At 41.8% G+C, this 102,363-nt stretch overlaps 4 protein-coding genes across 5 annotated transcripts; 2 read left to right on the top strand and 2 right to left on the bottom strand.

Annotated features, from left to right (window-relative positions):
* The first annotated feature begins 999 nt into the window (after positions 1–999).
* PCP4L1 (Purkinje cell protein 4 like 1) lies at positions 1,000–25,563 on the top strand. Of its 2 annotated transcripts, XM_060286252.1 has the most exons (4): positions 1,000–1,225; positions 14,951–15,130; positions 21,326–21,380; positions 21,998–25,563. In XM_060286252.1, exons 2-4 carry the CDS (start codon positions 15,101–15,103, stop codon positions 22,138–22,140), a joined length of 228 nt encoding a protein of 75 aa, XP_060142235.1. In that variant the 5' UTR covers positions 1,000–1,225; positions 14,951–15,100; the 3' UTR covers positions 22,141–25,563. The 2 variants fall into 2 exon arrangements, with proteins under 2 accessions (XP_060142235.1, XP_030697836.1); XM_030841976.2 differs by lacking the exon at positions 14,951–15,130.
* Positions 25,564–32,715: 7,152 nt separating this feature from the next.
* MPZ (myelin protein zero) lies at positions 32,716–37,728 on the bottom strand. The gene is given in 6 exon segments (XM_030842252.3): positions 32,716–33,950; positions 34,052–34,112; positions 34,270–34,405; positions 34,648–34,861; positions 35,070–35,236; positions 37,567–37,728. Coding segments are annotated over 6 exon segments (939 nt in total). The 5' UTR covers positions 37,634–37,728; the 3' UTR covers positions 32,716–33,656.
* A 3,128-nt stretch (positions 37,729–40,856) lies between these two features.
* Positions 40,857–68,851, top strand: SDHC (succinate dehydrogenase complex subunit C). Its single transcript, XM_030842253.2, has 6 exons — positions 40,857–40,932; positions 46,176–46,232; positions 48,459–48,560; positions 58,541–58,602; positions 64,927–65,090; positions 67,986–68,851. The coding sequence occupies exons 1-6, from the start codon at positions 40,913–40,915 to the stop codon at positions 68,088–68,090; spliced, it is 510 nt and encodes a 169-aa protein (XP_030698113.1). The 5' UTR covers positions 40,857–40,912; the 3' UTR covers positions 68,091–68,851.
* Positions 68,852–70,499: 1,648 nt separating this feature from the next.
* On the bottom strand, positions 70,500–98,539 carry CFAP126 (cilia and flagella associated protein 126). The gene is made up of 7 exons (XM_030842016.3): positions 98,494–98,539; positions 98,115–98,277; positions 97,764–97,885; positions 72,174–72,241; positions 71,888–71,968; positions 71,203–71,379; positions 70,500–70,813 (listed from the first exon to the last, which is right to left on the bottom strand). The coding sequence occupies exons 1-7, from the start codon at positions 98,537–98,539 to the stop codon at positions 70,538–70,540; spliced, it is 933 nt and encodes a 310-aa protein (XP_030697876.1). The 3' UTR covers positions 70,500–70,537.
* Between the last annotated feature and the right edge of the window lie 3,824 nt (positions 98,540–102,363).

Raw genomic sequence — 102,363 nt, 5'->3', positions numbered from 1 at the left:
AATCCACTTGCTAGTTTTGGTACTCAAACATATACCACCAAATGGGTTCCTACCCGAATTGCAGGAAGAAAAAACCTAGACTCTAAGAGATAGGACTTGCATATTGAAATCTATTTTAATGGCAACAATAGGTGCAAGGTCATAATGTGTGTGTGTGTGTGTGTGTGTGTGTGTGTGTGTGTCTCTCTCTCTCTCTCTCATTTTTTTAATAGCTTCACTACCACAGTGGAGCACAGTGGAGGGCACATTGTCAGACTGAGATTGGATGAGTAAACAGTCGTAAATTAACTTTTGGGGGGAGCTCATTACCTATTCAGGTAGACGCTAGGGGACCATCATTTTGTTGGAGAAGGGTTTTTCGCATTATGTGGGAGGTAGAATTGATGAATCCTAAAATGTCTTTCAACTCCTTAGATCTATGATCTTCCAAATCAAACAGGCACTTCAAAATTCCCCTGTTCTTTGCCACAGAATACCGTCCCCTTGCATCTCTCTGTCTCTTTTGCTCTCTCTGTCCCTCTCTGTCTCTATCTCTCCCTCTCCTTCCCTTCCTCCTTTCTGCCCTTCGCTTATTCAGACTGCCATCCTATTACTAAATCTTAACCTGTAACATCTCTTGGCTTTTACCCTTTCATTCAGTTTCCTGCTTCACATGTACCCTCTTGATATCCTTCCAGCTCTTCTTTCTTCACTTTCTTAAACTCACACACTCCTTCCCTGCCTCTCTCTCTCTTTCCTTCGTGTACTACTCCTTCCTCTCCTTCCTCCTTTGCTCCCCCTGCTTCATTTTCCATCTTCTCATCCCCCGACGGTCTCCCCCTCCTTCCCGCTCTCTGTCTTACCCTAGTTTGGAAATGCAGCAGACCTCTGAGCCTGCCACCATTGGGTGCCAGGGGCTGTCACTCTGCGGCAGGAAGAGCTCCTATTGGTCGGGCTGGAGGCTGGTAGGGAGCTGACTATAAAAGGTGGGGCCGGCGGAGGCTCGCGGAGCGGCTCTGACAGGACAGGGTCGGAAGGGGACTCCTGGCGGGCAGCTGAGCGCCTGGAGCTGGGGTGCGGGCACTGGAGCAGCGGCTCTCCGCACTAACTCTCCTCGCCTCGTCAGCGGGGCCCCTGCCTCAGAGCCCGGCAACTTGCGGCCGTCGCCCGTGCAGCCTGAGTGCCCCTTGTCTCCCCTGCACGTGTCGCGCCCCGCGCGCCCCGTCTGGCCGCCGCGATGAGCGAGGTGAGAGGCGCTGCCCGGCCCCGCCGCTGCGGACTAGGGCTGCGGCGCGGGGAGGCCGCGGCTCGGGGTCCCAGGGCTGCGAGGGAGGGTGCTGCAGCCCAGAGCCGCTGAGAATCCTCCCGGGACGGCCCCTGCCTCTCTGGGAAAGCTCCCACCTTGGAGTGCTGGGGAGCGATTGGAAGAGGGAGGCTTTAAGTTCCCTGACTGTCGGTGGAGATTTGGGGGGACTGGAATCGATTGTAGAATGGGAGGGCTGAGGTCTCAGGTCGTAAGTTTTATCCTCAGGATACTGCCCTCTGCATAGGTCTTACTGCTCCAAGGTTACTCGGGCTTCCCTTCACTCCCCAGACTTCTGAGAAAAACATTAGCTTCTGTCTTCCCTCTCCTAGGGCTGTATTGCTTTTACAATCCTTATGTAGCATTCAACGGAGAACTCCAGCCCTCGCCCCCTGGGGTGGCCACTTCGCCCCTATTAGGAAGGTGGCATCCTACCCTCCACTCATTCAATCAAGAACTAACTGTTGGAGGGACCATTCTGATATTCAGAAGGCTTGTAGTGGGGGCCTGTCTGGCTGTTGGGGAGATGTCCCCTTCAAGAGTAGACCTCCTTCTGCAGTGCTTGTTACACCCTGAGTCTCCACAGGGTCCGTGGTCATCCGAACCAGACCCAGTCCATTAACTGTGATTTCCTCTATTCAAAGAACACTGTCCATCCGTGGGGGTCAAAGCAGAGACTGGGAAAGACCTCTTCCATTGTTTGACTGCATTTTTAGGCATCCAGAGACAAGGATCTTCCTTTCTAAGTGAAGTCAGTATGGGCAGTGACATCACAAGCTTGCTCTCTGCACCCCCTTTCCTAGTACCCAGGATCTTGTGTTAAAACCAACATCTCAGCTATATGCCAGATCCCAGCTCTACTGCTTACTAGCTATGTGGCCTTAGGCAAGTTTACTAAGCCTTTCTCTGCTTCAGTGTTTTATCTGCAAAATGGGGGTAATACTGGTCGTTCTAATGATTAAATGAGACAATATATGCCAAGTACTGAGAACAGTACCTGGCAGAGAGTAGGCACTCATTGTATGTTAGATATTGTTATTATCTCCATCTCACTTCTAAAATTAAAAAAAATTATTTTAGAGTATTTCAGAAAACTAGCATGAGAAGTGTCAAGGATACGAGGTTAGTGAAGGGGTAGGACCCTGTAGGTCTCAGTTTAGATCTTCATCTTTAGTAGGAGCTCTGCTGGCTCCTACCAAAAGCTCTCACCCAGGGAGCCAATTAGTGCCAACTACTATGTTTTGGTTGCCATGTCCACTAAGTTTATCCTGGAAAATTCAGCTACTCTGGGGGCTGCAGATGAACTAAAGTGGTTTCCTGTCCCTCAGATAGTTGTGACTGTGATCACAGCAGCCTTTCAGAAAGAAAGAAAAGGAAAAAAAGATTCAATCTTCTTTCCTTTTGCTTCTTTCAGCCCTAATGTGAGAAGAGAGGTTTTCTTTGCCCTCTCCCGTTGCAGAGCACAGGCTCCGGACGCGCAGGCTCAGCGGCCATGGCTCACGGGCCCAGCCGCTCTGCGGCATGTGAGATCTTCCTGGACCGGGGCACAAACCCGTGTCCCCTGCATCGGCAGGCGGACTCTCAACACTGCGCCACCAGGGAAGCCCTCTTTGCCCTCTTTTCACTGAGGTCTAGAGTTCAACGCCCCCCTAGTGTTTCTAAATCTGAAAGTTGCAATTCAAGCCATCCCCTGGAGGTTTGTGATGTGAAGTCTATGCCAACATGAAGATGTGTGGTTAGCCTGTGCTTTTTAGGGGAAGTGCACAGCCTCTCTGTAGGCTACACTACAGGGGCTGGGATCTAGGGTGATAGTTGGTAGAGTGACAAAGCTGTCACAAAGCAGTGTCAAGAAAAATAATTTGGTGTTTGAGGGGAAAGTCAAGTCTTGACTTAGCAGCTGTACTTGACTAGCCTCGATCAGGAACTCAGTAGAATGAAGAGAGTGGAATCCTTGGATGGGAAGTAACGGACAGTGTCTGCAGGGCTGCCTGACCTCCCAGGCTGTCAGAGTGAACTGGTCCTAACTAGCAGTTTAGTCGTCGAAGCTGCCTCCTAATACAAAGCTGAGCCTGGCTTCAGGGATGAGTATTTATAAAATCCAGAAGCAGCCACCTGGGCTTACACAGAGATCAGCTGTCCCTGAACCAGATACCCAAAGGGCCTCTGCTTCCCTAGAGGCCAAGACCCAGCCTGTTTTCTTCCTCTTGTAAAAGCTATGAAGAAAAGTGGAAGTGTTGCCCAGAGCTCTGAAGCTCTAGGGAGACTCCAAACTTCTTTCTCTCAGCCCAGCCCCAGGGGTCTCCTCTTCCAGGCTGGAGCCCTAGCCCAGGAAAGCCCTGTGCACTCTGAATCTTATGTAAGCTTCACCTCCCCCACCTGCTTATTGTCTTGCTTCAGTGAAACTGCATGAAATGAGAGAATTTGGGATCTCTTTAAGAGATTTCCATTTCAAATGAAGAACAAAAATTGGGGAGGGGGTCTCCAGACCTAGAGGAAAAGTGTAGGATCCTGGTGACGCTGCTGGGGAGGGTCTCTGGTGATACTTTCCCTTCCTGGCTCTGCTGTCACTCAGTACTGCAGCAGAGCATTCCCCTGTGAGTGTGTGTGTTCGTGTGCAGAGGAGCTGCAGGGGCTCGTCTCCAGCTTGTCTGCATTCACAGCTGCAGGCAGGACTTGATTGCTGTGAATCACAGTCTATCTCTTATAGTTTAATAACTTTTTGCTAGTTTCGGTGGAGAATGGGGATGGGAGATGCATTCAGTCCATGAGGGCTCTTTCCTATAATCCCTTGTCATATGGTGTAGCTGGCGGCTTAAAGCACAGTTGCAAGTTCTTCTGTGATCCTGTTGCCCTTCTCAACTGTAAAAAGCCCAGCTGGAGGAATCCCTTGGTCCAGCCGTCATTCTGCTGAAATGGGGCTTATGTATGACTGGTAACTAGTTCCATGGTGTCTGCCCCATAGTGTCTGTCCTCAAGCTGGCAGGGGATGGAGCAAGGGACAGATCAACTAGAAACCTCACTAGACCCAGTACTCCCTCCTTTATTATTCTGCTTGCTGTCCTCCTAGGTAATAAGAATGGGATATCACACTTTGGGGATCACATTCTCCTTCCTGTGCATGTCTGCCTGAATCTACAACCTCCTCCACAATGGAAGTTTGGTCAGGGTGACATCATTCTGTTATGTCTTCTGCGAACCATTTGTTAGGGAACCTGGTAGGGACTTGGAGGAAATCCAAGTTTCTCTCTTTCTCTCTCATTGGTATTTTATTATGATGATGATTATGTGGGACGTATAAAACAGAAGAGCTGGATACTGGAAAGCCTTCCACCTCTAGAAATATCTGGCTTCTGAAGTAAGAGAAACCAGAATTTGGTTCCAGAGCTTGCTCATCCCTTTCTCAGTCACCAATCCAGGTTGTTGGCTTTAGCTGCTTGAGCAGGAGACTGGCTGATAAAAGTGGATGACTTTGTCATCCTGTGACCTGGGAATATAGTCTTCTCCCTCAGCTGCAGCTGTTATCAGTAACACCTTAGAATGTCAAGTCTCTATAGGGACAGGCACCGTAAGTATTGTGGCTGGAGTCCGAATATGCAAACCTGATGTGTCTTTCATGTCTGTCCATGGAGACTCTTAACTGATGACAGTGATGGAGATAGGGCTGCAAAGACAGAGGAGGAAGTAGGATCAGGTCGATCAAGACAAGTCACTAGCTTGTCTTTTCAAGGTAGTGGTTCTATGAATGCTTCCCCCTGTTTTCTTTCTGTTTTTCTGTAGTTCCAAATTGTCTTTCATGAGTCTATGTTATCATGGAAAAAATAAGCTTAGTTTTGCAAAAATCCTTCTATCTAGAAGAAATACAGATATTTTTTTTTTACCAAAAAAATCTCAAATAATATATCAAAACATTTTAGCGATATAATTTCAGATTTGTCAAGGAACCCTAAAGATCATCTGGTCCAGGGCTTCCCTGGTGGCGCAGTGGTTGAGAGTCCGCCTGCCGATGCAGGGCACACGGGTTCGTGCCCTGGTACGGGAAGATCCCACACGCCGCGGAGCGGCTGGGCCCGTGAGCCATGGCTACTGAGCCTGTGCGTCCGGAGCCTGTGCTCCGCAACGGGAGAGGCCACAACAGTGGGAGGCCCTCGTACCGCAAAAAAAAAAAAAAAAAAAAGATCATCTGGTCCAATCTCCTCGTTTTACAGATGAGGAAACTGCGGCCCAAACCTTATCTAAGTTTACACAGTATTAGAACCAACACTGGGGCATAGAACTGCTGCCTTCTTATCCCCAAAGAACTTTCCCTAAGACTCTTTTAACATGTGACTCCAGTGATAGAATGGTTTAATTTACATGCAACTTTGAAGGAATATATTACAAATACTTTCTATAGGAGATCTAAGCAGTGTGATTTAATAAATCCTGAGCAAGAGGATAGAGAGAGAGGAGAGACCAACGTAGGATGATATGTACCAACGGGGTAAATTTTGGTAGAATACTAGACAGGGTAAGCACTATTCTTCCTTATGCAAGATGCCTAGTCACCTTAAAAGTGAGTGCAATGAATATGCTGAAGTGGAGTAGGTAAGTTAATAGGAGTGTAGGAAGGCGGAAGTCTGGAGGTCCTCTTTTCATGCGTTCTTAGTTTCTGGTGTCCATCACTGATTATCATCACTGTAAAGAAACAAGGACCAGAAGGAGAGGTTTTCTTTCAGAAAAGAAAGGAATGAGCAATTCTCTTAACTCTAAAGTATTTGACTTGGAGGATCCAGTGCAGGAAACAGGTATCTAAGTAAAATTGCGGTACCTGATAATCAAACAGACGCTGAACATTTACTCCTCCTCCATTTGGCCACTTGACTTCCAAAGAGAGTACCAAGGCTTTGGGAGGAGAAATCTAGAAGAGGGAAAGAAGAACACGTTAGGCTGGCAAAGTAAGTGATGAATGCTAAGTGCGTGATTTTCTAAATCCGTAATCCAGACCTACTGCTCAAAGTGACTTGCTCCAGCATTATTTGACCTGCAAGAGTAAGCCAAGTCAGAAGCAGATCCCAAACCACTTTTTCTAAGAAATCTGCACCCTTGCGGGTGCCTGGATCTTATCACGTTCTCCTCCCTGAAGCCTGATTATTGTTTAAGTCCAGGCTGATGCCAGAAGGCGGGCCCACCTAGGTTTCCCAACCCCCCATCCAGGGAAAAGAGGTGCCATTTACCCTTCTGTTGTCCTTGGTGCTGCCTCCCTCCCCCACAAAGCCCTCCAGCTGAGCATTTGCCTTGTAGGCTGTGGTGGGATTAATACGTTTATTCTGGGACAATAACGTCATGGGTGGGATGCACACTGAAGATTCCAGTAATACATGATGCTTTGGCACTACTCTCTCTCCCCCACCCCCTACCCCCAGTATGGGGTGAAGGCACAGCTCCAAGCTGTGTGCAGAGCACCGCAAATAACTACTCATTAAATTGTGGCAGCCCATGCTGGGGGGAAACGGGCGGGGGCTGTTGACTCACCGCATACCATGAGCTGGCATAGCCAAAGAATTCTGCCTGACTCCAGTGAGGGGTACTGCTATTTCAGGAAACAGGGGTGGGATGGCTGAGCGGGGAAGGACAGACCAGGGGGCTTGGGAGCTCGGACTGCTTAGGTTGTATTCCTGTCTCTAAGGTGTTTGGGTTATATTCCATGCATTAGGAAACATTAGGAAAAGAATGTGTGTCTGTAGAACCTGGAGTAAGGATTCCTAGTTCTTTTTCTGTTATTATCTTGAGGGTGACCTTGAGCAAGTCTTTCTGAAGCTGTTTGAGGACTGCAGCTGGTTGCTGCCCTGAAAGAATTGAAACAGTTCCAGCAGTGCTCCAAAAACAGCAGTCCAGGGTCTTTCAGGGGCACCAGGGGATCCCAAAGGCCTCTCTAAGGGTCTTTAGCAGTGAACTTCATTTATCACTGGGGGAGAACATGTCAGCAGGGATAAAAGGGTCCCTGGGGGGCTGAAGCCTCTTTGTCACTACTTGAAAGCAGATGCACTAACTCCTGTCTCCCTTCACTTTCTGCATCTCTAAAGCAAGCAGGGAGCTTACAAGGCCTAGGATTTATTTCAATACTAAGGCAAGAAAGGGGTCTTTGGGGCTCATATTTAGGATTTTTAGGATTCAGGCCCTTTTTAGATTTCCCTGCCCTGGACTATAGGACAGGATTCTGAGTCCTTGTGCTTATTCATCTGAGCTAAGTGATCCTAACAGTACTATAATGTGTATATGATGTGTTTTCATTTGCCCAGCATCCAAGATATATCATGCAAAAGCAGAGTATATGTGATCCAGATGCAATGAGGTGCTCCTTTGTTCCTGTCTGTTGCTGCTGTTAACAACCTGTGATACCTCTTTAAAGACCCCAGTGGGATGAGGCGTAGGGGGAAATCTGGGTAGTTTACCTTTCCCATGGTTAGTTCTAAATTGCTGCTTGGAACAGAGGGGGTGACACTATCTTGCCTCTTCGCGTGACAATGGTTGCTGTGGCAACACCATTAAAGATGTAAGAGACAAAGAAAGGAAGAAATGCAGCCCAAGAAGGGGGCAGGGCGAGTAGGGCCTAGAGTTATAGGGTACCTATTCCCCAATAGTGACAGCTATAGGGAAAAAGCACCGAAGTCGCTACCACTTTGACTATTTTCAGGTGCTTTGCCAATACTAACAAACTATCCTTCTGAGGCAAGGAATGGCTTTACACAGTCATCTTTCTGATACAAAGGATTGATTGAGGAGATATGGTCTATTTGCTCCTGAGGATTAATCATCTTCTCCCTGTGGTCTACAAAAAAAAAAAAAAAAAAAATAGGGTGTTTCTGTCTAAGGGTTCTTTGCAATGAAGCATGAACATTAATGGAGGTGCTGTATTGGAGGTCCCCTCTGGTACACCTATGACCTGGGAGTAGCTCCAGGAGGCTCCAGGGCTCCAGACATGGGCAGCTGCTATACAGAATACAATTTCTGCCCAAGCAGACTATTGTTGGGCCCTTTACCAAAGGTTTAGAGCTATTGTCAGCATTTTTGGGGACAGACATTGGGAATACAGGGAGATTGTGATTTCCAGGGTTGATTTAGAATAAAAAGAGAACAGTTATGAAACTCCTTTGGTAGCAGAATAAGCCTCAAGGGCCCTTAGAGCCATCCCAGGTATTCCCTTCCTCCTTCAGTCCCACTTAGTTAAGCTATACTCTGTGGCAGCTCTACTTTTTGATTCCAGGTCTTGAGCCAGGCAACACCCCAGTAACTTGTCCTATTCTTATATTCAATCCCCAGTTACATTACTTCAAAATAATAACAATTTATTTTGATATATGCTAGGTATATTTTTTCTAGTTCTTTTCACCTTTTAGGATAGATATGTTTTCTCTTCTGCAGATGAGCTGTCTGAGCACAGCAAGGCTAACTGATTTATCCAATGTCACACAGCTAGGAATGGGAGAGCCGGGATAGTCAATGCAGATCCAGGATATGAACTCGGATCTGTCTACCTCTACCTAAGATGACATATTGCTTCCACCAGGAGTTTGAGGCTTGAGAAAATTTTAATTCACATAAACAAATATCTACTGAGTATCTACTATGTGCAAGACATAGGTTGCAGTTACTACAAGTGATACACAAATAAATGGATCGTGCTTTCAAGGAAATGGACTCTGGTGGGGTGGTGAAGTTGGGGAAGGGGAGGTAAGACAAATACACAATAACTATAATACAGGTAACATGAAATACACTCCTAGAGAAGTTCTTCCCCTTCATCCTCAGCTGTTTTTCAGGCACATCTACTGAAGTGAGGAAAAGCAATGACCTGGCTTCACAATCTCTGAGCCAGCTACAGAGTGAGGCCCTCAGCTATCTGAAAGCAAATTAAACTTCAGAAATCGTGGTGAGGTGGCAAATACAGCAGAGTAGGAGCTCCCTTCATTTGTTCAACATATACTGAGTGTGTATCATGCTAGACCCTGGAGTGAGTAAGATAGACACTGCCCCTGCCCTCATAGCGAGTTCCTCATAGGAACTTGCACAGAAATGGAGGAGACAGACATTAAATAACTAATTAATAAATTATTATTTAATTACATTAGTAACAAGTACTACTAAGGAGAAATACCAGGTGCTGTGAAAACTTATGACGGTCCTAGCCTAGTCTGGGGAGCTAAGAAGGGCTTCCTGGAAGAAGGAACCCTTAAGTAGAGCTCTGAAGGATAAATAGGAATTAACTAGGTAAAAGGGGAGCAGGGGTAAGGGAACCATGTGCCAAGGTCCTGAGGTGAGAAGCAACAGAGATGAGGTTACCGAGGTAATCAGAGGTTGCATAATGTAAGATCTTTTAGACTGTGTTAAAGATTTTCTTCTAAAAAAAAAAGCATTTTCTTCTTTATCCTAAGAGCATCAGTAACCACTTGGGCTATTACCGTGGTCCACATAAGAAACAACTGTGTTAGGATGGTGGAAGTGAATGGATTAAGAGATATTTGGGAGATAAAGTTAATAGGACTTAATATTGAATTGGATGTGCAATGTGAAGGAAAGAAAGGTGTCAAGAACAATTTCTAGGTTTGTGGCTTGTACAACTGGATGAAATGGGGAATACCTTGCAGAGCACTAGGTTGGGTAGGTAGGATTATGAATTTAGTTTGAGACACAAAGAGTTTGGAGTTCCCATAGAACACCCAAGTGGAGATGTTTTATTTATTTATTTATTTTAATTTTTATTTTATTTTATTTATTTTTTTGTGGTACGCAGGCCTCTCACTGTCGTGGCTTCTCCCGTTGCGGAGCACAGGCTCCGGACGCGCAGGCTCAGCGGCCATGGCTCACGGGCCCAGCCGCTCTGCGGCATGTGGGATCTTCCTGGACCGGGGCACGAACCCGTGTCCCCTGCATCGGCAGGCGGACTCTCAACCACTGCGCCACCAGGGAAGCCCAAGTGGAGATGTTTAAAAGCTCAGAGGAGATTTCTGGGATAGAGGTATGCAGTCTGCCCTCTGCATCCACGGGTTCCACCAACAGCGGATTGAATTTCTGAATCTGAGGATGCAGAACCCATGGGTACTGGAGGGCAGACTGTACTGTGCCATTTTATGTAAGGGACTTGAGCATCTGTGGATTTTGGTATCCCTGGGGATCCTAAAACCAATCCCTCTTGGATACCAAGGGAAAGCTGTACATTTGAGCCATCAATGGCATTCTGTGCGGTTCAATATGGTAGCCACTAACCACGTGTAGTTATTTAACTTATTAGTTATTAATAAATTATTAACTTATTAAATAAATTTATAAATTTTATTCCTCAGTTGCACTAGCCCCATTTCAAAATGCTCAATAGCCCCATGTGCCTAGGGGATGCCATATATTGGGCAGCACAGATATAAAACATTTCCATCATTGCAAAAAGTTCTTTTGCAGGGGTCTGCAAACTTTTTCTGTAATGGGCCGGGTAGCAGGTATTTTTGGCTTTGTGGGCCCTGTGGCCTCTGCTGCAATTACTCAACTCTGCTACTGTGGTGCAAAAGCAGCCACAGACAATATGCAAACAATGGGCATGGCTGTGTTCCAGTAAAATTTAATTTAGGAAAACAGGCCGTAGACCAGATTTGGCGGTGCGCAGTAGATAGCTGACCACTGTTCTATTGGATGGTGCTGTATAAATGATAACTGAAGTCATAGGTGCAGATAAGATCATCTAGGAAAAGAGAACAGAAGGGAGCCTAGCCCTAAACCTCGAGAGCCCCCAATACTTAAATGTTGACAGAAGTGTCCAGAAAGATAGGAGAAAAACCAGGAAAAACTGTGATGTCCCAGGAGCCAAGGAAAGAATGTGTGTCAAGAAAGGTGAAATGATTAAGAGTATTGAACGCTTCAAGAGGTCAAGCCAAGTGGAGCTGAAACTTTTGCATTTGATTTCTTATCATAGAGCACATTGGTTTTCTAAAGAGGCATTTCAGTGGAGTAGGAGTAGAAGCTAGGTTGAAGTGGGTGGGAGAGTGTGTGGGAGGTGAGGAAATGGAGATAGTAAGTGTTCTGAGAAGTCCAGCTATGAAAAGAAAAGAGATGTGACAGACCCTGGCCCCCACCCCTTCCCCAGTCACCTATCTACTCTACCTTTCTAACTGGTCCTTCTCAGTCTTTTCTAGCTCTCTTAACCTTCTTTCCCCGTAAAAAAATAACTTATTATTTAATAACTTATTACGTTACTTGTATAACTTAATAAGGTATAACTTACATGCAGTAAAATGTACTTTTATCCGGATATAGTTCTGTGAATTCTGACAGACATATACATCATGTAACTGCCACCACAATCAAGATATACAGCAGTTCCATCATCCCCAAATTCCCCCATTTTCCTTTATACTCACCCCTCCCATGACCTCAGCCCTTAGCAGCCACTGATCTGTCTGCTGTACCTATAGTTTTGCCTTTACAAGAAATGTCATATAATTGGAATCATACAGTATACGTGTATCCTTACGGGTCTGGCTTCTTTCACTTAGCATAATGCCTTTGAAGTTCATCCATGTTGTTGTATGTATCAGTAGTTCATTCCTTCTTTAATTGTTGAGTAGTATTACATTTTATGGATGTATTACAATGTGTTTACCCATTCCTCAGTTGAGGGACATTTGGTTGTTTCCAGTTTTTGGTGATTGCAGGTAAAGCCGTTATAAACATTCACCTGCAAGTTTACGTGTAGACGTACGTTTTAATTTCACTTGAGTAAATACCTAGGAGTAGGATTGCTGGGTTGTATGAAAAATGGACACTTAAGAAACTTCCACACTAGCTGTTCCATCTTACCTTCCCACCAGCAATGTCTGAGAGCTCCAGATACTCTGTATCTTTGCCAGCACATCGTATAGTCATTAAAAAAAAACCAACAAAACACGTGTGTGCATGCATGCGTGCATGCGTGCACATGCGCACACACACACACACACACACACACACACACCCCAAAACAACAACAACAAAACATTCTAATAGCTGTATAATGATATCTAATTGTGGTTTTAATTCAAATTTCCCAAATGACTAATGATATATATTTTTTCATGTGCTTATTTGCCATCCATGTATCTTCTTTGGTGAAGTGTCCAAATATCTTGCTCCTTTTTACAAACTGTATTCATACTATTGAGATTTGAAAGTTCTTTATATATACTGGATACAAGTCCTTTATCAGATTTGTGATTTGCAAATATTTTCTTCCAGTCTGTAGTTTGTCTCTTCATTCTCTTAGGAGTGTCTTTCAAAGAGCAGTTTTTAATTTTGATGAAGTCCAATTTATAATTTTTTTCTTTTATGGATTATGCTTTTGGTGTATCTAAGAAATCTTTGCCTACCCCAAGGTTGCAAAGATATTTTTTCCCTGGATTTTCTTCTAGAAGTTTTATAGTTTTAGGTTTTATATCCATTTCAAGTTAATTTCTGTATAGGGTGCAAGACATAGATTGAGGTTTCTTTGCACTTGACTATCCAATTGTTCCAGCACTATTTTGAAAGGACCACCCTAACATTTTATTTATTTATTTATTTTTATAAATCTTTATTGGAGTATAATTGCTTCACAATACTGTGTTAGTTTCTGTTGTACAACAAAGTGAATCAGCCATATGCATACATATATCCCCATATCCCCTCCCTCTTGAGCCTCCCTCCCACCCTCCCTATCCCACCCCTCTAGGTCATCGCAAAGCACCGAGCTGATCTCCCTGTGCTATGCTGCTGCCTCCCACTAGGTATCTATTTTTACATTTAGTAGTGTATATACGTCGATGCTACTCTCACTTCGCCCCAGCTTCCCCCTCCGTCTCCCCCCATGTCCTCAAGTCCATTCTCTATGTCTACGTCTTTATTCCTGCCCTGCCACTAGGTTCATCAGTACCATTTTTTTTTTTAGATTCCATAATATATGCGTTAACATACAGTATTTGTTTTTGTGTTTCTGACTTACTTCAGTCTGTATGACAGACTCTAGGTCCATCCACCTCACTACAAATAACTCAATTTCATTTCTCTTTATGGCTGAGTAATATTCCATTGTATATATGTGCCACATCTTTATCCATTCATCTGTCAGTGGACATTTAGGTTGCTTCCATGTCCTGGCTATTGTAAATAGTGCTGCAATGAACATTGTGGTACATGTCTCTTTTTGAATTATGGTTTTCTCAGGGTACATGCGCAGTAGTGAGATTGCTGTGTCGTATGGTAGTTCTATTTTAGGTTTTTAAGGAACCTCCATACTGTTCTCCATAGTGATTTTATCGATGTATATTCCCACCAATAGTGCAGGAGGGTCCCCTTTTCACCACACCCTTTCCAGCATTTACTGTTTGTAGATTTTTTTGATAATGGCCATTCTGATAGGTGTGATGTGATACCTCATTGTAGTTTTGATTTCCATTTCTCTAATAATTAGTGAGGTTGAGCATCTTTTCATGTGCCTCTTGGCCATCTGTATGTCTACTTTGGTGAAATGTCTATTTAGGTCTTCCACCCATTTTTTAATTGGATTGTTTGTTTTTTGATATTGAGCTCCATGAGCTGTTTGTATATTTTGGAGATTAATCCTTTGTCTGTTGTTTCATTTGCAAATATTTTCTCCCATTCTGAGGATTGTGTTTTTGTCTTATTTATGGTTTCCTTTGCTGTGCAAAAGATCTTAAGTTTAATTAGATCCTATTTGGTTTTTTCTGTTTTTATTTTCATTACTCTAGGAGGTGGGTCAAAAAAGATCTTGCTGTGATTTACGTCAAAGAGTGTTCTTCCTATGTTTTCCTCTAAGAGTTTTATAGTGTCTGATCTTACATTTAGGTCTTTAATCCATTTGGAGTTTATTTTTGTGTATGGTGTTAGGGAGTGTTCTAATATCATTTTACATGTAGCTGTCCAGTTTTCCCAGCACCACTTATTGAAGAGGCTGTCTTTTCTCCATTGTATGTTCTTGCCTCTTTTGTCATAAATTAGGTGACCATATGCACATGGGTCTATCTCTGGGCTTTCTATCCTGTACCATTTATCTGTATTTCTGTTTTTGTGCCAGTACCACACTGTCTTGATTACTATAGCTTTGCAGTATAGTTTGAAGTTGTGGAGCCTGATTCCTCCAGCTCCGTTTTTCTTTCTCAAGATTGCTTTGACTATTCTGGGTTTTTTGTGTTTCCAGACGAATTGTAAAATTTTTTGTTCTAATTCTGTGAAGAATGCCATTGGTAGTTTGATAGGGATTGCATTGAATCTGTAGATTGCTTTGGGTAGTATAGTTATTTTCACAATATTGATTCTTCCAGTCCAAGAACATAGTATATTTCTCCATCTGTTCACCCTAACCTTTTAATATTGGGGTTCCTCAAGGCTTGGTCCTAGACCCGCTTCTTTTCACTCTAGTGGTGGTTGAAGAAGGAATTCAGATTGAGGAAGGCTTTTTCTTGTTTTTTCGGTTTTAAAGAAAGGAAGAGGTTTTATTTATAAGCAAGTCAAGAGAATTGATTTTGAAGATCCCTGAGGAGGAGAAAAGGGGAATGGGATCTAAAGCTCAAATGGAAGGAAAAGACATCATCTGAATGCTGATAAATGCCCTGGAAGGAGGTATGGGGTCAGGAAAGGGAGGATATTGCTGTGTCATATCCCTCTCTGCAGTCTCTCAAAGTTTGAAGACAGAAGACCCCTAAGCCAGCAGACGTCTCCTTTTCCTCCGTCCACACTGGAAGGGAGAGTCCACAACTTTGAACTGCAGAGGAAACAAAAGTATACTCATGGGGAATTGACAGCTGCTGCCAAGATGATGGAATGGAACATTGGAGCACATCAGGCCCAGAGGTGAGGAGAAAAGGAATACAGGAATGTAGGCAGGGAAAGAAACTAGGGCCCTCTAGGGAAAGGCAAGAGTTGATGGGCCTCATAGTTGCTAATTACATGTTGAGAAGTAAGAAACATTTAGTCCTGTGTAGGCAGTGAGGCTGAACTGAACCAAGCTTCAACTCACTAGAAACTTCGAGTAACAGGCTTAAATGTAAGCAAGAGAGTCATTTGAAATGGAAACCAATAGGATGATCCTGCACATGGAATTCTCAGAATCTGAAAGGCTAGCATCTGGCCCTGGGAGTGAAAAACACACATACAGGCTATGGTTAACCCCCAGGGGTCAGCCCGGTATGTGTCAGGAGGCCCACTGGGCAAACATCAAGATGAAAGCCAGAATCAGCATGGCTAGCTCAACTAGCAGAGCAGGAATCTGAGTCAGTAGGCAAGGTCTGGGATCAGGTTCTCAAATTACAAGAAAGCTTTCCCCATATTGGGAGGACAGGACCCTCTAGAGTATATATCAAGCAAGTGTTGGGGACTATGGATTGAGAGACTGGTCCTTGAATACAGCTGCCTAACTGTGGGAATGGAAGGAAATCATGATCTCTAGGACTTTCCTTCTTACCTAGGGATTGCTCTGCTGTGTGGGAGCACTTGTCTATTTAAATCAGTTTCACACTGGACATCCTTCTCATGTGGTATGTATGTACCACATGCATACACGTGCTTACGCCTTTGGCTGGAGACGGATACAGCATAGCATAATGTTCAAGAGGGTGGACTCTGGAGTCAGACCACGTTGGTTCAAATCCTGGCTTTGCTACTTCTTAGCTATATGACCTTAGGCAAGTTAATTAACCTCTTCTGGCCCTTAGTTTTCTTATCTGTAAAGTGAGACTAGTAACAATACCTATCTTATAGGGCTGTTGTAAGAATTAAACATGTTAAAGTACTTAGAACAGTGACTGGCACAAAGTAAGTATTATATCAATATATATGATTATTAATAAGATGAGGTGGGGTGGCATTCTAAAGTCCTTGATTTCTTCCAGTTCCCCTAGATGGGTCCCATAAGGAAAAGGAAGGATTTGCTAAACCATTTCACTGTTGTTATTTCTGGTCAGAAGAGCTCAGTGTTGAAAGAAGTAGAAGAGCACCTGAGAGTTTCCAGTAATCCATACCTGGCTAGAATGAGAGGCTGAGAGAGAGCGGCTGAGAAACGCTCACCTGTCACAGCTCTGTGGGTGAGCACTGATCCTCTGGAGTTGCGAGTTTTTTAAGAGACACTCTTACAGCACATGTGGTTTCTGGTTCATCCAGAGAGGACCTCCGTGCCTCCTTGGTTTACCAGAAATATGGTTAATCTGATGGCTGTCAGATGGATGCACCAGAGGACCTTGATTCATCTAAAATTGCTGAGTTTCTGGAAGATACACAGGAGGCTTGGGGCAGAGACCAGGGACCAGGAAAGGGCTGAGTATGACGTAGAGGGTGGGAGCTAACAACCTGTGATCTAACTGCCCCCACCTCCCACCTCAGCAAATCACTAACCACTAAATCCAGAAATCCATAGTGTTCGGAGTAGCTATTTGAGAACTGGCTGGAGAGGGTACAGGGAGGAGGAGCAGGTTGAAGCCCCAGCATATTACTTTTTAGCAGAAGGTGTGAGAGAGATTTCAAGGGGCATTGTTAGTAATAGGGGTTTTCTTCTCCTTTACAGAACCCTTTTCTAGTCTCCGTAGTGACCTCTCATAAAGTTCGGCCAAATGGAGCTGAGAACCCCTGGGTGGCTAGACAGCAGCTGAGCCATGGCTCCATTCCAGGGTCAGTAATCTCAGGACAGACTCAGGAAGGTGACAGCTGGCAGGGCAGAGGGAAAGGGGTGGCGGGTGTGGTTCAGCCCTGGCAAATATTCCTGCTTCGAGGATTCTCAAGGTTAGCTGATATGAGAAGGAAGGCAGAGGAAGGGGCAGTTACTCGAGGGAAGATTTTTAGAACTGGGGTCCAGATTTTCCTCCAAAGGGGAGGGATGAAAGAAAAGAATTGGTGGATTAAGGGAACAGGCTTAGAGAGAGAGAGAGGGATAATGGTTAAAGCAAGGATCAGATTCAGGGATTTGCTGGCAATAAAAAAAGGAGGGTTTGAAGTCAGAGATCATAGGACTATAGAACTTGCCTCTTGACCCGTGACCCTCTTGTCAGGACTATTGACTATTATCCTATTACTAAACACCCCATGTATCTCATGCTTTTGCAGTGTGGACAGACCTCTTGTGATGACAGCGTGCCAGTGTGGAAAGCGTCACCTAGCTAACTACTGGGTCACTACATTGATCATGTGCCAAATATATATATATATATATAGACTACAGGAAGATCATGGGAAAAGAAAGAATAATGAGTGGCCAGTCTCCCAAGAGTCTCAGGAACAACCCTTCCTCTAATGGAAACTTTTTTTTTTTTTTGGTCAAAGGGGGACTAGCAGGAATTCCATAGGGTTTGGGGAACACCCTTGTGCAAGTTCTTTCAGATTTTTAAATAAAAATGTACATATACATACATAAGCAATCAATATATTTTACAAAAATTGGACCATATCAACTTTTATTTGTAAATTTAATTATTTTTGGCTGCACTGGGTCTTCGTTGCTGCGCGTGGGCTTTCTCTAGTTGTGGTGAGCGGGGGCTATATTCGTTGCGGTGCACAGGCTTCTCATTGCCGTGGCTTCTCTTGTTGTGGAGCACGGGCTCTAAGGTGTGCAGGCTTCAGTAGTTGTGGCTCGCAGACTCTAGAGCATAGGCTGAGTAGTTGTGGCGCACGGGCTTAGTTGCTCCATGGCATGTGGGATCTTCCTGGACCAGGGATCGAACCCGTGTCCCCTGTATTGGCAGGCGTATTCCCAACCACTGCACCACCAGGGAAGCCCCCAGCGTTTTTTATCTTAATAATTTTTATTTTACTTTAAATTATTATTTTCTTATTTCCCCCTAACTTTCTGTTAGAAAAATTTATCAGAGTTGAAAGAGTTGTTCAATGCACATCCATATCTTTTCCAGCTAGATTCAGTAATTGTGAATATATTAGCATATTTGTGTCAGCATGCGACGGTATTCGATCTTGTGGACATAGCACAGTGGCTAAGAGTGTGGAGTTGGTCTGCCTCGGTCCCAGAGCCAGTTCCACTGTTTTCTAGTAGTGTGGCTTGACCTTGGGCAAGATCTTTTTTTTTTGCGGTACGCGGGCCTCTCACCGCTGTGGCCTCTCCCGTTGCAGAGCACAGGCTCCGGACGCGCAGGCTCAGTGGCCATGGCTCACGGGCCCAGCCGCTCCGCGGCATGTGGGATCTTCCCAGACCCGGGCACGAACTCGCGTCCCCTGCATCGGCAGGCGGACTCTCAACCACTGCGCCACCAGGGAAGCCCTTGGGCAAGATCTTTAACATCTCTAAGCCTGTTTCCTCAACTATAAAATAGGATGACATCTCAGAGATTTCAGAGGATTAAATGGGATACGGTTTGGCCATAATAAATGCTCAGGAAGTATTATTTGGATACTTGTCTTATCTCCTCACTCAGCCTGGAAGATAGGGACAATATCTTGACTGGTTTTACTTTATTTTTTTTTTTAATTTTTGGCTGCGTTGGGTCTTCGTTGTTGCAGGCTGGCTTTCTCTAGTTGCGGTGAGTGGGGGCTACTCTTTGTTGTGGTGCTCGGGCTTCTCACTGCGGTGGCTTCTCTTGTTGCGGAGCATGGGCTCTGGGCGGGCGGGCTTCAGTAGTTGTGGCGCGCGGGCTCAGCGGTTGTGGTGCGCGGGCTTAGTTGCCCCATGGCATGTGAGATCTTAGTTCCCTGACCAGGGATCAAACGGGCATCCCCTGCATTGCAAGCCAGATTGTTAACCACTGGACCACCAGGGAAGTCCCTTACCTGCAGAATTTGACACAATTAATCACTCTTGTCTCCTTGAAATAGTTTCTTCATATGGCTTCTAAAGTACTATAGTCTCTTGACTTTTCTCCTGGCTTCTTCTCAACTTCTCTTATTGATTTCTCCGCATTTCTACAACCTCTAATCACCGGAATGCCCCAGGATTTGCCCCTTTTCTCCTCTTTATCTGAACTCACTCCCTTGGTGATCTCACCCAGTCTCATGGCTTAAATGCCAACCACATCTTAATAACTGTCTAATTTATATCTCTAGGCAAGAGTCTTCTCTTTAACTCATCTTGAATATCCAACAGCTTATAACAACATCTCCTCCTGGTAGACAGTGGACTTGAGGATGGTGGGGGGCCGGGGGCCAGGGGGTACGGGGTGGGGAGGCTGAGACAAAATGAGAGAGTAGCATTGACATATATACACTACCAAATGTAAAATAGCTAGTAGGAAGCAGCTGCATATCACAAGGAGATCAAGTGCTTTGTGACCTCCTAGAAGGGGTGGGATAGGGAGGGTGGGCAGGAGGCTCAAGAGGGAGGGGATATGGGGATATATGTATACGTAGAGCTGGTTCACTTTGTTATACAGCAGAAACTAACACAACATTGTAAAGCAATTATACTCCAATAAAGATGTAAAAAAAAAAAAAAAAAAAAACTCCTCCTGGATAACTAGGTAGGCAATCTCAAACTTGTCCAAAAACAAGCTTCTGATCCTTTCCCTAATACCTGCTGCTCCTGCTGTCTTCTTCATTTCAGGAAATGGCAATTCATTTTTTTTTCATTTCCTCAGCCCCAAAACTTTGGAGCTATCCTTGAGTTGTGTCACTATGCCATTTAACCAATAGTCGTAGCTTGAAAATACAGTTGGCCCTCTGTGTCTGAGGGTTCTGCATCCGTGGATTCAACGAACCAAAGATTGAAAGTATATAATTTTTTAAATTTCAGACAGTTTCAAAAAGCAAAACTTGAATTTGCTGCAAGCCAGCAACTATTTGCATAGCATTTACATTGTATTGACAACTATTTACACAGCCTTTACATCGTATTAGGCATTATAAGTAATCTAGAGATTTTAAGTATGTGGGAGTATGTGCATAGGTTATATGCAAATACTTGCCAATATACAAATAAATGCCATTTTATATAAGGTATTTGAGCGTCTGTGGATTTTGGTATCCTTGTGGGTCCTGGAACCAATCTCCTGCGGAATCTGAGGGACAATTGTATACCTAGAATCCGATCACTTCTCACCACCTCCACTGACACCTTTTTGATCCAAGCAACCATTATCTCCTGTCTAGTTTTCTGCAATAATTGCCTAACAGATTTTTCAGCTTCCTCCCTAATGCCCCTTATGTGCCAATTGAAGGTCTCTAATGGCTTCTCATCACCCTTACGATAAAAGTCAAGCTCCTTAAAAAGACTCCCAAGGCTTAAAAAGACTCCCAAGGTCCGACGGAGTCTGCCCCAACTCCCAGTTATCTCTGATCTCATCTCCAACTGTCGTTCACTCCAGCTACGTTGGACTCATGCTATTGCTCAAACACGCTAGTCACACTTCCACCCCAGGGCCCTTGAGAGCTCTTGCCCACCACCTACAGCCCTTACTCCCTTATCTCCTTCAGCTCTTGGCTCAGATACCACCTTTCAGAGAGGCTTTTCCTGACCACTCTGTATAAAACTGTATTTCTCCATTCCCACCTGGCAGTCACTACCTCCCTTCCCTGTCTTTTCTCTATAGGACTTATCACCACTTAACATAATAATAATTTTTTTATTCATTTGTCTATCTATATCCTAGAATATAAACTCCATGAGGGCAGGGTTTTTTCTGTTTTGTCCTCTACAATTTCCCTAGCACCAATCAATACTTGTTGAATAAATTTTGATGACTCTTCTCCCTCTCTCTGATCTCAAGACCCACTTCTTCAAAAGACTAAGGGATGGGGCTTCCCTGGTGGCGCAGTGGTTGAGAGTCCGCCTGCCGATGCAGGGGACGCGGGTTTGTGCCCCGGTCCGGGAAGATCCCACATGCCGCGGAGCAGCTGGGCCCGTGAGCCATGGCCACTGAGCCTGTGCGTCCGGAGCCTGTGCTCCGCAACAGGAGAGGCCACAGCAGTGAGAGGCCCGCATACCGAAAAAAAAAAAAAAAAAAAAGACTAAGGGATGGACCTGGTAGTAGGAGGGCTTGAAAATGATGATGGTGAGTCTACGGGGATGGCACCTTAATACTTCTGTGAATATCTAATATTCTGATTTTTCTTTTCCAGCTTAACACCAAAACATCCCCAGCAACCAACCAGGCAGCTGGCCCAGAGGAAAAGGGTGAGTGGGGGTGGGCTAAGCAGTTTGTAGGGCAGGTAAATATAGGGACATGAAGACAAGTAGGGCTGGAAGCCTGGAAGCTCCTAAAGTCAGATGTAACAGGAATAAGAATGTGATAAGTGAAACAAAGCACTAGGTTAGGACTACTATATCTATAAACTTCCTTCCACTTTTTCCTAAGAAGTAAACCTACTAGAATTTACGCTTTGATTTTAGAAACTGGCTCTGGAATGCTTGGAAACAGGTACAGTGATAGGAAGAAACTCATCAAATGATCCCAGCCCCTGTCTCAATCAGAACTTTAGGGAAAACAGGGGAAAGTGAGTGTGCCGTGGGACTCTGAACTGTAGGATTTAGGAATAAGTGGTGATAGAAGACATTTGTCATCTTGGTTCAAGAGTTGCAAAGCTTCTGAGTACCTACTATAACTAATTCTCAGCCTAGGTACCCTGACTCAAGCTTCTGGGAGAGTCATCAGGCATTCCGGGTCCTAGCAAAGATTGGGGGACCTCACAGAGTCCAGTAGAAAGTGGACTTTAACCACTGTATTTGGGGTCTGGGAAAGGGGCTGGGGCAATTCAGGTTTACTCATTAATGAATCTCTCAACTATCTGCAGGGAGAGCTGGCAATGCCAAGAAGGCTGAGGAGGAGGAGGAGATTGACATTGATCTGACGGCACCAGAAACAGAGAAGGCTGCCCTTGCTATTCAGGGCAAGTTCCGGCGATTCCAGAAAAAGAAAAAGGATTCCAGTTCCTGAATAACCAGCCTTACCCTTCACCTTGCTCCCTTCCCTCCCCTTCTCCACAGCTCTGACTCCCATGTATCTTTGTCTCCTTGTCCCTCAAGCTTCTCGTTGAGGCAAGTTCAACACTTATACATTATTTTCCCTGGCCTCTCAAGCCATCGCAGCCGCAGAGGCACAAGGAACACAGGGAAGATGAAGAATTCAACAGGCAGCCACTTGCTTAAGGGTGGAATGTTTTCTCCTTGGGATACAGCTTCTTGACCAGTACCTGTGCCTGCTCTATGAGGCTGAAGAGCAAGAGGATTTGAGGTTGAGAGAGGGACCCCTGACGATGTGGGAGGGAGGGAAAAGACTTCAGAGTAGGGTGCCCGAGGGTGGGGCATATGTTCCACTGGTTACAGCATTCACACTTCAGGTAGCATTTTTTACCTTCACATCCTTCTCATCAGAACCTCAACTTCCCTCCTATGAGCTAAGCCACAGTGGGGACTGGAGCCTCCCTTTCTCCTGGGCAGACCTAAATCAAACTGCTCCCATGTTAGTGCATGCTCAGTAGATTAGTTCCAAGGAAGGCCGACTGGGACTGGTAGAGACAAGGGCAAGTTTCCTTCATCGTCTAGTCTAGAACCGTAAGGGGCAGAAGTGGAAGAGGTTCAAGGGGCCGCAGGCAGGGAAATGGGAAGATTTGGGAAGGAAATCGCCAGTTGATTTGGGAAGAAAAGAAAAGTGAAGGAGGAGGAGATCTCTAAGGACACAAGTTACTGCTGGTAAAGGTGTACCATATGAAGGATTCCTGGGGCTTTGTTAACCTGCCTACCTCTAACCCCTCATGCCTAGCCACCCCCAGAGGCCACAAAAACCAAGTGACCCTTGTAGTTCCCACCTGCCCCATGGTGGAGTCAGAGCAGAAGTGGAACAGCCACTCTGTGTGATTTTAGCATGTTTAATAATTATGAAAACAATAAACAAAATCCTCAAGTGGGGCCTTTTGACCTCTCCTTCTGTTTTTTCTCGGGAGGAATATGAATATAAGCCTGAGCTGGCCTCAGGGAGGGTGGTAGAGCAACTGCACGGATTACATGATGGCCCAGGAAACTAACACAGACCGAAGCCCTCTCCTACCTTCCTTCCCTGACCTTGTCCTCACCTTGATTCACCACCCACATTGTCTCTACCTGCTGCTATTTCCACCCCCGATGCTCCCCTACAAGGGTGCTCATCTCCTTCCCTTTCCCCTTCCAGCGAGCACACGCTTGGTGGATCTGCCTCTGAAAACAAACCCCATCTTCCCTTCCTCCCTCTCCCCGAGTGACCTGTGTTAGCTGTCCCTCCTGCTTTGTCTTCCTCCCACGACCCTCCTCCCCTCCCACTGTTTTATCAAACAGGAGAAGAAGCAGATGACTCTGGGTCAGTAGAGAGCACCACTGTCACGCTGAAGATTTTAAACCATGAATAAAATGATGGCTTACGTTGCTGAGAAATGATTTCTATACATTGAAACCAGAAGCCAAATACTTGAAGGTCGAACAAGGAACGCTCTCTCTCCCCCATTCTCCTCACTTCTTAGTACTGATTTAAGAATACGGAAGCTGGAACCATGCAGCAGCTCTGAATAGGAAGCAAGGAACTATATCCCTGGAAGCAACCTATATTACAAAGTTCGTCCATGCCTAACAAGCCATGGCTATAGACTATCAGGAGGATTAAACAGTAATTCATGGGAAGGCCCTCTTCTCCTGTTGCCAGAGACGAGAAGGAAATTTTACATTTGAAATCTGTTCTGAGTGCAGTATAGTAATGATGGTGGCTTTTAGTCCTGGACTCAGGGGCAAATAAAAGGATATGCTCATTGCCACACTAGGTGTGTGTCCAGTATGTCCTGGTAGAACAGGAGGATTCCCTGTTCTCTGGTTCCGTGGACACAAGATGGGGATTAACTGTACTGCACCTTGGTCTGCCCCTATTAACACTAAAGTAAAACAGGTACTTCCTATTCCTGGTGATATGAGCTTCTGAGAGTTGGCTGGTGCTAGGGCAATAGTGGCATTCTCTGTCACCAGCCGTCTCCTATAGACTCTGCTGCTTGGAGGATACCTGCTGATTTGTTTTTTGCCACACTGGTCTGGAGCATGATTTTTTTCCCCTTCACTACTACTAGCTCCAGGCTATTATTCTTGTTCTCATGTGTATTTTAAAGAAAGTGCATGGTAGCAAAAACATAGTCTGTTGCTTTGGGAAAGATAGTTTGAACTGGAAAGAAAGGTTTAGGCATCTTTTGCTGGACCAGTAGTAGTTCTCAGTAAAAGTTCTGAAAGCTGGTTTCTCTCTGCCCAGGCTACTTACTTCTACCATAGGGCACTCAGATTGAGCCTTTCCTCTCTGGCCTATCTGTAACTCCTCCTTGGGGCCCTAGAATTCTGTCTCTCTGCCAGAGACACGATCCTTGAGTACTGATCACTGAGAAATTATTCCCGAGTGCTTTGTTCTGTGGAGCAAAAACCACAGGTCTTTGAGGGATCGGTGAATACTCTCATAATAAGTGGTTTAGCAGAAGACACACGCATTAGAAACAGTCGAGGAAGAAAGCAAATGCAGTTGTCACATCTATATCACTGATAACTCTTTTGGTACTTTTTTCTCTGTGTAGGAGAGGCAGAGCTGGGAGTAGAGTCTCGTCAAAAGTGAAACAGGTCTGGAGATCTGAGCGGGAGATACTTTGAAATATGTTCCCAAAGCCCAAACTTGGAGGTGAAAGTCTTGGGAGAAATTCAGGCGGCTAAAAGGACAAGGATCCTGCTTCCCTGGACAACCTACTTTCAGGGACTTGGTGTCATTGCTGGGTAGGGCTCTTGACCTCTCCTTGAACTTGCCCCAATATAGAGCCATCTTCTTCCACTTTGATCTCTTCCATCTTTTACTCTTACACTTAACCCCTGTCCTAATGTCCTTTTTGGGAGCTTCCCTTCCTGTCCACCTCTGCCTCTCTCTGTCTACCCTTGCTGTGTTTCCCTTATTTCTGGAGTTGTTTTCAGTGGGAGTGACTCCTGGCAGCTTCTTTGAGCAGGGGCCGTACTCATCCCTGAGAACAAGTTCTCACTGGAATCACTCTCCAGTGAGCTGCTGTCTTCCACTTTTAATCCTCTGCTGTCTGTGCCTCTGAAAACTGAGGCTTTGTGGGTCCGGTGGTTTGTTAAGACGGACATCACTGGTGCCTACTGTTCTGGTTGTTTGGCTGGTAGCCCTGAGTCCAGATCTGCAAAGGCAGAAACTCACAATCCACGGATGTTCAGAAAGTCAGCCTGTTCCCAAGGCTTCAGCAGAGGCTTCTTCATTCCCTCCCTGACTTCTTCCCTCCTCCAGCCATTGGGTTAGGGTGGCATTGACCGCTCTCCCTCCTGCTCTCAGGATTCTAGTCTCCCCTTGGTATAACACTACTGCTACTAATAATAGGCCTTTCTTATTCCCTAATCACCTAGATCTTCAAGAATAAAGCAAGAGGGTCATATCCCCTAGATCACTTGCGTATTACCTGTACATAATGTTCTGTTGACATAGATTTCATCATGTTCACCTCCCAAGTTGGGGTAACTCCCTAGGCCTATGCTACCTGCAGCGCATGAATGGTGATGACAATGGTAATATCTAGATTTGTAAAGTACTGTGTGCCAGGCCACGTTCCAAGCAGTTTTACATATGTAAACTCATTTAATTCTTACAACCCTACGACATATTATTTCCATTTTACATATGAAGAAACTGAGACACAGAGAGATTAAATAACCTTCCCAAAGCAAGTGAATAGGTGAGTTAGTATCAGAGCTCAGGTAGTCTGCCTCCAGCATCTGTGCTCTTTGTACCACCTTGATAAGGGACTGGATGACTGAAGAGTAGAGAGCTTTGTTGTCGAGGACGTCGTTCAGCCTAGTTTAGAGGGCAGAGAGGGCCAAGCTTCCCTTAGCTGAGCCCAGGCATATCTACTTGGTCCCTCATGGCCCACACAAGTAAGACCTAGACCCTCTGTGGTCCCCCATATTTCTAGGGGACCACCAGCTCTGGCTTTACCTGATTGTACCGCTAGACTCCTCCCAGAATTCTATCAGTGGCTTGACCGCATCCAGCTGCCTCCCCTGGCGCTCCAAGGAACCTAGGGGCAGGCCCTCTGGAATTAAAGGTGGTTTGAAGTGAAATGGCTAGAGAAATGGGGCACAGAACTTGGCGGGTAGGGCTGATACGCATGCCCAGAAAAGGAAGAAGGGTCAACAGACTCACATTAGGGTATAAAGGTGAAGAGATGCGGGCATCAGGAAATGAAACCAAACTCTTCTCTAACTCCTGGGAGGGCTCCAGGTCTCACTGATTCCCCAAGCCAGTTCTCAACAGGAGGATGTACTGCCCTCTAGGGGATGTTTTGGAAGTCCATGGGGTATTTTTTTGGTTGTCATGATATGTAGGGGGTGGGGTGGGGATGAGGGAGGGTTTCCTGGTATTGAGCATTCAGGGGTGAAAGATGCTAACCATACTGCAATGACCAGAATAGTGCTGCACAAAATAAAATTGTCCCACATCCCTCATGTCTTTTAAAAATACCATCGTGTATTAATGTGAAAAACCTGTTATAATCTGAGGGTACCTGGAACCCAACTTCATTTTACATACGAACACAAAGTACTTTTTGCACCATTTTAAACACTGGATTTTCAGAAATGCAACTAACATGTAGATTGAAGGAACTTATAATGTGTTTTGTTCAGAACTTTATCATGAGTTGCTTACCGTTTCAGAAATCCACGTCATCGATGACAATACTGCTTATGGTATTTGAGTCACTGATACGTATGCCCCTATCAGTTTGCATTTGTTGCTGTTGTATTTACAGTGATTCTACGTGTAGGTTCAAGTCTCTACTATGTTTTATGCTTCCAGTGTAGTTATGCCTGAACATTACATATTAAAATACAGACAATTTTATTATAAATTAATCTTTTATTTCACCTTTATAATATATGGTTAGAGTATTATATTTACTTTTTGAAATTATGTTTATAGTTTATATTACATATGAATATCATTCCTGGATAGTAAAACGGGCACTGTGTCTGAGGGCTTTGGGAACTGTTGCTCTAAGCTTTTGGAAAGCCATGCCCAGCACTAGCCTGAAGATGCAGGAATTCATCTTTCCCCTGCCTCCACCCCTTTTTTCTCTAAAAGAGGCCCCCAAACCTTACTGCCAAGCTGTAAGTCTTTACCATGAGCTGGACACTTAGAGAGGGACCACAGGATAAACAATGGGGACTCAGCTGGAAGCCACACTTAATGCCTACAAAGAAAAGCCTTTGCAAGACAAAAGGGTCATGTCTGTGTTGTGATGATGTCTGAATTGTGAAGCAGACAGTAGTAGATGGAGATCTGACCTGTGGGCAAGTTAGGCCCTCCTGCCTGAATATGTATTGGGGGAGACGTTCCCCACTTGCTTCAACTGAACAGAGGAAAAAAAGGGAGGAAGAGTATGACTAGGAACTAACGTGGATGGAGCTTCTACTCTATGCCAAGTACTTAGTGACATGGTTTACATATATTCTCAATTTCTTCTTTTAAGTGCACCATAGGATAGATATCAACTTAACAAAACTCAAGCTTCCACAGTCACATGATTTGTCCCAGGTCACAGAGAGCTTCAACAGGAATTAAAGCAGGACTGGTTTGATCCGTGTTTTAGGTTGCCAAAAACAGGGGTGAGTTCCTTCTTTAGACCACTCCTAATTTTTCGTTCTTTTGGAATAAGCAAAGAGGGACTTCCCTGGTGGCGCAGTGGTTAAGAATCCACCTGCCAGTGCAGGGGACACGGGTTTGAGCCCTGGTCCGGGAAGAGCCCACGTGCTGCGGAGCAACTAAGCCCGAGTGCCACAACTACTGAGCCCGCGCGCCTAGAGCCCGTGCTCCGCAACAAGAGAAGCCACCGCAATGAGAAACCCGCGCACCGCAAGGAAGAGTAGCCCCCGCTCGCCGCAACTAGAGAAAGCCTGCGCTCAGCAACGAAGACCCAATGCAGCCATAAATAAATAAATAAATAAAATTTTAAAATGCTTTAAACAAACAAACAAATCTTCTAGATGACTCCATAGCTGAGTGCCTAATATGTCAACAGCAGAGACCAACACTGAGTCCCTAATATGTACTACTCCCTGGGGGGACCAGCCAGACACTTGATGTCAAGTTAATTACATTGGATTTCTTTCATCATGGAGGGGGCATAGATTTGTCTTCACTGGAATAGACGTTTTGGACATGAATTTGCCTTCTTTGCTCATAATGCTCCTGCCAGCACCAACACTGGGGGAATTCACAGAATGCCTATTCATAGTTATGGCATTCCCCATAGTACTATGTCTAATCAAGGAGCTTATTTCATAGCAAAGGAAGTTTAGTAACGGGCTTGTGCTCATGGAATTAAGTGGTCTTACCATGTACCCCATCATCTGAAAGCAGAAGCTTATTTGAAACGTGGAATGGTTTACTGAAGATTCACAGCAGCAATTGGGAGACAAAACCCTGAAAGAATGAAGTTCTGGCTTACAGGATGCAATATATGCTTTGAATCAGAGACCATTACATGGTGTTTTCTCCTCTATGACCTGAATACAAGGGTTCCAGAGTCAAGGGGTAAAAGTGCGGGTGGCTTTTTCACTATGACACCTAATAACCAACTCACAGAATTTTTGTTTCTCCTGGCAACTTTGAGCTCTACTGGTTTGGAGGACTTAGTCTCCAAAAGGAGAATGCTTCTACCATTAGACACAATGGTTCCATTGAATTAGAAGAGGAGACTGCCACCTGGTCATTTTGGGCTCTATACATCACTGAACCAAGAGGCAAAAAAAAAATGATTACTTGGCTGGCTGGTGTGATATATCCTGATGACCTAGGGGAAGTTGGGATGCTGCTACACAATGGGAGCAAGGAGAGCTATTTCTGGAACCCAGGAGATTCTCTGGGGCATCACTTAGTACTTCCTTGCCTAAGAGTAAATGTTAACATAGCAACCAAAAAAAAAAAAAAAAAAGACAGGACAGACCTTGAGTCAGAAATGGAAGTTTGGATCACTCTACCAGGTAAAGAACCCTGACTATCTGAAGTTCTGGCTGAAGACATAGGAAATATGGAATGAGTAGTTGAAGCAGTTCATAGATATTAATTATGGCTTCTTGACCAATTACAGAAATGAGGACTGTGGTAACTTGGCATATTTTCTGTTTGCTTGTTTTAGATATGTATTTGTCTAAGTTAACCATTTTATTCATCTCTCCCTTTCTTCCCATTTTTATGTTATTATACTAGTTGTTGGAAGTGAACTTCACAATTTAATCTTTAGGTAACAAAAAATTCAGTGGAACTCTGGGTTTAAGGAGTAGCTAATATAGCCAGAGATGGACATGATGACTGGTGGCCTGTTTGAGGAAATGTGAAAAGCTCTGTGTTGTAGTCTGACTTCACCTCCCTTCTCCAACTTCACTCCCACACATAAATATTTGTCCAATTTCTTAGATGTTTTAAGGCAGAGCAGCAAATTCATGTTAAGGGTGGTTGGGCAGGTAAGGAAATGAGAGTAGTGAGAATTCAGGCCCTATCTAGAGGAAAAAAACTATATTCAGTTCAAGATGATTGTTGCCCTGTGACGCTCAAATGTAGCCTTAATTTAAATAAACAAACACGCTTCGTGTGGGACGAACAAAAGATGTCTTCCTGGTTATTTCAATCTCTACTTTAAAAAAGTCATGCAGAGCTTCCCTGGTGGCGCAGTGGTTGAGAGTCCGCCTGCCGATGCAGGGGACACGGGTTAGTGCCCCGGTCCGGGAAGGTCCCACATGCCGCGGAGCGGCTGGGCCCGTGAGCCGTGGCCGCTGAGCCTGCGCGTCCGGAGCCTGTGCTCCGCAAAGGGAGAGGCCACAACAGTGAGAGGCCCGCGTACCTCAAAAAAAAAAAAAAAAAAAGTCATGCAGTTTTCAAATACGTGGGAGAAAAACCATTAGCGTGTTTCAAGGAAGCCAAGAGATAAAGTGTTATCAGAAAGAGGAAGTGGCCATTAATGTTAAATGCTGCTGAAAGGGTGAGGAGGACTGAAAAATGACCATCGAATTTGGCGAAATGGACATCATTAATGCCCTTGGACAGGAGCAGTTTCAGTAGAGGGATGGGGACAGTGTGTTGAAGGGAGAATGGGAGGTAGGAGATAGTGCCCTAGACTTGTTCAAGAAGTTTTGCTATAGAGGGGAGCAGAGAACTGGGACAGTAGTTGAAGATGCGAATAAGGGAGATATTTAATTGTTATGTGTAGGAAGATATTTCATTTGTGTTGTATTTTTCTCCACAATTACCAAGTGTCTTTTGGTTTCATTTATAATATATTCTGCCATTAAAGAGGTTCAAGATTTTATGTACTTCCTTTAAGATTTCTGGACTTCCTGTCTTGTTTAAAGGCCTTTTCCATTTGAGGATTAAATGAATATGCTTATTTCCTTCAGATACTTGTATTTTATTTCTTAATATTTAGATTTTATTTTTATATATGGCATGAGATAAAGATCTTACCTTGTTTTCTTCTATACATATGTCAATTGCACCAATACCTTTTGTTAAATAATCCATTAATTTACCACTGAACTAGAATGTTATTTTTATAATAAAATATGTTCCCACACTTATTTGCATTTCTGGGCTCCGTATTCTGGTCTACTGATAAAGACTCTTTAGCTTAGATATTCCCAACTTCATTGAGTTGTGACTCAGCTTCCTCTCCCACCCTGAAAAAGCTATATAGACTCTATTAGCTTCTATTTTCCAATTTAAAAAAATGTGGTAAAATACAATTAACATAAAATTTACCTCTCAACCATTTTTAAATGTATAGTTCAGTGGTATTAAGTACATTCATAATGTTTTGCAACATCACCATTATCCATCTCCGTAACTCTTCATCTTGTAAAACTGAGACTCTATCCCAATTAAACAATAACTGCCCATTCTCCCATTTCCCCAGCGGCTGGCAACCACCATTCTACATTCTGTCTCTATGATTGTGACTACTCTAAGTACCTCATATAAGTGGAATCAAAGTATTTGTCTTTTTATGCCTGGCTTATTTCACTTAGCGTAATGTTCTCAGTTCATTCATGTTGTAGCATATGTTACAATTTTCTTTCTTTTTACAGCTGAATAATACACCATTGTATGTATAGATATACCACATTTTCTTATCCAGTCATCAATTGTCCAGGGACCTTTGGGTTGCTTCCACATATCAGCTATTGTGAATAATGCTGCTATGAACATGAGTGTACTAATATATTTTCAAGACCCTGATTTTAATTTTTTTGGGATATATTCCCAGAAATGGAACTGCTGTATCATATGGTAATTTTGTATTTAATTTTTTTGAGGAACCTCCATACTTTCCACAGGGGCTGTACCATTTTACCTTCCCACCAACAGTGCACAAGGGTTCCAACTTCTCCACACCCTTGTCAACACTTTGTTTTGTTTTTGATAGTAGCTATCCTAATGGGTATGATGAGGTGGTATCTCATTGTAGTTTTCATTTGTATTTACCTAATGGAATCTATTAGCTTTTCTATTAACATGAATTTGGGTTAATTTTTCTTTTCAGAGAAGTGGAAGACAGCCCTTGAAATAAATGGAAGCACTCTGGGTTTTGGCAAAGCTGCTGTTAAAAATCTTATCTTTAACCTCTTAACAAGGTGAAGAATTGACTTGTGAGAATCTTGGGTTTTTTGCTATCAGTAACCGCCAAGGGAAAAAGATATATATGTTTTTCCATAATTATTTAAGGATTCCAGGATATTAATGGTGTACCATTAGCATACCAACAAACCAGCTAATGAGCTATTAATATTATACCTAAAATGCACCAACAAAACAAAGTTGTGTGTGCATGAGTTTGTAGGGGTGAATGAGATTAGTGCTAGTTTGTAAAGTGTAATCCTTTAGGCAAGATTGAGAAACATCTTTAAAGGACTGATCCTCAATATCTTAGTTGTATATCAATTTATAGTTTACAAAGGTTTCCATACACAGGATGGAATCATGTGATTCTTACAAGAATCCTGGGAATTCAGTAGGGCAGGTATCATTATCTCAGTTGTTTACAAATGCAGAAACAGGCTTACCTAAGCCAAGTGACTAGCCCTGGGTCAGCTTGTGAGTGGCTGGGGTATCTTAAAAATATAGATCTTGGTGAAGAGGGAATCTGTTATAACCCATGTAAACGCAGAGCCTGACACACAGTTTAGCACATAGTACGAACTCTGTGTACTATAGTACAAACTCACTGAATATTTGTTGAATGTATGAATGTGTCTTATGAGCCTATTTCAGAGTTCTTTCCATAATACTATGTAATCCATGCCATGAAATCAAATTCTTAACAACTGAAACCGGTTGGGGAGAAGAAGGAGTTGGGGGAGGAGAGGGTTTGGGGAAGGTGGGAGGTTGGGGATGGGATAAGGGGCAGGGATTATTCCCAGAAGAATGAGGAAATTGGAGATGGAGGCAACAGCTTCTGGAAATGTCAGTGTTTATTAAACATTTAAGGAGATTTGGGGGTTTGAGAAGAAATATACAGAATGTAGAAAAATCCTAAGAATCCCCTGTGGCTAGGAGTGCAGCCTCTTCCCTTTCCCCCGTTTCCCATTTGTTTTTCCTGCTTTTTCTTTGGTTATTTAAAAGCTATTTCTTAAGGCTCATTTGTCCCCTCCTCAGCCCCCTCACCTATGAAGATCCTTTGTCTCTCCCTCTCCTTTCCTGTGACCTTGAGTCCCAGAACAGTGCTCCAAAGTGGTCAGGGGGCACCATTCCTGTAGCTGAGGTTTGAGGATCGGGGGCCCCTCTGCTTGGGCTGGCTCTCCATTAAGGATTTAATGGGGGGTGGGGAATTGCCAAAGCCACATGACGTCATTGGTACTCAGTCATGGGGGGAGGGTAGAGCATGGGCACAGATCAGATAAACAAACAAACAAGAATGGATTAAAAAATAAAAAATAACTAACAACCTAAATAAAACCTGAAGGAGAATCTGATCTGGGTGACCTGGGTGTTAGCTGGGAGGGCAGAGTCTGCAGCTGGGCCACCTGATGGAGGGGAGGGAGGGTCAGAGAGAAGAGGGTCAGAGGGACAGGCTAGGTGGTGCAGGGGATGGGAATATCAGGTGGCCTGGAGTTGAGGCAGGGGGTAGCAAGGTCCCTTTCTTTTCAGCGCCAGAGGAACGGGCACCAAACACACAGTCCCTGGGGCAGGTGGAGTGTAGGATGGAGCCCTGGGCTTCCAGAAAGCCAGGAGGTGAAGGTGGGGGAGAATATGAAGTGCTTGGGGAATGAATTTTGGAATGAAACTTACATCTCAAAGGGAAGTGAGGGCAGGGCAAGGGCTGGGGAGCTAAGGAGGAAAGCACCTAGACGGGGGATAGAGGAGCCTAGGTCCCCCTTTTCTGGCAGGGCCTTGGTGGGGGGAGGGGGTGATCACTTTTCTGAGTCCAGGCCCATCATGTTCTTGAGGGCGTTCTTGAGGCTGGTTCTGCTGGGGGACTTGACAGCAGGCCGGAGCTCCGAGCTCTGCTCATCCTTTCGTAGCTCCATCTCTATGACCACCATCTGAGAGCCTTTGGTAGCCTCCGCCCCTGACCCCTTACCCCCCGCCCGGCCCGCTAACCGCTATTTCTTATCCTTGCGAGACTCCCCCAACCCTTTAGTCTTCTTCTCACTGGCAGCTTTGGTGCTTCTGCTGTGGTCCAGCATGGCATACAGCACTGGCGTCTGTGGGGAGGAGTGCACGCATCAGTCACTGGTCAGGTGGGGCTTGACTGTTCCCATCCTGCCCCCGACTGCTGCCTGGAGGCACCCCAAGTCCCACTAACCTGCCGGCCGCGCTTCGATGAGTCCTTCACAGACTTGTGCAATTTCCCCTTCTCCATGGCACTGTAGGGAAAGGGGGTGCTATGGATTTGGCCCTGTTGGAGCCCCTCACGGAGGGGTCAAGGCTTCCTTTTCCCTTTGGCCCTCCCACCCATTGGGTTAGTCTCCGCCCACATGGGGAGTAGTGGGTTGGGGAAGGGGAGTCGGCTCCGCGCCTTACCTGAGTCTCCTCTGCAGGGCCGCCTGCCTGCGTAGCCAGCAGTACCGAATCAGGTAGAAAAGCAGCAGCAGCAATAGAACACCCCCCAAAACACCCCCGATCACGGCTCCCAGCACCACCCCGTACCTAGTAGGCACTAAAAGGGGAAGGAAAAGAAGTGGCGGAATGAGCAGGGACAAGTATCTTTGGTTCCTAGCCCCACACTTATTCCCTGCGGTTTGGGTTGTAAGACATCCCAACCAAGGCTGTCTTCTGCCCACTCTCCCAGAGCCTGAGGGGCATTAGCCCCGGCATTTTGCCCCTTCCCCCAGCCTCTCAGGGAGGCCCGATCCCCTCTCTGAACTCCCTCCCATGCCCACATCCCACCTCCTCTCACACCTTTTTCAAAGACATAGAGCGTGACCTGAGAGGTCTTGCCCACTATGTCTGGTGGGTTTTTGACGTCACAGGTGAAAGTGCCGTTGTCACTATAGTCCAGGTTGTGTATGACAATGGAGCCATCCTTCCAGAGAGGGTCCCCTACCCACTGAATGCGCTCTTTGAAGGTCCCCACCTCATCGATGTAGGGCTGTCCCTTGGCATAGTGGAAGATCTATGAGGAATGAGGGGAAGCATGTATTTCTAGCTTCAGGGTGAGGGATTCTGGGCTGGTGAGGGTAATGCTGGGGAGGGGGTTCAGCCCTAGTCAGTGTGACAAAGATTGCCACTTACTCCCCTTCCTTAGCCCAAGTTCTCTTTTCTGTGGTTCTTTGAAACACCCTTTCTGTTATGCAAACTCAGGATTCCCCCCAGGCACTCACCGAGATGGCATCACGGCCTCCTTCTGGCTGGTAGCGCCAGGTGAAGGAGATGTCATCTGAGACCCACTCACTGGACCAGAAGGAGCAGTGCAGGGTCACCCGGGAGCCCACAGCACCGTGGACCTCCTTGTCCGTGTAAACCACAATGGCCTGGGCTGGGGAGAGCACTGCAAACATAGAGGGGGAATCAGATGCACATGTGGGCCCAAAAAGGGATATAGAGGGAGTGAGATCAATAGGAAGTCAAGCCTGAGTCAGAGGCCAAAGCGAAGACTGGGACAGAAATGACAAATTCTGCGGTCCAGGTCTCTCTCGCCTAATTGAATAGATGAGTGGAAATGCTGTGCTGGTTCAAGCTCTTCGGCATGTTCATAAAGGAAATGAAATCAGCAGTACCAGAATTCCCCTGAGGACTTCCAGAAGTTGAATTCTGTCTCCAAGTCTAACTTTCCCTTTGGATCAGTATCTAATTCTTAAGCTATCCCTTAGATGCAGGCTTTACAATTTTTAAAACTTATTATAAATTATACAGGTAACACATAGTGCATTCTTCTTATAACTATTCAAGCAATAGAGATAAAGAGAGCTAAAGTCTCTCTTGACCAATTCCTTTCCTGTAGTCCCCTCCCAGATATTACCAACGTTATCAGTTTAATGTGTAACCATTTTCTATGCGTCAGACTCAACATAAACTCAAGATACACATATACTTATAAGAAATAGTTTCTTTCTGTGGAGCTTTCTTTTCTTTTTTAACATACATTGCATTATAGTCTTTTTTTTTGGCTTAAGAATATATGTATAAAAAGAATATATGTATCTGTTGGGAGTGTTCCACTTTGATGCGTACAGATCAATATTACTTTTAACAGCTACATAGTATTTCACAGTACAACAAACTCAAATGTCTTGCAGAAGAATTGAAGATAACTAGAGAATGTAAGTCTTCTTCCCTGACCCAGCTGTCTTCAGTGCTGAATCCCTGATTGCCATACAGCTGCTCTTGACTGGGGGGGTCACGGAGGGAAGGCCCTCATATCCCTCTCAGGGGAAGCTTGATTCAGAGCAGCACCCCCAAGCCCAAAGCTCAGATGACTCTGCATTTGAGCCCCTTGTGGTCCTGCTTTGACCCTCCTCACCCTCCTCTTGGCCCTTTTGGCCCAGGGTCACTCCCAAGACTCACCCACACAAGGCCATTCCAGGGAGATTATGTGTGTGGGCTGGCCCTGGCTGGGGGCAACTGTAGACCCTTTTGTTCTATGGGAGAGGGAGGAAGCAATCAAATAAATAGAGACCCATTGTCTGACCACTGACCAGTGTTGGGGGCTCATGCCTCCCCTCCCCTCACTGCCCCCCGCACCCCTGCCCGTGGTCCATAGTCCCAAATCTCCCACCTCAGCATGCAATACCAATGACTCACCTCCTGGGACTGAGCCTTCGAGCCTTCTTGGGTATCCCAAATGTAACAAGGAAGGTTATTCATTGGATCTAACTTCTATTCCTCCTGTTCAAATATCAACCACTGCCCTTCAGCTCTGTTCAATGGTGCTATGAGTGGGACAGAACTTTCTCTCCCTCTTATACTCCAAGATCCCCTCTCCCCATTTCCCTCACCACGCCCTTCTCCAACTCCCTATCCTTAACATTTTCTCAGGATACCTCTGAATAGTCCAGTACAGTCCAGAAGAGTGCAGCTGCTAGGTTTAGGACTCAAGGAGCTGACCGCAGAGAATCTCAGACATTCTAACCAGCCCTCCCTCCCCTCCCCTCATTTGCCCTACTTCTCACCCACTGCACTAGGCTTCAGGGCAGTTTGGAGAAGGGAACAATCCATTCAGATAACCCTGCTTTGAACTTCTCTTCCTCACCCAACATCTGCCGTGGGGCAAGGAAGGGGCTGGTCAACTTATGTGGAAGATAGCTTTAGATGAGACAAGACCCTAGAATCTCACAGAACCTCCCTTCTACTCTGTTCACCCACATAATGGACAACAGATCCACAAAGAGAAACTGAGGTACCAAGAGACAAAGGATCGGAGGAGTTGGGGCCACAAACCTTGGGCTCCTTCCTTAGATCACATTCCCTGACTTCTCTCTTCAGGGAAACTAAGGTTAAGGTACCTTCTGCACGACTAGGGAATGAGTAGGGACCAGAACCCAGATGTCTGAACATGTTCCTTACCAAGCTCTAACACTGCTTCCTAGTAGGCCTTCACCACTGCTTTGGGGGCATGTTACCGGTTTCCAACCCGGGTCCGGTCAGGTCCACCTCAGGGAAGCTCTCTACACTCTTTTCCCTTTTCCCTTCACAGAATACCTTTACCTTTACAGCCTCCCTCCAAACTATATACATATTTTTTCTCTGCATAGAATAGCATCTTCCTGCTGTTGCTGCCTCTTTCTTTGATTGCAGTGAGGAGCGCAGCGAAGGCAGGGGGAAGGTTGCTGAGAGACAACCTGAGCCCCGGGGCCCCCAGACTGGGGTGGCTCAACTTACCCAAAGAGGAGAAGAGTAGCGCAGCCAGGATAGGACTGGGGTTGGAAGAGGGAGCCCCAGGAGCCATAGCTGGGGCAGGGCTAGGGCCCGGAGCGTCTGCGGGGTTGGGAGAGTGGGGGACAAGGAACTGAGCGGGGGTTCCTGGAACCCGCTTAAAATCCCCCAGGGTCCCGGTATGAGGGGGCTGTCCTGAGCCAGTAGCCAATTGCAGCCTGGCATGTGCAGTTGAGAGGTGGTGAGGAGGGGGGCAGAGCACAGGGAGCAGAAGGGGCATTGTGTCCTCTGGGTAGAGGGGTGGGGGGGGGACACATACCACCCCATACACTGAGGGCTTTGTGTCTGCTGGCCTCCCCCTGCCCCAGGCTGGAATGTGGGGGGGGGGTGAGGGAGAGGGACAGAAAAAGGGACACAAACACATTTCTCTGAGGGACAGATGGGTGGAGGAACCTGAATCCTAAGGCTATGAAAAGGGATTCCTCCCTAGCCTCCATGCCTGAGAGTGGCTCCCCTAGGGCTCTAGGAGTTAGAGGTGGGTTTCCCCCAGAGAACTTTCAAAACAGGATATCCCTGCTATCTTCACTACTGTGGGCTACATTACAGGCTTCTTGAGATGACTAAGTCCTTTGGGTGTCTTTTTTTTTTTTTTTCCTATCTCTCTGCATCTTGGGTGATTCTTTCCAGATAAAAAACTTTTTTTCCGTGGGAAAATACCCAGGGAAGAATCCCTTGATCTTTCCCTTTTTTTCAGGAAGTCCTTCACTGCCTCACGCTGCAGTTTAAGTCCATTTCAGTTAAAAGCAAGGCAACAAAATTATATTGAGTGCCAGCCAGCTACATATATGAGTATGTGAATATGTGGGTATGTGAGTAATAGAAAGAGGAATAAAAATTAAGATCCTCCTTCAAGGAGTTCAAAATTTAGTTTGGGGAGGCAGAGGGGAGAATCAGAGGACAAACCCGTTAACAATGAAATATAATAAACCATGATGCAGCAGACTGATGAACAAAGTGCTGAGAGTATAAGTGAGGGCACATAGAGCTACATTAGGAAAATTAAGTTATGTAACAGAGATTAAACACAAAAATATCAATAACTTTCATTTAATAAATGAAGTTCAGAGGAAGAGGGAGTCATGTCTAGAAGGCAGTATTAGATGTGGACCAACCTTTAAGGATGCATGCCATTTTGAAAAGGAGAAATTGGCAGTGAGGGTATCTAGGCAGATAGAACAACAAAAGCAAAGACAAAGAGATAAGAAAGTGTGTATGTGTGTGTGTGTGGGGGGGGGTGGGTAGGTTTGTGAAGTTTTGGGAATATTCAGGGCAGATCTGGTGTCCTCCATTTTTACTCAATTTGGGGGATCTTGAACAGGCATCAGAGGAAAGGAGTCTGTACAGGAAAGTTGAAGCCAGTTTGTGGATGGCCTTAAATGACAGAGCAAAGGGGGTGGATTTAATCCGGTACATCATAAGAATTCTGCTGATGGTTTTGGGATGGTATCTGGGGTTAGGAATGGGAGTGTCTACATGGTCAGAGCTGAGTTTTAAGACAAACACGTTACATGAAACATTGGAAGAACTAAGTGAAAGAGGCATTCATTGGATTTGTTAATGTGAAGCTTCCGAGGGCCAAAGCAAGATCAATGACTGGAAGATCAATCGCAGAAAACTGTATTTTAATGTAACAACTTCCTAATGACTAAATTGTTTACTAAATGAAACTTGTTTTTTGAGGTACCCATTAGCGAATATGTTAGAACACACTCTTGAAAATCAGCTGTCAGCAGCGCTACAGAGGAGATTCCTACACTGGAGAGAAAATCGGGCTGGAGAGCCTGTAAGGTCCCTTCCAGTCCAGAAGTTTATTATAGTGCTTTCTTTGCCAGCATTATAGAAATGCAAAATAGTATATTCATTTGATGTAGAAATAAATGAATCTGTGCTATTTAAGTCCTGAAAGGAAAAGTACATAAGCACTAAATATAAATAAGATCTGAATATTAATGCAACGAATATGTTTTTATTGCTGAACAGGAGTTGCTTTGGCTGTCTGCTTCACTTCTCCTCACCCTTCCTCCTCAAAAGAGTCTCAAGAACTTTTGCGCTTTTCCGTTCCTTTCCACTTGCTTGTTTTCTCCCTTATAAGTGCTCTGGAAGTGATTGCTCAAAACTGTTTTTATGTATATAAATCAAAGCAAGTTCTCCCCCACCCGTACCCCAGGTTCTTCTGGCAGTGGGTGTCACCCACATAGCCCTGAAACAAGGAACAAGGGAGCGTTGTCTTTGGTTAGTGGGCATCTAGCTCATGCAGCGGCTCAAGCCCAGGAATTGTGAGACATAAAGCTAATCGAGGTGGTTAGAGGACGCTCCCCATCCTCGGATGGTGCTCTGAGAGGTTCTCTCCCCCACGGATCTCAACTTGTGCACTATCTCTGTACTGGTGAAGACGGTTCACATAAGAATGGGAAGGAGCCCAAAGTATCTTTACAAAAAAAATTTTTTTTAATTGAAGTATAGTTGATTTACGAAGTTGTGTTAATTTCTGGTGTACAGCAAAGTGATTCAGTCATATATATATTCTTTTTCATATTCTTTTCCATTATGGTTCATTACAGGAGACTGAATATAGTTCCCCGTGCCATACAGTAGGACCTTGTTGGTTACCTGTTTTAGACATAGTAGTTTGTATCTGCTAATCCCAAACTCCTAATTTATCCCTCCTCCTTTCCCCTTTGGTAACTATGTTTGTTTGTTTTCTATGTCTGTTTCTGTTCTGTAAATAAATTCAGTTGTACCATATTTTAGAGTCCACATATATGTGATATGTTATTTGTCTTTTTCTTTCTGACTTACTTTAGTATGATAATCTTTTGGTTCATCCATGTTGCTGCAAGCCGAAAGTATCTTTTTCCCTGCATGTCTCAGTCACCCTATAATACTTTTTAGTCCCACCTGGGAGGGGGAAGGCGTGAAACTAGACTGAGAAGTCCTCAGTGAAGAATCTGGGCAAGCCCTCTGCTTTGTGGTGCTAAACAAAATGAGTGTTTTTAGAGGTGCTACCTGTGAAGCACCTCTGAAAACAAAAAGGTAAAACGTAGACTGCAGAATTTGACCCAGCGGCAGTTCTGCGGAAAACTTACCACTTTTTAGAAGTCAGCTGAGAGAGTAGGGGTCAGAGACTAACTGCGCACAGAAGATATACGAAGAGTCGGAACTAGGGCTGATCCGGAGAACCTCCCAATCCTCAGAAAGAGCTGGTGTCGTCACGTGACAGAAGCCCCGCCCCTCCCATCGCCCAGAGGTGGTGGGGCCGTCGGCGTCACTTCCGTCCAGGCCGGAACCCAAGATGGCTGCGATCTGTTTGAGGTGACTTTAGTGTGGGGTGGGGGTCGGTACCGGCGGCTCTCGGGAGAACTGCACTGGCCCCTCACGTCTTGCTAACAGCTGTTTACCCCGTGCCTCGGCAGGGAAAGGACCTGTGGGTGGAGGCCACGCGCTTTGGAAACCTAGAGACCTTTCCCCTCCCCTAGCGTCTCCTGTGCACCATGTAGGGCTTCGGGGGTCCCTGGCCGATTATCTTTTCCTTACTCCTTGCGGATGGGTCGCGGGGCTCTCGCCGCTTCTGTTTTCCCACTTTTTTTTTTTGCGGTACGCGGGCCTCTCACTGCTGTGGCCTCTCCCGTTGCGGAGCGCAGGCTCAGCGGCCATGGCTCACGGGCCCAGCCGCTCCGCGGCATGTGGGATCTTCCCGGACCGGGGCACAAACCTGTGTCCCCTGCATCGGCAGGTGGACTCTCAACCACTGCGCCACCAGGGAAGCCCAGCTTTCCCACTTTTAAAATAGTTTTTCCCCACTTCTAAAATAGTTCTTCCCCAGATTGCTCTTGTGGCTGCAGCGAGAGCCGAGCTCCAAGAAAATAAGTAGGTCTAACTTCTCTTATTTAGGGCTTGGGCCTCGAGGAGAAGGATCTTGGTGTACTTTACCTTTGCGTTTTACTCCTGCACACACCAGCTGCTGGCAATGAGTGGGCACTGCCCCAGTTCCTAACGGGCCCCTCGTAGAGAGTGCAGGAGGCCTAGACCCCTATCGGGGTGACGATTAGCAATAGCGCCCATAGTGGTTGCTCTGCTGCCTCAGAGCAGCCAGGAACTTCAGTTTGTTTATTTTTTTACTTGGTGGGTGAGGGGAATAGATGCCCCAGTTTTTCTCTGTAGTGTCAATTCCTTGTCCTGAGAAATACCCTAGACTGTCTTCCATTATGAACTGTCCATTGTCGACAAGGCCTCGTTCTCTGCTCAGAGCCTTTCTAGCCATAGCGATTTTTGACGCTGTTGGTACAAATCCCAGCATAGTTTCGTGCCAGCACTATTTTTGGAAACTATTTGTTATGGAAAGTTAGTTTTAATGCAGTTGAGATTTAATTCCTGATTTCCTCAAATGTCTTCTCATTTCTCTTTCCACTTCAATCACCCAGTGTAAAAATAGACGGACTTTATTTAGTTTTTCTCTGTGACAAAATGATTCCTCTTGGAGCTGAGATCAGGAATGGTTTATCTTAATCCTTCGTTTTTCTCCCTGACTCTTATTTACAATTGTGTCTTTTTTTCTAAAGCGTGTCAGGGGTAGTCTTGCCAGATTGCCTCCTTTATTACAAGTAGTTTGACCATAATTGAATGCTTTTGAATTCTTTGATATATCATATTTTAGAAGATGTCACAGGCTTTTTGGTGGAATTAACGTTTAGCTTGTAATGATCATATTGGGTCTAAACAGTTCATTTTAGGAGTTTCATGATTAGCGCTTAGAAACCAAGGATCACTGTACACATTGAGTATGTCCAGTCTGTATCATTTTGAGCTGTGTAGGACTGTCATCACTAGGATTCATTAGTGGTAGTACAAAACTCTTATGGAAAGGGCACCTTAAATTCTAGGAGCTAGTTTCTAGTTCTAGTAGTGTCACTAATTCCATTTATTTGGGATAAGTCAAGGTCATTGATTGCATGATTGTGGTTTCTTCACTTGTGAATGAAAATAGTGATAACTTGAACTCACTTAAGAGAAATATTGGCTAAACATTTTTAATGCTTGGTTAACTAAAAATTATTAGTTATCACAGTATTGTATGTCATGGCTTTTGAATAGTGCTCTATATTTTGTAGACTCCCTAAAGTTCATGGGCTAGCTAGGGAGGAATAACCAGCAAAGTAGCACAGACCGCACTGGCAGTCAGTCAGGGAATGACTTGCCAAAGCCAAGACTGAGATAGAGAACTAAGCTAAGAACAGCTAGGCTTCTATCTAGTAATGTTCATGCAGTTTAAGCACAAAGCCACCAAGTCATTAACCCTCCGAATGTTGCTCATCATATTAAATGCTACATGTGAAGCACCTCCAAAAACAAGGTTTAATTTATTTAAAGTCTGAATTCTTAAGACTGCCTTTTAAAATAAGCATACTAATTCACAAATCATTTTTTTGAGCCTCTTCTGTCATATTGTTATAGGTGCTATAGATGCAAAGTATTCCAGTTCTATTCTTGAGGAGCTCAAAATTTAGCAAAGGAGATAAATGGATTAATTAATAAGCAACAGAATGTTGATTTAGAGATACGAACAAGTGATGTGGGAGCATGACAGGTGCAGCAGGTAGGGCTAAAGGAGTGGTGAAGTTGCCATTTGGGAGTTGTTGGATCTTGAAGGATGAGTTTATCAGGCTGCTAGGGAGGTCCACTCAGAGAATAGCCTGAGCAAAGGCATGTGGTCAAAAGAAACTATGCTCTGTCTGGGGGCAATGTAACATTCAGTGTGGTAGAAGTATAGAGGGCTGAAGGGAGCTTGTGGGAGAATAGCTCTGGAGAATTGGATCAGGTCATGTTGAGAAGGGCCTTGTTTGACTGCAGTGTGAACCTTATAAGTAGTGGGGAACTGTTAAAGACTTGCAGGCAGATGATTGATGAAGTCAGCTTTATTTTTCAGTAATTTAACGCTGCTAATATTGAATGATAGGGAAGAGATTGGTGCTAGGAGATCAATTCAGGAGCTCCTGTTACAGTCCTAGTGAGAAATGAAGAGAATACAGACTAAAACAATGGACTGAAGTTTTCTAGATAGTATTGGTAAGATTGGGTGATGCCTTGCATATATATGGGGGGATGTAAGAGAAAAGAAATCAAGAATGACTTAACATTGTATCTTTGGAGTTAGTTGGGTGCTCATACAATTAATCAGAAATTCTATATATAAATGATTGCTCTTCATTGTGTCCTTCAAGGTTATGTAAATACTTTAATGTTCCTGTTACCTCATTTATGAAACTAAATTTTGACATGCCATCAGATCAAGTTTAGAGGGCATACAAGAGAAATTCATTATATTATAGTCACATCTTGTTTTGGACCAAAAGTGGATCTTATTCAATTTGATCACATAGACTTGGCTTTGAATAACTTTTGTTTTTTTCCAAAAGTCAAATCCATTTTCAGCAGATGAATATTTTTACACTGCAGAGTTTTAAAAAGAATGTGATATGAATTCTAAAGACCTTTGGGAGACCAGTGAAATATTACTAAATTACATGTATGGGGTATATTGCAGTTTAGAGAGTGCTTTCCTATACATTTTCTCTTGCAGTCCTCCCAACAACCAATAATGTAGGTATTATCAATCCTATTTTATAAATGAAAAAGCTGAAGCTCAGTGACTCACTAAGTTACACAACTTATGCAGATCTAGACCTCCAGTCTGGCTGTTTTACTTTGTCCAGTGTTCTTGTTACATTACTGTTGTTGCCTCAGTACAGAGAAGAGTTTCAAAAACAATTTAAGCCATGATTACATTTTGGGGGAGACATGTATAATGCATTTAGAAAGGGACAGGCCCTAACTAGAAATCAGTTCTGGCTTGTTAATTAAAAATAAAATAAAGTACTGTTACTTTCTAGCTATAACATATAACATATAACTCTTCCTGGGTGGAAAAAGAAATCTTTTCAGGGTTCCTGGTTTCACATGAAAGGCAAGGATAGATTAGATATCTACTCTTGTCATATTTCAAATAAGGTTATGCAGTTGTGCAACTAGTTTCTGTTAGGGCCTTGTGGAAAGTTTACATTGGTATTTGTCTGGGAGACAATAGCACTAGACAGAGAGTGCTGTAGATTCCAACCCACATCTGCAAACTCTTGCTGGGTAGCTGAGTGACTGGACGTAGCCTGGTGTGAGGAATGCATGCCCTGCAACTTCAGAGTCACAATTGATTTAAAGAGATTTGTTCCCACTTCTTTCTTTCTGGGAGCCTTGGGTACACAATGTCTGTATTCATCTCTTGCCTCCAAAGCTGGAAAGAGGGAAGAGCTGAAGGAAGTGTTGGTTGGATTATTTTTCCTTCAAATAGTGGGCCCTTCTAGTGTTCTAGTGTAGAGTGTAAGGTTCTTGAAATATTTATGCATCTAATATCAATGGTATGAGGGACATCATGAGCTTTTTTAGAAGATCATTGGATCTTAATGTGATCTTGTATCCCCACAGTGTCTTGCACATAGTGTATATACAATAAACTTTTGTAGAATCTCAATGTATTTGGTCCCAGAGCTTCACTCTGATAACTTTCTCAAATACCTTTGGAAAGATTCGATATAACGTGAGTTAAAGGAGTGTAGTGATCATGTGTTTTTCATAATACCATGTAAATGCTGGATCAGTTAAATTCTCTTTTGATAGAATGCCTGGGTACATTTTAGTCTCAGACTTGAAAAGCAGTTCCGGTATTGATATATACGTTTCAAAAATAGCAACTTTTTAGTAGAAAACTTGTGTTACCTACTTCAAGTACCTTTTCATGTGGGTAGTAAAGAAATCTACATTCTCATATTTTTTGCACTATTATATGACAGCCTTTTTCACTTAAAGTTCATCCAGGTTGTCTGGAACTTGTTGGTAGTTCCTAGAATGACAGCTTAATACTGAGGACCCTGCCTCCTCAAACCCCTTGTTCTTTAAACCTTTTAAATTCATCCATTTGCATCAGGTGTCTGCTTTGGCTAAGTTGTATAGTACTTGATGTTGCCACTGGCTTATTCTGTACCCACCCCCCTTTTAAAATTTTATTTTATTTTATTTTTTATTTTATTTTTGGCCATGCCTCATGGCAGGCAGGATCTTAGTTCCCTGACCAGGGATTGAACGCTTGCCCCCTGCAGTGCAAGTGAGGAGTGCTAACCACTGGACCGCCAAGGAAGTCCCCCTCTCTTTTCTTTAAACCGCTGTCTTTTAAACATCATCTCCTTTAAGATCTAGCTTGAAAAAATTTGCTTTCTGTATTTCTTTGTTGAACATTACCAGCTCTGGTTATTCTTTTACCTTGTATTATTTGTGTTCAGCTAAAACCTTATTTTGCATTTGTGAGTAATATTTGTGATTATTCTCAAGTTATTTAAAGTTGCAGCTTTCCAACTAGAAAAAATCTCAAAGATCCTGATACTGTCATTGTTTTTATCTTATTCCTAATTTTCCCCTCCACCCAGAGTCTAATACAGTACAAAAATAGAGAAGTTGATATACTGAAGTACATCTCTAAATGTGTATTGACTGTTGGTTCTCTTATCTTTCAGACGTGCTGGCCATCACTGCCTCCGTGCCCACCTTAGTCCTCTGCTCTGTATCAGAAAGTAAGTTTCCAAATATGGAGATTATTATTATTTAACCTTTTTTTCATCAGGGAAAAGCAGTAGGTTGACTGATATTTTGGGGATATGTACGAAAGCAGGTAATTGTAGATGGTTGGCTGAAAATTTAGTGATTGTGGTCCTTATTTTTCTCAGCTGGTAGTAGAAGAAGGAAGAATAAGAATATATCTTTGTTTTTTTTCTCAATTTTCCTCACTTTAAGCTTTTCTGCTATATATAACTTTATTGATTTGCATTTTGGGCAGCTCCCAGGCCTTAGTCTTTATCTCTCTTTCTTTCTGCTATATTCATTTCTAGTCTACTGACTTCAACAATTGTCTCTTTGTGGTTCTTTTTTTTTTTTAACGTTTAATTTTAGAAATGTTTTGTACTTCCAGAGAGTTCCCTAGTGGTCCAATGGTTAGGATTCAGTGCTTTCACTGCCGCGGCCCGGGCTCAATCCCTGGTCGGGGAACTGAGGTCCCGCAAGCTGTGTGGTACTGCCGGGGGGAAAAAAAAAGAGAGATAGTAGAAATATTTTGATAATTTGTACTTTCAGAAAAGTTGGAAGAATAGTACAAGGAGGTTCTGTATACCTTTCACCTACATTCATCAGTTGTTAACATTTTGCTGTGTTTACCTATCACTCTATATATTTTAGGTTGTGCTATATGAAATTGCCATTTTTGTGGGTCAAAACTGGCCTAGTATTGACAATTTAGTGTGATTCAGCACAATTTAATTATTGTGATTATTTTCTCTGAATTCTTTGAGATTAAGTTGCAGACATCATGACCTTTTACTTCTAAAAACTTCTCCTAAGGGAATTCCCTGGCGATCCAGTGGTTGGGACTCCGAGCTTCTACTGCAGGGGCTACCAGTTCTATTCCTGGTTAGGGAACTAAGATCCTACATGCCGTGTGATGTGGCCAAAAAAAAACCACAACTTCTTCTAAGAACAAGAGCATTATGTTATAAAGCACAGTAAAATTATACAAATGCAATTATCAAATTTGGCAAATTTAACGTTGATGTAATCTTATCTGATATACAGTTGTTTTTCAGATTTTCCATTTGTCCCAAATAATGTACTTTATAGAAATACAGTCCACCTGTCCCCCATCCAGGATCTAATTAGGCTCACATATTATATTTAGTTGTCATATTTCTGTAGTATCCTTTAACCTGGAACTATTTCTTAGCCTTCCTGTGTCTTTTATGACATTGACATTTTTGAAGAATACAGGTCAGTTATTTTGTAGAGTGTCTCTTAAGTTAGGTTTGTCTGATTGTTTTCTAATGACTAGATTCAGGTTATCCATTTTTGGCAAGTGTAATACATAAATGATGTTGTATCCTCAGTACATCACATCGGGGCATGTGATGTCATTTGTCCCATTAGTGATTTTAACTTTGATCATTTGAATACAGAAATGTCTGCTAAGTTTTTTCCCAGTATGGAGTTACTGTTTTTAACTTTTGCAATTAATAAGTAATCTATGGGGAAATATTTTCTTGAGGGGGATAGATCATGTTTAATATAGGCACCTAGAAAGTTAAATTGTTGAACACAGCTGTTTAACAATTGGCTTCAGGGACTTCCCTGGCGGTCCAGTGGTTAAGACTCTGCACTTCCACTGCAGGGGGCACAGGTTTGATCCTGATGGGGGAACTAAGATCCCATATGCCCCACAGTGCGGCCAAAAAAAAAAAAAAAGTAAAAAGAAAAGAAAAAGAATAAAACAGTTGGCTTCAGCCTAGCCCAGTGACAAGGAAAACCAAGAAGCTATTCAGAGGTACTGAGCTGAATCCAGTTCTTGATTTTTGAGAACCTAAAAAGGATTCTTGAAGAGCCAGATGAGAGCAGGTGGTAATGTATGAGATATCACTCATGGCCTGGGAAAAGGGTAATCCATTTATGTAAATGGTTTTGAAATATTATATTTGCCCTGCCGCCCAACAAGAAAGAAGTTTAGCCTCCGTTACTGGACCTGTGTGTTGGGGGATTGGAAAGAAGAGTTATCCTCTGATATGACCTCACTGGGTGATTGAGGTTATTAATAACTGAGTCAACCTTGGCAGAAAGATAAGGTGAGTGGACAAACATGTTTTCCTAATACATAGGTTTATCTAGCCCAGCTTACCTTTTTATATGTTAGCTTTTTGTTATGTGAAAATTTAAACCAAGTTTACTTTTAATCATTTTAAAACCTTTTGGTTTTATTTTAGTGCTGTTCCTTTGGGAACCACAGCCAAAGAAGAGATGGAGAGGTTCTGGAATAAGAACACTGGTTCAAACCGTCCTTTGTCTCCCCATGTCACTATCTACAGGTAAGGGCTCTGGAACCAGGGAATTTAGTAGTAGTGGATAAAAGTTCTGGAGGTTGGCCCATAGCCTCCCTGATTATTTCCCTTAGGCCTTTTTTATAACAAGATGACTAAATTCTCTCTTCTGGCCTTAGAAGGGTAATCTAGCCTGCAAAACTACTATTTGGAAAATTCTGGTAAGTCAAAATGTAATTCCTATTAATTAAAAAAATTTATTTTGAAACAATTTCAAATTTACATAAATGTTGCAGAAGTAGTGCACTGTGTTCCTCTATACCTTTTGCAGATTCCCAATGTGTTATAACATGTCTGAATGATTTAAGAACAAGTGCAGTGATGATGATACCCCATTATTCCTGTATTAGTTTTCTATTGCTGCTGTCACAAGTTAACTACAAACTTGGTAGCTTAAAACAGCACATTTATTATCTTACAGTCCTGTAGGTCAAACTCTGGCTCATGTCTTACAGGGCTAAAATTAAGGTGTTAGCAGGGCTGCATTCGTTTCTGGAGACTCTAGGGGAGAATCTGTTTCCTTGCCTTTTCCAGCTTCTGAAGGCTGTTCCGAATTCTTTGGTTTGTGGTCTTCCTCCATCTTCAAAACCAGCAATGGTGGGTCAAGTTCTCCCATCCTGTCACTTTGAACCTGCCTCATTGTCACATTTCTCCTCTAACTGCCTCCTTCTACCAGACCCTTCCACTTTTAAGGACTTTAAAAGGATTATATTGGGCCCATCCAGCTAATCCAAGATAGTCTCCTTATCTTAAAGTGAGCTTATAGCAACCTTAATTTCACATGCAACCTTAATTCCCCTTCGCCATTTAAGGTAAATACTCACAGGTTTCAGGGATTAGAATGTGGACATCTTTCTGCCTACCACAATCGCTTAATACTTGAGTGTATATTTCCTAAATTCAAGGAAACTCTCCATACTACAACCATCACAGTCAAAATTAACATTGATCCAGTGTTACCAACTAATCCTCAGATCCCATTCAGATTTTGCCAGTTGTCCCAGTAATGTCCTTTATAGGTCCAAGAGCCAACTCAGGATCATGTATTACATTTAGTTGTCTCTTTAATCTCCTTCAGTATGGAACAGTTTTTTAGCCTTTCTGTATCTTTTATGATCTTGACATTTTTAGGATGTTTCCCAGTTTGGGGTATATCTGATGTTTTCTTGTGTTTATGCGGTTTTGGCAGGAATACCTCTGAAGTGATGCCATGTTCTTCTTAGTGCATCCTATCAGAGGGTGACACAGGATGATGATTTATCCCATTGGTGGTGATGTAACTTTTTTTTTAAAGATTTATTTATTATTTATTTATTTAATTTATTTATCTTTGGCTGCATCGGGTTTTAGTTGCAGCACGTGGGATCTTCGTTGTGGTGCACGGGCTGCTCTCTAGTTGTGGCGTGCGAGTTTTCTCTTTTCTAGTTGTGGCGCACAGACTCCAGGGTGCATGGGCTCTGCAGTTGTGATGCATGGCTTCCAAAGCACATGGGCTCTTTAGTTTGTGGCACACAGGCTCTAGTTGAGGCACTCGAGCTCAGTAGTTGTGGTGTGGGGGCTTAGTCGCCCCACAGCATGTGGGATCTTAGTTCTCTGACCAGGGATCGAACCCACGTCCCCTGCATTGTAAGGTGGATTCTTTACCACTTGACCACCAGGGAAGTCCCTGGTTGGTGGTGTAACTTTTTATCACTGGTTAAGGTGTGTCTGCTAGGTTTCTCCACTGTAAAGTTAATGAAAAATGATGTTGTATTTATTAATTCTTATTTTGTGGGGAGGTACTGGAGAGTATAATATTCTACTTCTCATCAGAAGTTTATCCATTAGCATCTTTCGATGGTAGTTGCCTGAATCAGTTATTACTGTGATGGTTGGCAAATTGTGATTTTTCTAATTCCATCATACCTTGTTTATTACTATAAGGTAAAGCTTGCTTTCTCTCTCTCTCTCTCTCTCTCTCCCTTTCTCTCTCTTTCTTTCTTTCTCCAGTATTTCTAACAGGAAAAACTCTTCTCCTCTACTCTTACGACACCAACTAAAGGAAAGACACTAATGTTTCCTCTCTACTCTCGATACTTCTGATACCAAATGTGTACGGGTTTTCCCACATCAACCAATTTTTCAACTCTCCAGCACCAACTGGGTGTCCAACAATTCAGTTATGACACTTACTACTTGGAGTTAGCACAGACCCCCCCAGGTTAGGGGCTCAGTCCCACAAGACTGCCTGCCACTTTGGATGCCAATCGCAAGTCCCAGGTTGTCACCTGTACTTCTGACTAATCAACTATAAATCAAGAGTTTTCATAACACCCTCTGTGGATTCAATAATTTGTTAGAATGGCTCAAAGAACTCAGAAACATTTTCTTAAATTTACTAGCTTATTATAAAGGATATTACAAATGATACAGATGGATAGCCAGGTGCCCTTTTAGTTAGTTCTATGTCTGGAAGGATCCTGAGCACAGGAGCTTCTGTCCCCATGGAGTTGGTGGTGCACTCCCTTCCCGTCATGGATGTATTTACCAGCCTGAAAACTTCCCAAACCCTGTACTTTGGGGATTTTTATGGAGGCTTCAACACGTAGGCATGATCAATTATTAACTTAATCTCTAGCCCTTCCCTTCCCGGAAGGAGGTGGGGGTGGGGCTGAAAGTTCCAAGCTTCTGGTCATGGTTTGGTCTTTCTGGGGACCAACCCCCATCCAGAGTCACCTCATTAGAACAAAGATCGCTCTTACCACCCAGGAAATTCCAAGGGATTTAGGAACTGTGTGTCAGGAACCAGAGTCAAAGACCAAATAAAAAGATACTCCTAGCACCCCTATCACTCAGGAGATTAATAAGGGTTTTAGGAGCACTGTGTCAGAAACTAGGAACAGATATTTTTATTTATATATATATATATATATATTTATATATTTATATTTACGTATATATGGGCTTCCCTGGTGGTGCCTGCCAATGCAGGGGATACAGGTTCGAGCCCTGGTCCGGCAAGATCCCACGTGCCGCGGAGCAACTAAGCCCATTAACCACGACTACTGAGCCTGCGCTCTAGAGCCCATGAGCCACAGCTACTGAAGCCCACGCTCCTAGAGCCCGTGCTCCGCAACAAGAGAAGCCACCACAATGAGAAGCCCGCGCACCACAATGAAGAGTAGCCCCCACTTGCCGCAACTGGAGAAAGCCCGTGAGCAGCACCGAGGACCCAACAAAACCAAAAATTAATTAATTAATTTAAAAAATATGTATATATATATATTTTTCCTATTATTGCACAATTCCTATTTTGCCCAAAGAGTTACACTGTTACTCTGATTTATTTTGTTGTTCAGATTGTCCCAGCCTTAGCTAGTGGGAGTTCTTTCAAGATGGCTCCTGTGAAATCAAGATCTGGGTGCTAGATGTGCTCACTGCTACCAGGATATCATTGCTTCTAGGCTGTTTCAGTAGATAGATCTATGAGACATATGTATGAATACACACATGTACATGTGTATATGTGAGTATATACATATGCATACGTACATCTATTTCTGTTAATTTGTTGTCTTCAGAAGTAGCATTGATGGCTGTTATGCTGGTGTCTTCCCCAAAAACCCCTATAGATCTGCTCCTTTCTAGCTAACTCAGCAAATCATCTTGAGCTGAGCTACCGTCTTTACTTGGGTTCCTGCCAGGGAGGCTGATCATATTTTAACCACCTCCACAAATACCACAACCCTTCAGATTTTTTCCAAGCCAGATTCCAGAAATAATTCTGATTGAACAGTAGAAATTGGACATTCTACTAAAACAGAAGATTAATAAGTGATCTCAATCCTTGCTACTTTATGGTAAAACTTATTTTTAAGAGCTGAAGGATGTGGGGGAGGATTATAATGATGAAGAACTTCTCAAATTATTTTGAGTCTATATTTAAAGCCCTGGCCTTTTTTCACAGCTCATATAACAAACAGTAATAAGCTGATGAGATGAGACTTAAACTACCTTGTTTGCTCTTTGGTTATGAAACTCTAGACAGGAAACATAGAGCTGTTTCCAAGGTGAAATGTCTGGGAAAGATTTCTGAGATATCTGGAATCATATATTTTCTGTTGCTAACTTTCATAGATTTTTGGAGGTAGCACGGAAGTATATGGTTAAGTTAGCCCTTTCTGAAATACTCTTTTTTAAAAATTTTTTAAAAAATAAATTATTTATTATCTATTTTTGGCTGCGTTGGGGCTTCGTTGCTGCACACAGGCTTTCTCTAGTTGTGGTGAGCAGGGGCTACTCTTCATTGTGGAGCACGGGCTCTAGGCATGCGGGCTTCAGTAGTTGTGGCTCATGGGCTCTAAAGCGCAGGCTCAGTAGTTGTGGCGCACGGGCTTAGTTGCGCTGCGGCATGTGGGATCTTCCGGGACCAGGGCTCGAACCCATGTCCCCTGCATTGGCAGGCGGATTCTTAACCACTGTGCCACCAGGGAAGTCCCTGAAGTACTCTTTATCTCTTAATAAATTAAGTCAGTTTATCAAAGCAAAAGTGTATATAGGGATTACATTATTGGGAAAACAAGTCATTCTAAAGGACGTTAGAATAGTTTAAAAACTTAGAGTTAGAAACGTTCTTAAATTTTAATTTATTCTTCAACCTCATTGGTTTTAAGACTGCTACTTGGGGCTTTGGATATTCCATTAAGCTTCTGTGGATAGTCGTGTGGGGCTGGCCAACATGCAGATTGCACTGTAGGCCCTTAGTCCTGGATAACCAAAGCAACGTGACTTTAAGGATTTTGCATTTGAAGAAAGAGTGCTGCTCAAAAAAATAATAATAATAAAAAAATAAAAATAAAAATGTTTAAAAACCACTGTTGTACCTAATGAGTGAATTTCCTCTGCAGTATTTTCATAAATGGATGTCTACCTATGCTTGCACACCTCCAGAGAAAAGGAACTATCACCCTTTTCCAATTTGGGAATTTCTCTTATTATCAGAAAGACCCTCATTTTATTGAACTTACTACAACTTATATCTTCTGTACAGTGGTTCTAGTTCTACCTTGAACCATATAAAATAGATCTAAGTCCATTTTTTTTTTTGACAGGCTTTATTGACGTTGAGTATCTTTTTAATGTGTTTATTGGCCATTTGTATATCTTCTTTGGAGAAATGTATATTCAAGTCCTATGCTCTTTTTTTTTTTTTTTTGCGGTACGCAGGCCTCTCACTGCTGTGGCCTCTCCCGCCATGGAGCACAGGCTCCGGACGCGCAGGCCCAGCGGCCATGGCTCAGCGGCCATGGCCCAGCCGCTCCGTGGCACGTGGGATCCTCCCAGACCGGGGTACAAACCCGTATCCCCTGCATCGGCAGGCGGACTCCCAACCACTGCGCCACCAGGGAGGCCCATATGCTCATTTTTAAGTTGGGTTGTCTTTTTACTTTTTTTAAATTGTGGTAAAATGTATATAACATAAAATTTGCCAGTTTAGCCATTTTTAAGTGTATAGTTCAGTGGCATTAAGTACATTCACATTGTTGTACAACCATCACCACTGTTCATCTCCAGAATCCTCTCATCTTCCCAAACTGAAACTATACAATAATTACCATTCCCCTCTGCCCCCGGCACCTGGCAGCCACCATTCAAGTTTCTGTCTCTATAAATTTGACTACTCTAGGTACCTCATAAGGTAGAATCATATAATGTTTGTCCTTTTGTATCTGGCTTATTTCATCTGGCATAACGTCTTCAAGGTTCATCCATGTTGAAGAATGTGTCAGAATTTAATTCCTTTTTTTTTTTGTTTTTTTGTTTTTTGCAGTACGCGAGCCTCTCACTGTTGTGGCCTCTCCCGTTGCGGAGCACAGGCTCCGGACGCGCAGGCTCAGTGGCCATGGCTCACGGGCCCAGGCGCTCCGCGGCATGTGGGATCTTCCCGGACCGGGGCACGAACCCGTGTCCCCTGCGTCGGCAGGCGGACTCTCAACCACTGCGCCACCAGAGAAGCCCTTAATTCCTTTTTAAAGCTGAATAATATCCCATTTTACATATGTACCACATTTTGCTTATCCATTAATTCATCCATGGATTTTTGTGTTGTTTCTATCTTTTGGCTCTTGTGAATAATGCTGCTATGAACGTGGGTGTACGAATATCTCTTTGAATATCTGATTTCAATTCTTTTGGGTATATCCTCGAAGTGGAATTGCCAGGTCATATGGTAATTCTATATTTAATTTTTTTAATATAAATTTATTTTATTTCTTTATTTTTGGCTGTGTTGGGTCTTCTTTGCTGTGCGCGGGCTTTCTCTAGTTGAGGCGAGCGGGGGCTACTCTTCGTTGCGGTGCATAGCTTCTCATTGTGGTGGCTTCTCTTGTTGCAGAGCATGGGCTCTAGGTGCATGGGCTCAGTAGTTGTGGCTTGTGGGCTCTAGAGCACAGGCTCAGTAGATGTGGCGCGTGGGCTTAGTTGCTCTGCAGCACGTGGGATCTTCCCAGACCCAGGCTCAAACCTGTGTCGCCTGCGTTGGCAGGCAGATTCTTAACCACTGCACCACCAGGGAAGTCCCTATATTTAATTTTTTGAGGAAGCAACGTACTGTTTTCCACAAGGGCTGCACTGTTTACATTTCCACCAGCAGTGCACAAGGGTTCCAGTTTCTCCACATCCTTGCCAACATTTGTGATTTGCTGTTTTTGTTGTTGTTGTTTTAATAGCCATCCTAATGGATGTGAAGAGGTATTTCATTACGGTTTTGATTTGCATTTCTCTAATGATTAGTGATGCTGAGCATCTTTTCATATACTTACTGGCCATTTATATATCTTCTTTGCTTTTTACTTTTTTGGTGGTATTGTTTGCAGCGTGATGTTAGGTCACTTGCTGAAAATCATATATCTTATGTCTCAGCTTTTCCTTGATTAACATTCTACTAACAGTCAAAAAGAAAAAAATTCAACACACTTTAAATCAGTAGATATTTGTTAATTGCTCACAGTGTGCTTGGTACTTTTTTAGGAGTTGGAAATACAAAGATGAATAACATATAATCTGTGTTCAAAAGGATCTCAGTATTTCCTGAAAAAAAATTTTCCAGAGGGAAATCATACTGGCTCCTAGTGATCATCTTTTCTGTAAGTGAATTTAAACAATCTTGATTTTCTGTGCTTGACTCTTATCTAATGTTTGAAAGGAAATAGTGGGGATGATCTGTCTCTGCTCCATGATATCTGAGGCCTCAACTAGAGAACACAAGGCTGGAACTGAAATAATTTGAAGATCCGTTTACTCACATGTTTTGGGTTGATTCTGGCTCTTAGAGGGGACTTCGTTTTTCTCTCTGCATGGGTCTTGTTACATGATCTCTCTGCTGAGGCTATTTTGGGCTTCCGTATTGCATAAGAGAGGGGTGGACGAAGGGATGGAGGGATAGAAGGAGGGCAAGTGATTTGGAACTCGTGCAGTGTCAGTTCTGCTGCATTCTATATCTTGAGGCAGTCAGTCATGAAGTCCTGCCCAGAGTCAAGGCGCTAAATATAAATAGTGCCTGATAAGGAGTGACAAGATTCTGGAAGATCATGTGAGACTGGAAATAATATCATGGTTGTTTGGAAAATAAAATCTCCCTTACCTACTCAGTACTAGGCTAACCAGGCTATGGTTTTAACCATTTTTTTTAATTAAAAAAATTTTTTTAAATTAATTAATTTATTTTTGGCTGCATTGGATCTTCATTGTTGCGTGCTGGCTTTCTCTAGTTGCAGCGAGTGGGGGCTACTCTTCTTTGTGGTGCGCAGGCTGCTCATTGTGGTGGCTTCTCTTGTTGCGGAGCACGGGCTCTAGGCGCACGGGCTTCAGTAGTTGTGGCACACGGGCTTAGTTGCTCCACGGCATGTGGGATCTTCCCGGACCAGGGCTCGAACCCGTGTCCCCTGCACTGGCAGACGGATTCCTAACCACTGCGCCACCAGGGAAGCCTAACCATTTTTTTTTAATTAGGGTAACATTTGACTTTATCACTCCCATTTTCCATTTCAATATGTCTAAAAGATTACTAGAACAGTGCATATATTCCATGTGTTAGCTCTTGGGATTTAATTGATCTTGCCAGGAGCCCTAAGTGCACTTGGAATGCTAAGCAATGTCTTATAATTTCCCGACTTTTTTTTTTTTCTTTCAAATCAATATTTGTTCTGTCTTTTTGAGTCTGATAATCATTCTCTTTGACAAATAAAATAGTTGAGCAATCTGCTTTGCACTCTGTCACCATTAACATAAAATTGTCAACCCCAGTTAGGAGGCTGTCTTTCCCTGAATACAATTTTAAAAGCCCCTTGTTGTCCTTGACATTTTTGCAAGCCTCAGCTCATTCTGGGTTTTAGTCTCCTGATTCTTCTAATCACATTATGCCATTGTTCTCCGCTTGTCCTTTGTTATGAGGCTCTTCTTCTGCCTTTTATATTTATCTTGTTAGTCTGAGTTAATGAGAGTGGTGTCTAGCCAGTTTTTTTGGTTTCTTTAGACATTACTCCTTTCTTACTGTGACCATTTTTAATACATAGAATTTCCTTTTGCGGTCCTTTCAACCTACTTGAGTTGCTTCCCTTTAGAGTATGGAGTACGTGGTCTGATTATGCTCAGCATTCTCTATCTAAGCTGACTTTCCAGGATGAATGTTAACTTTATCCAAAGATGCCTGTTCTTTCCATTTCACTAACCAGTTCCCTCTTGAGCATGAGCACTAGGTCCAGAATGTAGCAGTGTTGGTTGTCCTTCAATGGAAATGCTTTGGCAGACAGACAAATCAGAACATGATTTATTTATTTATATTAATTAATTAATTAATTTATTTTTGACTGTGTTGGGTCCTCTTTGCTGCACGCGGGCTTTCTGTAGCTGCGGCGAGTGGGGACTACTCTTCGTTGTGGTGCGCGGGCTTCTCATTGTGGTGGCTTCTCTTGTTGTGGAGCACGGGCTTTGGGTGCACAGGTTCAGTAGCTGTGGCTCGCAGGCTCTAGAGCGCAGGCTCAGTAGCTGTGGCCCATGGGCTTAGTTGCTCCGCGGTATGTGGGAATCTTCCTGGACCAGGGATTGAACCCGTGTCCCCTGCATTGCAGGAGGATTCTTAACCACTGTGCCACCAGGGAAGTCCCAGAACATGCTTTAAAAAGTGGTTTGATGACAAAGTATTTTAAAACTACTGTGGATTAAGAACATATACTAAATCCAGCAAAATGGGATTTTAAATTTGGGATAGGTAATTTATTAGGGAATGACTGATATGCTCAATTTGGATATTTTGGGGTATATAATAAGAAAGATCACGGATGACTGTGTTATATGAAACAGCGGATAAATAAAACTCAGGTTTTCTTCTACTTCTGTCTTATGACTGGAGAAATGGAAGGACGCAGGTGGTTGTAATCTAGTGTTTATTTTCTAACTGTATGCAACTTTTATTGATGTTTTTGACCCATGTTCCTTCTTCTTATGAAAGGAGGAGTTTGAGTTTTAATTGATTCCTCCTCTCAGCTCTGTTAGTGATGCAGTCTGGAAAAGGGAGTAATGCATCTCTTTAAATAAATCATTGTTCTTATTTTCAAATTAGAGAGTGGAAACACAGGAATGTGAAAGCTGTTTGTTTTTATTTTGTGATAAATGGTTGCCTATTTCCGAAGTGGTTTATATTCTCTTTGCCAAGACGGACTCTCTACTATGGTGTCATCTATTCCTCTTTTTTTTTTTTGCGGAACGCGGGCCTCTCACTGTTGTGGCCTCTCCTGTTGTGGAGCACAGGCTCTGGACGCGCAGGCTCAGCGGCCATGGCTCACGGGCGCAGCCGCTCCGCGGCATGTGGGACCTTCCCGGACCGGGGCACTAACCCGTGTCCCCTGCATCGGCAGGCGGACTCTCAACCACTGCGCCACCAGGGAAGTCCTATTCCTTCTTTTAAATTGCTTTTGTGTGTTTCTTTTCAGATGGTCTCTTCCCATGGTGATGTCCATTTGCCACCGTGGCACTGGTATTGCCTTGAGTGCAGGTATGTATGTATGTTTTTATGTGCACGTGAACACACAGACACACACACATACTGCTTTGAAAAACTTTGCTGTTTCTTTGGCTCTTGGCAATGCCTCCTCAGAAACTTGATTTAGAGAAAATGATAAGTCATTTAAGCTTATTGTTTGTTCATTTCTTTAACAATTAATTATGAGTTCACACAATGCTTAGGTTCTTTTCTTAGCCAATTTTTTTCTTTTTTTAATTCTTTTTCTTATCTTTTCTTAGCCAATTTTTAAATCATCCCTAGCATGTCCTGATAGTATGTTTATTGTCATTACGGAGAACAGATATAGAAATATAATGGAGATAGATTGGCTGACTGACCAAACACAGTCCAAGATTAACCATCAACCTTATTCTTTCAGAAACTCAGTTTTAGCACCCAGTTTTCATCACCTAGAATTGATCAGGTGCAAAAACATTAACTCATTCTCCAATCTCAAAAATTCTTGGTTACAAATCAGAATGTCTGTTTATTTATTTATGTGATATGAAATACAGCTGCAGAGTGAGTCATATGCTGGTCTTAGTGCATCCTTTTCAGGTAGTAAGGTTTATTACAGGTAGGATGTACAGATTATAGTCAGGTTTCTGGAGTCTGATGGATCTTTCCACAGTAGGGAGGTACTTTATAAGAGGATCAGCTGTATTTTAAAAGTTTTCTCTGGCTAGCGCTGGAGACGTGGACATATTTTTGTTTTTCATAATATCCTTTGGGGGCCCCTCCTAGGCTTCTGTAGAGTGTGTTTTCACTGAAGTGGTCATCAGCACAACTAGTGGCTCAAATATAGGGATCCTGTATTTAGGGAGCAGCTGCTGAGACATTGGAGAAATTATCCAAAACTAAGTCTCTGCTATTCACAATTAGATTAGTTTTGTTGGTAAGCAAGTAAAGATAGGAATTCCTATTTAAGATACGATGTTATCATTCCTATGTTACCATTCCTTAGGTTATTATATAACTTGTAATTATTTTCTTAGTTTTTATAAATCTGTCTCTTTTATTAGGCTGTAAACTCTTCATAGAGTAGGAACTGCATCTATCTTATTTACCTTTCATATCCTCTAGCACTCAGTAGGTGCTTAGTTAATCTTTATTTACTAAATGAGTACAACCATGTAAATCACTTTGCTCATAGTGGTCATTTCAGATATGTTCGTTCCTTCTAACTTCTAATTAATCTCCTGTTATGCATTAGAAATTGGTTAGTGATAATAATAGCCTCTACCCTCAAGGGTGAAAGAGTCTAAGGAGTAAGACAAATAAATATTTATAATGCACTGTGATAACTTTTTAATAGAGATATGAGATCCCAGAGGAGAGGACAACTCTTCCGGAATTGGAGAACTTGAAAGAAGGATGAGTAGAACTCATGAAAAGGAGGTAGAGGAGGACTTTCCAATGGACAGACTACCTTATACAAAGGCACAGGGTTTGGAAAGCATCCAGAGCCCTGGATAATGATAACTAGATCTGCTTGTTTAAGAGTTGTGTTATGGGAGAAGCAGCAAAAGATAAGGCTGGAAAGTGCGCCAGACTGTAAAGGACTTTGACTGCTGTGCTGAGAAGTTGGAACTTGATCCCATTGACCATGGGAAGTCATAAAGGTTCATGTTCTCATTTGTTTGGCCTAGACAAATCCATGATTAGGTATTTATTCAGACTGTAGAGATTTTATGGCCACTATATAAATTCTGAAAAGCATGTTGAACTAGAAAAGCATGATGACACTAGTTTGACTTTATATAGAATTTATTGAGGAAGACCTTTACAAGCAGTCCTTTAAAAGATGGAGAGAGAAGGCTAGTAACACTCTTTCATTGCTTAGATTCTGTAGGGATTAAAATACTCGTGATTTTTCATAGTGACAGACAGTATAAAAATCTAGGTGAAATTAGGTAAATTGCTTGAGAATGACAGGTACCTGAAGCTGCAATGTGAATGAGCCTGGGAAAGGGTAATCAAGATGCAACATACAACAATAAAAAGAATGAGATTCAAAAAAGAAAATATGAGTGCCAAACAACAGATATTTTAGAGGAATACAACTATAAATAAATTGTACAATTAACTTGAATGGGTAGAAGAATGGTCCTGAGTGTTTTGGATAGTCTTTAAAAACAGGTTAGATTGGAGAATCAGAACTTCAGTGAAAGGTCACTTGACTGTATAGGCAAACCTACTGCTCAGGCAGTCGTTTCTTTTCTAGAGAAGCCAAAGGACTTATAGATATATAAAGTAACTAATGGAACTCTGAAATGACTTTTTTTCATCTGGACTTTTCATGAGATGGGACTGGCGTTATTGATTCTCCAATGTGATGTGTTATACCCTCGTCATTCCTGACTGAGGCAGTTTAGAGAAAGAGAAAAGAGCATAAACTTTGGAGTTAGATCTGAGTTCAATTCCAGCTCTGTCACTAACTAGCTACTGTATCATCACTTCCTTTTCTGGTTATAATAATACCTAGTTAGGACCGTGAGAATTAAGTATATAAAATTCGAGCTGTAAATCAGGGTTCCCATGACCCCTTCCTCAGATTTGATAATTTGCTAGAAGAGCTCACCATAACTCAGGAAGACACTTTATTTAGACATACTGTTTTGTTTCTTTTTTTTTTTTTTTTTTTTGCCATGTGGCTTGTGGGACCTTAGTTCCGTGACCAGGGATTGAATCTGTGCCCGCTGCATTGGAAGTGTGGAGTCCTAACCACTGGACCGCCAGTGAAGTCCCAAGACATACTGGTTTTTAAAATAAAGCATCAACTTCTTTATTTTATTATTTTTTTTAAACTTGCTTCAGAACTTTTTTTTTTGGCTGCATTGGGTCTTCGTTGCTGCACTCAGGCTTTCTCTAGTTGTGGCGAGCGGGGGCTGATCTTCGTTGCAGTGCACGTGCTTCTCATCGCAGTGGCTTTTCTTGTTGCGGAGCTCGGGCTCTAGGAGCGCAGGCTCAGTAGTTGTGGTGCACGGGCTTAGTTGCTCCGTGGCATGTGGGATCTTCCTGGACCAGGGCTTGAACCCGTGTCCCCTGCATTGGCAGGGGGATTCTTAACCACTGCGCCACCAGGGAAGTCCTCAACTCCTTTATTTAAAAAACTAAACGGGGCTTCCCTGGTGGCGCAGTGGTTGAGAGTCCGCCTGCCGATGCAGGGGACACGGGTTCGGGCCCCAGTCTGGGAAGATCCCACATGCTGCGGAGTGGCTAGGCCTGTGAGCCATGGCCGCTGAGCCTGCGCGTCTGGAGCCTGTGCTCCGCAACGGGAGAGGCCACAACAGTGAGAGGCCCGCGTACCGCAAAAAAAACCAAACGGAGGAGTTACACAGGGCAAGGTATGGGGGAGCAGAGAGGGGAGTATGTATGGAGCTTCCATGCCCTCTCTGGGCACACCACTCTCCCAGTACATCTTTGTGTTCAGTGACCTGGAAGCTGTCCAAGTCCTGTAGTTTAGGGGGTTTTATGGTGGCTTCATTACCTAGGCAAGGTTGATTAAATCATTGGCCATTGGTGATTAGCTCAATCACCAGCCACTCCCAGGTGTGGTGGGGTTGGGGGAGGGAGGTATGGGACTAAAAGTCCCAATCCTCAAATCATGCCTTGGTCTTTCTGGCATCTTAGACCCCATCTTGAAGCTGTCTAGCCTCCTGCCCCCCCTCCCCCCCAGCTACTAATTATCTCATTAGCATACAGAAAACCTTTCCTTTCACTCCAGGGATTACAAGGGTTTTAGGAGCTGTGTGCCAGGAATTGGGGGAAAAAGACCAAATACATATTTCTTATTGTATCACATCTTCAAGCAAGGAATATCAGTATCAGTAAGTTAATCAGAAGCGATTTTGGCCAAAGCTTTCCTCTTTACAAATGAAAAGTATATGAGAAGAAATTAAATATGAAATTTCCTAAATCCTCCTCTGATGTCTAGTGTACTGGAAGGCAGGAAATAGCCTCTCCTCCTAGAACCTGAGTGCCTGAGGAGGGACTCCTCTAACAGCCAAACAATTTAAATTATGAAAACAAAGCCACTGAAGCTGTCCCATCTAATCACTAAGAAAAATTAAATGGTGCTTCCACTTGGCTGCCAAGACCAACTTCAGCCTGCTCCTCTGCAGTTAAGTGCTACATACAGAGCTGTGCGGATCGTCAGTAAGTCCTGTTGCCACTTCCAGAAGCCATCATAAGTTCTTTCAGACACTTCTTCCCAGCAAGCCTCTGCAGATGTCACTGCCAAAGAAAATGAAAACATCTAAAAGGGACTTGGTGGACCTGTCCAAATGATGATTAAAACTCAGGTTGGCAGTACCTGATTGCTGTCCTAACTAAAGTGTTGTCAAACTAATCTCATCATATATTCTGCCTGTCTGCTTCCCTGCAGCCTTGTGTGTGGGGGGGCACGAGGCGGGCAGGAGTATTCATGCATTGAGGGAAAACAAAGCATTTTTGAGAAGCATTTTCTCTTCTGGTGACAATCAGTTTTTCCAGGTCATCCCCTCTTGACAATTCAGGGACTAAGACATGGAGTAGGAAGGGCTGAGAATGAGATTTTTAGCTACAAATGATCAGACATTTTCTGAGAGGTAAAAGATTAAATATTCCAACTATTAATGTAAATAATAATCACTACCAGGCCTGTATTAGGAACTTTATATATATGTATTTAATTTAATTCTCACAGTCCTAACTAGGCATTATTATAAGCAGAGAAGGAAGTGATGATATAGTAGCTAGTTAGTGACAGAACTGAACTCAGATCTGTCTTAACCAAAGTTTGTGCACTTTTCACTCTCTCTACACTGCCTCTGTCTGGAATGACTGGGATTCCTAACATATGACATATCACATTTGAGAATCAATAATTCATGTCCCATCTCACAGAAAGCCCAAGAGAATAAAACAGTAATTTCAGAGTTCCGTTAATTACTTTATAAATCTGTAAGTCCTTTGGCTTTTCTAGAAACGAAGCTGACTGCCTGAGCACTAGGTTTGCCTGGTCTCTCACTGAAGGTCTGATTCTCTAATCCGACTTGTGTGAATGTCAGTGTGGAACAGGAAATGAGCATGGTAATGTCCAATTTAATTTCTGAGGTTTGAGATGTACAATATCCAACAACATATTAGCAAGTAACTCTGGTTATTTAAGAATAAAAGTTTTTTCTTTCCATTTACAAGGATAATTTTTTTCACATAGCTACTAAATTGTTAGGACATAAATATTTGAGTTGTTTGAATCTAACTACTTAATAAACAGAACTGTTAGGTTTTTCTTTTGGCTTGGGGGCATCATGAAAAAAATTCCTGAAAACACTGAGGTACCATGGAACTGAGATAGTTTGAGAAGGTTTGGGAGGAAGATATGACCCAAGAGCGTTCAAGGATCTTTGACAGCCTGGGTAGATAGGAAGCTAGACGATCACAGGAGCTCCCCACTATCCTCTGAATTTCAGTGCAAACCTGAAGTTCCGAAACCTCGACAGCCACACATATGCCTCAGATACCAGGCTCAGCTTTGATCTGTGCACCAAGTGTGACAGCAGTCTACTAACTGAGTCCTAGGAATAGCCACTCAGCAACACTAACCTCTAGGAGACCAGACTCTGACGTGGCTGCGTCATCCTAGGGTGTGAACAGCATGTCTTCCTTCAGCCTTTGCTTCTCCTATGAATGCTATAAAATTCTGACGCATCTGAGGTTTCGTCAAAGAGCTGCAAGCCATGGTAGTTATTCTCAGCACCAGCATTCTTCCAGACTGATGGAGAAATGGACAGCACCCAAAAGTTTTTAATTTTGATGAAGTCCAATTTATTATTTTGTTGCTTCTGGTTTGCTGTCATATCTAAGAAACCACTGCTAATCCAAGGTCATAAAGATTTACTCCTGTGTTTTCTTGGTTTTATGGTTTTAGTTCTTACATTTAGGTCTCTGATCCATATTGAGTTAAATTTTTGTATGGTAGAGATGTAAATTTTTTTCTCATTCTTTTCCTTGGACTGAATGTACTGTTCTTATTTTTTCTTACTGAGATGATGATATAGATGTAGCCAGAGGTGCCTTCTAAAATGATGGGTGAAGTTTTTATAGAGAGATGTTGAAAGAAGTAGCAATATGGCAAATTTAAGAGATTAGGGTCAGATTCCAAGTAACGTATCTTCCACTGAGAATGTGAACATTAGTTTAAATCTTCCCCATTTTAAAATGGTTTAGAATTGTGTGAAGTCCTAGGGGCTGTCATAGAACCCAGTTTTATGTGTTACATTGGTTGTAGCTGGTGTGTAGCTGTGACGGGCTTACTTTGTTTCTCCGCAGGGGTCTCTCTTTTTGGCTTGTCAGCCCTCTTGGTCCCTGGGAGCTTTGAGTCTCATTTGGAACTTGTAAAGTCCCTGTATTTGGGGCCAGCGCTGATCCACACAGCCAAATTTGCACTCGTCTTCCCTCTCACGTATCACACCTGGAATGGGATACGACACTTGGTAAGTTAATTGTAGACTTGTACGTTTTCTGGGTGAAAGGAATGGAGAGCCTGGAAGGATTTTCTCTTTCCTGGTCTGAGTTTAGTGCTGTTCTTAAAGTTAGTTGTGCTGGACCTTTGTTCAGGGGCCTCTTGGGGAAAGCTAAACTAGATGCCCTGTGCATTGCCAGGTAGCCCAGCTGGTGATGTAGCTGAGACTGGATGTAGGCCTGGCAGATACTTGCAGGGTCTCAGTGAACTCTTTTAGTTTCAAGAGGGATGTTACCAAAAGAGACCCATGAAGCCAGGCCATACATCTGGCATAGAAGGCATATTTATCAGACAAATACTAGTTACTGCTTTCAGTCTAAACTTCCTGTCAACACAGAGTGACAAATTTGGCTGGAGTCAAATATTCTGACGTTTATTATCTTGATGTTGGATTGTGTTAACTGCTTTTGTTTTTTGTTTGTTTTGAACTATTAGAGAGAATGGGGCCAACTTTAACAAGCAACTGGGTGCTAGGATCCCAATATTGAGTTTAGGAATCTTTTGATAGCCTGAAATCAGACCATGTTGCCTCCTACATGACCTTGGGGTCAGTTCAAACTGGTGTCTCCTTCTCTTTATTAAGGAATTAAAGCTTAATCAAACCTGCCCCAGGTCAGAGATGAATCTCTCCTACAGCATCTTAAGATTTATATTTTGTGGTCTCCCTACCCCTAATCTTGCTTCCTTTCCCAGGAAGATAATTACAGCTTTATTCTTTCTGGTTTTCCATAATTTCTCAACCTAAGCCTCTGTCAGTTGGATGCTCTTGCCTTAATTTGACCTTTCATAACTTCCACATCAGAGCCTAGAGATAAGCACTTTCTGAATTGTATTCTGGTCCAATAGACAGTTTAATGGAATCAGAAGAGTGAGAGACTAAATGATCTATTAAATTAAGTGTATCTATCAACTGGTCCCTGGGGCAGTGTTCAGTTTGATTCAAAATGACTTCACTTCCCTCAGGAGGAGGGGATGGAGAGGGACGGCATTTCCATTAATGACTTCTTATTCCACAGAACAAAGCTTTCCAATGGAATCAGCTGATCAGCTTCCTTTGTTGGCATCCTGGCTCAGGCAGGGACTTGCCATATATTTGCTTTTGTCTCAGTATGGGGGGAGGGAAGGGGAAGAGATTTTATAAAATGTCAGAACTAAGTCAAGGCTTTTCTTAATCCCTTAAATCTGCTTTTGTTTGTTCTTTTAGCAAGTCCTGGCTCTGAGTGTGGGACAGGATTTTTATCTGTTCTCTGTGACAGTCCATAGTTCTTGCACTCTCAGCTTGATAATTGCCTTGCCAGAAGATCTAGTGGGGGAGTGGAGGGTGGAATTGATATTAAGAGAGTAGGAAGTGACAAGGTCTCTGGTATGCTAGAGAATATTCCCCCATCACCACCACCCAGTAGGACTCGATTTTTTGGTAAAACACTGTGCCTTTATAAGCAAAACAGCTTTTTGTGGAATCTGTTTGACTCCTTATCTAGGTAGAAGCTCTTTGGCAGCTGAGGTGGGGCATCTTCTTATCTTGATTATTTTGGGGGCTCTCTAATTTTTCTCTGAAGCAATCCTAATTTATTCAGTTTTACATTCAGGGTATAGGTATATGTGTGTGTTGAGACAGTCATATGTGGAAAGTGTGAAACCTGAAGATTCTACTTTTGCCCTAGGGGATCTTTTAGAGTACAATATGTTAATGTCCCTAGGGCACAAGAGAGTCTAGATCAGTATTTTTTAAATTGTGTTTTTTTGACTCAATGGGTAGAAAATCAATACAGTGGGTTGCTACCAACAAAAAAAAGAAATTTAAATAGAATACAACATATAGAATATAACACACATGGTAATGATAAATATTGCTTATTGTTTCATGAACTTTTATATATTATATATTTTATACACACACACGCACACACACACTGGATACTAATTAAAAGGTATTTCTTAGTTGGGGGTGTGGGTCACAGTCAAAACAAAATTGAGAAATAGTGTTGTAGACCCCAAAGAGTATTTTTAAAAATTATTAGTCCTGGACTTCCCTGGTGGCACAGTGGTTAAGAATCCGCCTGCCAATGCAGGAGACACAGGTTCGAACCCTGGTCTGGGAAGATCCCACGTGCCGCAGAGCACCTAAGCCCAAGCGCCACAACTACTGAGCCTGCACTCTAGAGCCCATGAGCTACAACTACTGAGCCCTTGTGCCACAGCTACTGAAGCCTGCGTGCCTAGAGCCCATGCTTCACAACAAGAGAAACCCCCACTTGCTGCAACTAGAGAAAAGCCTGTGCGCAGCAATGAAGACCCAATGCAGCCAAAAATAAATAAATAAATTTATTTAAAAAAAAAAACTAGTCCTCTGATGGACAAATGTTCCTTCTCAAAGGGGATTCTGTGGTTGGCTATACCTAGGAAATCATGTATATTATATCCCTATTTTGGAGATTAACAGTGTGTATTAATAAATTGTTTGAGAAGTCTTGTAGTTAAACTTTTACCAAATTAATTTGACTACAGAACTTTTTTCCCCCATGTAATGCCTTTTAACATCCCGAGGAACTAGATTTTGGAGAAACACACTTTGGGAAACATTGATCAGTTTTTTTGTCACGAGAGAAAGTTTTTATTCATTCTGGAAGATCTTATGGGCTGAGGATGGATCCCTTTACTATCATTGGGATAAGTAGGTGGTCGTTACTGTATTGTGAGTTTTGAGGAAAGTGAAGGTCAGGAATAAGGGGAGAAGAGCTTTTCTCTAGAATCATGCTGAGAGAAATTGCCTGTTCCTAGGTGGAGTTCCTTTCTGAGAAAGGAGCTGTGAGAGTGACCAGGACCCTGATTGCTGAAAAAAAATTTTTTTTTCTTATTTCCACAGATGTGGGACCTAGGAAAAGGCCTGACGATTTCCCAGCTATACCAGTCTGGAGTGATTGTCTTGGTTCTTACCGTGTTGTCCTCTGTAGGGCTGGCAGCCATGTGAAGAGCCGACGTTCCCAGCATCATCTTCCTACCCGTTATTGCATTGACCCATCTTCCTGTTTGTTACTCTTATCTTAAGCCAGGGCAAAGTTATCTTGATTTGTTTAGACCCTTTTGTGCTTGCAGATCCCCTTGGAGCTCAGCAGTAAGAGTACCTTATAGAACTAGAGTAGTGGAAAAGGATCCAGTTTTCCCCTTATTTCTAAAGATGGAATGACTATAAAAACTCCCTTTTCCTGCCCCCAGCTTGCAGCCTACTCTGGGCCTGGGAGCCCTCATTCTCTCTCCATATTAGGCCTTGATTTGTGCTGAGGGTCAGCTTTTGGCTTCTTCCTAAGACAGTGGAAACAATGCCACTCTGTGGCCTCTGCCATGGGGACTGGGAGTGGGGCTTGGGTTGCCACTGCCTGTGGGTTGCTGGCTTAAAGGACAATTCTGTTAATTGGTCAGAGCCCAGGGTCTTTAACACCCACACAGTGTGACTGAAAGAAGAGGGGTGGGGGTGGAGGGGAATTAGCCTGTCCTGGCTAGAGGGAGATGAAGAGAGTAAGTTGGCTCTTGGAGCACATGCTTTGGGGAGAAGAAGATATATAGCTTTTGATGCAAGAGGAAGATCCAGAAAACTATCACTGAACCTATTAAGGATTATTTCTCTTCCTTGCATTTCCAGAAAAACCAAACCTCTTATTGTCATGTTTTCTAATCCAAATTCATGTGACAGCTTTTTCTGAAACAGAATTAAAATTATTATTTTGTCTTTGACTCTCCTTGATATCTTGAGAAACCAAGACAGTGGTGGTTGGGGAGGAGCCAATTCCTCCCCCTCCCTCTGGTCTCAGGCGATTACATCCCCCAATCTGACCTTTCTCAGGAGGGAAACAGTTTGTCCTACAAGTGACCACTGGAAAAATTTTCAGGGAATCAAATGCAAGTAGCCATGGATCTAACATCTTGCCGAAACCTCAGAGAAGGAAGGAGCAAAAGAGAGGAAGTTGAGCTTTTTGTTTATTACAGGCTCCAAAATCCCACTGAGAACTGATTATTATAAGCCTTAAGGTACAGTTCAGCAAATTATGATCCAGTGGAACAATGGAGGGGACAGCCAAGGGACTATGAATATGAACTAAGTATGTCCATTTGGGGAGAAAGGAGAGTAGAGGTAAGAAAGGAGAGATTGTTGGAAACCTGGCAAACATTTATAGTTTAGTGAGAAAACTTGCTACTTTTTATAATCCATGTAGGCCAGGCTTTTGGGTCCCTAACTGCCTTGACAGGAGTGCTGTTTTGATAGCCTTTGGAAACTCTGGGGTGACAGGTCTATCTTATCTGTCACTCTGAGTTTTTAGCCAACCAGTTAAAGCTGTGGGTTGGAGAGAAGTAACAGTGGCTGTAATTGGTGTCAGTTAGAGAGGAAGACCTTACTTAGTTGCCTCAACAGTCTTCATCCCAGCTCCCAAGTAGTCTTTGGCTTTAAGTGATGATCACTTCTCCCTTTTTGCTACACTGGCCCTGGGAAGTCTTTGTAGCCTTCCTCCAGCGTATACATATGTCCTCTGTACTTGTCCTTGGAGTTAGGCATACGTGTTCATGAGGGAACAATTGGGCAATGGAACTGGGAAAGGTTTGGCAAGGGCATTAAATTTAACAGCCAGTGCCAGGAAGATGCAGAATAGGGATAATGATAAACAGAAATTGGAGGCTGGGAAATAGATAAGGGACTTTTTTGGTGGCTTCTTATCATTCAGGTGATTGGGGTGAGGGGAGTGGCAGTGTGGTCATCATGTATGTTATTCTGTCCTAAATTTCTACTTGTTGTCTCCCTTTATTTCTCTTCTCTGTCTTCTAATCACTTCTTTATCTTCAGTTTTCAAATTGTATTTGTATTTTTGCTTGAGTTTTGCTTTTATAACTCTTTCTAATTTGTTTTCCCTGTGTGTTCTGTCATCAGATAATGAAGTGTTAGACAAGGATTGTGTCTTCTACTCTGGCTTCCTGTACCTTCTCTTCCCCACCTTCTCCAAATGCACATACACACACTCTACTCTAAATGATTGTACTTCTGACTTTGAAGTTGTAGTTCATGCTCAGGATGAAAAGTGAGCGAGTAGGGGTGACAGACTGGTTATTTGAGGTTTCTTTTGCTGTGATTCAGACCAACTTCTTCCTGGTCATTTCTGGAAATGACTCAATCCTTGTAAAAATGTGTTCTACCCCCAAGCCACTGTCATGTTCTTTTCCCTGCTCTATTTCCTCCAACCCTTCTCCTAGTTATGGGTTAAAAGAGGCAGACATAGCAGGAGGGAAAAATCCAAATCAGTTAAAGAGTCAACAAACAATGTTTATTTTCCAAATTTGCCTTTATTCCCATCCATAATTTCCCTGACTGGGAGGTCTTGCTTACATCACTCAATCTCTAGACAGGTTTTCTCAGTGTGGTCCCTTAGTCCCTTATGGAGTTCCAGGTTTGCATTTCTGGACCTCAGCTAAATTAGGACCTGCACAGTGTTCTAGCATACATGGGCTTCCAGGTGGACTCTTTGGAGAGTTGGGTGGGCTTTGGGGACCTGGAGTGTGACCTTCAGAGGGGTGTGACCTTTGGAGCTGATCTGGGGAATTGAGATTTGATGCTGGGGAGCTTGGGATTATGGTTGCACTTGGTGCTGCTTGCCGTACAGTCTTTGTGATAGACTCCCCAGGTTTCTTCTGACTGTCTGGATCATGGGGCTGTCAGGGGTGGAGTAGAAGAGACAGTTATGTTTCAGGTTAGGCCTAGATCATTCCCAATCCATCTCAGAATTCTAGATCCCTTTCTCCCCATTCCATGAACAAAAGGTCAGGTTTCAAATAAGAAGAGTTAAATTTGATACTGTTAACTTCCCCTTGAGATCAGCTCATGCTGTACTGTGTGGACGGGGTGTGAATGGGAGGGTGTGGATAAGATGCCCTTAGCTTATCCCTTCAGGCCTCAGAGGTTGTTTAAGGACTGGATAGGGTAAGACAGAATTGGTTAGAGGTTCCCCCTGCTGGGATTGTGGTAGTATAACATTAGGCATTTTTGAGGTTGAAAAGAAGTGAAGACAACAGGACTGAGGTTAGATGGGAGGAACAGATACCTTGCCTAAGATTTCAGGATGTAGCCCATTGGAGGCCTTGAGTAAATCAGGATATTTCTGTATCCATTTGGTAAGGGAGGCAGCACCAGCAGCTGTACGGGAGGTCAGGGTCACCCGAGCAGGGGGTATCTTCAGAGGCATTTGCCAGGTGCCCATGAAGGAACCCCAAGGACTTGCCTAAAAGGAAAAATGGGATTCCTCAACAGGGCTTCTCACTCCCAGTAACTGACCTATTGGTGGGCTGTTTGTCTTATTTCCATCCTTTACCTTTGGGAATGCATCGTCATGAAACAAGAATGAAAGCATAATTTCCCCACTCTTCCTTTTCCCCCTCTCTCATTTAGGCTACCCTAATTTTTTCATCCGCTTGTCTCTGCTGGCTTAAATTCCACATCCTTAGGTTAAGTTTGGCAGCGTACCCACTGCATAAATGTTATCACCTGAAGGTGTTCATTTTATACAGATGATTCATCCGCTTAAGGAATTCTGGGTGTTAAACACGACCCTGTTCTGTTGGATAAGCTGGCTGGAAGTTTGGGGGCACTCGTGTTACAATGTGAATTAGATTGCACCTTAATTTTCCAAATAGTAGCTGCAGGAGATTGCAAGTCTCCCTGCCCCCTTACTGCAGTTCTGTGCCTCAGTTCTTTACCTTTCAAGATGAGAATGGAGATGAGTATCTCACCTTGGAACGGGGCACTGAAGGCAACAGATGGCCACGATCATTGGCGATAATCTGAGTGTAGCCTTCATGGGAAGAAATCCTCTGGGGTAGAGGTGGGGACAGAAGTGCTTGTGAACATGGAGTGGAAAAGTGGAAGAAAGTATCTGAAGGGCTTTAATTAAGGATTGAGGGAGAGGAGGATATGGGAATTCCAAGAAGGCTGAAAGAAGTTAGGTACCAGTGAATTACATAGAGTGTGACATAAAGAACCAGAAACTGGCATTGTGGTGTGCTGAATGTGGAATACCTCTTTTGTTGGCTTGGCGAGAGACCAGTTCTGCAGATACTTGGGTGAGAAAGCTTTTTCATACTGTGGAGAAAAAGATGAGAAGCCCTATGAGACTCAAAGGCCCCAAGCCCAGGAAATGATAGCTAGGCACAGTTCTTCAGATTTGAAGACCAAAAGCGTGAACAACCATGCTAAGTAAGCTTTAACTTGCTTTAGAGAGGATGTGATTTGTTTCATCTGTGTGCTGTCCAACATGGAGCCACTAGCCACATGTGGCTGTTGAGCGTTGGAAATGTGACTAGTCCAAATTGAGGTGCTTTGTAAGTACAGTTGACCCTTGAACAACATGGGTTTGAACTGTGCACGTTAACTTACAATAAATAAATATGTACTTTTCAATAAATATGTTTTACAGTACTACATGATCAATAGTTGGTTGAATCTGTGGATGTGGAACCCTGGTTATGGAGGGCCGAATCTAAAGTTATATGTAGATTTTCAACTGTGTGGGAATCTGTACCCTAATCCCTGCCTTGTTCAAGGGTCAACTATATAAAATACAATGGATTTTGAAGACTTAGTACAAAAACGAATGAAACATCTGATTATAACTTAAAATATTGATTAAGTGTTGGAAATAATATTTGGGGCTAAATTATTAAAATTTACTTTATTTCTTTTTAATTTTTTTCACGTAGCTACTAGAAAATTTAAAGTTACATTTGTGACTCACATTATCTTTTTATTGTAGTGCTGGTCTAGACCAGCGGTCAGCAAACTCTGGCCTGGGCCAAATCCATCCTCCTGTCTGTTTTGGGATGGCCTGAGAAAGCTAAGAATTGTTTTTATAGATGAACATTTGCACTTGATTTGATAAAGGGGAACACTAACTTTGTACCCCAATTAACCGAAATATTTTCTCATCCTATAAGAATTTCATGCTTTTCATTAACATTACAAAAAATTGCACTCAGTTATTGTATTTTGAATTTTGTCAAAATTTTATGGAAAAGTGTTTTCTCTCATACCTATATAATATCTCTGATTTTGTCACTCGACTCACAAAGCCTAAAATATTTACTCTCTGGCCCTTTTCAGAAAAAGTTTGCTGACCTCTGGGTTAGGGCCTACAGACTTAACCCAGAGATACCTATTTCTTGTCCTTGGGCCCTCCCTCCCCTGAGGAGCTGAGGAGGTAAAAAAATATTGTCTCAACCCACTCTCAGCTATATATTCAGTCATCAGAATCCTACGGGAGGGGTCAGACCAAAGGTGGAATCTGGAAGGCAAAATTTAACGTTAAAGAAAGAAATGGAAAAGAGTACTTACTTGGTTGGCGCTGTAGTTAGTGGCCATGATCCTGCCACTTCCTCTGTTTACCTGTGTTGCCTGGCAACTGCAAGAAGGCAGACCTTCTCGACTACCTCCCAATTAGCAGGGGCTGCCTTTTCCTTCTTGTTAATCACTTTCTTGGCTGACAGTGCCCCCGATCTTTCCCCTTGAAACTTAGGTTCATTTTCATTTTAGAGATGTGAGGGACAGAGTAAATAAATGTGAGAAAATTGGTTGAATAGTGGCCCAGACTTTTTTCTAGCATAACTTCCCCTGCTTAAGAACTTCCAGGTTGTCTTTGACTGGGGTCTTTAACCACCATAACAAACCATGGAGCCCCAAGAGCTGTGTTCATTGGGCAGTGTGGTGTAATGTATCATAGACTTTAGAGCCAGACACTGGGGTTTGAGTCCTTACTAAACACAGGAACATAGCTGTATGGCATTAAATAACTGATGTCCCTTCACTGAATTTCTATAGTCATTTGTATTGTGGAAATAATAGAACAACTACAGGGTAAATGAGGTGAGGTGAATAAAGTATCTAGATAATGTCATACCATGGTAGGTACTCAGTACTGCCAAGACCCTGTTTACGGGGTCCACTACTTCATTTTCTCAGAATAACAAAGGAATGATGTTTTTATTTATTTATTTATTTATTTTAAAAATAAATTTATTTATTTATTTTTGGCTACGTTGGGTCTTTGTTGCTGTGTGCGGGCTTTCTCTAGTTGCGGCGAGCGGGGGCTTACTCTTCGTTGTGGTGTGCGGGCTTCTCACTGTGATGGCTTCTCTTGTTGCAGAGCATGGGCTCTAGGCGTGTGGGATTTAGTAGTTGTGGCTCACGGGCTCTCTTAGAGCACAGGCTCAGTAGTTGTGGCGCACGGGCTTACTTGCTCTGTGGCATGTGGGATCTTCCCAGAACCAGGGCTCGAACCCGTGCCCCCTGCATTGGCAGGCGGATTCTTAACCACTGCGCCACTAGGGAAATCCAGGAATGATGTTTTTAAAAGCAGCTGATTCAGATTTGTCCCCAGAAAGAAAAACATATCCTTAGTCCTTAAATGACTCCTGTCTCTTCCATCACTCTCTAGAATCACAGAGCCTAAGGTGCTTGATGTTGGCTGGGATGAGGTGGAATCAGGAGCTGGTGCCAGGAGATTGAGCAGGGATGATGAAAGAAAGCTGTAGTGTGGAAAACATCAGATTTAGAAAATTAAGTGGTGGTGCTATGACACAAACCTAATATTTGTTGGACTAGGAAACCTCTCTGAGACTAATCTAAAATGATATTATCAGAACCATCTACTGGGTTGTTAGGGAGAAAGTGGAATTGTGTTTTCTGAATTATAAAGTTTATACATAAGGCATTAAAATGAAAGGAAAAAACTAAGAAATAAGTTGTCCAAAGAAATAGATCATTGAGAACCAGGAGAGCATTTTAATGGATGATTGTCAATCCCTTCTCCCTTCCTTCTTCCAAAGTCCTCATCCCAGCCAACACACCAAGTACAAGAACACTCCTACACTTCTAGAGATAGAGGTAAAAACCAGCTCTTGTTTTACAGACTCTGGCAGTTAACAGATGTGCTTATGTGAGGTCTGGAAAGGGGACTCATGTGCTTAGTCCCTGTGGTTCTCATCAGTCTCTAGAGTGATAACATTTTGGTTCCTAAAGCCACAGTGATATTTAAGCAAGCATCATATCTCTTGGAACTTCTGTCTTTAGCTGGTACGCTTTTCTGATAGAGATGTAATGTTATATGATGGCTTCAATTTTATTTTTTTTAATTAGTTTTTGTTTAATTGAAAAAAGTGTACACGGGAAAAAAATTTCACGTTTACGGAAAGGTATTTACTGAAAAGCAAATCTCCATTTGACTTCAACTCCCAGTCTTGCTCCTCAGAGGCAACTACTCTTATTATTTTCTTGTGTCTCCTTCCAGAAATACTCTATACATTCTAAGATTAATGGGAGCAAGCCGTTCACACTGTTTTGTGATTTGCTTTTTTGACTGTCTTGGGGATTTTTTTTTTCATGATAGTATATTATTTCATTTTAGGGTGTACCATCATGTATTTATTTAGTCTCATTTGGATGACCATTGAGGTTATTTCCAGACTTTTGCTGTTACATACATTGCTGCAATGAAAATCTATATCTACATATATATCTTTATGAATATAAAGATATATAGAGAGAAATATGTGTATATATCTTTAGGAACATATGTGATTAGTAGGATAAATTTCTAAAAGTGAAGTGTAAAGTCAAAGGGTTTATGAATTTAGAACATTAGTAGACAATGTCAAATTGCCACTCAAAGACATTGTACCAGTTTATACATCTGCAAACGGTGTATGAGAGTGCTTAGTTCTCCACTCCCTTACCAATGTTTTTCCTGTTTTTGTCAATCTAATAATAAAAACTAATGTAGTTACTTTATGCCAGGCGCAGTCCTAATTGCTTTTTATTATATTTTCTCATTTGATTCTCACAAGAACCCCAGCCTAGGAAACTGGGGCATGCACAGTAAGGAGTAGAACCAGGATTTAATCCCAAGTATTCTGACTCTAGAGTGATCAGTTTTTTTTTTTTTTTTTTTTTGAGTGATCAGTTTTAACCATTACACTGTATTGCTTCTTAAGCTGTAGGTGAAACATGGTGTATCCTTGTTTTAAACTTTCTTTAATTACAAGGTTTTTTCTTTATGTTTTCTTTCTTTTTTTTCCCCCTGAAAATAGCCTTTCATGTTTTTTGCCATTTGTTATTGAGCTGTTGATCACTTTTATTAATCTATTTGAACTTTATGTATTAAGGAAATCAGCCCTTTTGTCAGTTATGTTGCAAACATTTTCCCCCAGTTTGTCATTTAAATTTATGTAGTCAAACTTATCACCCTTTTTTTCTGTACTTCTGGATCTTATACTTTGAAGGCTTTTTGTAAATTCCAATATTTAAAAAATAATTCACCCCTGGTTTCAGTTTTTATATATAAATTTTTATTCTGTTGGAATTTATTTTGGTGACTAAACTGAAGTCAATCTCCAGATACCTAACTAGTTGCCTTGGCATCATTTATTGAATAAGCCATCTTTTCCCTACTGATTTGAATTGCCACCTTTATTGTGTTCCCTAATATATTTGGGTCTGTTTCTGGATCCTCTAACCCATTGTTCTGCAGGGAGAGGTGACCATTTTAGGTTATTTGTGTCTTTAAAATCCATGGTTCAATCCTGGCTGGGTCCTGTGTGAATTCTCCAATTAGAATTTCACAGACACTAGGAAATTGTAATATAAATAGTAACAGGCAATTTCGAGCTTCTAACAAAATTGTATTGAATATTAGCCTTTCTTCAGATTGACTGGTTGACTTTAGGTACAGCTGTTGTTCTTTCATCGAACCAGATTTAACTCTTTCAAAGTTGGAAGGGCTCATAAAGGCCCCACTCAAAAAATATGCCTCACGATATTTTCATCATTTGATTCAGTTCTCTGATGCCTGAAATTAGACCATTAGGAAATCTTTTATTTGGGTTGAGATCATCTGCCATTGGACTACAAGTTTACTTTGTGTCTATAGGAAGTGTATAAACTACCTAATTGAGGGCAACTACCAACCTGAGCACTGGAGTCAGATTGCCTGGATTAAATTCTGGTTCTGCCTAAATGTGTGACCTTGGACAAGTTACTTGGTCTTTCTGGGTCTGAGAACCCTTATGGTGTGAAACGAGGATAATCTGAGTTTTGAGAGTTAAACATATGTAACATGCCTAGTAGGGTACGTGATGCATAGTGAGTGTTCAATAATTTTAGCATTAGTATTAGCTCGAGACTGCCCAGTAAAAAGAAGTACCTATTCAGGTTACCTGAAACAGAAAGGGGGGGAATTTATTATAAAGTTATGGGATATTTATAACAGATTCCAAAAGTAGGAAGTATAGTTTGGGCCTTAAAGGGTACTAGAATCTGGAAGATAGAACATGATCAAGAAGAGGGATTTTTTTTTTTCTCCATCTCATTGTTCTCTGCAATGCCTTGTTCTTATTTCTCTGCAAGTCAGCCAGTATGATTGCTTCCTCATTGACAGCCACCATCCTGAGATTACTTGGACTTGTACCTTTCTTGCAACCTAGTAAGAGTCTTACTAATACAATAGGAGGGAATGGGAAGAACAAAAAGAATGCTGGTCAGTTTAAGTGGAAAGAGACCATAGAAGGTAAAGCTTTTGCTTTGAACCAGTGGATCTTCTTTTAAAAAATAGGTAATAACTTTCCCACATTCAGTTATCAGTTTTTTCTATAGTTTTCCAAGGTTTTGTGCATATTCGAGAATAGATATAATAAATAGAAATATATATTTTATTCATCACCATTACATTTTACACAAATTGTAGCATAACATACTACTTTCATTTTAAGATTAAAAAATATATTTTGAATATCATTAAATATTAGTGCATAAAGAGCTTCCTTGCTTTTTTTATAGCTGCATAGTATACATTAATGATGTATTATAATCAGTTCCCTATTGAACATTTAGTTTGTTTTTAAACTTTTGCTATCACAGTGCAGCAATGGATAACCTTCTGCATATGTTGTTTTGCATTGTGTGAGTATATTTGTAAGACAAATTTATAGAAATGAAATTGTGAAGTCAAAGGATATGTGCAGTTTGATAGATACTGCCATATTGCCTTCTAGAGGTTATATCCCCTCCAGCCACATATCAAGAGTTCTCTGGCAGAACTTGAAGCCTTGATAGATTGATGAGATCTCCAAGTTTGCTTTTATCCCACATCTCTTCCCAGACATTAAAGAGATTCACAGCAACTTCTCCCTCAAAAATCTGCGTTGTTAGGTAAACTACCCCATTTAGTGATTTCTAATTTATAATAGCCAAAAGTTAGCAACCTGAACTTTCAATGTATTTTTCTTCCCATGGCAATTTTTTTTTTCTTTTTCACCATGCAGCTTACAGGATCTTAGTTCCCCAACCAGGGAATGAACCCAGGCCCTCGGCAGTGAAAGCGCAGAGTCCTAACCCCTTGACCGCCAGAGAATTCCCCCCCATGGCAATTTTAAAACCAGAAAAATCATTAGTAACCTCATTAGTAAAAACTTGAGCATCTCATCTATTACATAGTTTGACCAACAGCTCTCCACGTTTTCTTCCAGATAGTTCCAAAGTACCCTGCATGCTAGTTCACTGGGGCAGGTGGTAGTGGGTCTTGGATTGGAGACCTGGCTTTTGCCTGTTTTCCTGAGTTAACAGGATCTTATCCAACCAAGCTACTGGACCAACTTTGAACTATTTACACCCCCCTGTTTTCTATATTCCTTTATAGGAACTGAAGACAGTTCTGTACACAGTAAGCACTGAAGAAATGGATGGCTGCATATATAGACACTATTTCAAAATTTCTCTATATATTACAAATTTTTTATCCTATTTTCTTTCCTTGGAGGAACCTAAGGCTCCCTCTATTGGAGACTGCTATTATGTCTCCCCTCCCATACCCCATAAAAGAAGAATATTGTTGATAAGAACACTTCCTGAGGAATCTAGAGAACAAGCTGTAGACGACCACAGTGACTGAGGAGACATCAGTATCTCTCACTAGTGGAGAGAATTAAATTTATGTTTACTTGAATAACCAAGAATAAACGATGGTTCTAATGGAAAGAGTGTAGTTATGTGATAGCTATGTGCTTTGACGATATACACAGTGGCCATAAAGTCTGGGAAAAGATACTATTTTGTTCTGTATTGAAATATAATACCAACAAACCATTAATATGTATTCATTTATGTTTCCAGATTTCTTGGCAACCCTGTAAATATAGTACAGATAACAATGAGAGATTAGATATGTGAGGTAGATTAGGTAGTATGTGAGAAGTATCAATAGAATAAGACCTGATTATCATATACAGATATTAACTAAAAATAAAGGATTTGCCTCAAGTTAGGTGCTAGGGGAAAGCAATGGGGGCTGGCGGGGGGAGTGACTGATTAAGAGATTCCTAGATAGTTTCAGTGTTGCTCTATATTAGGAAAAACTCCAGTCCTCCTGTGTTTCTCCTTTACTCTCACACTACTATCTCATTAACAACACTTCTGACACCAGACAAGGGGTTTTTCCCCACATCAAGTAATTCCATGACACCAGCTGGGTGTTCTATAATTTAGCTCAATTCTAATGCTATCTACCTGGAGATAGGATCAGATCCCACAGGTTAAGGGCTCAGTCCCACAAGACTGCCTGCCCCCCTACCCTTCAGATGCCAATTGCATGTCCAGGTTGTTACTTGTGCTTCTGATCAATCAGCTGTAAGTCAGAGGTTCCCATGACCCCCTCCTTGAGTTTAATTAATTTGCTAGAATGGCTCACAGAACTCAACAAAATACTTGAGGATATCTGTGAGGATATGATAAAGAATACTGATGAACATACAGATAGATGTTTAGGGAAGGTATGTGGGAAGGGGCATGGAGCTCCCATGTCCTCTCTGGGTCTGCCACTCTCCCTGGACACTCTCCAAACCCTATCTTATTGGGATTTTTCTGGAGGCTTCATCACATAGGCCTGATCAATCGTTAATTCCATTTCTAGCCCCTCTCCCCTCTCCAGAGAATGGGGGATGGAGTTGAAGTCTAAGCTTCTAATCATGACTTGGTCTTTCTGGTGACTAGCTTCCATCCAGGAGCCCACCAATAATCACCTCATTAGAACAAAAGACACACCCACCCCTATTACCCAGGAAATTCCAAGCACTGTGTCAGTAACCAGGGTCAAAGACCAAATGTTAGCACAAAAGATGTTCCTAGTGCTTTTATCACTTAGGTATTTACAAGGGTTTCAGGAGCTCTGTGCCATGAACAAGGGGCAGAGACCAATATATGTATTTTCTATCATCTCACGTGCTCATATAGACAATAGCAAAAGAGACAGACCTTATGTATTGTATAAAAGTATTAGGATAAAGTTAACCATTAGAACAAAAATACAAACTCTTTTAAATACCAGAAGGTATGTTAAAAAAAAAGTTGGGGTGGGGAGAGGAGGAAGCATATGAAATAGATCACATGGTGAGAGACCTACGTATATAAAAAAAAATATGTAACTTAAATCAGTAAGGCAGCTGTAAGTCCAGAAATATTGATTGAATCAACAAATATATAAATGGGCTTACCACACCTGTTAAAATGATTTTCACATTGACTACAAAAGCAAATTCCAACACTATGCTGTATAAAAGAAATATATCTAAATTGAAGAGATTCAGGAAGCCTAAAAATAAATGACTAAAAAAGTACCAGAATTATTTTCCTAAATTAAAGCAGGGGTTGCAATTGTAATTATCCAAGAAAGTAGAATTCTGACTAAAATGGTTTAAAAGAGATAAAGAATTTTTTAAATTAATTTATTTATACAGAAAGTTCTTATTAGTTATCCATTTTAAACATTAGTGTATATATGTCAATCCCGATCTCCCAATTCATTCCACCAACCCCTCCCCCTGGCCTCTTGCCCCCGTGGTGTCCATATGTTTGTTCTCTACATCTGTGTCTCAATTTCTGCCCGGCAAACCCATTCATCTGTACGATTTTTCTAGGTTGCACATATATGCGTTAATATATGATATTTGTTTTTCTCTTTCTGACTTACTTCAATCTGTATGACAGTCTCTAGATTCATCCACGTCTCTACACATGACCCAATTTTGTTCCTTTTTATGAGTGAGTAGTACTCCGTTGTACCACATCTTCTTTATCCATTCGTCTGTCAATGGGCATTTAGGTTGCTTCCGTGTCCTAGCTTTGTAAATAGTGCTGCAATGAACATTGGGGTGCATGTGTCTTTTTGAATTATGGTTTTCTCTGGGTATATGCCCAGTAGTGGGATCGCTGGATCATATGGTAATTCTATTTTTAGTTTTTTAAGGAACCTCCATACTATTCTCCATAGTGGCTGTATCAATTTACATACCCACCAACAGTGCAAGAGGGTTCCCTTTTCTCCACACCCTCTCCAGCATTTGTTGTTTATGGATTTTCTGATGAAGCCCATTCTAACCGGTGTGAGGTGATACCTCATTGTAGTTTTGATTTGCATTTCTGTAATAATTAGTGATGTTGAGCAGCTTTTCATGTGCTTCTTGGCCATCTATATGTCTTCTTTGGAGAAATGTCTATTTAGGTCTTCTGCTCATTCTTGGATTGGGTTGTTTGTTTTTTAATATTGAGCTGCATGAGCTGTTTATATATTTTGGAGATTAATCCTTTGTCCGTTGATTGATTTGCAAATATTTTCTCCCATTCTGAGGGTTGTCTTTGCATCTTGTTTATAGTTTCTTTTGCTGTGCAAAAGCTTTTAAGTTTCATTAGGTCCCACTTGTTTATTTTTATTTTTTCACTTATTTATTTTTGTTTTTACTCTAGGAGGCTGGTCAAAAAAGATCTTGCTGTGATTTATGTCAGAGTGTTCTTCCTATATTTTCCTCCAAGAGTTTTATAGTGTCCAGTCTTACATTTAGGTCTCTAATCCATTTTGAGTTTATTTTTGTGTATGGTGTTAGGGAGTGTTCTAATTTCATTCTTTTACATGTAGCTGTCCAGTTTTCCCAGCACCACTTATTGAAGAGATGGTCTTTTCTCCATTGTATATCCTTGCCTCCTTTGTCATAGATTAGTTGACCATAAGTGCGTGGGTTTATCTCTGGGCTTTCTATCCTGTTCCATTGATCTATATTTCTGTTTTTGTGCCAGTACCATATTGTCTTGATTACTATAGATTTGTAGTATAGTCTGAAGTCAGGGAGTCTGATTGCTCCAGCTCCATTTATTTTCCCTCAAAACTGCTTTGGCTATTCAGGGTCTTTTGTGTTTCCATACAAATTTTAAGACTTTTTGTTCTAGTTCTGTAAAAAATGCCGTTGGTAATTTGATAGGGATTGCACTGAATCTGTAGATTGCTTTGGGTAGTATAGTCATTTTCACAATATTGATTCTTCCAATCCAAGAACATGGTATATCTCTCCATCTGTTTGTATCATCTTTAATGTCTTTCGTCAGTGTCTTACAGTATTCTGCATACAGGTCTTTTGTCTCCCTAGGTAGGTTTATCCCTAGGTATTTTATTCTTTTTGTTGCAGTGGTAAATGGGAGTGTTTCCTTAATTTTTCTTTCAGATTTTTCATCATTAGTGTATAGGAATGCAAGAGATTTCTGTGCATTAATTTTGTATCCTGCAACTTTACCAGATTCACTGATTAGCTCTAGTGGTTTTCTGGTGGCATCTTTAGGATTCTCTATGTATAGTATCATGTCATCTGCAAAGAGTGACAGTTTTACTTCTTCTTTTCCAATTTGTAATCCTTTTATTTCTTTTTCTTCTCTGACTGCCGTGGCTAGGACTTGCAAAACTACGTTGAATAATAGTGGTGAGAGTGGACATCCTTGTCTTGTTCCTGATCTTAGAGGAAATGCTTTCAGTTTTCACCCTTGAGAGTGATGTTTGCTGTGGGTTTGTCATATATGGCCTTTATTATGTTGAGGTAGGTTTCCTCTGTGCCCACTTTCTGGAGAGTTTTTATCATAAACACATGTTGAATTTTGTCAAAAGCTTTTTATGCATCTGTTGAGATGATCATATGTTTTTTTCCTTCAATTTGTTAATATGGTGTATCACATTGATTGATTTGCATATATTGAAGAATCCTTGCATCCCTGGGATAAATCCCACTTGATCATGGTGTATGATCCTTTAATATGTTGTTGGATTCTGTTTGCTAGTATTTTGTTGAGGATTTTTGCATCTATGTTCATCAGTGTTATGGGTCTGTAATTTTCTTTTTTTGTAGTATCTTTGTCTGGTTTTGGTATCAGGGTGATGGTGGCCTCATAGAATGAGTTTGGGAGTGTTCCTTCCTCTGCAATTTTTTGGAAGAGTTTGAGAAGGATGGGTGTTAGCTCTTCTCTAAATGTTGATAGAATTCACTGTGAATCCATCTGGTCCTGGACTTTTGTTTGTTGGAAGATTTTTAATCGCAGTTTCAATTTCATTACTTGTGATTGGTCTGTTCATATTTTCTGTTTCTTCCTGGTTCAGTCTTGGAAGGTTATACCTTTCTAAGAATTTGTCCATTTCTTCCAGGTTGTCCATTTTTTTGGCATAGAGTTGCTTGTAGTAGTCTCTTAAGATGCTTTGAATTTCTGCAGTGTCTGTTGTAACTTCTCCTTTTTCATTTCTAATTTTATTGATTTGAGTCCTCTCCCTCTTTTTCTTGATGCGTCTAGCTAATGGTTTATCAATTTTGTTTATTTTCTCAAAGAACCAGCTTTTAGTTTTATTGATATTTGTTATGGTTTTCTTTGTTTCTATTTCATTTATTTCTGCTCTGACCTTTTTTTTTTTAAATTAATTAATTAATTTATTTATGGCTGTGTTAGGTCTTCATTGCTGCAGGCGGGCCCTCTCTAGCTGCGCTGAGCAGGGGCCACTCTTTGTGGTGGTGCACGGGCTTCTCACTGTAGTGGCTCCTCCAACTGCAGAGCACGGGCTCCAGGCTCCCAGACTTCAGCAGTTGTGGCATGCAGGCTCAGTAGTTGTGGACTGCAGGCTCCAGAGTGCAGGCCCAGCAGCCATGGTGCACAGTCCTTGTTGCTCCGCAGCATGTGTGATCCTCCCGGACCAAGGCTCGAACCTACATCCCCTGCACTGGCAGGCGGACTCCCAACCACTGCGCCACCAGTGAAGCCCTTTGCTCTGATCCTTATGATTTCTTTCCTTCTGCTAACTTTGGGTTTTGTTTGTTCTTCTTTCTCTAGTCCCTTTAGGTGTAAGGTTAGATTGTTTATTTGAGACTTTTCTTGTTTCTTGAGGTAGGCTTGTATTGCTATAAACTTCCCTCTTGGAACTGCTTTTGCTGCATCCCATAGGTTTTGGATCGTCATGTTTTCATTGTCATTTGTCTCTAGGTATTTTTTAATTTCCTCTGATTTCTTCAGTGATCTCTTGGTTATTTAGTAACGTATTGTTTAGCCTCCATGTGTTTGTGTTTTTTACAATCTTTTCCCTGTAATTGATTTCTAATCTTATAGCATTGTGGTGAGAAAAGATGCTTGATATGATTTCAGTTTTCTTAAATTTACTGAGACTTGATTTGTGACCCAAGATATGATCCATCCTGGAGAATGTTCCGTGCGCACTTGAGAAGAAAGTGTAATCTGCTGTTTTTGGATGGAATGTCCTATAAGTATCAATTAACTCTATCTGGTCTATTGTGTCATTTAAAGCTTGTGTTTCCTTTATAATTTTCTGTTTGGATGATTTGCCCATTAGTGTAAGTGAGGTGTTAAAGTCTCCCACTATTATTGTGTTATTGTCGAGTTCCACTTTTATAGCTGTTAGCAGTTGCCTTATGTTTTGCGGTGCTCCTATGTTGGGTGCATATATATTTATAATTGTTATATCTTCTTCTTGGATTGATCCCTTGATCATTATGTAGTGTCCTTTCTTGTCTCTTGTAACATTCTTTATTTTAAAGCCTATTTTATCTGCTGTGAGTATTGCTACTCCAGCTTTCTTTTGATTTCCATTTGCATGGAATATCTTTTTCCATCCCCTCACTTTCAGTCTGTGTGTGTCCCTAAGTCTGAAGTGGGTCTCTTGTAGACAGCATATATATGGGTCTTGTTTTTGTATGCATTCAGCGAGCCTGTGTCTTTTGGTTGGAGCATTTAATCCATTCATGTTTAAGGTAATTATCGATATGTATGTTACTATTACCATTTTCTTAATTGTTATGGGTTTGTTTTTGTAGGCCCTTTTCTTCTCTTGTGTTTCCCACTTAGAAGAGTTCCTTTAGCATTTGTTGTAGAGCTGATTTGGTGGTGCTGAATTCTCTGAGTTTTTGCTTGTCTGTAAAGCTTTTGATTTCTCCATCGAATCTGAATGAGATCCTCGCTGGGCAGAGTAATCTTGGTTGTAGGTTCTTCCCTTTCATCACTTTAAATATATCATGCCACTCCCTTCTGGCTTGTAGAGTTTCTGCTGAGAAATCAGCTGCTAACCTTATGGGAGTTCACTTGTATGTTATTTGTCGTTTTTTCCTCACTGCATTCAATATTTTTTCTTTGTCTTTAATTTTTGCCATTTTGATTACTATGTGTCTCAGCATGTTTCTCCTTTGGTTTAGCCTGTATGGGACTCTCTGTGCTTCCTGGACTTGGGTGGCTATTTCCTTTCTCATGTTAGGGAAGTTTTTGACTATAATCTCTTCAAATATTTTCTCGGGTACTTTTTCTCTCTCTTCTCCTTCTGGGAGCCCATAATGTGAATGTTGTTGTGTTTAATGTTGTCCCAGAGGTCTCTTAGGCTGTCTTCATTTCTTTTCATTCTTTTTTCTTTATTCTGTTCCACAGCAGTGAATTCCACCGTTCTGTCTTCCAGGTCACTTATCCGTTCTTCTGCCTCAGTTATTCTGCTATTGATTACTTCTAGTGTATTTTTCATTTCAGTTATTGTATTGTTCATTTTTGTCTGTTTGTTCTTTAATTCTTCTAGGTCTTTGTTAAACATTTCTTGCATCTTCTCTATCTTTGCCTCCATTCTTTTTCCAAGGTCCTGGATCATCCTCACTATCATTATTCTGAATTCTGTTTCTTGAAGGTTGCCTATCTCCATTTCATTTAGTTGTTTTTCTGGGCTTTTATCTTGTTCCTTCATCTGGTACACAGCCCTCTCTGCTTTTTCATCTTGTTTATCTTTCTGTGAATGTGGTTTTTGTTCCACAGGCTGCAGGATTCGAGATAAAGAAATTTTTACCACGATTAAGAAAAGAGAAAGAATTACACTTAATATGGAAGAAATAGAAGCACATTAATAATAGGAGACTTTAACAAATCAGATCTAGAGAGATAAAGTGAACAAGAAATTAGTACAGATACAGACAACCTGTATCTGTACTAATTAAACTCTGAACCTTGATAATAGAGAATATGGCTTTCCTCCCCCCCAAATGCATAGGATTCACAAATATCACAAAAATGTGGCACATTCACAACTTAGGCCACAGAAAAAATCTCAATAAATTCCAATTTGAATTTCCAAATGGGAAATTTAAAAACTTGCTGTTAACCACTTCTGGGTCAAAGGAGAAATGCAAAACCAATCGAAAATGTTAATAATGAAAATAAGAATCTATGGGAAATAGTTAAAACAGCTATCAGAGATTTAATATTAAATGAATAGAAGTTAAAAAGCAAATATAAATGAACATTATGACTCAAAAAACTAGGGAGAAAAAAGAACAAGGCAAACTAACACACCATTGTAAAGCAATTATCCTCCAATAAAGATGTAAAAAAAAAAAAAAGGAGACATCAGTCATATCAAACTGAACATGGCCAAAGGAAGGAACTAGAAAATAACAGAGAAATGATTGTATCTTCAGCAAGACAATGACATGGGGAAAAAAAGGACTTTTTTTAATTAAAAGAGATATAAGAACTAACCACAGTATGAATATTGCTGGATCCTGATTCTAATTAAATGTATAAAGACATTTAGAGAAATCTGAATATGGAGTGGCTATTGGATGGTACTGATGGATAATGATGGATGATACAGGTGGATAATGATCTTATTTTTAGAGATGTACCGTGAAGAGTTTAGGATTGTGATGTCTGAGGTTTGCTTTAAAGTACTTCAGGAAAATTTTTTTTAAAAGGATAGATGAAGCAACTGTGGCAATATATTGATAAATATTCAATCTGGACAGGGATATATACAAATTCATTTACACTATTCAACTTTTATGTATGTTTGAAAATTTTCATAATAAAGTGTTTTTTTTAAATAAAAAAAAAGCAAACCAATGTCAGGAAAGGAAAGAAATTAGTAAAAGAAAGGCAGTGTTAATGGGTTTGAAAACTACAACAACAAAAAGTAGAACTTTTAAAACTGGAAATTAAAATTCTCTTTTAAAATAAATAAATCCAAAACTGTTTCTTTGAAAAAATTAAATTGATAACTTCTTAACTAAACTACTCAAAATAAAGGGGGGCGGGGAAGACAGTACAAATAGATAATGTTAGAAAGAAAGAGACACAGAAAAGAAAAATTTTTATCTATTCTATGTAAATATGTTTGAAAATCTACATTAAATGTATAATGTTGTATAAAACCCCAATTTAACAGAATTGACCCCTGTGGAGACAGAGTAAAAACATATCATTTAATATAAAAGAATTAGAGAAAATGGTTAGAGTTACCCCACAAAACAAAACAGATCCAGATAGTTTCATAGAATATATTATCAAATTTAAAAAAAAATAAATCCTTAACTTTCTAAGCTATTTTAGAGCATGGCAAAAGAAGGAAAATTCGCAAATTCACTTTATGAAGTGGGTGTAACGTTGATTCCCAAACTTGAATTTTGGAACCATGACAAAGACTAAACAAAAAGCACTCTAGATCAACTTCACTTATTAATATTGATACAAAAATCTTATATAAAATATTAGTAAGCAGAATCCAATAGTATGTTAAGAAAATTGTATCATGACCAAGTGGATAATACTCTATGGATGCAAAGATGGAGAGTCAAAGGAAGTACATTAATATAGTTTATCATATTAATTGATCCAAGGTAAAAAAAATGCTCATCTCCACAGATGCATTGATAAATTTTAATACATAACACCACCACCAAAAAGTAAAAAGACAACTGGGGGAAAAAGTTATACCACAGGCAAAGAGTTAGCATCCTTGATAAAAACAACAGGGACTTCCCTGGTGGTCCAGTAGGTAAGACTCCACGCTCCCAATGCAGGGGGCCCAGGTTCGATCCCTGGTCAGGCAACTAGATCCCACATGCCACAACTAAGAGTCCACATGCCAGAACTAAGAAGCCCAAACACTGCAACGAAGATCCTGCGTGCCACAACTAAGACCCGGCACAGCCAAAATAAAGAAAGAAAGAAAGAAAGAAATGTTAAAACAAACAACAACAAAACTTCTAAAAATACAGAAGAAAAAGACTAATAACCCTATAGAAAACTGGTTATAATGGGGCATGTCACAGAGAAAGACATACAAATTGCTGTTAACCATATGAAAATTGTTCAGTATTGCTCATAATTTTAGAAATATTGAAATTAAAACTGCATGGAGATACCACATTTTACCCACGAGACTGCATAAATCTAGAAGTTTGATAACGTACTCTGTTGGTCAGTCTATGAGGAAACAGGCATTCTAATATGTTGAGTATGGAAATGTAAAATGGTACAACCTCCACGATGGAGACTTTGGCAGTATCTAGCTAGCACAGTTATCAATGCCTTTTGATTAAGCAATTCCATTTTTAGAAATCTATCCCAAAGATACTCTAGCAAAAATATGAAAAGTGTCAACTATTATATGCAGCATTATTTGTAATAGCTACAGACTGGAAACAACTCAACTGTCAGTAATATGGTATCTCCACACAGTGGAGTACTACACAGCTGTGAAAAGCAGTGAGGAAGATGCTGCTGTGGAATGATCTCCAGGAAATACTTTAAAGTGAATAAAGCAAGGTGTAGGACATGTGAATAGTGTGCTACTGTTTATATTAAAAAGGAGATATAAATTATATGTGTTTCTAATAGAAAAATGATGGAAAAATAAGTGGTATGATTAGTGATTACCTTTAGGTAGAGAGGAGAAATAATGCAGAAAAGATAGGGGTAGAAGATAAACTTCTTTGAATATACCTTGTTTTGCAGAGTTGATTTTAGAACCATGTAAATATAATTATAAAATTATAATTATAATTATATTATATTTATAATTATAAATATAATTATAAAATTATAATATAATTATAAAATTAAGATTAAAAAAAGGTAATTCCTAAAATAAAAAACAAATGAATTCTCATTATTTTCACAACAGTTTTCTTTTTACAGAGATAATTGGCTAAATACAACAGCTATATAAATGAGTTAATACCTAAACAGCTATACTAAACAGCTATATAAATGAGTTAATACCTCTACTACTAAACGTCACAAATTTCATAACCAGTTTTCTTTCTTAAGACTAAGTCTCCCTCTAGTGGAGATTAGTTTTACAACCAGTCCCCTACCCCCTACACTACAAAGGAAGAAATCTTTTGCCCATTGTCTCCTGCCACCAAATCCTTAAATTACATAAGTGTTAGAGTCATGAGGAGGAGGATGTGGTGGAAGATATTGAGCAATGGGATAGCAAAGAGTCAGGGACAGAGTCAAGTTTTAAAAAGAAGTGGGGGGGAGGAGAGACTCTAAGAGCCAAGAAAATTTGGTTGTTCAACCCAGAATGGGGAAGGAACTCCAACTTCCTGTTGTTGGAGGATTGCCACCACCTCTGCGCAGAAAGATTTGATTAATATGTCAGTGTCGCTGTGTACTCAGGGAAATAGCTCCCCCTAAGGCATTGCTTTAGGGAGAAACCTGGGTGAGAAATAGTGGTGAGTAGATGAAGAGTGATGGGAGTCAATTCCAGGCATCTCTCCCATCCCTCAGGACTCTCCCAGAGTCCCACTGACCCTTGAGGTCAGATGCATGAAAGCTTTGCCTCCTTGGAAACTGATCATGGGGAAAGGTACTGGCACGGTCTCTTCAGTTCCTGGTAGGGAGAGGAGAGTCAGAGACTGGCCCACATTAGTGGTTGCATAAGGCTGAGGAGGGACCTGAGGGTGATGGCAACTTGCTACAGGATTTCTTTCAGGGACGAGGAAAATTTTCTAAGGTTGTGGTGATATTTGCACAACTCTGTGAATATACTAAAAGTCAATGAAGTGTGCCCTTGAAATGAGTGAATTGTATGGTCTATAAATTATATCTCAATAAATCTGTTACCAAATAAATAAATAAGTAAATGTCCCCCCCCTACCCCCACCAGATCTAACTCCTTAATTCAGTTCTGGGGGCCTGCTCTTCTACATATCTAGCCTAAGAATACTGTCCAGGAAATTACTCATTTGAATGACTATTTCAGCCAATTCCCACACCTTTCTTTGTTCTGCCTTCACTTCCTCCCTTTAAAAGGTGAATTGAAATCCTAGATGGAAAAAATTGTCCTAACTAGGCGTGGTGACACTTCCTGTGGGCAAAATGTAAGAAACATGTTGCTAAAGGCCAAAGTTCTTAATATAACAATAAGTAATGTGAACGTTATACAATGAAATATTATCAGCCTTAAAACATGAAATTCTGACATGCTACAACATTTGGATGAACCTTGAAGACATTATGCTAAATGAAATAAGCCTGTTACAAAAAGACAAATACTGAATGATTTATTTATATGAGGTACCTGTACTTAGAGTGATCAAACATCATAGAGGCAGAAAGTAGAATTCTACTGGGGGTGGCAGGGGAGATGGGGAGTTATTGCTTAATAGGTACAGAGTTTCAGTTTTGCAAGATGAAAAAAATTCTGGAAATAGACAAGGGTGTTGGTCATATAACAATATGAATGTACTTAATGTGACTGAACTGTACACTTAAAAAGGGTTAAGATGGTAAATTTTATATGTATTTTACCACAATAAGAAAAAAAATTTTTTTAAGTGTTGTGTAATGTGAACTTCACTGAAGACTGCCAAGTAATGAAAATAGGTACCGATGATGCTAGGATAAGATCTCGTCTCATTTTAACAAGTACCAAGAGGAACACCAGAGCTCTCCAGAGTTCTGTGTCCCTCCTTGTTACATACAGAAATCACTCAATCATCATTCACACCTCTTCTCTGAGAACATATTGCCTCAGACCACTCCCAAATTTTACCCTCTCCTTCTTTGTTTGTCAGAAATAAGGCACAGAGTCAGTAATTTCCTAAAAAGTCTAGATCAGAGTTTTTATTCTCACAGTTATCAAAATTTTTTGAGCAATTAAAGTAAAGCCAAAGTTTTTAAACTTATTTTTGCAATAGCCCCTTGTAAAATGAGAATAATATTAGTACATTTTATATATGAGAAAACTAAAACATAGGAAGGTTAAATAATTTGTCCAAGATGCACAGCCAGTAAGTTGCAGAACCAGTTTTCAAACTCCCAAACTGACCTGTTCCTGAAAGTCCAGACCCTAAAATCTGAAATCTCGAGCCCTCATTTAATCTGATTGGATAAGTGAAGCAAAACAAGTTTCTCCTGTGGGAAGTCTCAGATGTTTAACTTCCAAGCGTACATTAAAACTCTTCTGTAGTGGAAAGGGGATATAATATACACCATTTCCTCAACTTATTTGACCACTGGACTAATTTTTCATGGAGCATCTCAAGGAATTTTCTTAGCTGAAATTTTGCAAAACTTTACATGTAATACAGAATATTGTTTTTGTATTTTTCAACTACTTTAAGAGAATATTTGAATTACTTTCTCTCATTTGGAAAAATTTTTAAATTGAGATATTGAGAAACTTAATGATTTGCCTAAGGCCATAACCAGTTAATACTGGAGCTGTAATTAGACTCTAGGTCTTCTGGCCACAATTTCAGGGATTTTTTTTTTTTTTAATTATAGAAGGAATATATTCACATTGTAGAAAATCAAACAAATCAAACAGAGATATGCAAAGACTCCCCCTCCGCCACCCCCCAGCATTCCAACCTCATCTTCCTTGGGGAAAAAACTATTCTAGTTAAAGTAGATTTGGCTGCAAGTGACAGAAAATCTAAAATAAGTACCTTAAAAATATAGAGAGGTTTATTTTGCTCCCATGAAAATGTCCAGAGGTATGCAGTCCTGGGTTGTTAGAGGAGCTCTGCTGCTTGAGGACCTCAGGGTCTTAGATTCCTTCCAGCTCCATCCCAAGGGTGGAACCCTGATTCTCATAATCCAAGATGGCAGTAGTTCCAAAGGGCATGCAGCAGCTGTCTTTTATTTATTTATTTATTTATTTATTTATTTATTTATTTATTTATTTATTTATTTATTTATTTATTTTGCGGTACGCGGGCCTCTCACTGTTGTGGCCTCTCCCGTTGCGGAGCACAGGCTCCGGATGCGCAGGCTCAGCGGCCATGAGCTTACCCGGACCAGGGCACGAACACGTGTCCCCTGCATCGGCAGGCGGACTCTCAACCAGTGCGCCACTAGGGAAGCTCAGCAGCTGTCTTTTAAGGAATGATACTTGAAGCTGTCACACAAAGATATTTCCATTTTCATCTCATTGGCCTGAACTTAGTCACTGACCGTAGCTCGCTGCAAATATAGCAGGCTAGGAAAAATACAGTTTTTATTCTGAGAGGTTATATGCCCAACTAAAAATTACATTACTAGAAGAAGTGGGAGAAATTATGTCAGGGAACTGTTTCTGAAACTAAATAATCGTCAGCACTTGTTATGCATCCTTTCAGATTGTTTTCTTGTACTATACACATTACTCTGCAACTGGCCTTTTTCATTTAATGTATCACTGAGGTATCAGAGTCCTCAGCTAAAAGAAATACAAATCAACTCTGGCTAATTCAGCGGAAAAATAACTTATTAAAGGACATTGGGTAGTTCATACGATTTCTAGGGAGATAGAGAATTAGACTTGGATTTTAAGTTATTCCTGTTAGTCCTGACGAATTAGTACCCTGAGCTGCCACTGCCACTGGGCAGGAACACTGCGGCTTGCATATCTGACTTACTCTGCCCTCTGCCCTGGCTCCATGGGCATACGACCTATGCAGTCCCATAGGGCCCTGCACTGAGAAAGGCTGTGACCTGGGTTTGTCTGTTGTTCCTGTCTTGAAATTCTTAATAATTTTTGAACAAGCGGCCCCACATTTTTATTTTGCACTGGCTCCCACAAATCATGTAGCCAGTCCTACGTTCTGGACATTGGGTGCTACTATTTGAGTCACTGTGATGACTACCACCTCTAGAAACTGGCTGAAGCTGCCCCTGTTGCCATTCCCCTCACCAGGCTTCATTCACTGCCTTCCCTGCTTCTTCCCCTCACCTGTTTCCAATTCAAGATGTGGGACTGGTGGTCTAATCTGCAGATTTTCTAGCTGCAATGGAGGCTAGAAAAGTGAATAGCTGGCATTTTATGGTGGGAGGAAAGCTGTATCTTACAAGGCAGAGGCAGCGGTGGTTGGGTGGGGATCCCCCAAACATAGGAAGTAGGTTCAGCGGCTCAATAGTCAAAAGGAATCAATAAAATAGAACCACAAAGTATATATAAATTTATCTCATTTTCTTAAACAGTTGCCTAATATTCCATAGTGGAGACATTTATTCAGTCATTCCCCTGTTAATGGGCATTCAAGATATTTCCACTTTTTGCTACCACAATATTGTAATAAACATCTTTATACATTTGGCCTTCTATACTGATGGTTTTATTTCAGTAGGCTAGATTCTTAAAAGTAGAGTTGCTGGACAAAAGTGAACATGTATGCTTATTTTTAGTATATATTGCCAGGTTACTTTTTAAAAAACACAGTGATTTATATTCCCACCAGCAAGATACAAAAGTGCTGTTTCCTCCCATCCTTTTAGTCCCTGAATATTATTACTCTTTTTCTTTTTATCAATCTGATGAGTGAAAATGATATATTATTCGTTTAATTTTTGGTTTTTTGACTACCAGCACCTTTTCATATGTTTATTGGCTACACTGAATTTCTTTTTTATGAATTGCCTATTCATATCCTTTACTCACTTTTCTATTAGTTTGTTTCTTTTTCTTATCAATTTGTAGGCACTCTTTGTGTGTGTTAGAGATACACTTTTTCAGTCATATGTGTTGGAATTATTTCTCAGAGCATGTTTCTAGTTTTTTTTTTTTTTTACTTTATTTAGGGTGTCTTTTGTTTTAATTTCCTTTAAAAGATAGTTAAATATGTCTTTTCCTGTATGGCTTCTCCATTTGTTTGGTTATTCTTGCTTAAGAAGTTTTCATTGTACATTTATGTGTTGATTGGTTATAATAAGCACGTATTTCTTTTGTAATAAAAATATTTTTTAAAAAAGGAAAAGAAGTTTAAAACCTTGAAAGAGTAGCCTGAAGACTTTTATTCTTAGGTCCAATTCTATTACCAACTAGATATGGCCTTGGACAAGTCACCAAGTTGCTATTTCATTGTCTTAATTTTACAAATTAAAGGTAATAGCATCTACCCTGCCACTTCACAGGATTGTTGTAAAGATAAATCAGGTTTTTTAAAAGTATAAATATGGGTTATAAAAATATAAGGTATTATTATTATTATATGTTTTCCCTCTTTACTTGAAAGGTAATGTGATGAGTAAAGAGATCACTAGATTAGGAAGTCATGTTCCATCTTACGCCAATTACTAACCAGTATGCCTTTGCACAACTTGTTTAGCTTCTATGGGATTCAGTTTCCTCATCCTTAAAATGAAAGTGTTGGTCTCTAAGTTTCTTTCCAGCTTTAAGGATCTAAAGATATTGTAGCAAAATCCCTAACAATAAAATTATGTAATTTTTTGGTATTAAAGGATATTCTTAGTATTAAGTGTTTAAATATGTATCTTGAAGATACATAAATGGAGAATGGATTGGAAGATGACAACTATGGATGCACTGAAACTGATTAGGAGCCTTCTGCAGTTGTTTAGGTGAGGGGTGATGGTAGATTGAACCAGGGTGAGAGCAAAGGAAAATGTAGAACAAGTGAGCTAGCCTTAAAAGTCTCAGGTGATCATTTGGCCCATCTTGGGTGTTTGTTAAGTCACAGCACGCACTCAAATGATGGACAGATGTAGGTCCAAAACCAAAATTAATCTTCCTATTTCCCATTCCGATTCACATTTGTTCTCCAGTTTTACGTCTTAAGACTAAGACTCTTTCTAGTGCAGACCAATATTTTGACATAAGTAGTGGCTCACAGTTTACTCATTACATTCAGATATGCATGGGAAAAAATGTAGCCTATTTTATAATTGATCTAACCTGTTCTTAAGCCTCTATCTTACAGGATGTGGAGAAATGGGGGGAAATTTAACTGCCCAGTTAAAGATCTCTAAGTTTTTTCTTGTTTAAGTTGTGGTGGTGATTGTGTTTCCAAAGATGACAACAATATGTCCCACCCCGTAAGCTGTTTTGAAATGTGACCTGGACAATTACCCTACAAGAGGTAGAGTCTATTTCCGCTCTCTACGAATCTGGGAACTGCTGATATGTAAGTTCCAGGGTGGAGACTTAACAGATCTGTAGCTTCTGCCCGCCTTGGTTGGGAACATTCCCTCTTGCTAGTCTGTGCCATGTAAGAAGACCAGTTACTTTGTCAGAGATAAAGGCCATGTGGAGAAAGGCCTAAGGCTATCTTGATCATTCTAGTTCCAGCCAAATTCCCATCTGAGCCCCTGCCAACCGACAGAACCATAGAAATAATAAATTGTTATTTTAAGGCACTAAATTTTGAGGCGGTTTTACAGAAATAGATAACAAAACATGGTATTTGGGGGTTAACTCAGTCCCTATAGGAAGATGCTTGGTCTTTCATCATTCCTCTTAATTTTTCAACAGGGTTGCAGCTAGATATTCCATACCACATGCTCTTAAACGTGATGCTGACACTTCCACTGAGGAGTCTGTATTCTCTCCTCTTGAATTTGGGTGGGCCTATGACTAAGGTGGAAGTGACACAGAGCCAAAGGTGACAGCTTCTGCTTGGTCCTCTTGGGATGCCACATCTTGGAGTCCAGCCACCTTGGATCTGAGGAAGCAGAGAGACCTCATGGAGAGTCCACTTGTAGGTGCTGCTGCTGACAGCCTCAGCTGAGATCCCAGCCGACAGCCAGCATAACATCCAGACATTTGAATGAGCAGCTCCAGATGATTCCAGCCCCCAGCCGTCAAGTCACCTCTGCCCTCCAAGTCTTCCCAGCTGAAGTCCCAGAGATTTTAGGCAGAAACAAACTGTCCCCAACATACCCTTTCCAAATTCTTGACTCTGGAGTCGTTTGTTACACAGCAGTAGATAACGAGAACACTCTCTTATTCTCCTCAAGGTGGCATCTAGGTGAAGGTGGACCTACCATGACCTAGAGGTAGCAGAAAAGGAAGGCAACCCTGTGGCTGGCAGCTGGCACCTTACTGCTCTCAGATGTGTTGGGCTGGCCTTGTCCCTGGGTGCCATGTGCTAAGTTGCAGCTATTTCTGTTGGGCCTTTTGCAATCCTGACATTAATTGCTCAAGTCCATTGACCCATCCCATTCATTTGCCTCTAGCTGCAAAGTCTCTGCCCAGTAAGCTGTTTTGTCTCATTCCCAGACTTCTACAAAAGACATTTGTTCTAGTCTAGGTGTCTTCCCTTGGAAGGAGATGGGAGTTAAATCTATTCAGAATATATTCCTCTCTCCTCCACCCCCCACCAGCGACTCCCAGTGTGACTGTATTAGACCAGATGGTGGGTCAAGTTCTCACCTTCTACTCTTAGGGGTTTTTTGTTTGTTTTATTTTGTTTTTTTAATCCATTCCTCAGGAGTGGGAGTCTCAGAGTCCCTTCCAGCACTAGCCCCACCTTCAGGGTTTCATTAGAATATTTGGGAGTGTTCTGCAAGGGGTGTAGGCAGGAGCAGCTGTGTTTAAGGTAGCAAGAAGTACTGCTGGCACCCCAACCTCAGTTTCCTGCAGTTTCCCCACTGCCTCACCTTGTTGTCAGAAACCAGGCAATTCACCTCTTCCATGGTAGGGCTGGGGCTCACATTCTCTTGTTTGACTTGGACCTCACAGCTACTCCCTCCAAGGACTCCAAGACAAAGTACACTCTTTATAGGCCTGGTCTCAAGTGATGCTCTGATTTAAAAAGGGATTTGTGGACAATCAGTACAAATGACCTGGGTTTGCGTCAAAATCCATCACTAGAATGGGAACTCAGGCATATGTCTTTACAACTTTATTTCCTCATCTGTAACATTTTGATGATTATCTCATAAGATTGTTAAAATGATTGACATTGTAAACTACTGTGATACAAAGTAAATGTAAAACAAATGTTAGTCATTATGATTAGAAAGTGTATGATTAGCACGTTATGATTAGAAAGTGTATATTAGCACGTTAAAAACTCCGAAAGCTATTTAATTAGAGAACTGCTGAACTCTGTTGAACCAGAATTTTCCTGGTTAATACGTCCACAGGAACACTTTTAAATAGCACACCTATAATTGGGATTAGGTGGAGATGGAGGGGCTGGGGAGAACGGGAACACACCCGGCTGGAACACGCACATGACTATGAAGTGTTCAGATCTATGGGATCGCCACTCTCCTCGGAGCAATGACAAGGCCCGGTCATTTCCAGCTCCTGGGGCCGAAGTGGGGACGCCAACAGGAGGCTGCCTGCGCTGTGCTCCACTTCCCTCCCACCGATGTGTGGCCGGTATCGTGTCACGTTGCTCCCATTGTCGGGAACCGATCAACACTTTCCAGGTTTCCGGTCCTGACTCAGGCCTGACTTGCGGGAAGGCTCCCCGCTGCGGTTGCACTGGGAGGAGCGGGGGCGGGGCCGCCCGCGGGCGTGACGGCGGGCAGGGGGCGGGGACGTCCGAGGGCTGCGGCCGATCGGCCTTCTCAGACTTCCGGGAAACCCTGGCGCGCCTTTTCTCTAGGCCTCAGATTTCCGGCCTTGAAACAGGTTTCTCGGGTTGTACAGTTAAGCCGAAGGTGGCCTTTGTGTAGGGTTCGTGACCCGGAGACGGTCTCTCAGGAGCCCGGATTTCAGGTGTGTCTGGGGACCCCTGGGCGTCTCGGTTGACTCGCGCGCTGCCCAGTTGTTGGCGCTCGGAGTCTGCGGAAAACGAGGAAGGAGGGGTTAGGTGCAGCCTGGACGCCCCCAGGAGTAAGAAGGCGAAATCACGCGACGAATTAATTTTTGGAGATATTCGCGTTTTTATTGTTTAGTTAATGTGTCCATACCTTCTTTGTTTTTGTAATGAAAACTTATAATCTCGCCTTTGCCTAACTAGATTGCTCTTTTCTCATATTACGTCTTTTTTTTTTTTACCATGTTTGAATTCGTCTGCCCCCTCCAGAAAAATGTCCACTGACATTTTCACTTAAGTTAGGTCACATACACTTCTCGTTTCTATTTAGTCTTAATGGTATTTTTTTTCATCTTAAAAACATTTGATAGTTTTTGAATAGGTGATATATAAAAGTAATAAAAATAAATCCACACACTAAGAAAGTTAATACAGAGAACAAACAGGTGGTTGCCAGAGGGGAGGGGTGGGAGAGGAGAGAAATAGGTGAGGGAAGTTAAGTGGTGCAAACTTCCAGTTACAAAGTAAATGAGTTAGGAGTATGAAATATACTGTGTGGGGAATATAGCCAATAATAATGTAATATCTTTGTATGGTGATAGATGGTAATCATTTTGAAATGTATAGAAATATCGAATCACTATGCTGTGCATCAGGAACTAACATAGCTTTGTATAGATCAAATATACCTCAAAAACAAACAAACATACTAATAGAAAAAGAGATCAGATTTATGGTTACCAGAGGCAAGGTCTGGGGAGAAGCAGAATTGGATGAAGGTGGTCAAAAGGTACAAACTTCCAGTTATTAGTTAAATAAGTACTAGGGACATAATGTACAATATGATAAATGTAATTAACACTGCTGTATGTTATATGTAAAACTTATTTAAGAGAGTAAATTCTAAGAGTTCTCATCACAAGGGAAAAAATTTTTTTAATGTTATCTTATTTTGTATCTATATGAGGTAATGGATGTTCACTAAACTAATTACGGTAATCATTTCATGATGTATATAAGTCAAATCATTATGTTGTACACCTTAAACTTACACTGTGCTGTATGTCAATTATATCTCAATAAAACTGGAAGGGGAGAAAAATCATTAAAACAAAAAACAAATGAAGACTGGCTTTGAAAATTCCCTGAGCAGACAAAACCAGTTTAGTCATACAGCAAACCTTAATTTAGCTTATTTTGCAAAGCAAGGGAGACTAATTTGACCTGGGTCACTTCTTGCTCATGCCTCTGGAAGTCATAGGCACAACTTAAACTCTTCGCCAAAATTGATATGAGGTAACCACTAACCAATCCCTATCACTTAAGAAAATTCTAATATTGTAACCAATCACTGTGAATAATAAGCAGTCACTGCCTCCTGACTAATACAAGCTGCTTTGTAACAATACAGCTGGCCCTTCCTATTCCTGGCTTCCACATTCTTGGGCTCAACCAACCAAGAATCAAAAATATTTGGGAAAAAAATTTCAGAAAGTTCTAAAAAGCAAAACTTGAATTTCTCGCAAGCCAGCAACTATTTACATGGAATTTATATTGTATTTACAGCTATTTACATAGCATTTACATTGTATTAGTTATCATAAGTAATCTAGAGATTAATTAAAGTAAATGGGAGGACCTTAGTAGGTTAGAGGCAAATACTACACCATTTTATATAAGGGACTTCAGCGTTCAAGGATTTTGGTGTATGAGTAGAGGTCGTGGAACCAATCCCCCACAGATATGGAGGGACGACTCTATACCCCTGAGTTTTCCTCCACGTTTGGAGTGAGTGCGCCTGGTTTGTGAACTTTCTTTTTGTTGTGTGCACAATAAACTTTTACTACTTCAGTGATTCATTGGTTTTACTTCTGCTGTTTCTGAACTTTTGACAAAGTACTGGGTTGGCCAAAAAGTTTTTATTTTCACCAAGAACTTTATTGATCAATGTATACACCATTTTGTTCCACTACCTTCTGCCATTTTTCAGGCAACTTCATAATTCCATCCTCGCCAAATTTTTTATCTTTTTGAGCAAAGAACTGTTCCAAGTGCCTTTTACAGTCTTCCAGGGAATTGAAATTTTTTCTATTAAAAGAATTTTTTTTTAATTTTTGCGGTACGCGGGCCTCTCACTGTTGTGGCCTTTCCCGTTGCGGAGTACAGGCTCCGGACACGCAGGCTCATTGGCCATGGCTCACGGGCCCAGTGGGATCTTCCCAGACTGGGGCACGAACCGGTGTCTCCTGCATCGGCAGGCGGACTCTCAACCACTGCACCACCAGGGAAGCCCTATTAAAAGAATTTTGTAAGGACTGAAATAAATGGACATCCAAAGGTGCAGTGTCTGGTGAATATGGCGCATGAATCAGAACTTCCCAGCCAAGCTGTAACAGTTTTGCCTGGTCCTCAAAGAAACATGTGGTCTTAATTTATGACAAAGGAGGCAAGAACAATGGAGAAAAAACAGCCTCTTTAATAAGTGGTGCTGGGAAAACTGGACAGCTACATGTAAAAGAATGAAATTAGAACACTACCTAACATAAAAATAAACTCCAAATGGATTAAAGACCTATATGTAAAACCAGACACTCTAAAGCTCTTAGAAGGAAACATAGGAAGAACACTCTATGACATAAATCACAGCAAGATCTTTTTGACCAGCCCCCTAGAGTAGTGAAAATAAAAACAAAAATGGGACCTAATGAAACTTAAAAGCTTTTGCACAGCAAAGGAAACTATAAACAAGACAAGAAGACAACCCTCAGAATGGGAGAAAATATTTGCAAATGAAACAACAGACAAAGGATTAATCTCCAAAATATACAAACCGCTCATTGAGCTTAATATCAAAAAAAAAAAAAGCCCAATTAAAAAATGGATGGAAGACCTAAATAGACATTTCACCAAAGAAGACATACAGATGCCAAGAGGCACATGAAAAGATGCTCAACATCACTAGTTATTAGAGAAATGCAACTCGAAACTCCAATGAGGTATCACCTCACACCAATCAAAATGGCCATTATCAAAAAAATCTAGAAACAATAAATGCTGGAAAGGGTGTGGTGAAAAGGGGACCCTCCTGCACTGTAAATCGATACAACCACTATGGAGAACAGTATGGTGGTTCCTTAAAAAACTAAAAATAGAACTATCATATGACCCAGCAATCCCACTACTGGGCATACACCCTGAGAATACCATAATTCAAAAAGAGTCATGTACCACAATGTTCATTGCAGCTCTATTTACAATAGCCAGGACATGGAAGCAACCTAAATGTCCATCGACAGATGAATGGATAAAGAAGATGTGACACATATATACAATGGAATGTTACTCAGCCATAAAAAGAAACGACGTTGAGTTATTTGTAGTGAGGTGGATGGACCTAGAGTCTGTCATACAGAGTGAAGTAAGTCAGAAAGAGAAAAACAAATACCGTATGCTAACACATATATATGGAAGGTAAAAAAGAAAAAAAGTGGTACTGATGAACCTAGTGGCAGGGCAGGAATAAAGACGTAGACATAGAGAATGGACTTGAGGACATGGGGGCGGGGGAGGGGGAAGCTGGGGCGAAGTGAGAGTAACATCAACGTATATACACTACTAAATGTAAAAATAGATAGCTAGTGGGAGGCAGCAGCATAGCACAGGGAGATCAGCTCGGTGCTTTGTGATCACCTAGAGAGGTGGGATAGGGAGGGTGGGAGGGAGGCTCAAGAGGGAGGGGATCTGTGGATATATGTATGCATATGGCTGATTCACTTTGTTGTACAACAGAAACTAACACAGTATTGTGAAGCAATTATACTCCGATAAAGATTATAAAAAAAAAAAGAAAAAGAGGGCTTCCCTGGTGGCGCAGTGCTTGAGAGTCCGCCTGCCGATGGAGGGGACACGGGTTCGTGGCCCGGTCCGGGAAGATCCCACATGCCGCGGAGCGGCTGGGCCCGTGAGCCATGGCCGCTGAGCTTGCGCGTCCGGAGCCTGTGCTCCGCAGCGAGAGAGGCCGCAACAGTGAGAGGCCCGCGTACCGCAAAAAAAAAAAAACCAACCAAACTTATCATATATTTTATCTTGTTATCATTTGCCTCACCCACTAG

The sequence above is a fragment of the Globicephala melas genome, chromosome 1 (assembly GCF_963455315.2).
Source record: "Globicephala melas chromosome 1, mGloMel1.2, whole genome shotgun sequence".
Taxonomy (NCBI): domain Eukaryota; kingdom Metazoa; phylum Chordata; class Mammalia; order Artiodactyla; family Delphinidae; genus Globicephala; species Globicephala melas.
The sequence above is the reverse complement of the archived record's forward strand: the minus strand, read 5'-3'. Positions and strand labels throughout refer to the sequence as shown.

Coding starts and splice junctions, on each gene's coding strand:
- PCP4L1 (XM_060286252.1), top strand. CDS start 15,101: ATGGAACATTGGAGCACATCAGGCCCAGAG. Junction 15,131..21,325: donor GGAGCACATCAGGCCCAGAG/GTGAGGAGAAAA, acceptor TTTCTTTTCCAG/CTTAACACCAAAACATCCCC. Junction 21,381..21,997: donor AGCTGGCCCAGAGGAAAAGG/GTGAGTGGGGGT, acceptor AACTATCTGCAG/GGAGAGCTGGCAATGCCAAG.
- SDHC (XM_030842253.2), top strand. CDS start 40,913: ATGGCTGCGATCTGTTTGAG. Junction 48,561..58,540: donor CCCCATGTCACTATCTACAG/GTAAGGGCTCTG, acceptor GTTTCTTTTCAG/ATGGTCTCTTCCCATGGTGA. Junction 58,603..64,926: donor TGGTATTGCCTTGAGTGCAG/GTATGTATGTAT, acceptor GTTTCTCCGCAG/GGGTCTCTCTTTTTGGCTTG.
- CFAP126 (XM_030842016.3), bottom strand. CDS start 98,539: ATGTCAGTGGACATTTTTCTGGAGGGGGCAGACGAATTCAAACATG. Junction 97,886..98,114: donor CCCGAGAAACCTGTTTCAAG/GCCGGAAATCTG, acceptor CGACAATGGGAG/CAACGTGACACGATACCGGC. Junction 71,969..72,173: donor TCGCCAAGCCAACAAAAGAG/GTATTCCACATT, acceptor CCTCTACCCCAG/AGGATTTCTTCCCATGAAGG.